This window comes from Nelumbo lutea, chromosome 3 (assembly GCF_056320005.1).
Source record: "Nelumbo lutea isolate HS-2025 chromosome 3, American lotus-T2T, whole genome shotgun sequence".
Taxonomy (NCBI): Eukaryota; Viridiplantae; Streptophyta; class Magnoliopsida; order Proteales; family Nelumbonaceae; genus Nelumbo; species Nelumbo lutea.
The window spans coordinates 104005512-104149690 of NC_142686.1; the positions used below are offsets into that span (position 1 = coordinate 104005512).

The window sequence follows — 144179 nt, forward strand, 5'->3', positions numbered from 1 at the left end:
CCGGGTGGCCCGACGGGCCAGTCCGCATAAAATTCGAGTCGGGCTCGAGCTTTGCCAAAATAGCCCGGCCCGGCCCGACCTATAGTTAAACTTAAGTAAACCCGGCCCGACCTATAGTTAAACCTAAGTAAAAACCCTATGTGATGTCCATTTGAATAAATTTTTTGATTTGAGAAGGTTGTTGATTCACTTGTAGGCCCATTGTTCATTTAAATAGGGGAAAAACACCTGAATTAAAATGGATAATGTCTATTTGAATAGGGAAATTTTTTATTTTCTTTTATTAGGTCGGGCTTCGAGCTTTTTATCAGGGCCGAGCTTGGGCCTAAGTTCTAGGCCCGTTGGTCGGGCCAGGTTCGGGCTCGGGCCTATTATTTTTCTATTAATGAACACTAAAAGTCCGGCCCAGCCCGGCCCATGAACAGGTCTAGTTGTGACGTACTCCTCGCCCGGGTGAGTGACACGTCTCCAAAGTGGCAGGCACGCCTCCGCCTGCTGAGAGACGTGGGCGCAGACTGTCGAAAGGACAGGGACTGCGCCGTTAGTAAGGGACGTGGCATAGTCCAATCGGTACGGCCTGTCAGATAGAAGCTTCCGGAGGAATGCTCACGCGGCTCATTCGCGAACTACTTTGTAGTGAGCTCGGAATACTTCAGGATTATCCTTAATAGAATTGGTCATTGGGATGACTTGTCTGCTTGGGAGCTCGGGCGAGCTAGTTCCCCTAGCTCGCGAGCCGAACTTGCCTCGGAGTATCCCTTCAAAGGTAGCTCGGGGAACCTGGAGCTCGCGTTATGGCGTGCTCTTCCTTTTGTGAGCTACAATGTAGCAAACTGCTTTATGGGCCCGCCACTTGGTCGCACTAGGCTACAATGTTGAACTGTCGCTTGTGCTGAATCAGTGCCCACGTGTTACCGTTTTATAGGTCGTGTCAAATCGTCCTCCATCGATCCCCATGATCCTAGCACAAATACTTAGGGGTTTGACCAGATTGCATGTTGAGGGTCAATGGCCGTTTCGGGGATCGTTGTCGCTCCTACAGCTTTGGATTGTACAACATCTACCCACCTTGGTAAAAATCAAGGTCAGCCTAGCTACACCAACTCGTTATAGGGTGAATGACTTTGTGCGTACCCAAATGAGCCCTGCATACCATACGATCGAACAGTAGTACTATGAAGACATGAAGAGGTCTAAGTCGGAGCAGATATTGTGGTTGACTGATCTCTTCTTTCAAAGAAATTGTGAATTCCTAAGGTTGGCAAGCGTCAATCGGCACAACATGGTCTTAGCTGGAATAGACGGGTCTACTCCATATGTCCCTATACGTACATTGAGGCAACTGGGGTTTTTATAGATCAACCTGACCATCGACAGTATTTCTAAGGATATGATCGACTTTCCTACCGAACATCATGCCTTGATGGAAAGGAGATTCCGGGAACATTGGATATCTAGCAAGAGAGAACTCTCTATGCTTTTCCCAACATGATTATCCGCATGTGACCCACCGTATTTGCATTGGGTAAATCTAGGTGAACCGCAGTCGCCAGTGCAGCCTCCCCCAGAAATTCCAACGCCCGTTCAGCCTCTTATTTTTGGGTCGTTATCAATAGCATCATTAAAACGTCCATTAGTTGACCCGTACCTGGAAGCCATGGTCGAATTAAAGCATCAAGATTTGCTGAACCAAGAAAGCGAGGAGAAGATTGGGAAGCACGAAGACCACAGAAGAGGGATTGCAAGGCAAGCAATTAGGAAAAGGCGTCGTGCAGAGGCAGAAAGTAGTAAGTTTAAGGAAGAAGTGGAAAAGGCAGGAGTCAGGCAAGAATATTCGAGAAACAAACTTCAAGAAGTACATGATAGGCAGCAGGACACCAGGAAGGCCCTTAGGCAAACTAGAGCCCAGAATAATGCTTTAGAAGAACAGTTATGCCAAGTTCAGGCACAGGTTTCCCAAGTCCATCAAGTCCACATATGCAGAATGGACTGCTCATATAGTGAATGACCAGGACAGCGGATCATGCAGCTAGAGCAAGGTACTTTTATTCAGGTGTGAAACATCATGGATAATGTAGCTTTTGTACAGGAAATGATAACATATATTGATAGAAACGTGATGGTGGGGGGGGGCAATGTTGTGCTGAAACTGGATATGGCCAAAGCTTACGATCGACTGAACTGGGACTTCCTCTTCAAAGTCCTGAGACGATTCAGTTTTAGTGAACATTGGATTGATTTGATTAGGAAAATGGTTGTGAATTTCTGGTTTTCGGTTCTTTGGAATGGAGGAGTCATATGATTTTTTTAGTTCACTAGAGGCTTGCGGCAAGGGGATTCCCTTTTGCCATATTTGTTTATCATTGCAGAGGAGGTACTCAGCAGAAACTTGTCCAAGCTAGGTGTACAGTATCCTGCAAATGCTTATGTGACTCACAGGGGCTGCCCTCCTATCACTCATAGCCTCTATGCTAATGATACCATTATCTTCACAAGAGGGTCCAAGCAGGTGTTAGAGAAAGTAATGTCAATAATCCGATGGTATGAGCAATGTTCGGGTCAATAGGTGAACAAGGTGAAGAGCTAGTTTTTTACTTGAACACAAGCATCTCGCAACATAATCCAAATCATAACTTCAGTCATGGGCTACATGCATAAGTTTCTCCCATTCACCTACCTAGGGGTCCCCATTGGTAAGGGCTGAGTGAAAGCAGAAGCAACAAAAATTTTGGGATGGAAAGGGAAAATGATTTCAGCAGGAGGTAAGTTGGTCTTAATTAGACATGTGTTGAGCAGTATTCCGATATACTTGATGTCGGCAGTTGCAACTCCCAAAAAGGTAATCAAATGCCTGGATCAATTGATGAAAGGATTACTCTGGTTTGGAGACAGGTAGTCATCACCATTGGTTAACTTGGAGGAAATTGTGAGACCTTATTTTTAAGGTGGGCTGCACATTAAAAGCTTATTGATGTCCAAAAAGCACTCAGATTGAAAGCTTTGTGGCGAATGATGTTCCAAAATTCATTGTGGGCAGATTTTTTCAGAGCCAAAGTGTTGAAGGATAGTCATTTCTACACAGCCATCCCTCTGTGCTATACTTCTCATACCTGGAAGGCGAACATGGAACTAAGAAGTGATTTAGTCATTCTCTTGAGGTGGTTAGTGGAAAGGGGTGAAATCAGCTTCTAGTTGGATAATTGGACCATGGATGGTCCTTTAATTAAGAAAGCCATTTAGCTTGATGGTTTGAATTTGTAGTTGAGAGTTTGTGATGTTGTTGATGAGGCAGGAATTTGGAGTCTGGATCAAGTTAGGGGGTCTCTTGAGGATGAGACTCTCCAACAGATTCAGAGGTCAGGTGTGAAGCTCTCTAACAGCCAAGACAAGATAGTTTGGCTTCATGAAATGAAAGGAGAGTTCTTTGTTAAAACAACTTGATCCTTCTATAGGGATGCTCATCCTACGGTGGATTGGTACAAGGCAGTTTGGAATGCTCCATTGCCCACCAAGATAAGCTTCTTTGTTTGGAAACTTATGGTGGGGAAGGTAGGGGTGGACTCTGATATAAAGGAGCTGGGGATCCCTTTTGTATCTAGATGTGTCTGCTGCCGTGATCACTCAGAAGAGAATGTTAATCATTTGCTAGTGCATGGCTATCTAGCTCGAAAAGTTTGGCTTTTCTATAGCAAATTGTTTGGAATTCCCTTTAGGGGTAATGAGAGTATTAAGGAGCTCCTCTTTGTTTGGTTTTTAGCAGCCTCGGGAAAAAACCAATGGGTTGTCACAGTTGGGTTGATTGCTTGTTTTGTAGTTTAGGAAATCTGGAAGGAAAGAAATAGGCGCTGAATGGAAAATAAGTTCAGATGCTCCAATATGGTGATTTGGGTAATTGTGCGATGGATTCATGAGGTATCATCTCCTCTACACCTCACCCATAGAGTGAGTTTTACTCAGCAACTCTCTTTACAGGGTTTGGAGTTGCAAATTCACCTAATTAAGAATAAGTACATAAAGGTGGTGCATTTATTACCAATTCAGGAGGGCTACTTTAAGTTGAATGTTGATGGTGATTCTAGAGGAAATCCTAGCCCATGTGGTGGAGAGGGTATCATCGGAGATGAAGGAAATGGTTTCATTAGTGCTTTCTCTAATACCTATTGTTCAGACTCCAATTTAGTCACAGAGGCTTTGGCTTTGCTGGATGGCTTACACCTGGAGGTTGCTCTTAACCTAGAGAAGATAATGGTGGAATCAGATTCCCAACTTCTGATTGATATTCTCAATGGTACTTGTACAACCCCTTGGAAACTTTTGTTTTGGTTGTCTCAGGTTCAAAAGCTTAGGAATAGATTGGAATTCTTTTGTGTCCATATTTACAGAGAGGCTAATCAACCAGCGGATGCTCTCGCGAAGCTGGGTTTCTTAGAGTCTTAGAAAATTGTTTATGATTGTACAGATACACTTGCTTCCCATGTACAACACTTGATTATAACAGATGATTTTGGTCTTCATTTTTTGAGTATTCATTGATTTTAGGTCGCCTGGACGCTTAATGTTTATATGAGCCAGGCTCCCTTTGTATAGAGCGAAGGGTAAGGTTCCACGTCCCCCCTTCATAGTGTTCTTCATATTAATAAAATTTTGGTGGCAACCCCTCCATCGGGAGCCACCGCCTCCACACCCTATCTTTTGATTTCCTTTTTTCTCTTCTTTTGTTTTGCACCCCTCTTTCATTTCAAAATGTGGAACTTTGCCTTTAGCAGTTAACCTAATCATTGCTTGGAGATTCAACCATATTCTTGTGCAACATTCAATGTTATACCTTTCCTCTCATACATGATGACAATAACAATAATAATAAAAATGTATTAATATTGATAATAATAAACACAAAAAAAATAATGGTAATAAGAAAGGGTGTATCCAAAATAAACAAAAGAAAAGAAGTTAATATATATACTTAATAAAAATGATGATAAAAAAAAGAAAAAATATTTGTTGGTTTGGTGTACAAAATTCCGATACTAACTTGGCTCTCAATAAATCAACCTAAGTAGGAAGCGATACAAGATTGTGAAGCAAGGTCTATCCACAAGGCATATCACTCGGTTCATTGCATGTGCGATGGCCCAATCTACCTAGCTAGCAGACGTCCCAATGTCCCCCTAGCCTAAAATTGCCCATGGAGGAGAGACGAGGGATCCAGCTTCAGTTCCTTACATAGAATACTTGAAGCTACAAGAGAGATTGGATGAGGCCTTAGCCCAAATTGTAGCTTACATCACATCCCAGCCTGCCCCCTTCATTTTTACCGCCACCCATTCCCCTTCTCCACAACCATCCCTACCTCTGCGTACACAACCTAACCTTACCATCCTAGATGAAGAAGAGTCGAAGTCCTCTATCCAATCTGTCTAAGATATTGCCCCTTTTAAGGATGAGCTAGAAAAATTGAAAGAAGAAATAAGGAGAGTAAAAGGGGTGCACAATTTGGGAATTATTGATTTTATAAGAACTATGCCTGTGTCTTGATGACAAGTTGCTAGAGAAGTTTAAGATCCCTGATTTTGAGAAGTACGATGGGAAAAATTACGTCCAGACCCACCTAAAAATCTTTTGTGAGGACATGTTCCAATATGGGTCTGACGAGAGGTTGCTTATACAGATGTTTCAATAAAGTTTGACTGGTAATGCTCGTACATGGTTTGCCTCCTTGGATGTGGAAAAGAAGAAAACTTGGAAGAATGTTTCAGAAGCGTTTTTAGATCATTTCTCTTACAACATGGAACTATTGCCTGATAAATCAGATTTGGAAGCAATGACTCAAAAGACAGGAGAGACATTTATGGAATATGCTTATCATTGGAGGGAGGTGGCTTCTAAAATTAAGGATCCTATGTCAAAGGAAGAGATGGTCAAAACGTTTATCAAGACGTTAAAGCAACCCTATTACACATTGATTATTGAGTAGCTCCTGAAGGATTTCAATGATATGGTAAGAGGGGCAACGAGGATAGAAGAAGGAATTCGACAGGGAAGACTGGATCCTTCATCATTACAAGTACCTAGGAGTTCTCAATTCCCGATGGGGAGGGGGGTGTAAAAGACCCCCACCTAAGCACAAAGAAGGTGAAGTCCAAGCCATAATGACATCGACAACCCCTACTTACCCCACTCAGTACTTTGTGGCCACTGCTCATCCAGGTCCGCCAGTAAGGCCTGCCTACAGAATGGTTGCACCAACATCCCCTGCACCTTTTGCGCCACCACCTCTTTCACCACCTATGCCACGCCCCACTCCTACACCAGTACACCCCATATAACCTTACTAGCCGAACTTGCAACCACGGGCCTATCCTCCACCACTAGGTATGCTGCAACCGTCCAGAAGAGAAAAAAGAGAGTTCACTCCCCTGCCTTACCTGCACTACCAGTTTTTACCCCCAATAGTCAAGGAAGGTTACCTAAAGCTCCTAACCTGGAGGCCCCCCTAGAACCGAAGCCAAGGTACTATGATGAAAATGGACCAACTCCCTTATCATACCCATATGGTTTAGGAAATTGACCAACTCCCTTACTCTTTACATATTATTTTAAACTATGCTTAAGTTTCCTAACAATTGACATTGTCGTCAAGTACTAAGGCTGCATTTGGAAATGATGCAAATGGAGTGTAAATCCTAATTCAGGGTAAATTTGCACTCTACTTCACTTTTGTCTGTGTTTGGCGACATTACATTTATGCATTAACAAATGACAAAACACATTTTCCAATGCATATTTACATTGATAATGAGATGTAAAAGTACATCAATAAAATGAGTAAATTTGCATTCAAGTGGGTTTTTGATAAAAAAAAGGCATATGCTTTATTGGAATTTGTGTTTGCATCCATTACAACTAAAAGTCTGTTTGGTAAGAAGGTAAATTTGTCAATGCAAACTAACCCAATGTTGCAATTTATATGGACCATTTTACACTCTACATATTTGCATTCACACTTATTTGCATTGTTTCCAAATGTAGCCTAACTGAAAAAAAAAAATAAAGTGTTGAATTTACCCTCCATTATCCCTCAAATTTTCAAAATAAAACCCAATTGACGAAAATTTTCAACTCTTATATATCCACATTCGATTGTTTTAGAGATCCATCATCCATCTTTTTTTTCTTTTTTTTTTCAATCATCTCTTCATTGCTATGTAATAAGATAAAAAAAAAACCTCCTCAACCCTCCAGCTTCCCTCTTTCAATCATTACTTTCAACACATAAATCTTGTTTTTTCTTTCTCTTTTGCTTCATATTATTGTTCTACTGTACAAGGAGATGCCTAGTACAACTAGGTTTTATAAGTGAGTTTTCCTTGTTGTGGGTGTGAAGGAGTAAAACCCAAAGGGCCAATTTGGTATGTTGTAGTTGGTGGCGTAACAACAAGGAGAGAGCAAACCAAGTCCTCTAGGCCCTCCATAGCAAGTACACAATGTGCATATCTGGAAACTCCCGAACTGCTGGTGGGTCTTGTTCAACATTCTTGGCTAGATCAATGGCATCATTTTCAAATGTTGTCATGTATTCTGGTCCCAAGCCTTTTGATATCTCAAAGTATTATTTATCAAAATTCATGGGTAGGTTTCGATTGGTCAAAACTCTTCTAATATCATATCTTTCCTACATTATACATTTTCCCAAGCAACAAAGACATCTATTCACAAATCAAGTAAGAAAAACACCTGGCAACATGAATAAAATCAAAAGCAAGAAAGGAAAAAGTATCAATTTGAAGATAAGAAGTTTTGTGAGACTCATACAAATATTTCTTGGTTGATAGTAATAATAGTGGCAGAGAACAGAAGTAGACAACAAAAGTAAGAGAATACAACTCCAAAGCCAGACATCTCTTTGTTTGTGGAAGAATTTTGACCAAGCCAAGATGGACCTCTAAATAATTCAGGGCCTGGAGCAATTAGGTGGGGTTTTAACCATCCGCTTACGGAAACAACCTTCTTGACATTTTACAGAGACAAGTGTTTATAAAATGGAAGCTTTCACAAAGCAATAGGGAGCTGGTTGTCAAAAACTCCATATAATCGATCACCACCAGGCCACTTGAAATTAAGAAAATGAAATTCACAGAATCAATCTTCACAGTATTTTATTTGAATGCGTAAAATCAATATGTACAAGAATTCCTTGGGCTATGACCTATTATAACAAGCACATCCGAGAGTCTTTCGATCTCTTATAGCAGATCGTCGGTCAGAAGTTGGAATCTACAATAGGGGCAAGTATTCCTCTTCGCAAGCCATGGTGGTATACACATCCAGTGAAACATGTGACCACAAGGAAACTCGTACAAGTCTCTCCCTCCCCCCATCTCTTTCAATATCACACACTCTGTACTTGTCCCACATAACTCCATTGATGGCAATGCCACCACCGCCGACATTGACACTATCGCCTCCCTCTCCTCCTTACCACCACCTCCTCCATAGCATATTGCATCAAGAAATTTGGCATCTCATGGCCACATCATGAAATCTTGTTCATGCGTAGGCTAAGCAACAAGCCCTAGAGAAGTTTGACTTGGTCTTTCCTTCTCAAAGGACACAACATCATCTAATAAGGATTTCTTCAAAATTTAAATAGGGTAATTTAGTAATTTAAAAATATATATCAGTCATGTGATGTCACATGTGAATGTAGCGTGATGAAAAGTTAATGATAAGAAAAGTTTTAGACAATTGATAAGAAACATAAGGATAGTTTAACACAATATGTAAACAATGAAGGTAGAGTTATTCAATTTCCTAAACTATAGGGGTACTTTAAGAATAACTTTTTTTTGCTTTTTTTTTTTGTAAATTTATCAAATGTTGTATTTCTAAATTATGACTTATGGGCTAATATAGATTAATGTTGTGTTAATTATTTTTTGAACTAATTGTTTTAGTGTATGCAGTATAATAATTAACAAATATGGAATAAATTATAACTTATGGGCTAATATAGATTAATGTTGTGTTAATTATTTTTTGAACTAATTGTTTTAGTGTATGCAGTATAATAATTAACAAATATGGAATAAACATAGGACTTTTTGAAAAAATATTAGTGAATTTTTCTAAATTGACAAAATCTCTTTTGCCTAAAAAGTAATTGTAAATATGGTAACTGGGTAACTTTTGACCAAATTACCCTAAATAATATCTAGAGGATCATTCGTATTCCTTTCTCATTTACTCTCTCTCTCCCATCCCCCCACTTGCAACAAGTCACACTGGAAAAAAAAATAACATTGTTGTGGTGGACCAAAGCAACAACAAACTGAAATTTTCACAAAACAATCAAGTTCAAGGTTCAAGCCATAAAATGACATTGGTTCTTTAAGAGGCATGATGTTGGAGTGCAATGTAGTGAAGAAAAAAAATAAAGGTATTCTTTTGAGATGGGAACCTCGCTTTTGCTTTGGTCCGTTGCGGCAATGGCCATTATGTGAAACTAGAAAACATAAAACAGAAAAGGAGATAAAAGCAAAATTGTGAATGGAGAGAGAGAGAGAGAATTAGACAATGATTTTAGTATAAATCTGCTGAACTTAAAAAATATGAACAGAAAAGTGGTTTCTTGAAGAGAGAAGGAGAGAAGGAGAATAAGAGAAGAAGAGATTCTGAAAGAAAATAGAGCAATAATGTGGCCACTCACTTCACTTATTATTTATACTAAAAATAATAGAGCAATACAAAGACAACTATGCTCTTATAGGGTGACATAACATAAAACAACCCATATAAGACCCAAAAGCATAATAAAATTTGGACTCACATAACTACTGTAGTCCCTACCTCCTATCTAACAACTAACATAAAACATCTACTCAGAAAAACAACATAGAACTGATTAATCTTCAACTCTCCCTCAAGTTGGGAGAAAATGTCACACATTCCCAACTTGGCCTTAGGATCCAATTTCTTGCGATGGGGGCCAAGAATGTGAACAAAAGAAACACAACAAAAAGCCCTCAAAGGTATGTGAAATATCTCTCCATTTGGAAAAAGAAAACTAAATGACACCTTAAACCCCAATGTCCGTAAAGGAACACAGTTAATCAAATGCACGACTATAAGAACTACATCTCCCTAGAAATGCACAAGAACTGAAACACACACCAGAAGACTTCTTGCCACCTCCACAATGTATATGCTTTTCCACTTAGATACTCCATTCTGTTGCAGTGTATATACACAACTCCTCTGATGAATTACACAATGTTCTAAGAAATACATGGTTAGGTCATTCTCAAAGTACTCTATGGCATGATATGATCTAAAGGCCTTAGTTTTCACTCCAAATTGTGTCAGAACCATCTGGCAAAGCTGTCGTACCATGTTAGGAATCTCATCAAATATATCCAAGAATATTGTGTATAATCATCCACAAACAAGAGAAAGTAATAGTATCCTCCTATGGAAGCGATATGATATTGCCTCCATAAATCTGTGTGAACAATATTAAAAATAAAAGTACTTTTTTATTATTTGTTTTAAAAGACTATCTACAATGCTTTCCTAATTGTCAACTCTCACTCTTCAAGGTAGATAACTAAACAGATTCAAACAACTTTGGGAAAAGAAATTTCAAAGAACTAAAAGAAAGATGTCCCAAGCGATTATGCCAAAGCATAATATGGTTCATTGAATCTGACCCACTACTACTGCTATTGCTAACATGATGGACCTGATGTCTCGAAATCTCATATAGAAGGTAGACTCCATTCACATCACGACCACTCCTAATCATCTTCTTTGACTCTAGATCCTGCAAAACACAATTACCAGGAAAAAATGTCATGGAACAGTTCAATTTTTTTTGTCCAAGAACTAATAGAAAGCAGGTTGGTATGAATTCTAGGGATATGTAAGACAGAAGATAAAGTTATATCATTGGTCACTCTAACTGTCCCTTTCCTAGTAATGGGAACATGTGAACCATCTGGTATAGAGACTCTGTCTCTACCAAAGCACAACTGGTAGGAACTGAAAATGGTAGGGCATTAGTCATGTGCTCAAGTGCTCCTAAGTCTATAATCCAGGATGAACTCTCCTTACTTGAAGTTGGATGTCAAATCTGCAGTTGCATATGAACTACTTGTATGTGCAAAAGAAGTGGTGTAGTTGGCTCATGCATTCTGCTATCCATCTGGAAGGCCAGAGATAGGTGAATCTTTCTTACTCATAAGATGTGCAAACCTCTCCATTTTTGTTCTTACTATTGCTACTGCAATGGATTCCCAATCAGTTTGGGAATGAGTGGCCGAAGAGTCTCCTGTAGTGGCAAAATTTGCATTTCCCTTCTTTTTTTTTTATCTGGGCAGGCATAAGATTTGGATGAAGCTTCCAACAAGTGTCCCTGGTATACTTAGGCTTCTTATAATAATCATACACCGAGTCTTTCTTATCTTCCCTTCTAGTCTCACTACTCCCCTATCTCCATTCGACTTAGGTTTGGTTGTACTAACCATAGCCGACTGATCGATCCCAGTGTATCTTAGCATTACATTCCTCCTACTCTCCTCCCCAAAGACAAAGGCATAAGCTTGAGAGAGTGTCACACTCTCCCTAGAAAGAATATGTTGCCTAACAATTTCAAAATGAAGGTTCAGCCTTGCCAAGAACTCAAAAACCCTATTCTTCTCTACTAGTCTATGATAGGTTGTTGTATCATTTACACTTTCTCATACCATAGTTTATAAGTGATCTATTTCCTGCCAAAGGGTTTTTAGCATGGAGAAATACACAACAAGGGGTTTTCTTCCCTATTTCATACTTATCATCTGATTCCTTAACTGATAGGCTTTGGCTTCATTTTGCTTCTGGGAGTATGTTTCAGTCACTCCATCGCAAATCTCCTTAGCAGTATTAGCCCATAGGAAATATTTTGCAATATGGGGTAACATAGAATTACATAGCTAGGACATTACCATGTAATTTTCATGCACCCATCGGAAAGAGTCTGTATCAGGTTTCTTCTCCTCCCTAGTGATGTACTCTAATTTTTCATGGCCACCAATAGCCATATTCACTGATTGTGCCCTCTCTAAATAATTTGTACCATCAGGCTTTACTGTAGTAATGATTCCATATCCAAAAATATCACTATTACCTCCAACACTAAGTCCCATAGTACCGGTGGATTTCACCTCGGTATTCCAACTCTCCGTCTTACTTCAAACAGTTCAACAATAAGAAAAAATAGATTGGAGACCTTCTAAAAATAATTTAATATCACACAAAAATCAACCCTTCTAGAAGAAGAAAACCTTATCTGAAGAGAAATCTCTCTCCTCCTCACGCCTCTCAACAGAGAGAATAGTGAATTGATCACTCCAGGAGGCTTAGAAAATCCAGAAACTTAATTGCCCTCTTCAGAATATCAAAAGAAAACTAACAATACCTGGGTGCCCAAGATTAGATAAAAAGCAAAGAGTCCAACTTTTTTTGGGACTCTTCCCCGCAGTTCAGTTCTTCCTGATTTTGATGTTGAACAGTAGATCTCCTTCTTAATGACTGGATCCCACGAAAAAATCCAAGAACTGGGCAATATATAGCAGATCGACCACCCCTTTGTTACTTCATGCAGTCGGAAGGTCTAGGGCTATATGAAAATGCTTCAAGAATCCTACCCGGTGGTCTGATACCAAGTAGAAATCTGCTGAACTTAAAAAATATAAATAGAAAAGTGGTTTCTTGAAGAGAGAAGGAGGAAAGAAGGAGAAGAAGAGATCCTGAAAGAAAAGAGACCAATAATGTATCCACCCCCTTCACTTATTATTTATACTAAAAATAATAGAACAGTACAAAGACAAGTATGCCCTTATAGGGCAGCATAACATAAAACCGCCTATATAAGACCCAAAAACATAATAAAATTAGGACTCACGTAATACTGTGGTCTCCACCTTCTATCTAACAATTAACATAAAACAACTACTAAAAAAACCAACATAAAACTGATTAATCTTCAATAGTTTCTTTTCTTCTTCTTCTTCTTTTTTTTTTTTTTGAGGGGGTGGGGGGAGGAGGAGATGGCGATTGTTGCTTTATGATTGGCATCCAATGGCGTAAAGTCCAAAATGATTATTGACAATTGAAATTTGTTTTTTGATAATTATTTGTTTGTTCATTCATGCCACTCCTGTAATAATGCATTCTTCTTCTTCTTCTTCTTCTTTTTTAACTATTTGTAAAAACAAAGAGAGCATTTTGATATTGTCTATCAAAAATTATGGCTAAGAGTGCAATTTATTGGTTCTTGAATATGAGATCAATTGTAGAAGCTTGTGAGATATGGAAATATTTTAATTATGTAACAACTTGTATTGGAATTGGAATGCCTAAAATCCAAAGATTTTGGTTTTAGTGTGTTTAGTTAAGAGTCAATTTCTAGAAAAAAGATTTCAACTTTACTTTAACATTTTAGATGTACATCTATATCTATTTATCTATCTATACTACTAAAGGTGTGAATAGCTTCCCATGGTTTATGGATGTTTTGGACTAAAACACCCATCTTTTTGAATTTGGTCACTATCTATTGTGATGACAAAAATTATAATTTGGATGTTACTTTTTAGTGCATTTCATTCCCTCATTAAATCCCATATCTAATGCATTTACTCTCATTCTCTCTCATTGAACCCTATATTTAAGGTATTGTTATCTATCATCATTAAATCAATGGACATTGATATTAGTAATATAAGACCTATATTTTTAAAATCAACTAAAAACTAAATCGATTTTTCTAATTGGCAAGTAAGTAGCTCTACTGTTTGGGTCAGATAGGTGAGTCTATGATGTCATAATTAAATATTAAAAATTTAAAAATATATAAAAATAAAAATAAAAAATAGAAAATTTTAGGTATATCTCTAATATTATATACTTTCCATATCAAACAAAATTACGTATAATAAATAAAATGTATTCTTATTAATGATGAAAATGGGATACAAAATTTAAAATTGATCTATAAATGAAACCATTTTCCTCCTTGAGTGGCGACTCAATGATTCAAATATTCATAGCATTGGATCTGCCCATATCTCATAGTTAAATATTTTTTTAAATAGAAAAACTATAGAAAATTTACATCTTTAATATTATGTATTAATTCATATTAAAAGAAAATATAAGTTTGATAAATGAGAATTATTTTTATTAACGATGTAATAAAATACAAAATTTAAAATTGTCTCCAAAAGTAAAATGTTTTATATTCAGGGAATGGTTCAATAACTCAATACTCTAAGCTAACCTATGATGTCACAATTAAATAATAAAAATGAAAAATAAATAGAAATACTAAAAAGGAAAAAGCTAGTTTGTAGAAAAATTAGGAGGCATCCCTGATATTATACATTCATCATGTTATACAAGATATAAGTGGCATCACTAAATAATAAAAAATTAAAATAAATATAAATATAACAGATTATAGAAGAAATTAAAAAAATCTAGGCACATCTTTGATATTGTTTTTGATATTTCAATTATTATTATCTAAAATTTCCATGTGCAACGCACATGCACATCTACTAGTATTTTAATAATGCAAAGATTGTTTGAAATTCAAGAAGCACAACAAATACCAGCTCTATTCTCTCTCCAAAACTACTAGGATCTGTGTGAAGAATTTTAGAATCTCAAAAATTATTCATTTTCTATAATACTATTTTTATTTTACCATTTTGTTGATTAAATTATTTGTACATGAAAGAGGGTTTATTGGAGGAATTGTGAGAAGAGAAAGTGAGTTTGCTGCAAAAATAGTGTAAAAAAGGAGATATAAAGTGAAAGAGTAAAGCAAATTACTTTTTGGATATTATTAAGTGAAGTTTGGTTGAAAATTTGAAAAAAAAAAAAAAACTCACATGCATTTAATTTACAATTGTTTTCTAAACATAATTGAATTTTCCAAATGTTGATGCTTGCTCATTTAATATGCAAAAAAAAGCCATGAATCCTTTTTATCTTACAAGGAAATATATGCTACCAGAAAGACATGATACAAATAGGGATGAGCATTTGGTTTATTCAGTTAAAAACAGAACTGAATAAACCAAAACCAAAATTTTTGGTTAAAATCGAATTTCAATAATATTATATATATATTATCTATTATATATTAAAACATATAATATATAATACATGATTATATATATTGTGAAATGAAATTTTATTATATTATATATTAATATATAAATATATTATATATTATATAGTAAAGTTCAGCTAATTTGTTTTTTTTTAGTTAACCAAATTTATAATTCTAAAAATCAAAACCAAAGCTAAAATTTTTGGTTCAGTTTTTTAGTTTTAATTGGATAATGCTCACCCCTAGATACAAGAGGGGCTTTGACCAATCAAAACCAACCCCTCCCTTGAATTTTTACAAATATGACCCAATTGGTTACCACATTTATGATATCGGTTCATTGGTTTCAAGTATCTCTGGTGTCATGTTTGAGCCATTTCCTCAAACATTATATTTATCTTTTATTAAATTAATTCCCCAATCAAATGAATGAATACTGAATTGATAAAAAATAAAATTTGAAGTGAATTAATACTTTGAATTATTATTTTTTTGCCATCTAATATATAAAATATTTTGGTATGAATGAACTAGCAAATTTAATTGATTTATTCATTTTGAATGTATTATTAGATATTTGAGGCCATGTTTGTTTGTATTCGTGTTTTGTACTTTCAACATCATGAAAGTACAAAGTACGGGGTATACTTTTGGTTTTATACTTTTTTGTTCAAAAACCATTTGGATGTAATTTTTTTTTCAAAAACATGTTTTTTCAAAGTAAATGGTGACGTTTGGATACAAAAAATATTTTATACGTTTATATTCCACTTGGCATCATATATGGATGCACATGGCATTTGCATATAGGGTCATTGACATATAGATGCCACATGGCATTTGAATGTAAGTCAATGATATTACATGCCATGTGGCAACATAAATGAACGACACATGGCATTTGAAGGTAAATAAATGATATGACATGTTGGATGGTTGCATAGATGAATGGCACATAGTACACAATTGTCATTAATTATGTTTAGATGCCACATGTTATCCATATATGCCACATGGCATTTGAATGTTTGACCAATGACATGTGGATACTACATGGCAGTATGGCAATATATAAGGATGCCACATGGCACCTGAAGTTAAGCCAATGATACTATGCCATTAAATACATTAATGTGTTTATGACACATCGTGGCGAGGTGTATAAACATCATAGTGTGATTGATGCACATGTTTTAGAAAGTATAAAGTTTGTTACAGGGCTAAAAGGCATGAAGTTTTAAAAACTAACTTTATGCTTTTTTGTGTTTTTTGTACTTTTACTTTATATTTTTTAAAGGTAGAAAACACGTTAAATAAATGCCTTCATGTACTTTGTATTCTCAAACTTTAAAAAATATAAAGAAAATTATGAAAATTACTACCAAAGTGTGCCTACTACTCTTACATCAACTTTTGTCTCTAGATGGTTGTATTAAATAGAATTTCTAATATAATAAATACAGCACTATATTAATGCTAAAAATTGCTAATACACGTTTCAATTAATGACAATTGAATTCATAAATCTTTCGGTGGCTAAAGAAAGAAGAATTTTTTTTTTTTGTAAAACAAGGAAAAGTTACACAAGCAAGGGGAAATATGACCCCTGAAATCACAAAAACAAATAAAATCTAAATACTATAAAGAAGATGAGATACATCCAAGGAAATAACAAATTTGGCTTCACGAGTAAGACTGTAAGAAAATCTGTAATTTGGTTTGTTTCATGAAACTCATGATCAAACACAACTCCATTCTCCAGCAACTTGTTTACAAGCAGACAATCTTCGATGACATTCCTTAAGCCCCACGGATCCAATTCTTCAATAAACAATCTATCACTAGTTTAAAATCACCCTCCACATTGATTGGATGATTTCTAAAGTTAAGAGCAAGGTCACACTCTTCTCACACTGCCTGAGCTTCCGCCTAATTAATAGAAGCACATATTTTCTTAGCATCAAGGACTGACCTGAGGTGATCACACGCAATACAAGCAATCGAACGTTGACCATTGGATAGGTGCAATGCATCAAAGTTTATTTTGATTGTGCGATCAAGGGCGACAAACGGTGCTGCTGATGTGTGGCTTGGGGTGCTCTTATTTTTGTTTGGAATCGTTGCTGTCAGGTAGGACATTTCCTGGAGCAACAACTTTTTCTATTTAGTATCATTGCTCCAGGAAACATTTTCAGCACTGGTACCCATTATCTAGTGCCACATCACTGCCCTTTTGGCAGCAACGAGCTGCAACTTTAGAAAACGTCAAATTTGGCGTTGCTCCAAACCATGACTTCCAAATTTTCAAGGCATGGCTTGGAGCACTGTTTTTTATGGAAAAACGGTTCCAAACAAATGTGTTTCCTGGAGCACTGTTTTTTTCCGATGTGACACTCATGTGGCGCCGTTGCTCCAGAAAACAATAAGGATGCCAAACAGCCCCTTAATGGGTATTCAAGATTTATCTCCAAAATGGTCCCTAACTCAATAGTTATAGCATAATTGAACTCCCCAAAAATAATTGAAGGTTTGGTAAGTTAGGCTAGGATGGGGATTGACCTATTACTTAAGACTTTGGCATTGTTTAGTAAGTCTTTTTAGAAAGATCTTCCCCAAGTGGCCAAAAGACATATTGAACTATATATTGGGTCTTGTCTTTAAAGATCAAGTCCTTTTGGCAAAGTATCTTGGTCTATTATGGTCTATTGGGTTATTAAACGAAAGATTTTTGTAGAAAGATAAGGAAGCTTCCTAACTTTTTTACCGTTTTGGGTTTTTGCAAGCTTTCTAGGATGTAGGTATTCACCAATGTTGGTAGCACACTCTCCCATTGTAAGCAAAGCTCATAGAAAATTTATCATTCAGATTAAGCTTTTAGATCAACCTATCATCCTTAAGGATAAATAAAATAAAAACTATTTAAATTTTTTGCCATGAACTATAAACAACCATAATTCGAAGGTCAATGACCTCAGACACCAAAAGGTTATAATTTTCAATTACATTCTGCTTAGCATCCCCAATAAGAGTAAAGTCACCAACCCATTTGTTTCTCCAAATTTTTAATGTTTTTTTAGTACTTTTATCTTTAAAAAATGCAAGAGAAAAAAAGTGGGGTAAAAATGCTTACGACTAAAAAGGTGAATTTTTAGAATTCATGGAGATGGGAGGTGAAAATGTTACAAATAATAGCATTTAGTTCACTAATTACTTTGAAAGTAGTATGACATGAATCTACGAGAAAAAAAATTTCTTTATGCGTATTGGCCAAAGCTAAGGTATCGGTGGGAATGGGCTGACATCCCCCAGAGGTACAATCTCATTGGGTTGAACATTTACTAAATTTGAATGCACTAGGGCTTGGGTGTAGTTGAAACTCTTCTACTCATGCAACCTAATTATTTGCATCCTTATATACATCATATCTTTTCCTATGGCTCTATTTGTAATGCAAATTTGCACGGGTGTAAATGTATAAGAGTGCAAATGTACTGAGTGTAAATCGTTGATCTACAAATTTCGTACTAGTAAATGTACATGTTCTTTGTACATGAAAATTTTAAATTATAATAATAAAAATAAAAATGGATGATTAACCGAACTGTGGTTTTAAATTATATACTAATTTATATATATTATTAGTATATATAATAAAAATAAATTATATACTAATTTATAATAAAAATAAAAATGAAAATTTTAAATTATATACTAATTTATATATATTATTAGTATATATAATAAATTATATATACTAATAATATATAATTTATATGTTATATTTTTTAAAATTGAATTGTGGTTTTGATTTTAAGTTTTTAACTTTCGGGCCTTTCCCTCTCTCACATCTATTCCCTTTCATCTCTCTTATTCTTCCCCAACAGACCGATGGCCTTTGGGCGAGCATCTCTACTCCTCGGCCATCTTCTTCGCTGATAAGGTTGTTGCCTTTACATCCGACCCCGCTAACATCTACATGCAGGCACATCCTCTCTACCTAGGTCGTCATTACTGCCAGGCCTTCCATCTCCTCAATGCTTCCTAGATCATCCTCCATGATCTCCGGTTTTGGTACCTTGCCATCAAATGTCTGGTGCATTCTTCCCTCCATCACGCCTCAGATGCTAGGAGATTCGATTGAGCATTAGTTTTTTTACGAGTGCCCTTGATTGTTTCGTTAATTGAGATAGTAGGGTTTTAAAGTCGTTTTAGGTTAACAATCAAGGTTATTTCTTTCTCTCATTGATAGTGTTTCTTTTCTATGTTGAAATAGTTGCATATTAGTAGAAGATTGGTGATTTAGAATCGATAGTAAGTACTTCTCTCTCTCTCAGTCACTTTCTCTCATCTCTCTGATTCTTCCCTAATGGGCTAGACCAACCGATGGCCTCCGATTAGGGATTAGGGAAAGTTTTTCCCCTTTTTTTTTTAAATTTTGAGTTGTATAAAAAAATAAAAAACCAAAGCATGGTTAACCGGTCCACCTATTAACCGATCGATCGGTTAACCTGTTGTATCAATTCGGATACTCGAAAAACCAAACAGGTCGGTTCGGTTCAAAAAATAACCCTACGGTTCAGTTAAATGAATCGTGAGCACCCCTAATTGACTCACCATTTAGATAAAAAATAGCTTTGCTTTTGGATCAGTTTTAAATTATATATTTTATCTACATTATATAGATAATTTTTACTTATCATATTTAATTGTTGTTTGACATAATTATTATATAATTTTTCATATTCTTTTGATTACTTGTACTTTTTATTTTTTAAAGATTTATTATTTAAGTATCATATCCTTGATTAATCCATTTGACCCAAACCACGAACCCACCTTGCCAAAAAGGAAAATAGTTTGATTTCTAGATTGACTTTAAATTTTGTATTACATTTTCATCATTGACAAAATTATTTTTTATGTATAACTCACATTTTTGTTCAATATAATGAATGTATAATATTAGAGATGTACCCAATATTTTTTATTTTGGACAAATTTCTTAAGGTACCCCTATAATTTAGGAAATCGACTAACCATAGGAGTACATATTTATGTGAAGATGAGGAAGAGGGTGAGAACTGTAACTTCAATGAAGCGTTTTCACTCTAACAATAGGGATTACTACAAGTGCCACAAGTTTCCCAAAGCTCTATGGAACAAGGCAAAGGAGCCGAGATGAACCCTGATCCATGGGATTCTGCAATGTGGCATAGAGTTTCATCACCTCTTTAACCAGAATCATAGAGGAGCAATGATGGAACTGGGAGAGGGTTTGTGTAAGCTGCAGAAGATGAACATTACAAGTGGTCCTTTTCATCAGTTTGAGTAGGAGATTTCTGTAGTTTTGGATTTTATATACTAGACTCAGTTAGAGTTAGTTGCCTGCCTACTACACTGATGATTTTGCATCACAATGGATGGCTCAGAGCAGTCATATCAACTTTTATCAGCCCGTGCTGATGATTTTTGTGGACAAAGATGTCATAGATCATCTTACAGTTCTGAGAGAATGACATGTTTATTCAACTATAAGAATGGTTAGGTGTAGAACAACTTCGCAGAGAATGACATGTTCTATCCAGAAGAAGGAGCTGAGTACATCCTAAAAGGGTCTGAGATAATAGAAGGTTGCACAGGTTAGTCTCCAACCACTTCCCTCACCGCCCCGTGTCTCCCTTTACTTTCTTAGCCCCAACAATCATTTTCCTTTATTTGAAACCAAGAAGTTCCAATAGCTTCGAGTAAGCAACAAGCAGCAAAGGATAGAACTAAAGGGTATAGAGCAAATTACAATGGCGGCGACGGTGACAGTGAGAGAGTGTGGAGCAAGTTATAGTTGTTGAAGGTTTTCATCAATTGAGTTTTATTTTTAAAATTTGAGGAGTAGTGGAGAGAAAATTAAATTTTTTTTTCTCCATTAATACTTAACAACGATGCCAATTGTCAAAAAACTTTGATCTCTAAGCTTCTTTATTCTTCTTTTCTTCTCGTGATGGAAGACCGAAATCCCTATTTTCTGCAGCCCAACTGCTGACGTCTGTTTCCCGGAGTGCTAATCCAAATTTTCCTGTTACAACGGCAAGGATTTCAATCTTTCTGCTCTCGATTTAAAATCCGAAGTGACCGAAAATTTCAAGAATCGAACTTCTAGCTTAGATTTTAAGCCTAACACAGGAACAAAAATTCAAAAATTCTTTTGCTCTATTTTCTAGGTTTTTTTGTTTTTTGTCACGAATACTTTGACCTCATCCAAGGAATCTTTTCTGTTCGATAAAAGATCCGAAAAACTGAAAAAGGGAAGGGAATACTTTATGGTAAAACGAAAGAAGGCAAAGTTGGTTAGGTTTTTCACTTAGATATGCACATGCCTCTTGTTTGGCTGTAAAGACTTAGGCACTTTCAAAACCTTGTTTCCTTGTTCAAATTATAAATTATAATGCTAGCTAATACCCTTAGGGCTCTACTTGTTTTGGGTGCAAAGTTGGTCAGGTTTTTCACTAATATTTGCACAGGCCTCGTTTGGTTTATAAAGAGTAATTCATTATACGTTTACTATCGTTTGTTTGGTTGACGTAAAAAAGATAGCCTTGCTGCCAAATCCGGAGATAATACAGTTTTATCACTTCTGAGATGAAGAGGATGAGGGTCATCACCAGGATGTGGTCTAGGGGGCGAAAACTCCTACAGTCAAATTAGCTGAGGGTTCTGAAAAGGCCAAGCTATCTTTAAACTAGAACCGTTAAAATGAGCGAGTGCACATGAGAGGCCATGCCTAGGGCCATAGGACAAACCTCTCTATAAGTTTAACGTTGTACTTGCCTGTTTGGTTGTAACTTGTAAAGAGTTCAAACCTCTCTATAAGTTTAACGTTTTTTTATTGGTTGACATGCAAAAGATAGAACAAATGCAAAAGGGGTACAACTTTCTTGATAATTTCATCAACCAAAAAAAAGTGTAGCCATTTTCTGAACCAAATTTAGCAATAGGTTGCAAATTTTCCTTTAATTGTGTTGCAAGTACCAAAATGATTGCAAACTCTAACTAAATTTCTAGTTTGCTTGAATCCAAACGAATGTCGTCTTACTAAAAAAAAAATCAGATTAGGGGTGATTTTGGTAAATTTATAATTAATTTATCAAAAAATATTTCGGTAATTTTGGTAATTTAATTTAATAGAAATTACTAATTTTTTTTGTTTTTTTGGTAATTGAGTTTTTTGTCAATTAATTTTCATAATTTTGGAAAATTTGGTATTTTTGTAAATCAATAATGGTAATATTTCTGACCACTCCATTGCCACCCGATAATCTAATGGGGCTAGAAATCCCAACCCACTGCCCTGCTTCACTCCAATCATTTCTATTTGCATGCCCAATATTTTTTTACTTTTATTTTTTCATTTGGAAACCTTCCTACAAATATGAGTTCAAATCAGCCCCCCACGAGATTGCCCCCCACAATGTCCCACAGCACATCTCCGTTGTGTACTAATATTTAAATTTGAAAATATAAATTATTTATTGAATTTAATTATCCATATAATCATAATTTATACTATTGTTACATAATTTCATTATTAACTTTATAATATATTAAATTATTATTTATTTGAATTTTATGTTATAATTATTATTTTTTACTTTGGAGAAATCTTTTAAATTTATTACATAATTCTGTTATTTTAACTATTTAAAATCTAGTTATGATAAAATTTTAAATTATTTATTTGAATTTTATTTATTTAAAGATAAATGCCAATAGTTTAATCTTCAATAATTATTGAAAATTTATAACGAAAATACACAATTATTGAAAATATATTGATAGTGAAAAATACAATAATTACAAAAATACAATAAGTACTAAAAATATATTAACTTAGTCAATAAATAGTATAATCTTAAATAATAGTTAAATCTCTAATAAATATTAATTAACCAATAAGTTATAACAAAAATACAATAAGTACAATAAATTAAATTTAAAAAATTCAATAATAGTAGTTTAATCTCCAATGATTATTGGAAATTTCTGTTAAATAACAAAACAAAATAAATTTATAAATAATCATTGAAAATACATCTATCACGAAAACAATAAATAATTACTGAAATATAATAAATATTAATTTTAATATAATTATATAATAAATACAAATTAAGAGTTTAAAATTATTATTTATAAATATTATTTTATTGAATTATTACTTGATATAAGTGAAATTAGTTATTTACAATATTATGCTATAATTATTTTTCTACTTTGAAGATTTTTTTTTAATTTATTACATAATTCTGTTATTTTAACCATTTAAAATCTAGTCATGATAAATATTTAAATAATCTATAAAATTATTTGAATTTTATTTATTTAAAGATATTACATATTATTAAATATTTTAAAAACATTTAAATTAATAATCCAGAAAAACATAATTTAAATTGTTAGTACATAATTTTGTGATATGTTTTATAAAAATATAAAATTATTTTTTGTGTTTTTAATAAATATTTTAAAGCTATTATATAATTTTGTTAGAATTTAAATAATTCTTAACTTTTTTAATCCAAAGTTTTTTGAGATAGATATAGATAAAAAGTAGGGGAGAGGATAAATAGGTAATGGAGATAATTTAGGAGAGATATACTCTAGAGATAATTTTGGAGATAAATTGGAATTAGAGATAATTTAGAAGATAAATAGGAATTAGAGATAATTTTGGAGAAAGTGGGGGAGATAGTTTTGGAGAAATTTTAGGAGAAGAGATTATTTAAGTTCTTGAAAAGTGCATCTCATTGGTTGTTTCAAAAATGGCATGGAATAAAAAAAAATCAAAAAAAGGAGAAAATTTGTTAATGCTTTGTTTTAATATATATATATATATATATATATATATATATATATATATATATATATATATATATATATATATGAATATAATCAGGTTGTGCTGTTATACCAATTAAATAAAATAATTGATTCAACACTGATTCTACCTAGATTGGCCTAGCCCTATACCAAATTGAGGCCACTATAGTTATTTATTATTCGTAGTAATATAATTATTGTTATTTATTTAACAAAAAAGTAATTTATTTTATTATTGTATCTCCAAATGTCATTTTTGTATTTCACCCCTCCAAACCCACTAGTTTATGTTTATACTGTACATATTAATGGAATAGGAGGATATCCTATAAATATGAATTCACATCTCCACCCCAAAAGGAACCGCCCCACAATGCCCCACAGCACATCCTTGCTATGTATTAAAAACATCTCCTGATGATAATACCACTCCCGATCTCGATGATATCATCATTGGGATATATTTTCAATACATAGAGAGGGAATGTGTTGTGGGACATTGTGGGACGGAAATGTAAACTCGCCCAGGCACCTATATGGTGTTAGTGTATTTTTAAAAATAAATGGCAATGGTCCCAAGCACCCACTGAATGAAAAGACTGTTGAGAGATATGAAAGGGTTAAGGTAGAAGAAGGGTAACTGTGCCATTTTCCATTGGCTGAATTAACTCAAGGAGATGAATTTGAACTTTGGAAGTCTTTGATTGATGGGACCAGTGGAATATACAATGAAACACCACCATTAATACAATAAAGCACTTCCATTATCCATGGTCCAAGCCATATGGGATTTTGAGAGGGTGAGAGGGTTCGGATCTGACTCAGCTTATGATACCCGTTGATTGGTTACACCGTGTAGGTGTAGGTGTGGATAAATAAAATTGAAAAACTAATAAAAGTCTGGACTCTGGACCGAAAATTTTATTCAAATCCGGTTTACTTTTGTTACCCTGTCAGTCCGACTCAGCTTAATTGAATCAATATTATTCTCATCTTTTGACTCTGAGTTAGTTAGTAGGCCAGACATTTGCTCACGAATCACGATATGTGTATTTATAGCTGTTTTCAAGAAATCATTTTTGGACTCTGAGTTGGCAGACAATCTGATTTGCAGGTTCAAATTTTCCATATGATAATTGATACGTCTGGCATGGAACATGTATCGTTTTTTCTCTCCGAAATGTCTATTTATTGGTGTTTTCGAGAAATCATTTTTTAAAACTATAATATAAAGTACTTCTGCCAACAAGGTTTAATTGTGCAACTCCTATTAACTTTTCTTTTTTAATGCCTTACGTATCAAAGAAATTGTGCAGCTCCTATTAATTTATTTTAAATGCTTCATACATAAAAAAAAGGTGCAACTCCTATTATCTTTTCTTTTTCAAATGTCTCAAGCGTCAAACAAGTTGTGCAGCTCCTATTAATTTATTTTAAATGCTTCATACATAAAAAAAAGGTGCAACTCCTATTATCTTTTCTTTTTCAAATGTCTCAAGCGTCAAACAAGTTGTGCAGCTCCTATTAATTTATTTTAAATGCTTCATACATAAAAAAAAGGTGCAACTCCTATTATCTTTTCTTTTTCAAATGTCTCAAGCGTCAAACAAGTTGTGCAGCTCCTATTAATTTATTTTAAATGCTTCATACATAAAAAAAAGGTGCAACTCCTATTATCTTTTCTTTTTCAAATGTCTCAAGCGTCAAACAAGTTGTGCAGCTCCTATTGATTTATTATTATTTTTTTAAATGACTCAAGCATCGAAAAAATTGTGCAGCTCCTATTTGCTTGAGAATTAAGTATTCATTTGATCACGACATTTTTTTTGAGGTTTTCATTACTCTAAATCATAGTTTTATACTATGTATTATAAAATATTTTTTTATTATTTATTTCTTTACAATATAATTATAAAATGGATATTATTAAAATAAAATATTTATTTTGTGTGTTTATATAGTGATTTTTTTTTATTATTTTCTTATTTGTTAGTGTTTAATCAATATAAACATTACTAAATGCTGTATTGAACTCCAAAAACATTAAAACCCGAACCAATAAATAAGGTAAAAATAAAAAAAAAATTAATAGAAGCTGCACAATTAATTGCTTAAAATTTGTATATTAAGAGTTTTTCTTTGACTTGTGACAAGGGCATCACAAGATATGAATTATTAAGTTGGATAGGGTTGGGTTAAGATGGAGGCAAATACATAATGAACCCAACTGGTTGACATTCCTAGATAGTGCTGAATTAAGTTCAACTCCAACTTGGCCTTTGTTGTTCCTTGGTAAAGTGAACAAAAAAACCCAATTAAATCATGTGAATTACTTTTTGCTAAGGCTTTTAATGAACAAAAACGAGATTTTAAAACTTTGAAGGATTATATTGCTATTTTCCATCACGATTCAAGAAATTAATGGAAGGGGGTGTGTTTGCATATCTATCTATATACTATATAAAATGGATACTTGTCTTAGTTTTGGTGTAAGTTATGAAAGTTAAATTTGATTATATAATGTTAAATTATGTTTTTACCTTTTACTTGTACATATGTGTAGTGCACGTCCTTAAACTAGTTTATTTAAAACATGAAGGAAAGTATTTCTTAGGTCTGTTGATGGTTTAAGTCCGGGTTTAGCTTTTGACAAAATTTAGGGTAAATTACATATAGGTACCTTATACATTGGGGGTAGTGGCACTTGAGGGCCTAAACTTTCAATTGTGACAATTTAATACCCCACTAAACACCTATGTAATGTTAAGATAAGAATGTATTTATGAAACACCTATGTTTAGATTTTCTTTTTCATCTTCAAATATTCTTGTTTGTTTAGTTGTAAACATTAAATATGGGCATTTTAGTAATTTTCACCCTCACTGTGATACTGATTTAACCTTAATTTAGAGAAATTAGACTTAAGTGTATATTGATGAAGGTCCAACTTCACTAACCAAAGTTAGTTAAGCTATATGTAATTTAACCCAGAATATTATTATTGAGAACAAGACGATAACGATTCAGGGAAGTGTTTTGCTTTTATTTTTAACAAACCACGTCATATGGGCTTATAGGGTGAAGATCATTCACATTGCATCAGCTCCACATTGAAACCGTTGATCTTTTTATCTTTTTTCTTCTTTTTTTTTTTTTAATTTTAAATCTTTTTTTTATCATTTTGGCACATCAGCTCTACATCAAAACCATTGATCCATCCATCCCAAGGTTATTAAAATCGGATTGGACAGGAAATCGTTTTGGGACCCGTTATTGGGGTTGAATTGTCCGATCATCTGGTTTGAATGAATGGTCTATTCTGATTTAAAAAAATAAAAAAAAATAAAAATAATTAAAAATTATTTTCCGGATCAACAGTTCAACCACCCAGGTCAAATCAGGGGATTGCAGATCAAATCAACGGTTTTTAACCGAAAAGCAGCTTTAAAATGAAACAGAACTGATTACCTAATCGATTAGGTAAATTTACACGTGGCGATCAATTAGTCATAACCCAAAACTAGTCAAAAAGAAAATAAGGTTCGTGAATCGTGATGACTGGTTACGTGGTCCGTGGTCGGTAGGGTCGGTGGTCCAATGAGTGAAGACGTGCCCTTTTGGTTTGGTCTGCACTGCTGCACATGCATTGGTCCGAGGCAGCATGGAGATAAACTACGTAAAGGCCCAGTCGATTATTTGTGTGGGCCATGGCCCATGGCTGATGGCCCACACTTGAATAAACCAAACATGAAGTTCTATAAATCTCATTCAAGCACTCCCGTTTCAATTATTTCCTCCTACACTGAGCAGGGAAGTGGGAATTGTGGTGGAGTGATCCATTTCATTATTCTCCTCCTCCCATCTTCCATCAAGGAATCTGAACTCTGTACTTCTTCTTCTTCTCCTTCTTCTCCTTCTTCTTTCATTATCTTGTTATTAATGTTTCAGTTTCGGGGTTTCTCTCTAGTTCTCCCTGCTTCTACTGTTGCAATTGTATCTCCAATGGCACTCTCATCGTTCTCTTTCCCTTTCCATTTACCCAGAGAAGTAGCTTCTTCAGATTCCCTCAAGTCGATATCGTTCTCTTCTCATCTGTTCTGCGGAGCAGATCTTCCACACAAATTCCAAAACAGACACAATAAGGTCTGATATTTCTTTACATTGAAAAGACTCGTGTAAACTAAAATGAACATGAAAAATTGGGTCTGGTTCTTTTTCTGTATTTTGAAAATTTCCCCGAATTTTGTCCTGTTTTTATAGTGGGTAATTAGATATTTTGAAATCGACGAAAAACCCATCAAGATTTTTTTGAGTCTTTTGTTACTTCCGAAGTCCCGGTTTTCGAGACAAGAGTTGTTGAAAGAAATGGGTTGTTTTGGTTGTCTGATTTGGAGCAGGTCAGGAGAAGAAGGCCAGATGGTGTCTGCGTATCACTATCAGAAAGCGGGGAGTATCACTCACAGAGACCACCCACTCCTCTATTGGATACCATTAATTATCCAAACCACATGAAAAACCTCTCCACCAAGGTACGTAGATGAACGAAGATATGTAGTATTTGTTTCACGGATCGGAAAAGCTGTATGCCGTCGTTTCCACACTAAACCGATTTATCATCTGTAACTGCATGCAGGAACTGATGCAACTAGCAGATGAGCTGCGGTCCGATATCATCTTCAGCGTTTCTAAGACGGGGGGTCACCTTGGTTCAAACCTTGGCGTGGTTGAGCTTACTGTGGCTCTTCATTATGTGTTCAATTGCCCAGAAGACAAGATTCTATGGGATGTTGGTCATCAGGTCGCCGCTTCCCCCCTTTATTTGGTTTACTTTCTCCTCAGTCCTCCTTCCATGTAGAGATTATTTTCTGTAATTTGTTTCCTGTATTTTATATCTCTGCTGACGAAGAAGACACAGAAGGTCGTGTTCAGAATTTGCTAATATAATACCCATTTCACTCTGCAGTCCTACCCGCACAAGATCCTAACAGGGAGAAGAGAAAAGATGCCGACCCTTAGGCGTACAAACGGGCTATCAGGATTCACTAAACGCTCAGAGAGTGATTACGATTGCTTTGGAACGGGTCATAGTTCTACTAGCATCTCTGCAGCCTTGGGTATTTGTTTATTCTTTTCCATATCCTATATCTATGTGTGCCTTAATGTTTTGGGTTACAGAAAGCTTCCATGTGAATTTTATCCTGAACCCAACTAGATTTCTGAGGTCAAATCTTTCAGAAACCTCAGCAGGGTTGTCTTGTCACCGATTCTGATAAGTTTTCTTGGTTTTAATTTGTTGGGAAACAGGAATGGCTGTTGGTAGGGACCTGAACGGCAGAGAGAACCGTGTGATTTCTGTAATAGGTGATGGTGCTATGACTGCAGGGCAAGCTTATGAAGCCATGAATAATGCTGGGTACCTAGACTCAGACATGATTGTAATTCTCAATGACAACAGACAAGTTTCACTACCCACAGCTACTCTTGATGGGCCCGCGCCACCTGTAGGAGCTTTGAGCAGTGCTCTTAGTAGACTGCAGTCCAGCAGGCCTCTCAGAGAACTAAGGGAGGTTAATAAGGTTAGTGAAACTTTCCAGTAACAGTAACAACTAATCTGTCATACCCCCCCCCCCCTTGTGAATCTGATCTTTGTTACAACTGAGGTTGTAGCAGGGAATTATCAAAAAGATTGGTGGAGACATGCATAAACTGGCTGCAAAAGTTGATGAATATGCCCGTGGAATGGTCAGTGGATCTGGTTCAACACTCTTTGAAGAGCTTGGTCTCTATTATATGGGTCCTGTTGATGGTCACAACATTGATGACCTTGTGGCCATTCTCTGGGAGGTTAGGAATACACGTACAACTGGACCAGTCCTCATCCACGTTGTGACTGAGAAAGGCCGGGGATACCCATATGCCGAGAGAGCTGCAGACAAGTACCATGGTGAACACTGGATTCCTGCATTTATTGCTGAATTTATTACTTGAGAAACAGACTAGTTAAGACTATCATGATGGATTTTCTTTTGCAGGTGTAGTGAAGTTTGATCCAGCCACTGGAAAGCAATTCAAATCCAGTATTCCTACCCAATCTTACACAGCATATTTTGCCCAGGCCTTGATTGCAGAAGCAGAGGCTGACAAAGACATTGTTGCCATCCATGCCGCCATGGGTGGAGGGACGGGCCTGAATCTTTTTCAACACAGCTTTCCAACACGATGCTTTGATGTTGGAATTGCAGAGCAGCATGCTGTTACCTTTGCTGCAGGGCTGGCCTGTGAAGGTCTTAAGCCCTTTTGTGCTATATACTCGTCATTCTTACAGAGGGCATATGATCAAGTTAGTCACCCATTTCTTTGTTTGATTTCTTGATCAATGATTTTAACTAGTTTAACGACAAGAGCCTCAGTTTTGTATAAATTGTTATTTTGGAACTCGAATTCGAACCTGAATTCTGGTAAAGCTCAATGTGGATGGACTCCATGTCACAGGTTATACACGATGTGGATCTACAAAAATTACCGGTTCGGTTTGCGCTGGACAGAGCAGGGCTGGTGGGAGGTGATGGGCCGACACATTCTGGGCCTTTTGATGTCACCTTTATGGCATGCCTTCCAAATATGGTGGTGATGGCCCCTTCAGATGAGGCTGAGCTTTATCACATGGTTGCTACTGCTGCTGCCATCAATGATAGGCCGAGTTGTTTTCGATACCCAAGAGGGAATGGGATTGGTGTTAAGCTGCCACCAGGAAACAAAGGCATCCCACTGGAGGTAAATTCAACTGTGTTTCCTTGTTATTTATCCCCTGCAAATTGGGGTTGGAAGATTTAATGTTAACTATCTGCTAGTTTCCTAACAGGTTGGGAAGGGTCGCGTTTTGATCGAGGGCGAAAGAGTGGCCCTCCTGGGTTATGGAACAGCGGTACAAAGCTGTTTAGCTGCAGCTTCTTTGGTGGAACACCATGGCTTGCGGGTTACAGTTGCAGATGCTCGCTTCTGCAAGCCACTTGACCATTCTCTCATTCGAAGCCTAGCTAAATCACATGAGGTTCTAATCACAGTTGAAGAAGGATCAATTGGGGGCTTTGGTTCTCATGTTGCTCAGTTCATGGCTCTCAACGGCCTTCTTGATGGAAAATTGAAGGTAGGATGACTAAATGATTGAACTGGATCACTTTTTGAGTCTCATGTGTTAATATTTGTGGGAATCAATTCAACTCTGGATGATATACTGACATAGTGGCTTGCAATTCCTGTGCAGTGGAGACCTCTGGTTCTTCCAGATCGGTATATTGACCATGGATCACCTGCTGATCAGATGGCCGAAGCTGGCCTCACACCATCTCAAATTGCTGCAACTGTATTCAGCATCCTTGGACAAAAGAAAGAAGCCCTTGAAATCAATGTCATACAAAAGTAAATAAAGATTAAATGGTGACGCCTCCCACCAACAATGTACAAATAGAAATTGATTTTCACCAGTGATCATGTATCATGTAAATCATAAAAACATTTCTAACAATAATGAAAATTACAGATCTGGCTTCCTAAAACTGCAGTACAATGATGGAAATAATGAAAAGAATTTGAAAAGCTTAAACTTGCAAGAGAGTGAGATACATCATCAATGCCATTAGGATGATCAAACAACTATTTGGTATCAAAATCGAGGATGTCGAACTTTGAGGATTTCTTGTATTACTGGTGGAAATGGGAATGCCTTTCAAGTTGTATTCACAATAAATCGAACCTTCTTTGGATCATGGAGCTCTAGGAATGCATTGCCAAGCAGAATCCGACTCCACTGGTTCTGGCATCAAATCTTCAACCAACTCTGCCTCTAATTCGTAGTCTAATCAGAAAATTAAAGGGGTAAATAGGAAAAAAAATGTCGTTGAGGAGGGGGAGACCGGATCTGCTCCTCACATCAGGGCGCCTCACATGCACATCGTACCATACATTTCCGTATTTATAAGTTATTATTCATGGGAGATGTTCCTAATGCACGGTGGACAATAAACACGCTCCAATCCCCTACCAATTTCATCTTCCGCCAACAAAACACCTTTGAACCTGTACTGACTTCATCCAATACCACACATCTCACCATGAGATTGGGACCCAGGACTCACCATAAAAATAGGAATATGTGCGGTGCCATGTTGGTAGGTTATTGGAATGCAGGAATATGTGCGGTGCCATGTTGGTAGGTTATTGGAATGCATTGTTGGTAGGTGATCCAAATTCTGTCAGTACAAGTACAAGAGATATTACCAATGGACGGTGAATATAAAATCGTAATAATATAATGCTCTCTTTATTTCTTTTTTTTTTCCCTTTTTTTCTTGTCTATTTTCAATGGAACTGTCCCCATCTCCCTTTTAAGGGTTGTTTGAATTATAGTTAGAATCAGAATTTAAATCCTTCAAAATCTAGTCTATTCCTATAATCTCTTTGGTTTGAACAGTTGTAAGTGTGAGAAAAACTCAAAAAGGGTCAACACATAGTGGTCCATGTAAGCTAACTTCTAGGAGGGCCCATTTGGGCATGGTCATTGGGTCCACTACTGATTTATTGAGGGCCTTCCACTTACGGGTCAGGTTCCGTGAAAGTTCTCCCTCCCACCCGGTATGCTTCCATGTTTAGTTGCTTTCTTGCCTCAGCCACAGTTTTAATATTTAAAATTCATTATGATTTTTTCATATCTTTATTAAGCTTATCATGGCTTTTCAAAACTTCTAGAGATGAGATGTGCTGGTAGTGAGTGACAACCGTTGCGTGGTTGTTGCGATTTGTCATATAGGCCATGTTGGTTTTGTACTTTTGTAATTTATACTTATCCATGGTTTTTTGATCTATAAGGTTCTCATGTAAGTACTAGAATCACATTTTTATCTATAAAAAGATAATATAAAAATAGATAAAATTGTCTCATTTACTTTATAAAATTTTTCCTTGGTTTGGAAAGTTATTTATCCATTTAGGAGATGGGTAAATTCTATTCCGAAAAATAGAATTTATTTTATCATAGGGCCCATTAGTAAATGTAAAAAGAATATTGTAAAGTTGGTTAATGGAAAAAAGATATCTATTGACGAACTTTCCCAAGCTTATTTACCAGTAAACAAACAAACGGAGCAATATTTCAACCATAAGCTTGCAATAAAAGGGGTTTTTACCCCTTGAACCCCCAAAAATAGAGCTTTTTGTTGGGAGGTATACCATGATAAAATTAACACAATGGAGAGAGATAAGAAGACCAATATGATGGAAAGGGGAGAAACGTGGGTTGAGAGAGATGGTTAGGAAGAGGTTCTTGATGAGAAGGAATAATATTGTCTTTGGGGGAGTTGTTGGAGTGGTTTTTTGTTGTTGTTATTGTGATGTAAAAGAGTTGTCAAGTGTTGATGCGTTTGTGAGGTGTTGTTGCATGGTTAGGGTTCTTGTAGGTTGTGAATTGTTTTTGATGTTGTAGCGTTCTTTCTTTTCTTGGGTGATTTCTATTAACCTTTCTCTAAAGTTTTCTTTTATATTTTTATTGAAGTTTTATTTATTATAAAAAATAACACAATTGTGAATCTACAAAGAAAGGAAATCTTGATGGATATTTTCTCTTCATGCTTGTCCTTTGTGTAAAGCATCCAATTAGACACGCTAATCCAGTTATGCATAATAAATAAAAACGTGCTCCATTTACCTCACCCAAAATAAATCATTTTTGCTTCAATCCATTACCAAACTTCTACCCCCAACTAATAAAACATATATTTAACCCAGTTTGGCACTAATATTGTCCAATCAATTTATCTTCTACCTCCTCTTTCATGGTACTGAAGGTAAAAAGAAATTTAGTAATAATGAATCTAAAAAAGAAACTATACACACATCTTGGCCGGTGAGTTCATGTACAAGTGTTAGATGTTAAATTTGATTACCAAAACTAACCAATCAAGCATTGACTTTGATACTTTTGTAACTTGGCAATCCATTAAAGCTATGTTTGGTTTGAAGGAAAAAGTAGGGTAAGGTAAGGAAATCTTTACAATTCTTGTATAGGTTTTCTTACCTTTTCCTTCCTTTTCTTTACCTTTTCCTTCAAACCAAACATATCTTAATATGCCCCTTCATCTTATCCAGTAAACGACGAAAAAGCAAAGAATGATATAAGTGATACATTCACTCTAAACCTTTGATCATTGTGACATGGTAATTATTTGACCCCTTACTCATTACCAAAAATAAATAAATTAATTAACTCTCTACTATTTTATTTGAGTGGAGGCAATTGTAAAAAAGAAAAAAAAAATTAAAATTTTTTAAAATCTAAGCGAGGGCAATTGTTAAAAATTTTCATTACCATATAAAAAATCATTTTGAATGTCCAACTTTTGGTTAATCCTTGGTGGTAGGGGAGAAAGTTTCTTTACTTTTTTTTTTTTTTTGTTTACTTCTTTACTCTCTTTCCATTTTCTATTAGCATTTTTGTTTAGTCATTCTCTTATATTATAATCTAATTAAATTTGAATCGAATTTAATTATAGTAATAGCTTTGATTGATCTAAAAGATAAACATATATTAGAGACTTTACCGGTGAAGTTCTGTTTTTACATAATTTTCTCGCTTGACTAAGCCGAAAACTTGGAACAATGTTACTATTCTTATCTCTTTAGTACAAAATCAAATGGAAGAAATTGTGTTGTATCCATTATTGACGAAAGCTATGAATATATATAATTTATACTTTCAAACATGAGTATCATTTGACAAGTGGAGAGAAATGTTTTGATTTTTTGCAATATTGTATTTTCCTTGACTTTTAATTATTTATTAATAATTGGATTTATAGTTCTTCTACTCTTAGACTGTTATAGGCCAATTTAACTGTAATGTTTCCATGACAATCACCCAAAACTCTTATATCCTTTTTTTTTTTTTTACAACTAGATGGATACCTTTAGTTTTATGAGGTTCGGTTAGGATAGAGTTGTGTTTTTTGTGTGATAAGAAGAGATTCTTAGGTACATGGGTTTTAAAAAGCAAGGTTTTTTTAACTGATTTGGAGAATGAACCTGTCAGGGGTCCAGTTTCCGGGTCGAACGGTCCGACCATTCGAATCAAATGGTTGGTTCATTTTGACAAAAAATTAAAAAAATTAAAAATGATCAAAACCGTTGAACAATTCGTACGGTTCAATCGATTGGGTCAGCGATTTACTGACAAAATCAACATTTTTTTACAAAAAACCGGTTTTGAGCTGACCGATTTTTTGTTTTTCCGGTCCGACCATCCAGTCCAGTCCAGTTTTGAAAACCATGTTAAGAAAAAGGATTTAGTAAAGAGGGTAGGTGGTTTGGGAAATTATTCTGTTAGTAGTTTTTTGGGTTTGTTAGTTTCTTGATTAGCAAATCATAAATTATATATCTTACGTACATAACCTTTTTGTACAAGGATTGTTTTCTGTATATCATCTTTTTTTGGGGGGGAATGAAATACTTAATTGAACATCATCTTGAAGTTTCATCTTATCTTACTAGAATAAGTTTATCTATCTAATATAAAATTTGTAGTGCATTGATTGCTTGTTTGCCTTAAATATTTTGTAATTTTCTAATCATTTGCTCTTTTAAAACATAAAACAAGATTTCATAAATCAAGCAACCAATTAAATTATCCCTATTGAATTATTATTAAGTTATTAGTAATATTAAAGCAAAGTTATTGACTTATTAGTTATTTAATCAAAATTATTGTAATTTTATCTATTTAAAACCTTATGTAGTCTACCTCATTTTTTTTATGAATATAACTTTTTTGTTCATCAATTGAGGGACAACAATATGAAGTCAAGAAATTTATTTTCATCTTCACTTCTTCCTATAAGGGGACAAAATACAAAAATAAATTAGTATCAACAATAGTCCTTTTATGCCTTCTCTAACATCTAAATTATATGATTTCATCGTGTCACCCTCATTAGTGGCAGGTCTAGGACCTTTGATTAGTGGAGACAAGCATTATCATAACATCAACATAACATTTGAGTAATTAAAATAAAAGTTTAGATTAAAACATTTTAAGAGAAGTAGATACATCTCACCCCTTTGAAAAAAATACCATAAAATGAGCAAACCATTTAACACCAATCTTCTATAAGAAAAAACCATTAAAAAAGAAAATATAAATGTAAAAGTAATTTTATCCATCTCAACAATGCAGAGATAAAAATAATAATATATTTAGAAATATAAAAAAGAGAAAATATTAAGTAAACACAAAATAAAAATAAAGGTGACCAATAAAATGAAAATTATAATTTGTAAAAGTAAATTATTTCTTTTAGGGAAAGTAGAGTCCATAATAATACAATGATAGAATTTAAAGAATCTAAGTATCTAATTAAATATTTTCAATGAAAATTTATGATAGACACCTTTTGTATTTTGCTTGATATAACATAAAATAACTTTTTATAATTTGTAAATGGATTCATAACAAATAACCTAGATATTATCAAAACTAGTGTCTGTATGCCTTATTTTCAATAGAAATTTATGACAATTTATCATTCGTTTTTTGCTTGATGAAACAAAAAACTAACTTCCTGTAATGAGAATAGATGGTTCGAATGTGCCCTTTAGCTTTTAGGCTCAGTGTGGAAGGAGTACAAATACAAATTTGTAGAGTGTAAAACCTTGTATTTTGTATGTATTTTCACTCTAGAAATCTGCATTTGTACTCCTTCCAAGGGTAATTTTTGAATATTAACTCTATTGCATCAATAGAAATTTATGACATCCTATCTGTAAATATGTTATCATGTGTTACTGTTTGAGATGAGAATTTGCTAAGCTTTTTCATTGTTTTGTGCAGAAAAAAAAAATTGTACTTTTGGAAGAGTTTGTTGTTGGGTTTGAATAAATGTGTTCAACACTTGTTTCCCTAGCTCAATATATTTGGTGTTCAGATCTTCTACTCACAAGAATCATACTCACACCTACCTACACATTAGACATTACTACAGCTGCATATTGAGAAGATCTCCAATAGTTACATGTTAGTATGTTATAATTCATGGGGAGATGTTCTCAATGTACAGCTAGATCTATATTCATATCTTTGTAGAAAGAAGTACTTATTTATATTTTTTTGGCTGAAAAGTTGCATCTTTATGCATTTACTGTTTCAAGTTAAAATCTGCCCCCCACAACGTCCCACAGCACATCTTCACTGTGTATTGGAAAAATCTTTCGATGATGGCATCATCGTTTTAGTATTATCATGGGGATGTTCCTAATATACGATGGGGATGTGTTGTGGGGGGTGATTTGATCTCAACTATGGTTTGCCAGATTTTCTGAATTACCTTGTAACTATTGCATGTAATGTACTGTTTAGTGTTTACCCTCCCCAATTAATGATTCTCATCTTCAATTCATGTCCTCTGTGCCTCTCTGGATTCTAAAAGCTGTTCTTGCAAATTCTTAGTTTAACAAATCTACAACCTAGAAAGCCAGTGAAGATTTCCATCTACTTTGCATGGCACGAGTATTGCTATCCTTCAAGCAGTCAAAACTGCCATGTTATAGTGATTGAAAAATGAAAAGAGAAGAAAGAAAAAAAAAAAAAATATATATATATATATATATATATATATATATATATATATAAAAAGAAGAGGCTTGCTACTTAGTACATGCTGTTTTTGTCCTTGTGCAACCCCAGAATGTGACCTTACATTTCTCCCACCAACACAGACCGTCTGTTTGAAATTATAGGTTCTAATCTGCCTTGCTCTTTTTCAGGCTTCTCTTGATAAATTAAATATGAATAGGTGTGCCTGGATTCTTGAAGTGCTTCATCTAATGAATTGTTTTATATCTAATTTTAATTTGACAGCATCTCGACCGAGAAAGTGGGAGCCAGGGTCTGTTCCTCACAAATGGGCACCTCACAGGCACATTCACTGTGTATTGGGAACATCTCCCGTGAATAATAATTAATAAGTACAGGAGATGTTTCCAATGAATGGTAGGCGCCTGTGAGGAGCAGATCCGATCTCCTTGGTAGGCGCCTGTGACTGGGAACCAGTCAGGTGATCGGTTCCATTTTACCCCAGAATTGTTATTTTGTCAAAAACTGTTGATTTGGTCAATAAACCACTGACCTGGGAGGTCGAACCATCCAATGGTTTTGACCAATTTTTTGTCAGAACAGGCCATCTGTCTGGTTCGAATGGTTGGATCGTTCAACCTGAGAACCAGACCGCTGATCGGTTTGTTGTCCGGTTCAGTTTTAAAAACCTTGTTTTCTAATATTGATATATAATGTTTTATATTATACAGCATGTTGCGGGTAAAATTTCTGGGCCTGAGCCTGAACACAAAACCTAACCTAGGCCCAAGCCTGGAATTTCCGGGTCAGGCTAGGCTGGGCTTTCCAGGTCAGGCTGAAAATGGTCACCCCTACTTGGAAGTTGGGACCATGACGACCATTGCCTGAAGATAAAGACCCTAACGGTTTTAGGGGTTCAACTGGCCAACCTCGTCTGGTTTTCAGAACATAAAGAAACTGAAAAGACCCAACATCCTTAGACAATGAATGACCAGACAGAGTGAAACTGAAAAAGCTCATAAGAATTTAATTCCTGATTCATATCATCAAAGATCTTACGAGTCCATGCCAAATTACCAGTTCAATTTTGGGCACCAGAGCACCAGACTCCAATTCTGACGGCTTTAGATATCTCTGACCACATTGGGCTACAATTATACCAATATTGCTTCTTACTTATATAGAAAATATAAATATCCAGTGACAAGTAGATAAAATACAACCCTTTGCCTTGCTCTATATCTATACAATGAGACCTACAATCTACAAAGCAGCTGCGCAATTTTTGATGACATTTAAAAAGCCAGAATGCACTTGATTGGGAAAATTCCACAAAACATGCTAACATATTCAGCCATTCTTATCTGAACAACCAGACTGAATGAAGTCTGTGTCAAGCAGCACTGGCCATAGACTCGATTAGAAGCTGGTAACCTTCTGGCACTGTTGTTTGTGCCTGCACGCACCCTGCCAATGCAGGAACATCTGAACTGATGTCCAAAAACCTAGCTACCAAAAGCAGCAGGTGAAAGTCGGAAATTCGTTTCACAAATGGAAGGCGTTTTGTCCGATCCAGGTGATTCTTTAGTGCCTTCATAGTCACCAGATAATTCCTATTTTCAATGGGAAAGGTCGTTGAGAGTGGCCCCTGCACCAGCATACAAGTACAGTTAGTTAATCCTTCATTGCTGATCGTTTTCAGTTTTGGGTGCAAAACAGAAGACAAAAGGGCCTTTTTTTTTTGGGGGGGGGGGGGGGGGGGGGGAGTGTGAAGGAAGAAAATGTTGATTGACGGAAAAGGGGTCATGTCCACCTATTATCCAGAATGCAACCATATTATGGATAAAGATTTCCCAACCGAGTCGAGAAGAGAGCTTCCTCAGAGAGGAATATCAAATATGTGGCAATCAAGACTGTTCATCAGACAAGGGACCTCTGGGTTGGTCATGTGTTGAATCTTGCACTCTAAGGGGTGCTTGGAACTTTGGCAACATGATTAGCTTTGTTTTTCAAACAAAAACAACAACCACTTCAGCAAAATCAATATATTTTTTGCTGTTGTGGCAGTTTTTGTTTTGAGAAACAAAACCTACACATTGGCAAACACCTTCTATTCAATATTGAATTGGAATTTGATTGATTAATAATAGCCCTCCCAATTTTCAATTGTCTTTTCAATTTAAAAGGTGCAAATAAAGAAGAGTCTCTCTGTAACACATGGCAAGGTCTTTTGGCCAACCCATGAATATAGGATGATAAGAGGAATTTAGGGACTCCTTTTGAGCCCCAAGGTTTTTTTATTGGTAGAAGTAGAACCCCGTACTAATTTCCCATCTGGATGTTTGATGGGTCATTTAGACTCTTTTACTAAATGAACCAACCAGCAAACCCTCTCATTTATGTCATTAAATATGAAATGGCAATATAAAAAGAGAATTACCCAGAAATAAAAAATAAATCAAAGAACCCATTAGGATTCCTCCATTACAAATTATGCAAGTTCGCAGATTTTACTTTGCTAATATACCTCCCCTCACTTTATAGGTAATGCCTGAAATTTCCCCTGACTTTTAGATACCTCCAAAGAACACCCTGTCAGAAGGTTTTCTAAAATCACATTTTCTTATAGCCTCGTAAAAAATAATTTTAAAATCACAATACCCACTTGATATCAACAAAAGCAACTGCCACACATATAGCATCAAGTCTCAACCATGGATAGTAGCATTTCTGCAAGTCAACTTTAGCAGTAACACCTCAGAGTAGAAGTCCTTGTAATAGTGATGGTATACCATTTTTATATGCATGGTATTATAATCATAAAGTTTTCCTTGCAATGACTTACAACCCAATTCAGCAAGAATTGACACATGCTGGGACAAAAAATGAGATCTTCAGTACAAAAAATAAACCAGATATTTGGGGGGTTGGGGGGATGTCTTTGCAACAGAGGGGTGTTTGTTGACATGTATGCTTTGTTTTTCAAAAACAAAAACAACTGCAATGTCAGGAAAAAAATATTGTTTTTGTAGTAGCTGTTTTTGTTTTGAAAAGAAAATTCATACATTTGGCAAACACCCCCATAATCTATACAGGTACCTAGTCATACCCATCCTATCTCCCTAATCTGTTATTCCAGTTGGTAATCAAAAGATGATTCCTACCCTGCTAGCTGCTACTACCTTGGTGGGTGAGCATTTAATTGAACCCACAAAGCTCACATCTTTCCAGTTGGCTACTGGCAAAGGCAATGCACTATCATATGTCACTTAATAATTTCTGAAAGTTTGGTATTGAAGAGAACAATGCATATTTGCCTGGTTGCTTCTTAAAGTCTATGACTCTATGCAGCTGATATTCTCAATCTTAACTAACCTGGCTGTTATTTAATTTTCTATGTTGGATTGCATTAAAAGAGTAAAATGTAGTTTATAATCCCCTTAGTTTTATGCAACTACAATCGATAATTTGATATATAGTATGATATCTGGCTATTTCAACTAGATGAATATCGTATTGCAATAATAGTGAAAATTTCAGAACAGAATAGGTGAAGACAGATCGAAAAAGGTTATACATTAAAGGGAACACTAAAACAACAAATTTTGATGGCTGAAAAAAAACGCACCTGATGATCCATAATCTTCACCACCACCAAGAAGAAATCGTTGTCGACTTCCTTGGTGTCCTTCACTCCGACCATCACATCCTTCTTCATCCGAGAGAGCTTGGGATCAAATCCTTCTCCACAATCCGTCTCGAACCACCCTTCTTTGAACAGTCTAACGCACATGTCACTCATCTGAAACGCCTCAAAATGCACGTCTGCACCACCATCTTCATTCACTTCCAATTTAACCACCGCCGTAACCCACTCCTTGAGCCCACTCTGCCCGTGAAGCTCTGCCGCCTGTAGTATCTCCGAAATCGACAGAGTATAATCCTTCTTGTTCTGCCCGATCGTCTGCGTGAATATAAACCCTACCCTCCTCATTCCCAACCCCAATGCAATCGCCTCTACTAGGTTTTCCTCATCAGTGTCCCTCAACAAAATCAAATTTCCCTCCGTCCCTTGCTGCGGCGGTTCGTAGATGAAATTCACCTCAACCTTTCCGCCCTCCAGTACCGAACCATACATGAACCCTCCTCGTTTAACAGCAAAGGCGAGCGAGTCATTCACGTAATGCTGGAAAGCATTGGCGGCATCCCGATCGAAGGAAACGGAATCGCAATGCGGATTCTCCTGGCGCGTAATCCTCATCTGCTTGGCAATGAGATCGTTCATGGTCATCTTCTTCCCGAACGAGCCCGCCCGATGGAAGGCGGGCCCGGCGACGGATCGTTCGCCCTCGTAAGCCAGGTAAACCATGGAACCGTGCGAGATTCCTAGAGAAGAAATGGATGTTTGGGGGTTAGACATGTCAGTGAAGCGACGACGGTCATGTGGGGTTTTTGCGAGGAGCAAATTCCGGTTGGTAGATAAGGTTTGGTTATAGACAGGAACCCTAAGCTGGTTCTCTATTAAGGTCTTGAGGGCGGAGACGGTGGTACGAGGATTGTCGACGGTGACTCGCTCCAAACCATCTCTGCTACGAACTCTGATCATCATCATCTTCGCTGGCGCTGTGTCTACTGTCTAGCGATGAGCAGGGAGAGAGAATTCAGTATTTATCTCTGGTTCTATGGGTGGGATTTTATAGACTTCTTTTTTACATGAAGTATGCTGTGAGTAATCTACAGAATCCATGCGATCGAATATCGGTGCAGTCAGTTGTAAGTGATTAGGATTCGAACTATCGAAGTAATTCTGATTCTTTCTCGTAAGAAAGAGAAAGAAAGGGTTAAATACTTAAGCCGTCCTCTGCTTGGTAATAAATGCTTAAACCACCATCTAGTTTCTGAAATTGACAAATATTCCTTTGTCAGAAACGTCTGGCTAACGGAAAGTTTGCCATTTTTCCCTCATTACAAGGAGATGGTGTTTTACGGGTAGGTATGGATAGAGTTATCGTAGACGGGAGATCCCGAAGTCCATTCTTTCATGTTTATTTTCTTTATCTTCTTTAAAGGGAAATTTCCTTGTAAGAATCTTGAACTTTGAGGATTGTATCTAGTTAGTCCCTAAGATTTTAAAATATATTTAATAAGTCCCTATCGTTAACAGTCCGTCACCTTTTGATAAAGAATTATTCATTGTGTTAAAAAAAAATACCTTCTATCTAACCCAAGCAGGCAACGAATCCCCTATTCAGTCAATCAATTAGGCACTCCCAAGAGACTCGGATTGAACTTCTCAAGCTTGGGGGAGTGCCATGGAAGGGGTATAGCCGTCGCCAACACCAGGAGCACATTCTTGGTGGATGTCGTAGATAATGCTGTTGGATTGTTGCTTGATGTCCTTAGAAGGATCTCGGCTGCCGATAGCTATGTTCGTCGAGGGCTTTAGCCTGTCCGGGGAGAATTTCCTCTCGGTCACAAGGTCAGCCGGTCTTCTCCTTCTTTCTCTCTTCTCACTATTTTCTTGGTTTGATGTCTACCATCTGTATGTAATTTGGTAAAAATGTATATTAATTCTATCATTCCACTAGGGCTGACTTACCAGTTTCACATCAGATGGGATCAACTCCCACCCCCACTAGAGTAGTTTATTGTAAGATTAACTTATCTGCAGTCCCAATTAAAGTTCTAATCTTCCCGCATGCAATAAGGCACGTGACTTCAACTATCTGATGACTAATTGGTGGCGGCTAAGGTGGTGTTCGGCACCACTTCATTTCGGTCCCATCTACAGGATGAAGACCCATTTGACTGGGTGTGGATGGGATCATTCCACGCCACACCCCAATATAGCATGGACTAGTCCTATCCACACCCCAATATAGCGTCAATGGAAAAAAACCCGTGGAAGCATTCCCTCCACGGTTTATTTTTTATCCCATTCTTCACAAGTTTCTTTGAAACCCTACAACAAATTTTAGTTTGCATAAATCGTTAAATGCCATGCTTATCTTGCAAAAATTTCTTTTATCAATTGTTTAAATATTATTTTTGTCAATAAAATATTAATTATTTTACTTAACTTTTTTAATATTTAATGTTTTTATCAATAAAATAATATTTTTTTAAATATTTAAAATATTTTTTTATTTTTTAATTATTTTATAACAAATTAATATTTATTGGTTAATAATAATTCATTGATGCATTTTTCAAAATATTTATCATATAAAATGCAAAAATTAGATATTTATGATTAATTGTGTATACCATTCATAAAATGTATATGATATGCATGGAATCAAAAGTCCACATAATGCTACAGAACAACACTGTGGGTGTGGATTGGTCCAGTCCACACAATTTGTCCACAGTTCAGAACAATTGTGGACTATGGTGTGGTGTGGATTGGTCCTTGCTACAGGGTGTGGTGTGGATTGGTCCACACCCACCAATTTCTCATCCACACTACAGAACACCCCCTAAGACCGCCAAGTTTGGATGGATGTAGGTTGTTTAGTGTGGTGGGTAGGTGAGAGATTGGTTTGGTCTATCCGAATTATCGTTTCTTAGACTGAAAGAAAAAAAAAAAGGAAAAAAGAGGATTTTTTTCTTGGCAACGTCCGTCTCAGCCGAACAGTAGATCAATAAGTATAAACCAAAAGACAAGATGGAAAATGGGCATGCTGTGGTTGTGGTGGTGGAGGGGCGAGGTAGGAATTGATACCTAGAAGTGATGCACAAAAATATGAATCTAGAAACCCAGTGTTGGATGTTGGGGGTGGTTCAAATCGATTGGAGCTAAAGCCATGGTGGGCAAGAGATCACATAGGGGAGTTGTTGACGATGAAGTATGTAGACCAAATGTATATGATGCATGCAGTCCCTCTGTATGTGATAGGCAATTTGTACTATATGCTACTGGGGCACTGAGTGATTCATGGGGTGATGGCGAATGCATGATACTATGCAGTGGGAGAGTATCATCACTATCATCATAGCAACAACCGGTTCAGTCTCAAGGTAGAAGACAATGAACAATGTCTTCTTTGAAGGCAGAAGACAGTGAACAGTGTCTCTTTCAAAGGGTAGTTTCGACATTTAAAAAGTTTTAAGTGGCACATGTAATCACGTGATACAAATAACCAGGGGTGGAGCCAAGGGGGGACCTAGGCGAGCCATGGCCCCCCCTATGGTTCAGAAGCTCCCCACTGAAAAACGGTTTTCCATGTAAATTTTCTCCTCTCCCCACTCTCCATCTCAACGGTTGGCCCCCCTATGGGTCCATCCATACTTCATTTATGTTTTGACCCCCCTTATAACAATCTCCTGTCTCCGCCCCCGTAGATAACTGACGGACTATTAATGGTAGAGACCTATTAGACACATTCTAAAAGTTTGGGGTATTGCATAGACACATTTGAAAGTCCAGGGACTAACTGGACACAACCCCCAAAGTTCAAGGTACTCAGGATTTTTTCCTAAGGAAAACCTAAATCATCCCCCTTTACCAGCAAATTGCTCCCAACACTTTACGAACGGGCCATTGCCCCTTTACCAGCAAATTGGTCCCAACACTTTACGAACGGTCCATTGCCCCTTTACCAACAAAACGCTCCCCAACTCTTTACGAATATGCCATTGTAGCTGCACATTGAGAAGATCACCCTTGACATTGATGGAAGATCACCATTGTAGCTGCACGTTGAGAAGATCACCCTTGACATTAATGGAATATGCCAATACGCTCCCGTATTGGCACAAATTGTCATTCCAATATTAAATTATTTATAAACCTTCACTGAATTTTGACCTTTGTAAAAACCTCCCTCACGTTTGTAATAAATTATACTTGAACCTCCTGTTAACCATACAAAATTACCCTTTGCATTGTTTTCTTTCTTCTAGACTATTCCTGCTTAGATCATCTTAAGGATTCCCGCCAAAGCCAAATTTCATAAGTTATTTTTTAGGGTGTCAATAGTCAATGGACCGGGTTTAGGTTGAATCCCATCCAAATAAAAATCAACTTGAATTGGACCAATGCAGACCTAATGGTTCATAAGTGGAGGACCTGGTTCACCTGTAATGAATTCACATTCGATTATGTCAGGTTGAATTAATATCTAGTCCATTGGCATAAGATAAGAGTAGGGATGCCAATAGACCGGGTTTGGTTGGACCCAATTTGAATAGGTTGGTAAAATATATTGAATTGGACCAGTCCAAACTTAATAGTCCAAAATATTTTTATCAGATTGGATTGGACCTAGTCTATATGTAATGCTCATATTGGGCCAGATCGGATTGGATCAATTGATGAATTTGCTCCTCACACCGACCTCATGATTACTTCCCACCATATAATATACAAGTACAGGAGATGTTCCTAAATGTGCAGAGATGAGACATGGCGCCATGTCAGTGTGAGGAACAGATTAGGACTCCCTAATCACATGGGACATGGATCATGGCCTGTAGATATGCATAAACATGTCGTGGGTCACGAGAACCTTTAAAGTAAATATCAAATTCATTCCAAGCACTTAAAGTTGAAATGGGCATGGTGATCAAATTTTCCTCCTGCTCTAAGTTTATTGAGCTAATTAATTAAAAATTATGTGGTTAACGAATGTATATCACACACACACATGCCGCCTCAATCTTATTTTGAGAAATGCAGTCATAGGTACAAAGTTGCATGATCAATGCAGTCTCTTGCCATTCAATAAAGTATATGATTCCCTTACTTGATCAATGCATTCTCTTGCCAATGAAGAAACTGCAAGGAATATGAAGATACCAAATTAGCTTTTACACCAAGCAGGAGATCATGACTCCTTTTATTTTCCATTTCTCTTTGTAGGATAAGGACTAGAAGACAAGCCAACTTTCTAAACCTACGAGAGACAAATGACCAGGGGGAACAAAAGTGTTAACATCTCCCCATGAATGACTAGTGAGATGTTCCCAATGTTGGGGGCAGGGTTGGTAGTGTTTTGTTGGTAGTATATCCCTACCCTTTTCATTCATCTCCTAGGGTACAGATCTGCATAAATCCATTGCTCATGAGCATTTCTCAACCCAAAGAAAAAGAATATGGATCTCCTCCCAACGAAAAACCATTCCAAGATGATTTGTGTATGCACATCTCACCATCTCACCATAGGATAGGGACTTGCCATGTATGAGATGTGTGGAGACAGATCATAGAATGTGTTGGAACTGTTATTTGTAGGGAAAAGATCCCAACTCCCAAAATTGGCAAGGCGGTCAGTCTTAGGTTTTTTCTACCCTCTGAAAATACCCATTATCCCCAATCTTTCATATTTTGAGTATCAATTGCTCGTTGATACAATATGATACACCCAATACAGGCATATCGTGTTGATACTATAAACTTTGGTTACAATCAGTGTGGTAGAACCATGAATTTTCTCTGAGGGCCAAGAGATAAAAGGGAGAATGAAAAATGGAGACCGGGTGAAATTTTCTATGGTGGAAGTATTGTCCATCTTAAATCCATCCCAAAAAGTTCAGTTTGTGGTTAGGGTTAAAAATTATGAACCCTATGACTTAGAGATTGGCTAAGATTGAAGTATTGTCCAATCTAACCCTACAAAATAAACTAAATAAGTCTTCTAATTCAAGCCTGACCTGAAAATCCAATCCATGCCGTAAGAGAAATACAATCTCATTCTTTATTTATACGGAAAAAATAGAAATAAGAAAACATTCAACAATACAAGTTATTCCTCGTCAAATATTATTAGTAGAGCTTTAAGCTCCTATAAAGATGTGTCTCCATTGACAAATACTAGAAATACAAAGAGCCAAAAATGGTGGAAAGACCCAAGAACTGACTCTTTTAAAAATAAATTTTGATGTTTCTATAAGTGAGGATGGGGCTTGTTCGATTGCTTGCATTGCCACAAACGGTTTAGGCAATGTCTTAAATGCCAAAGCTTATGCTATTGGCAGAGCTTCTATAAATGTTGCTGATGCTTGGGCGGCTTGGAAAGCTCATATCGCTGCTCCTAATTTCAAGAACTAACCCCTTTGTGTTGAAGGTGATTCTCTCCTTGTCATCTCCTGCCTCAAAAAGAAGATTGATATATATCCATTGGAAGCTAAAGACTATCATTCTTGAATGCTCAAGGATGGCTGATATTTTGAATTGTGGAATCTCCTATTTCCCCACTCCTTCAGAAAAAAACAAATCAAGCAACAGATTGGATGGCACATCAAGCTTTTTCTCCCGACCTTCCTTCCTTTTGTATCTCTAATCTCCCTTGTGCTTTATTGTATATTTGCAGTAGTGTAATGCTTAGGGAAGAACTACACCCCATCTTGTGCAGTTCCTCTTGATCTTATCAGAGAAAAAATAAAGAATTGAGGTTTCAATAAATCAAATCGGATCAAGATTGTGGGTTTCACAACTTAGGTTGGGTTAGGATTGACCTCAAGGATGGCTGGTAGGGATGTATTGGCACTTTATTTATTTATTTTTTCAAATCCAATTTAGGGGGGCCGGTTTAAGATTCCTCTATCCCTTAAACCAGTCAAAACCCCAATGCACCCTTTGTAGGGACATATTGGAATGCTCCCGATACAATATATATTGACCGATACATGTCAATTTTTTTAACCTTGGATTGACCTCAATTCAACCTAATGTAGCCCACTTACACCCCTGATAATAAGCACTCGAGAATGAAGTTCAAGAATTAATGGGCAAGGCAGATTTCAGCCGCTCATGCCCACGGCAGAGCCAGGCTTCTACAATAAAAGGAGTGACTGGGCGAGCCTCAGGATGATTCTAGTTCTAGCTGGTTATTGAAAATGATAATAGTTAAAGTTATCCCGAATAATCTTTTTTCAAGTTCTGTTTTGATTTAAAATAGCTATGAAATGTAATAAAAAAATCATTTACTATTTTTTTGTTTTCTAATTGGATGGTTGAACCATCAACATTTGGTCAGTTTAACACTGGTTTAGCATGATTGGTGCGGTTGTGATTTGTGATGTTAATGTTTCAAAATGAAACAAGGCATCATTAACAAAATCTAACATTGGTAGGATGAGCTAGATTATTGACATCATTTGAAAGTAAAATAGTAAAAATTGTGTTATTATATGATTAATCCTAATAATGATAGGTTTACCCATTTGACTTAATGTAAAACATCATTAAAGGTGACAAATTGTGTTATTTGATGAGTTATTTTTCCAATAATTGATATATTTAACAATAAAATGGAATTAGGTTTACACCCAATTCCCCCTCAGCACCCCCATCCCCACCCAACGGGTAATGGTGTTTGGGCTTAAAATACATTTTCTGTTGTTAAGGGTCAATTTAGAAAGATTATAAATATAAGTATGTAAAGTGCAAAACTTATAATTTATATTAATTATTTCGTATGTATTTGCATTGTTTCCAGCGGTTGGATTGTAGCAATGGTTTTACTTTTTGGAGAGTGCACGGGCTCCCCACAGCCCGGTCCACATGTGCATTGGGAACATCTCTACCCAACTTGTCGTGGGGAGATGTTCAGAATGTATCGGTGGATCGTGTTGTGGGGCATGTGTGGGGAGCCAATCCGAACACCTACCTGCTGTGTGGCGACAGTGTCATCAAGTGATTTGTAGGGTCAAGCCAACAGTAGTTTCTGAATGAGAGTGTTGGGTGAAAGGGAGAAGAGGGTGAACAAGGGAGAGTTTCCTCCCTCTCTTTTCTCTCTTGTTTGAAACTATAACATCCCTTCCTCCCATTCTCTTCTCCCAATTTCTATCTTTCTCCAGTTGGGTTGATGACAGGGAAGAGAGGAATTTTAAAGGCTTTAAAAGCATGGCATCCCGGTTCCGGTTCAAATTAACAGAAGGGAGATTTAAGTAAATTTACCCAAACATCAGGAGAGGTTTAAGTAATTTATCCTTCTCTTACCAAATTGCAGCCCTAACCAAACTTCAATACATGAGAAATGGTCGTAACAAACAAGTTTTACAAGTTTTCCTTCAACACAACATTCATTTGTCTCCTCCTAACAAATATTGGCACCCTCAACATGCTTAAATATGGTGTAATGTCATTTAGAGGTGTAAATCGGGTCATACTGCATGTAGCTCAATACGAATTTGGACTGGCCTGGCATGATCATGCGGGCCATGATGGGCATGGGTTTTAAGTCCACAGGTTGGCGCAACCCATCACGGCCCGACACGGCCCATATATATTATTTATATATATTTTAAATATACTTATATAATATTATATAATAATTTATAATATATAATATATTAATAAAATAAATATTTTTTAATTTTATTATACTAATTTATTTAATTATTGTATATATAAGCAATTGTATACCCAACCTGTCAATTTTGTTTTGGACTTCACTTTATTTTACTTCATGTCTTAATTTACTTCATTTGTATTGCAATCAAACAAATTTAAGCTAAAATTTGATTGGACAACCAATTCAAGCTTGGGAGTGTGTTTTTGAACCTTGTCCATTTTGTCTTCTTAAGTATCTACAAACTCTTGCCAAGTTTTTGGGCTCGAAAAATCTTCATTTGCTTGCCCCAAAAAGGTTTAATAGTCACAATTAGTGTAACCTAATCTTTGTGTTTTTCTACTTTGCATATTTAGGGTTCTGCGTTCTATTACCATCATGCATGAAACATGAACAAACACAGGCTCACCCTTACTTTGTATTGAAATTTAATTAATTATAATTAAGGCGACCGGTTTTGGTTTCCCCAAAACCGTTGATTTTGATCAGCAAAACATTGATCCGGGTGATTAACCGTTTGAACCACTTTGACCATTTTTTATTTTTATTTTTATTGTCAAAACGGGCCAACCATTCAGTTCGAACGGTTGAACTGTTCAATCCAATAACCAGACTCCTGACCGGTTTGATCTTCGGGTCATTTTTAAAAACCATGTTGATTATGTTGTAATGTAGCTACAATTAATTAGTTATTATTACAGCCATTTTTTATTGGAGTTGGATCTAGCTCGGATCAACAAATCATAATTTTAGAGAACAATTTGAGGAGGAAAACATTGCACAAAAAAAAGTGAGAATGATTCAACGTGAGAAGGAAAGTAGTTTTGCCCTTTTTTTTATCTTGTTTAGTATATAATCATACGCCTAAATTCCCCACAGGCCTGTATTTCTTTTTCCTTTTCGAACACACACAACATCACAGTAGTAACTCTCCTCCAAAAAATCAATAGTCACAAGAATGAAATCCGCATCTCCATTGGAATAAACCAGCTAAAGTACCAACTAAACCATCATTTTTTTTATTTTTGAGAAATGCTCCAACAAATGATTTAGTATTGTTATTCTCTAACTCTATACCAATTCCTTGCTTCGTAGTCCATTTGCAATATACGCACTTTTTTACCACCTTTCACCTTTCAGCTAAAAAGGGCAATATTGGAATTTTCAAAATATTAAAACAAGCAAATGATGTCACATTATAATGGAATAAGGATGGATAGTTATAGTATTTGTCATGTACCATTACTTGATGAAGGTACATCAAAGTCACTTCGGGGTTTTTACCGTCCACTCCATCTCAGAATTCATAATTCTATCATATATTTAGGGTTGGTGTTAAGGGTGGAAAGATTCTCGATTGAAGAAGATTCTATTTATAGGAGGAATTGAGAATAAATGCATTTGGGAAAACTAGTAATTGACAATGGTAGATTATGATAATTATATTAATAATATATATAAAGTTATTTTTATTATATATATATATATATATGTTTTTTATTATTAATCAAATGCAAGTTGCAAACTTCAAATTGATTACATAAACACTTCATCCAAATATGTGATAATTAGATCGGATTGTAAAGTTTCAAGCATTATTGACATGTCTACCTATTTGATTAGACTCTTCTTTTTGAAGTGTTTTATCTTTTTGGTGTATCTTTTTTTCTTTTGTTCATTTATTAAAAAATTTTAAGATTTAAATAGAGATGAATGAAACAAAAAGTAGTAATTCAATTTACAATTTAAACCTTGCAATGAAATAAAGACTAAATTCAAAAATGTGTATATATATATATATATATATTTTTTTTTTTTTTGTTTTTTATTATTAATCAAATGCAAGTTGCAAACTTCAAATTGATTACATAAACACCTCATCCAAATATGTGATAATTAGATCGGATTGTAAAGTTTCAAGCATTATTGACATGTCTACCTATGTGATTAGACTCTTCTTTTTGAAGTGTTTTATCTTTTTGGTGTATCTTTTTTTCTTTTGTTCATTTATTAAAAAATTTTAAGATTTAAATAGAGATGAATGAAACAAAAAGTAGTAGTTCAATTTACAATTTAAACCTTGCAATGAAATAAAGACTAAATTCAAAAATGTGTATTTTAGTTACTGCCTTAGAAATCGGACCAGACCGAATGATTGAACCATTTTGGCCCGAGAACCAATCGAGTCACTGATTCCATTTTGGCCTTGAACCACCATTTTACAAAAAAAAAATGTTGAAATGGTCAGGGAACCATTGATTTGGACGATTTAATTGTTAAAATTTTGATCCAATTAACGGTTCTCGGGTTGCTTTCAAAGTAATTCCATTTTTTTAATTTTAAAATAGAATTTAAAAAATAAAAAATAAAAAAAAACTTTTATATCTCATAATCTTGTTTAGTTATTCCCAATGGCCAAAATTAGTTAGGATTTTTAGTTTTTTATTTTCATTTTGAGTTTTCTCATTGTTGTGATTCTTTTTAAGTTGTAACAACAAAAAATTGCAACTCTAATGAAGAAATTGAAAACTCAATGTAAGAGATGAGAGTTTAAACATCGATCTTCTATTAAGATTTGACATACACCAAGTCAATAATGAAACAAACATTCTGGGATTTGAGAGAGATTTAGATAGATGAGAAAGATGTAAGAAGAGGGAAAACGATGTTGTAGTGGTGGTGATAATGAACATGGAGATAAATGCCAACGACTTCTTGTTTTTGTTCTTATTCTTCCTCTCAAGGCAAAACAGTTATGCAACCACCTCCGATGATGCTTCATTCTCTTCTTCTTCTTCTTCTTTTTCTTCTTCTTTTAACTTCTCAGCTTTAACCAAGTGCCTCCTTTTCGAAGTCCTATACTCTCATAATAATGTATATACATTGTGGACTTTAACCTAATCCTTATCCAATGGTCAAAATAAAAAGTTACATTATATTTTACATCTTAATGGTTTGACTTGCTCAAACTAGACGATTGAACCCCTGACTCAAAAATTTGAAGCCAAAGTGGTTCTGTTTCTGGGTCAGTTTTTAAACCTTGATTTTAATCGAAAGAAAGTTCCATAATTTTCATATTTTTTAATAGTAATATAAATATAGAATTGTAGATGTGTTCACTTTTTTTTTCTATATTTTTGTATTTTTGTGTAAAAATAATTCTGATATGTCATACTTACATTTTGCTTAATAGGATAAATACATAATATACATGTTCCTGAATGTTTTTTTTTATTTGCAAAATTTATGTATTTTTTTCATTTTTCTATTTTTCTATTTTATTAAATTTTATTATTTATTTATGACATTAAAGGTTAACACATTTGACTCAAAAGTTGAACTTTTTATATTTCATTTTCTATCAATTCTAAATTATGTATTTCATTTTCATTATGAATAAAAATAAATATTGTTTATTACACTTATTTTTATAATTTGATTAATAAAAATGTATTTCATTTTCATTATGAATAAAAATAAATATTGTTTATTACACTTATTTTTTTAATTTGGTTAATAAAAATATCATAAATGCGTCTAAATTTTCTACATTTTTTGTAAATTTCTATATTTATTTTTTTTTAAGTTTATTACCAAACTATGACTCCATAGGTTGGTCAATTTGATTTTGATGGTTGAATTGCTTAACTACCACTTGGATAAAAATGGTTTTGTTTTTGAATTAGTTTTAAAATATATGAATTTATATTGTTAAAAACATTGACATGGATTTAAGGGTAAAATACAAAAACCTCCCCTGAAGTTTCTAACAATCATAAAAACCTCTCCTATATTTTCGCTTTGACAAAACTACAAACACTATTGGGTCCAATACAGGTTTAGGTTCTTAGTAATTCTTATCAGGTCAGTTCTAGTTCTATCTAGACCCAACCTGTTGATAGCCCTACCTCTCTCTCACTATCCACTCCCACTATAATTTTATTTTTATTTTTTATTTATCTTTATTTTCAATTTTTTATTTATCTTCAACCATTCTCTCCGTGTACTTTTAATATTATTTACAAGATACCAACCTAGAAACTTGTGGGCCAAATGTACACTCAAGCCCAAGGCTTGGCTTGAAGAAAAAACCTAGGTCCAAGCCTTTAATTTTTGAGTTAGGTCGGGCTTAGATTAGTTGGGCCCAAGCTTGATTTGGAAATTTGTGATCTTGATGTGAACTCAGGTTGGACAAGTATTTGGCCAAAGCTTGGGCCAAAAATTTGTAGGGACAGGTCCAGGCCAAGTCTAAATACAAAATTAAAGGACCAAGTCTATAATTTTTGGGCCAAACTAGGCCTTTTCATCTATATCTCTCTAACGTCTCAATCGAATTCCATGGGACAAAATCAAGGCAATATTTAAAAACATTCTCTCTCCTCTCACTCCCATCCCTTCCCACCCTCTCTCCCTCCCTCCCCTCAACCCTTCTTCCAACAATATACACTTGGTAAAACGTCTTAGTGCATGTCATATGTTAAATTACCTAATTTCACTTAAATATTTTTTAAGATTTTATAAATTATTTTAAAGTTATTAGATATAATTATAAAATTATTTGTTTTAAAATTTGAGTAATTAATGTAATTTAAGTATTTAAATAGATTAATTAAATTAGTAATTAATTTACCATATTTAACCAATTAAGTTAATTAACCAAATTAACTAATTAAATTATGCTAAATTAATTTGCTTTATTTACCCAAATAGCTAACTTTAAATCTGCCTATATGAATAAAATTGCTTATTTAATGTGTTATTGCATTTAGGTTTGGCAACTCTGATCCAACCCCTTTGACCCACCAAACCCATCAACATGAAAACCCATCCATTCCAATGGTGGGTCAATATGGATTGAGTGACCCATTAGGGTCTGGGTAGGGTTGGGTTAAGCGTTACCCATAGACCCTAAGTTTAAACTTTGTTCAAAAATTTCTTATCTACTAAGAGCTTAATCAAATTTCAAAACCACTGATAACTATTATCGCCACTTCCATCCTCGCTATTTAGGACTTCCTCAAGGTGCATTTTTGTGATCACCACTATCACGAGATCAAATCAACCCCCCACAAGATTGCCCCCGACAACATTCCACAGTACATTGTTGTTGTGTATTGGGAACATTTTCCTATAATAATATCAGAAATGATGATGTCATCATCAGGAGATATTCCCAATATATGATGAGATTGTGTTGTGGGATATTCCCAATATATGATGAGATATTCCCAACATTCTACAGTACATTTTGAAGCCTTGAATCGTTGTACCATGATCATTGCCACCGACAACACCTTAATAAAGCGGTTCAAAACGCTATATCCCAAAGCTTCCCATAGGTGTTCCTCCTAGTCCTCACCTACCTTTGAAGCAACAACCTTGTTGTGACCCTGTTTCAATAGCCTCACACCAGCCTTTTCCTCCCCAATGTGCATGTTTCTCCCTCCCCTGTTTTCTTATGTTTTTCATTTGGAAGGTTTAGTGGAGCAGAGGAGGAGAAAACAGGGGGCGAACAATTTGAATAGATGACGTCAGCAAGTGAGGTAGGACCATATCATCTAGGAGGCATTGTCGCTGCCAATTTTTTTTCTTTTAAGATTTTTATCATTTTTTGTATATTTTGATGTGATTATTGTTTTAAAAATATTTTTTAGTTTATATATATACATATATATATATATCATTTTATCAATTTATATGATTATTTTCTGCAATTTTCTTTTATAGTAGAAAAATCTAATTTATAATTTTTGGTTTTTTTTTGTTTGAAAGGTTTTATCATTTTATACATTTTCATTATTTTTCCCTTTTTTTTACCTCAAATATATAGTTGTGGAATTTTTTATTATCATTATCTATAAGGTAAATTTCCGATCAATACCTTTTACTTTGGCTCAAGTAACAATTTGGTCCCTAAACTTTAAAATGCGACAATCTAGTACCCAAATTTTCAAAATTTGATCATCGAATACCTGAACTTTCAAAATGTGACAATCTAGTACCTGCTGTTAACTAGTTGTTAAGTGACATTTGAAAAGACACAAATGCCTTTTCAAGTGTCATCTAATTCTCTTTATCAACCATCCAAACATTAACAAAAAAATGAATAGTCCCAAATTCTAGCTTCTACTAAATAGTCACAATTTTTTTCTTAATAAAAGAAGCTAGGATTTGGGGGTGTTCATTTTTTGTCAACGTTTGGATAGTTGATTAAGAGAATTAGATGGTACTTGAAGGGCAATTGTGCCCTTTCAAATGTCACTCAACGGTTGATTAACGGATTGGTTAACAACAAGTACTAGATTGTCACATTTTGAAAGTTTGGGTACTGAATTGTCACATTTTAAAGTTTGGGGACCAAATTGTCACTCAAGCCAAAGTACAAGGTATTGATCGGGAATTTTCCATTTTTATATTCTTTATATAATTATTATTTTTAGTTGAAATACATAATTTTTGAATTTTATTTATTATTTTGAAATATCTGGATATTTGATTGAAAATTTATCATTTTATGTGTTTTGAGCAATATCTATCAAATTTTGCATTTTTCTATAGTTTTATATTTTTGCTGCAACACTTTTTGCAATTTTTCAAAATTTGAGTTTTTTCCCCCTATATAGATTCGAGGGTTGTGGTAAAAATGCTTATTTTAAACTAGAGGGTCAAAGTGGGTCACTAACATGGGTGGCAAATGGATTAGTGGGCCAATATGGGTGGGTTGGTACTCAACTTCTCAACCCACACCCAACCCACCCATTTGCAACCCTTGCTCGACTACTAAGACTTGTTCATGGGTTGGGTCGGGCTTTGCCTATGTATCAACAAAATACATTCAGGCTTGAGCCCGAGCCTGACTTGACCATCGGGCCTAGGTTTTGAGCCTGAGCACGAGTCTAGCCAAAAATTTGAAGATGGATTTTTTTATTTAATTAAAAAGTGTTTTATTTATATTAAAAGCTCTCAAAAATCAAAAACAATAAAAAAATCTCACTATTGCTTGTAAAAACAAAGAAGAGAAACAAAGCAAAAATATTATATATATATTTAAATAAAATATATTTTTTATTATATAATATATATTATCAAAACAGACTCGGACTTGAACAAGGTTTTTTTGAGAAAACCCAGATCTGTAGGTATAAAATAATGTCCAAGGCTAACTTAAAAAGTGATTGAAGCTTGGCTTGGGAATTATCCAGACAACCGGTTCTATTTTACCCCAAACTCAGTCTTTGGCAAAAAACCATTGAATTAGTCAACAACCCATTGACCTAGACGATTAAACCATTAACCTATTGACTCATCCAATACTTTTTGACTATTTTTCATTTTTTAATTTTTATTGTCAGAATAAACTATCTATTCGAATCAGACAATTGAACCATCAAGCCAAAAACTGGTGGCCAAAACAATTTCATTTCCAGATCGTTTTTTGAAATGATGAACAGAAACAAAGAGATCGAACTACCGGCCATGAATAGGTTTTTATGGGCTACGCTAGTATAATTCTGAACTGAATTTTTCAGGAACCTAATTGGAATAAGTCGTGAAAAAGCTTGATTTGTATGTAGTCTCAGCTTGGATAGAAATTTCAATTTCCTTCCATGGGCTTCGGAATGAAAGTTGGTCCATTGCAAAAAATAAAGTATGTAGTTTGCGCTTTGTGGTACGAAAAATATTTGTGCCCCACACATCTCCCCTTTTCTCTCTCTAGCTAGTAGCAACACGGCTACACCGAGGTCTCGCACTCTCTCTCCCTCTCTCTACACAACATGAAATATTGCAGTGAAAATCTCTCTCTTCTTCTCCTTCTTCATTTGAGATTCATTTGTGTTTTCAGCTGGTATTAATCAGTGAAGGACGAGAGATACAGTTGAGGTACTACCGACCTTTACACAACACGAAAATAGTTGTAGGAGTGAAAGGTAAGATCCATCTCTCGCTCTTCATCTTCTTCTTCATTTTTGCACTGACGAACGATTCATTTGTGTTTTCTGTCATTTTAGGGCATTAATCAGTGAAGGACGACAGAGACAGTTGATTCATTTGTGTTTTCTGCCATTTTAGGGCATTAATCAGTGAAGGGCGACAGACACAGTTGAGTTACAGCCGACCTCACCCACTTATATTCCACCTCTATTTAGGGGTTTTTTTTCCTGCCATTTTAGGGCTATTCTGGACAGTATGATTCATTTTAGGGCGTTTTCTCTGCATAAAAACTTGACAGGAATTGAAGATTAGAAGGTCTTAATCTTGTTTAATTTTGAACTCAACTAGATTCTGTTTTTCTTCTAGTTTGTTTGTCATTTTTCTTCTGGTTAATTGAACTCATACCTCATCCTAATTTTCTTAGGTCCACTGTAAAACTCCGCTCTGTCATGATGCAGAGGATTGTTAGTCCAAACAAAAATTTTGTTTTAGACATCCTCTCCATCTTCGTTTCTATGTTTGGAGATTAATCCCAAGTGGACCAATACACGCATGAGACAACGGAAGCACCCGGTTTTTGTTGAAGGGATGGAAAGAACTGAGATCAACAACTCAGATAGAGAGATGGGTTGGCCATGGCTGTGGAATTTGTCTGGTATACCTAACTAAATGACACGCTTCAGGGTCATGGTGCTCATGAAGTTTAACAAGTGGCTCCACACATGGGTTTCTAGCCTTCAGCAGCCCATTAGCTCCCTCTTCTATAAATTCCATGAGATCAACTCCTTGAGTGTGTGTAGGAGGGCATGGGAGGAGGGAAGTGCTGTAGGGTTAGTATATTCATGGACATATGAACACTCAGTGGAAAATGAGAGCTCTTTATCCCGACCTGGCTATGTCCAATGCCCAAGTAGCACTCACTTATCCCAGCAAGAGAGTAATCCAAAAATCTCTTTTAAAGATTTAGTCTTGTTTAACTAAGCTCTTAGAGGAGTAGGAAAGAAAGAATAAGAGCAAAGAAACAAAGAGAACAAAGGAAGATATATTTGGGGAAGGAAGACTTCTTGTATTGCTACATATGGTCTTGCAAATGATGGAAGGAGACCTATCTATAGTGATTCCACTTCTTTAACCATTAATACGTACATGGCACATCATATACACAATAATCTTTTTTCTAAGCATGCCACTTATCCCTTAAGTGCCATCTTACTCGATTTAAGTGACACCTTTTATTTAGCTTATATGTCACTTCATGGTATTGGTGAGGTGTCCTTATATGAATTCATCCATTTGTGTCCCATGAAGGTAAAGCCCATTTTTAAAGCCCATTGATGGTCTTCATGTGGTCATTTATGAACAAACTTAACCTTGTAGAGCTCATACTGGTACAATCGCCTTTGCTGGGTTAACTTAACAAACAGTTTAAGGTTTTTTTTTTTTTTTTGATCAATAACAAAGAACTTTCATTAATTAAGTATAGAAAAGATTTAAATACAATGGTGGGGGGAGGTAAACTCTCTTAACTCTCCCCCAAAGAGAAAATTACAATGTAGCGCAAAACAAATGACTTCTTCCCACCCCTTGTTTGGATAATGCGTCTGCAAATGAATTGGCACATCTTTTAACCCACTGCATACACACTTCCATTCCTTGAGTTAACCACTTGAATTATCTTCATTCATTAATGTATGTCCAAGACCCATCATTTGCTTTCTCTATCCAGCCACCAATTACCACTTGTGAATCTCCTTCAATGATCAACCTATTTATATTTAGTTCTTTAGCCCTTTTCACCCCCACTAACAAAGCCAAAATTTCTCCTCTCAATGAATCACCGAATCCAATTAGTCCCGAAAAAAGAGCTATCATTGAACCTACCTCCAATCTAAAAACACCTTCAACCCCTAATGGCCATAGATTTCCTTCACTGCTCCTATCAAAGTTGAGCTTGATAAAGCCTTCCGACAGGGGATGCCATGAAGGATGGACGATGATTCTGCTTGGAGCTGAAGCTGCTATTTCTTGCCAGTTGTTCACAATGGTCTCTAGGGGAGCATCATCAAATATGTTCCATGTCTTTACCCATTGGGCAACCCTCAAAGTAATCACCTCTATGATTGTTTCGCTGCTTGTTTCCTTTTCAGCAAATATTCTTTGGTTCCTTTCGTCCCAAATTGTCCAAAAAACCACTGCCCTGGTGCACAAATGCACATCCATAGGATTCTTACCCACTTTTTGATCTAACTACCAATAGAATAGACAGAGAGGCTTTGAATGCTTGAAGGGGGAGTCCACCTACAACCAAATAAAGAGATAAACCTTTCCCCAATAGACTTGTTCATGGGCCAGGTAGCCTTACGGGCCAACCTGATCTAAGTCAGGCTTGGACAGGATTTCAGGCCCGTGGGCTCGGGCCTAAAATATCGGGCCCAAACTTATTTCGGGCTGCGCTCGGGCTTTCTCTAAAAAGCCCGACCTGACTTAATAATGTATTATATAATACAAATATATTTTATATAAAAACACACACACACACACATATATATATATATATATATATATATATATATATATATATATATATATAAAATAAATTTTCTTCTCTTTTTTTCAAGTAATTGTGAGATCTTTCATTATATTTTAAGGTTTTGAGGTCTTTTAATATAAGTAAAATAGCTTTTAATTGAATAAAAAAGGAAAAAAATCTTTTTTTTTTCCAAATTTTTGACTGGGCTTGGGCTTTATATAAGGGCTGGGCTCAGGCTTTATATGAGGGCCGGGCTCGGGCTTAAGACCTACCTTGATGGTCTCGGGCTTTGGCATATTCTGTTAATGTAGAGGCAAAGCTCGGCCTGGCCCAACCTGTGAATAGGTATAGTCCCAAATAGAAGGAGTAAAGGGGCAAGATATTAGTATGTGAAAGCAATACTCACCATTGGCTTTACAAAGGGTACATCGGTTCGGGAACAAACATAAAAAAGGCTTCTTTCGTTGAATTTGATCACAAGTATTAATTCTTTACATAGCTATTTCCCAACATAGTGCTCCAACCCAAGGTGGGACCGGTCTCCCCCACACTTCTTTAGTAGGAAAGGGATTGGTAGGATTAGGAGTAGATTGAATTAGGGCATTGGATAAAGAGGCATAAGTGAAAGAGCTAGAAGAGGAAACGGTCCAAATCCTAGAATCCACCCTAGAAGGGTCCAAGAAGACCTTTTGAAGAACCTGAATCAAAGACAACACCAAATCCAACTTTGATTCTCTGAGACCTTGTCGAAACCCCAAATCCCAATTAAGCTCAGGCCTTGGGCCAAAGGAGGAAACAAAGGTGGAGGAAGGCTTATTTTTGGATCTAGAAAGAGAGAATAAGGAAGGGTTGGTCTTTATGCGGTATCTCCCCCACCCACATGTTCCCAAAACCTCACCAAATTTTCGGAGCACAAGTTATACATGACAAAGGGTAGAAAACAAGGATGGCATGAATAGCTTTCCAAGGTGCTGCTGTACTATCTTGGGCCGAAATTCTTGTGTCCTAGCCCTTAGTCGCCAGCCCATGTATGCTCTTTATCACCTTTGTCCACAACTTGTTCGATTCACTGAGAATCTACTCAACCATTGCCCCAACAAAGCTGTATTCCTCTTTTAAATGTTCCCAATACCTAGACCCCTTGAATCCTTACTTGTACTTACCACTTCCAGTCTAACCATATAGTCCCTCTTTTCCTCTCCAGGTTCTCACAAAAAATCCCTTGTTAACTTCTCTAACCTTCTACAAATCCTCACAGGCATCCTAAAATCCGATAGGAAGTAGACCGGCAGATTGTCCAAAGTTGATTTGATCAAGGTGATTCTTTCACCAAGAGAGAGGTAATTCCTTTTCTAGGAGGCTAGCCTTTTTGAGAACCTATCCATCACCGAGTTCCAAAAGTTCACGCTTCTAGGTTGCCCCCCATAGGTAGTCCCAAATAATTCAGTGACCACTGGCATACCTCACTACCCAAAATTGTTGCACATTCAAATACCTCTCAATCATCCATGTTAATGCCTGCCACACAGCTCTTACTAAAGTTAATTTTTAGATTTGACATCTTCCAAAAAACTTGGACCACCTCCTTCAAATTCCTCACCCAATTTAGATCGCATCCCTCACAAAATAAAATGGTATCATCAGCGAACTGCAAACGAGTAATAGGCACTCTTTCTCTTTCCACTCTCCAGCCTCTCACCAAACCCCTCAAATATGCTCTTTGGATAAGGATACCTAGCACTTCAGCTACTAGGGTGAATAAGAAAGGAGAGAGGGGGTCCCTTTCTATAATACCTCTAATGGTTGGAAAGTGATCCACTACTGTACCATTTAACAAAATTGAGTAATGGCATGTACTTATGCAGCCTTTAACCCACTTGCACCACCTATCTCCAAAGCCAAAGTTCCTCATCACTTCCAACAAGAAATACCAATCCATCAAATCATATGCTTTATCTGGATCGAGCTTACAAATCAAACCTTTCTTTCCAGATCCTTTTAGCTTCTCCACACTCTCATTATCTATAAGGATTTGGTTGATGATTTGCCTATCCATGACAAAAGCACCTTGATTTAAGGATATAATAGAAGGAAGCACTAATTTAATTCTTCTTGACAACACCTTAGCAATAATTTTGTATAGGCTATGGACTAGATTGATAGGCCTAAACTCCTTTGGTTAGATTGCCCCAACTTTCTTCGGAATTAGAGCAGTGAAGGTAGAATTTAATCTTGGATTTATTACCCCTTTGCTAAAAAAAATCATCAAACACCTTTTGGATATCCTCCTTCAAAATGTCTCTGTAGTCTTGGTAGAAGGCCATAGTAAATCCATATGGACTTGGTGCTTTAGATCTATCCATTGAAAAAACTGCTTCCTTTATTTCCTTCAAATCAAACCTTCGTTTAACCAACAGTTTTGCTCTCCCGATACTCTTGGCCAATCCAACCCTTCCACACAAGCCTTCCAATTAGAGGTTTTCTAAAGATATGGTTCACAAAGGCTCTAGCAATTTCGTTTTTGTTGATCAATAATCTCACCTTCAACTTCTAATTTTGAGATGATGTTTTTCCTCTTTTTGTTATTACCCAAAGCATGGGAGATTTTTGTGTTTTTATCCCCCTTTGTTGTCCATGTTTGCCTAGATTTCTATCTTCGACTTATCCCTTCTTTGATTAGAATATCCTCCAATTCCTTACTTAGTCTCTTTTTCTCTTGCTTTTCTCTTTCTCCGAAGATTACATCATTTTCTTTGCTGTCCAGAAGCTCAATATTTTCGATTACCTCTTGCTTTTTTTCTTCTAGTCTCTGGTCTCCCAAAATGCTGTACATTCCATACCTTGATTTTTTGCTTTCAACTCTTTAAGCTTATAATGGAATTTCATACCCTCCCACTAATCACTAGGGCTACTTTTTGTCCACCATTCCTTTACCTTCTTTCTAAAACCTGGGTGACACAGCCACATGTTCTCAAAACGAAAAGGGGTTAGGCCGCTTCCTCTTTAAGTCTTAACTTATCCTTGGATAGGGTGACAGGTCAATGATTAGGGGTTATCCTAGGTAAAGCCCTTGAAGCCAACTCTCTCTAGTTAGCTTCCTAATCCATTGTAAATAAAAACCTATCAAGCTTAGAGCAAATTGGGTTCGACTACAAGTTGGATCAAGTGAAATTAGTACTCAAAAGGGGTAGCACCTTCAGCTCGCAATTTATGAACTCATTGAACTTTCTCGTATTGGTGGTTACTCTTTGCCTCACCTTGTTGGATTCCTCAACAAATCTTGTCACGTTAAAGTCCCCTTCAATACACCATGTTTTGTCTAGTGATTTAAAAGGTGTGCCTTGGCGCACAAGTGAGGTGCATTTTAGGGTAGGTGCCTTGGCTAGGTCCTAGGCGTAACCCTTTCAAAAGGCGCACGCTTGATGCGCCTTGTGCCTCAAAGGGCGTGGCATAAAGGCGACTTGTAGAATCAGAAATGTGATATGTTTTACATCACATTAGCTAGTTGAAGTAATGCAATTGAGAAAAAAAGAGATTGTGGGTTTTACATGCTTGAAAATGTTTTATATGTTTGATTTTATTTTTAAATTCTCATTTGAATATGCTTTACATGTTATGTTTATGCATTTTATTTTTAGATGATAGGTTTTTTAAATAATTTATTTTTAAATTTAAGTTTATATTTTTTATTAATATTAAGTTTAATATTTTTTTTACATTTTTTTTGAATTTTTAGCTTTTTTTTTTTTTTGAATTTTTGCGCCTTGCTTCAAAAAGGCGTGTGCCTCGCCTTGTGCCTTGGGCGCAAATTGACCCCTGTGCCTTTTTTGTGCCTCGTGCTTTCAAAACACTGGGTTCGTCTCACAAATCTTGTATATCTGCTAGCTCTTTCCACATCTCATTCCTCTCTCTATACCCATTAGGTTTGTAAATGCTTGTTAACACCCATTCAAATCCATCATCCTCTTGTTGGAATTTGAGAGACACATAAACTTTCCCATCAATACCTCCCCACCTTGCAATATATTCTTCTTCCATAGTACCAACAATCCTCCACAGGATCCCCATGATGGCGACATTACCCAACCTATACCCCTAGACCTCCAAATACCTCTGGCCCATCTATCATCAAAAGCCAAGAGCTTGGTCTCTTGAAGCAGAACAACATCTGGTTTCTCCTTCTTCGGCATTCCCTTGATTAGTTCTCTCTTCCTCGTGGTCTCTAATCCTCGAACATTCCAGCTAATCAGTTACATTGATCAACTACAATTTTTATAATCCCTACATCAAACAGCCAACATACTTGCCTTCTCTTCTTCTGCCCTTACTCTCACTAAACTCCCTATCTCCCTCCACATCAAGCTTTAGCCTCTCTACCTCACTCATCTTCCTTTTTCTCACCTTCAGTTTTCTTAAGCCTTATGTTTTGTTCTAAGATTTCTTCTATTTTTTAATCAAACTATTAACCTGTGTTTTAAAACTGGATCCATTTCCTCCATAACCAGTCTAATGATGCATTAGACAAAAAAGTTATCTGTCTGAAAATTTTTACTTTGATGGCAATTTGCAATTAGAATGACTTTTTATCATTGCCAGCATATGCAGTTATGGTGCCACCTCCACTGAGTCAGAACTGACTATTGATGCTAACTATCTTGTTTAGACATGATTGATCTGGATTCCTGTTAATATAGCAGTGATAGGAACAAAGAAACCATACATTCCATCACAGGAACAGATCTGGCATTTAATTCCTGAGTGAATCCATGGGTTAACCTTAAGGTTCTCAAGTTCAAGACCATGGAGATTCTTTCTTAAATGGAACCCAACAGAGGTCAGGTTAGATTTAGTATGGTTTCTTAAATGGGAAACATACCTTAATGTTCAATACCCATGCCATGTGCCAAGGTAACATTGGCTTTTTTTCTAGCTGGTCTATTGTCCTACCCTATTCTGCCATATTAAGAGATGATATTGGTAAATCTAAACTGTTGATCAGAGTCGTCGGGCAAAGGATGCTTACCCTTGGCCATTTCTTCACTCCTCAATGTCCTCATCCATGGCAAGGGCTAAGGCTTTTTGTTCTGAAACTTGACCATAAATGGAAGGCTGGCTAATGATCATGTACTCAGTATGAGGGAACTATATGCATGCATTTTGTTTGAGGCACATTATCCAAGTGATGAGTCTTGAACCATTTGTGATGGGTTTTCTAATTTGATTTAAGAGACTAAATTAGGTTTTATTTTTTATTGGACAACAAACTTTATCTAGAAGGATGAGATAATTAACTTATTACCAACATAATGTCTTGAAAAGCCTTTGTGCTAAGTTAAGTTTTTTTTTTTTTTTTTTTCTGTTTGAAACTAGGTAACTTAAGTAGAAAAGAGTTCCTTGCTTATGCAGTATAGGTACAGATGTATGTATATATAGGGAAGCTCCTTTTGCCAAAAAAAGTGTATGTATATGGAAGCAGGTTGGCTAGTTGGATCATTTAGTGAGCTTTTATTAAGGACCAAGAAATCTTCTTACACATGACAAAATTAGTTTGGAGCTCAAAAGGAGTCTCGAAGTTCCTATTCCCCACCCAATATTTATTGAAAATATTTTGGCCCAAAACATATTGCCATTTGTTTATCGGTCCATTTTACATTAAAAATTTAAATCTTGAAAATGTAAATGTAAGAAAGTGTATTATGGAGGAAAAATCAACATGTATGCTCTTTCTAGGGATTTAAGATGTAGAGTGATATTGTCATACATACACTACTTATTACCTCATAAGTATACCTCTATTTATACATTTCCAGACCTTAAAATGAACCCATTGTCCTCGATCATTTGATTCCTGTGAATATTGAATTCTTGAAATTTGAAGTAACAAAATCCTTTAAAGCAAGACATACTTTTTCTTGAAAATATTCAAAAAATAAAATAATATTAATACAAAAAAATGCAAACTTTTGGTACCAAAAGAATATAAAAATAATGCAAACTTGTTTTTTAAAAGGAGTTAAGTGTTTTAAAAAGTCCATTGACCTAAATAAACTTAACATGAATATATTTAAAGTGAAAATGTAGAAGTAAAAGCATACATATGTGAATTGTGCTTAAGTGCTTCAAACACTCAACAATTCAAGCGTGTAAAACATTCTATCTGGTTATCATCATCATCTCTTGGTTGCATTGCTTGAGGTAGCTAGTGTGATGTTAAACATCTTGCATTTCTAATTCTAGGAGATCTGCCCTGTACCTCTGTAAAGGCTCCTTGAGGCAAGCCCAAAAATGTATATGCAAGGGTTTGGGGCAGTTCCCCTAACTTAATTTTTTTGTCCTATATATATATATATAAAGATTGTTTTTTTCTTTTGTGATTTTAATTGCAGTTCATTCTCTTTTACGATTAGGACTTGCATATTATTTGATGAAAAAAGTCTTGTATTAACTATTAAGAAGGATGAGGAAACCTGGCTGTTCTTGCAAGGTGCCAACCAGCTGGTTGGTAAGGTCTCCTGCTGGTCGTAACAGAGACTTGGGATCAAATCCCACCTGCACCTGGGTTGGGGGATGGGCTACTCCCAGTTGTGTAGCCCTTCAAAAGAAAAAAAAAAGACTGTTCTTCCAGGCAGCAAAAATTGTCCAACACAATTCCTCTCATTACTGGATGATCAATTTTGAGTATTGTCTCTTATGGATGTCCAAAGGAATACCATTGTCTTTGTTGGGGCCCTTATTTCTCAGATCCAATTCTGTGGGACAGCTTTAAAGTCTGTTTCCATCAGCTTGTTGTAAAAAGACCTCAAAGTAAATAGCTCATCTCTTGCTTGCTGTCCACTATCTTCTTTCCATGGAATTTGGCTGAGGGATTTCGTGACTAAGCATCTGGAGGGGGGGGGGGGGTTAGCTCTTCAGATTCCTAATAAAAAAAATTCTCCTAAGCCTAAGGGCCCAAACTAGTTGGCTTCTCACGCTGTCATAACAGTCTTTAATGGTCACATTCTGGTCTTGAACTACTAACATTAGGTGTAAAAAAACACCTTTACAAGTGGGGCAAATGGATGATATGGACTGTGCATTGAATGGCCAATCCAGTGAATCTGATGGATAATTTGTATTGGTGATGGTGTTCCTCCATATGGCAGAAATAGGTGGTCTCATGTAGGGAGGCTCCATAGTGAGCCTTTTTTTAGTAGTCCATAAAAATAGATACATAAAAGTACAATCGGCTTAACTGAAAAAGTCTTGTCACAATTGTATGGATTGGCTAAATGAATCTTGTTTCATGCCCTTCCACTGTATTCAAGGGCCATATCCCATCTAAATCCTCAAATTGTTCCTCACTAACTCAACCCATGTCCCTTTTGGCCTGCCCCTAGCTCCTCGAAAACCATCAACTTGAACTTGATAACCTCTTATATGTGCAGTAGGCAGTCTTCCATCCACATGCATGTGCATGCATGGACATACATATGCATATGCATAGGCAGAGCATTTCAGCAATCTTCTTATGGTTATATCGTCTTTTCTTAATTCTTACAATGCTTATTTTTACTTCTCTTTCCCTTCAGTGTTCAAGATAGACTGATAAAAAGTTCGAAACACTTAATTCTTCCTTGATCTTATTTATGTGGTGATGCTGATTATAAAAAATATTATTTATGTGGTGTATGCGTATTCACACCACATACAAAAGAGAGCTACATACTCCACTTGTTGCCGCACACATTACAACAAACACATCAGCTAATGCCTTTTACATTGGTCTAGGCTTGATTGCCAATGCTATATAGGGTGCAACTTCGGCCGGCTGCTGGCTTGGGTTGGGATTTTGTTAAAATTTGAACGAGTCCTCCCTGGAAACCCAGGCCTGATGCAGTCTAAATTGTTCAAATCGGGTACCTTACTTGCACCTTTGATACTATAACTTTGAACGCATGCACGCGTATCTAGGTGATGCAATTTCATTAAAAAAAGAACTTTGAGTTGTTTTGAAGAACAGGGAGATATAAGGCAAAATGAACTCCCAACACCCAAGAGAGCTTCAATGTGATGAGTCGATGACTAATTGTTTTGTCCTATCTAGGTGATGCAATGACTAGTTCGTGCCTAGGTGTTGGTTAGTTGAAGAAATAAAATATGTTCTATGTTCAAGATAAAGAACTTTGAGTTGTATTGAAGAACAGGGAGATATAAGGCAAAATGAACTCCCAATACCCAAGAGAGCTTCAATGTGATGAGGCAATGACTAATTGTTTTGGCCTATCTAGGTGATGCAATGACTAGTTCGTGCCTAGGTGTTGGTTAGTTGAAGAAATAAAATATGTTCTAAGTTCAAGATATTGATGCTATCTCATAAATAAGTTAATTTAGACAATAGCCATGCAAGAAAAGAATGATATGAACGTTTAGTTTACAGTGTTTATTTTGCAACCTTGCCTACCAAGTGCATTTGCTAGGAAAATCATACACATATCAAACTTAAAAACCTTTACATTAAGGATATTAGATCTTTGGCAATACAAAGTCAACATAACAATCTATAAATAACTGTATCAGAAGCACTAGGTTGAAAATATGAGGAATTACTTTTATATGAAGAATTCCTTTTATGGGAGGAGAGGAATTCAAGGACCTTTTCTGAAAAGGAAAGGAATAAAGAAGTTATCATTGAAGTAATAACAGTCAGGGTGGTGCATTTGTTAAAATCCTTGGACCTGTTTGTTGATGTCTCTACGGATATGCTGCTGTGGTGACCCACTAGCCTCTGGGTTTATAAAATTAAATTTTGATGGTAGCAGTGAGGGCAATCTAGGGCCCGCAGGAGTAGGAGGTGTCTTCAGAGATGACAATGGGAAGGCGATTGCAATGTATTCAGGTCCCATTGGGGTTGGTGGCTCTTTCAGTGCTGAGGTTTATGCTGTAATGGAAGGCCTAAGGAAGATAAAGGAGCTGAATATTCAAAAGCTAGTTGTTGAAGGAGACTGAAAGTTGCTTTTGAGCTGGTTAGAGAAGGACAATTGACTTTGGAAATATGCCAATGAGAGGAGGGATGTTAAGTGGCTAATTAGGGGGTTGAAAATTCAGTTTCTTTGGGTGAAGGGAACTGCAAATGCCTTTGTAGATACATTGGCAAAGTAAGGGGTAGGAAGGGATCAAATGTTTTGGGCTATATTGTAATTCATTTTCATGTTCTCTTGGGGAGAGTTAGTCTTGTTATCTCTCTCTGGAGTGCTGTAATTATCTTTTTCTTTAATAAAATGAGTTTATGTTATTGATAAAAAGAGTCCAAGTTAGCAAGATTTTAGGGTTATCTTTTTTGGAGGGAAGAATTTGCAAGAAAAGTGTTTCAGGAGTTGGAAGAAGATCCGGTGAACAAATTAAGCTTTAAGGGGTAGAGCAGATTGCTGAAAAATATTTTGTTTTGATGCTGCTTTGGGTTGCTTTTGGGGTTTGTGTTTGGATTTTGGTTTTTTGGTCCTTGTTTTTTTCTGTTTGTAAGGGTTGGGAAAGAAAATTTTGTATTTGAAAAGATTGAAGGGTTTGGGTTCGAGTTTTGTTTCTTTTTGGGTAATATCTTATCACCTTGGTATAATTGTTTTTCCTTCATTTTCTAATAAAATTTTCTTTTTCATTTACTTTAAAATGTTCTCCTAGTATGGTTTATATCTTTATCTTTCCTTTATCCCATCTTTGCTAGTTTATAGAATCCCTTTTCTCCCTCTTTAGTGCGTAATTTATGATAAATTTCATCATATACCCTAAGTTTAACTTTAACCTTTTACTCTATTTTTTTATGATTTTATATTTTTCCCAATTTTTTGCATATCTAGTCTTTTGCCATTCGTTGTAATATGCTCATTTTAATTTGATAATATTTTGAACCTCTTCATTCCACCACCATGTTTCTTTACCACTTTTCATTTCCCTTTGAAATTTCCCAAAATATCCTTTTCTACTTTCTTTATGCAGTTCATCATTTCAAGCCATATATCATTAGCCTTTCCATCTAAATTCCATTTTCATCATACTATCAACTTGTATCTAAATTGAGCTAGTTTTTCTTCTTTTAGGTTTTTCCACCTAATTCGTGGACACCTTTTTTTTTTCCCCCATCTCTCTCTTGCATTTAGGCTATGTTTGGTTTGGAGGAAAAGGTATTTGTATAGGTTTCCCTACCATTCCCTTCATTTCCCTACCTTTTCCTTCAAAGCAAACACAACTTTAGAAGAAAATTAGATCTGTAATAATAAGAGAAAAAAATGAGGTCTCGAAGATAGATGCAGACACAAGAGAGAAGAAGAAGAAGAATGAAAAGAAAGGGAGGAGAAGAACAATTCAATGATCTTTCTAGTCCCTAAGTACTTTTAACTAAAACTAATGAATTGTGGGTAATTACAAGATACCCTTAATATGACGGCCAGCTCTTAAAGCAAATAAAGAAGGGTTAACAAGTGTATATAATTGAGGCCCATTGACATAAAATAAAAGCTAACAAAAAGAGGACAAGTAATAAAAAGATTAGCCGACTAAGACACATCCGGCCTAATATCTCTACACATTTCCTAATGTGCACATCTACTACCACTAATCTATGTTGTGTGGTCAAGCTTTCACTTGGAATAGCTTTGCAATCCTTACAAGTCATTTGTTTTGTTCTCCTAGTGATGAAAAAAATTATTTTATTTATTTTTAATCCACTTTTAAATGCTATTAAGTGTTCATCTTTCTCTTGAAATAAAGTGTTTGGAATTGCCATATCCTAAGTTACTGCAAATTCTAAGATTGTATATCTTATTTCATTTCTCTCCCAAACCCAGATCCTCCGTGCACCATATCGTAATAATATCTTGCAGTTCTTTTCCCCATATGCGCATTTAAGTCTCCATAAAAACCTTCATTTGGAATTTCTTGTATTAATCCTTACAAGTTTTCCCAAAATTGTCATTCGGAATTTCCTGGTCTAAACTTTGTATTCATTTTTTCTTCTATCATTTTTAATATCTGAAGTTTGGTTCTTTATGTGCAGAGGTTCATTTGTTCCTGTTGAAGCCTTTTCTTGACAATGATTTACACGGCGATTGATACATTCTACTTGACGGATGAGCAGTTAAAGAACTCACCTTCTAGGAAAGATGGAATAGATGAAGCAACTGAAACTACCCTTCGAATATATGGCTGCGATCTGATCCAGGAAAGCGGCATTTTGCTCAGATTGTATCCTTATTTATTTTCTACTGACTTGCTGAATTTTGTGTCTTTTGTTTTGTTTTCCTTTTCCTATTCTTTGTTTTTTCTTTCCTTAAAGTTATTCATAGGCCTCAGGCAGTAATGGCTACAGGGCAGGTTCTGTTCCATCGCTTCTACTGCAAGAAGTCTTTTGCCCGCTTCAATGTGAAGGTTTCATCCTCTATTCATTTCTTCTTTGGTGATGAGCATAGTCCTTGCTTTTTTCTTGCTTATTTTTTCCTTATTCTGAATACTTTTGTCAACACTATACTGGTCAGCATTTCTTCTTTGTGTGTTACTTTTAAAAGATCTGAGTTTACTTTTCTGCAGAGAGTTGCTGCTAGCTGTGTTTGGCTTGCTTCAAAGCTGGAAGAAAACCCTAGAAAAGCAAAGCAGGTTCTCATTGTATTCCACAGAATGGAATGTCGGAGGGAGAATCTACCTATAGAACATTTGGATGTCTTTTCTAAGGTTAGACTGAATCAACTTTGTGAGCCCTTGTTTGCCTGAATAAGCTTTACATCGAATGCTTATTACATGTAATATAAAGTCTTGAGGTGACTTGCCTAAAGGAAATAGATGAAAAACACCAAATGTATTATCTGCTTTTGCACCATAATTGCCTTTTAGTGTTATTGATTTCCCAAGGTGATAAATTCTGTAACATGTTTTGCTCCTCTTGTCAGTATTAGTAACAATGCTGGGGTGTAAACTTTTCTGCGGAATTTGGTTGATGTTAACACTGCATGGCATCTGCATTAGTGGAAATCCTGATATGGATTCTTTCTGCAGTAAGTGTTTTTTGTCTAAATTTTCTTCTCTTTTCTTACAGAAATATTCAGAGTTGAAGGTGGATTTGATTAGAACAGAAAGGCATCTGCTGAAGGAGATGGGTTTCATCTGTCATGTTGAACATCCTCATAAATTCATATCAAATTACCTTGCCACACTTGAAACACCTCCAGAGTTGAGGCAAGAAGCCTGGAATCTAGCAAATGACAGGTACTTTAATAAGTTGCTATCTGTATCTGTTTAAATTCTTAGTTGTTAATTTAATTCTCAATGCCTGGCTTGAGGCTTGAGCTTTTATCTTGGCAATTCCGAGAGGCCATTGAAACTTATTTCAATTTGGAAACATAAAGTTTGGATATATTTGCTGTAGTTTTTTCCATGCTCCATAAATTGCATTCACTATGAAATGCTTTTTAACGGAGTCTTTACAATGGGACAGAAATCCTCACCCTTCTTTAACAATCGAAAAGAATTCTTTAGAAATTGGGAACATGTAACAGGTTTCTTATATTAAGGATAAAAATCAGGGGTTTGAAAATTAAATTTTTAGTCACGAGTACATGGTGATGACCTTCAATCAGTTGCTCCACTTAGGGGTGCAACTGTCCAAGATAGGCCAGGTAAGTTAGTTGAGAGTCCAAGCTAACCTAACCGTGTTGTTTGGGTTGATCTCGGGGTGGATTCATTGTGGCCCAATTTCTTCATCCTGTCTTGCTTAATAAAATATTTTCATTCCTTAGAATTTGTAGAGAACAGTGATGTAGGCCCCACAGCTGTGGTTCCACTCTGTTCGTAGGGTAGAATGTAGCTAGTCACAGCAGCTGTGGTTATTTTTCTGTTCTGTTTTTTCTAGTTTCAGTTTTATATTGTTTGTTATTTGTTAGCAGTTATGATGTAAACACCAAGGGCAGATATGTCCTTTCATGTAACTAGCATAACCTATATATATTAACTTAAAGTGGCGGCGGTGGAATATTTGACATTCTGTTCTTCTCCTAAAATTCTGTGTTCTATTGCTCTTCCACCACTCTTTCCTCTACATCTTCTTCACATTCTCTTCTCATCGAACCTGAAATCTCTTAGTGACCAAGACTGAATAGCAGTCTTGACAACCTACATGGTATCAGAGCCATGTTAGGGTTTTTCATGTGAGTCTAATACCAGCCGACCACATGAGAATCTCCTAGGACTGAAAGCTGAAGAGGAGTTCGCAGACTGATTCTTGGAGATCGCCAGAGGTACTAGCAGCTGTTGGAAACTTGCTAGGGTTGCAGAGTGTTGGTGGTCAGGAAGGATCAGAGGAGACTAGGGTTCAGGTAACCCTAGAAGGCAGCGAACTATTTTTCCCTTGTAAGTTGTTACTTTTTTAATAGAAGTTCTTTAAGAGAAGATAGGTTGGGCCTATCTGGAGGGGAAGGCCGAACCATTCTAGCTCTTTCTCTCTTCGATTTCCTAGGGTTTTATAGCAAACCCTGAACCGAACTGTGTTTCTCTCTACTCTAGGGTTTGAAAGTGATCTGCGGCAAGCCCTAGTGGTTGACTAAACCCTGTGATCTACCTAGAGCTACTCTTAAGTTGATTGGTAGGTCCGATCAGATTCTAGGGTTTCTTATTACTGCAAGCTCATCTATACAGTTTGGACTGTGCGACTGAATTGCTTCCTTTCAGGACTGATTAAAACCCTAACTTTCCCTAGCATATCGGTTTTTGTTTTAAAGCTGTTTTCAGAGTTCTAAGAGGGTTAGAGATCTACGGACAACTATTGCTGTGTTGGCTAGTTGGTTTCAGATCAGAATTACTTCGGTTTTGTGCACATACACTGACAATACAGATCGGGCCTATACTGTTTTGATTGTGATTGGTGACTCAAGTATTGTTTTTGAGACTTGACAGAAATAGAGTCTAAGATTCAGGCAGAAGGCAGTCTTGGGAACATCAGTTATGGTGGTGTTTCTGAGATGGGTGGTCAGATTACGGCCGTAAAGTTTGATGGATCAAACTATTTGGAATGGGCCCAATTAGCCATGATGGCTATTGGTGGAAGAGGTAAATTAGGGTACCTCCTGGGAGATATGAAAGAACCTTCCAAGGGAGACCCGACATATACCAAGTGGATGCAAGAAAACTACTTGGTTATGACATGGCTGTGTAATTCTATGCAGCCTCATATTAGCCGGAACTATTTGTGGCAAAGACAACCAAGGAGATATGGGATGTTATGAAAGAAACTTACTCCCAATCCCTTAATGTTGCCAGAGCATATGAATTGAAATGTGAAGTGAACACCCTTAAACAAGGAGAGAAACCGGTATCAGTCTACCTCTCTACCTTGAAGTCCCTGTGGCATGGGATTGATCACTTAGAGACTCTTGAGTGGGAGAGTCCCAAAGATGCTCAGACCCATAGAAAGCACATTGAGACAAACGGAGTGTTTGAGTTCCTGGCGGGACTGAACCCAGAATATGATATTGTGAGGCAGCAGATTTTGACTAGAGACAGTGTGACTCTCTCTCAGGCCTACTCATTTGTACACAGTGAAGAAACTAGAAGGAAGGTTATGATGCAACCCGTATCAGCCTTTGTAGCGGCTACACCCAAATCAGGGGGTGATTCAGAGAAGGACAGGTGGAAGACAAGAAGGATGTAGTATGTGAACATTGTAAGAAACCCAAACATACAAAAGAGATATGTTGGAAACTGCATCCTCACTTGGTTCTTGCGAAGTTAAGAAGAAGGGCATTGCTCATGTAGCCATGAACACTGATTCAACATCCTCATCTGGCACAAAAGGAACATCTTTGGAGACCTTAGCTGCAGTTCGGGCTGCCCTAATACAGCTAGAAAAGGAGGTTGGAAATTCAGCTCAGCCACCACAGCCTCCATCAGCCCCTGTCACATCTGCCTTCGCCCATTCAGGTACTCGAGCTTCAGCCTATCATGCTTTAGTTCCAGGTACTACTGAGCCTTGTTGGGTAATAGACTCAGGTGCATCTGATCACATGACTAGCTTGCCTTCACTATTTACTATTTACTATTTGTCTTCTGGTAGAGATAAGGTATCTATTGCTGATGGCTCCCTGGTTCCTATTTCTGGGAAGGGTGACATCAAGCTTTCAAATACTATGTCCCTATCATTTGTTTTGCATGTGCCTAAGCTTGATACTAACATTCTTTCAGTCAGTAGTATTACCAAGCATATGAACTGCTCAGTAACCTTCTTCCCTGACCGATGTGTTTTTCAGGACTTGGAGACATAGAAGGTGATTGGGACTGGCCGTGAGACGAATGGGATCTATCTGCTCGGGGAGCGGTTTCGTCAGGGAGAGTCAGTAGAGAAGTTATCTTTTGTTTCTTAGAGTGTGAGTCTGGTTATGCTTTGGCATAACCGATTATGTCATTTGTCTTTTCGATCTTTACAAAGTCTGTTTCCTACTTTATTTGAGTCTATTGAGTTGTCTCAACTACAGTGTGAAAGTTGTGAGTTTGCTAAGCATTGTAGAAAGCCTTATTTATTGAGTAATAAAAAGAGTGATAATTCTTTTGATATTGTGCATACTGACATTTGGGGGCCTTATCACATCCCTTCCATGGGTGGGTACAAATATTTTTTGTTATTTGTTGATGACCATACCCGTTTTTCTTGGGTTTATCTCATGCGTTCACGAGATGAGATACCTTCCCTGACCCAAAATTTTCACCAAATGATTCTAACCCAGTTTGATGCCAAGATCAAAGTTCTTCGATTTGATAACGCAAAGGAATACTTTGCCAAATCATTGACATCTTATCTTCATCATGGGGTTATCCACCAGAGCTCTTGCCCTCATACACCTCAGTAGAATGAAGTTACCGAGAGGAAGAATATGCACATTTTGGAAGTGGCTAGAAGCCTCATGTTTACTTCCAATGTCCCTATTCGCTTCGGGGGGGATGCTATCCTCATGGCGGTATACCTTATTAATCGGGTCCCTTCCAGGGTCCTTGATATGCGATCTCCTTTTTCGCTTCTACACCCACGTAAGGACTTGTTTTTTATTCCACTTAAGACATTCGGTTGCACTTGTTTTGTTCAGCTTCTCGGACCCCATCCCTCCAAGTTCGAACCCAAAGCCTCCAAATGCATCTTCCTTGGTTATGCACAAACTCAAAAGGGTTATTGCTGTTATGGTCCTGTCTCCGGGAGGAAGTTTGTCTCCATGGATGTCACTTTCTTTGAGGGGACACCCTATTATCCTCGGGTTGCCCCTCAGGGGGAGAGTAGTGAGAGTGGGGGTTTGAGTTCTTGTCTTCAGGGGGAGAGCAGTGAGAGTGGGGCCGTTCTTTTACCTATTCCATTGGGTGATGAGAGCCGCAATGGTGAGGGTGGTCAGAGGGATTAGGAGTTGAGGGAAAGCTGCAATGGTGAGGGTGGTCAGCGGGATCAGGAGTTGAGGGTTTATCACAGGTGGTGCAGGCAGGTTGATCCTGATCATCAGCAGTCCATACCAGCTCCAATCTCTTTTGCAGCTCCAGGTCTAGATACTTCAGTCCCAGAGCCCACAGAGACTTCCCCTACAGATGATCTTGACCTTCCAATTGCAGTCCGTAAAGGGAAACGACATTGTACCACATCCATAGCCCACTGTATTTCCCACTTTTTATCCTATGATCGTCTATCTCCTACCTACAGGTCCTACCTTAGCTCCATTTCCAATGTCCCTATTCCAAGAACAGTTCAAGAAGCCCTATCCGTCCATGAATGGAAAGATGCACTGCAAGTTGAGATGGATGCTCTGTTGAAGAACAACACCTGGGAGGTAGTTGATTTGCCAAAAGGAAAGAAACCAGTTGGATGCAGATGGGTATTTACGGTGAGGCATAATGCAGATGGATCTATTGAGAGGAACAAAGCTCGGTTAGTTGCAAGAGGGTTTTCACAGACTTATGGCATAGATTACTTGGAGACATTTGCACCGGTAGCCAAGATGACTACTATTCGAGTTCTCTTGTCTCTTGCAGCAAGTCACACCTGGCCTTTATACCAAATGGACGTGAAAAATGCCTTTCTGAATGGAGATCTGCAGGAAGAAGTTTACATGCGTTTGCCTCCTGGATTCTATGATGCAGAAGTAGGTAAGAAGGTCTGTTGGCTCAACAAGGCTTTGTATGGTTTGAAACAGTCACCTAGGGCTTGGTTCGATAGATTCAGACTAGCACTTGTGAAGTTTGGATATGTACAGGCCCAGTCAGATCATACTCTATTCATCAAGAGGGTGGAGTCCTCTTTGACACTGTTGGCAGTATATGTTGATGATATTGTGGTCACAGGGAATGATAGCCATGAGATTGAGTCTCTTAAACAGCTTCTTCACCAAGAATTTGAGGTGAAGGACCTTGGTGTACTTCGGTATTTCTCAGAGGAAATATGTCCTAGACCTGTTGGCAGAAACTGGAAAGTTAGGTGTCAAGCCTGCAGATACACCAATTGAACAGAATCACAGGATTAGTGCCAAGAGTGGGGAGCTTCTAGAAGACAAAGTTATGTTCCAGCAACTGGTAGGAAAGCTCCTATATCTCTGCCTCACTCGGCCAGATATTACTTATGTTGTTAGTGTTGTCAGCCAGTGCATGCATTCTCCTAGAACCACACATCTTCTTGCGGCAGAAAGAATCTTAGCTTACTTGAAGAGATGCCCAGGTAGGGACATACTTTTCAAGAACAACAATCACATGAAGGTGGAGGTTTATACTGATGCAGATTGGGTTGGGGGAAGTGTTGATGACAGAAGGTCTACCTCGGGATATTGTGCCCTTGTGGGAGGAAACCTTGTCTCCTGGAGAAGTAAGAAACAAAGTGTTGTCTCCCGGTCAAGTGCTGAAGCTGAATACAGGTCCATGGCCAATGGAGTGGCTGAAATCCTATGGTTAAGATATCTACTTGAGGAGTTGGGTATTGAGTATGAGAAGCCCCTGATGCTGTACTGTGATAATCAAGCCGCCATTAATATAGCACATAATCCAGTACAACATGACAAAACCAAACACATTGAAGTTGACCGTCACTTTGTGCGAGAGAGGGTCTCATCTCAAGAAATATGCCTCCCTTACATCACATCCAGTATGCAACTAGCAGAAATTCTTACTAAAGCCGTATCAAGAAAGAAGCTAGAGGCGGAGCTATCCAAGTTGGGAATGATGAACATATACTCCCAACTTGAGGGGGAGTGTAGAGAACAGTGATGTGGGCCCCACAGCTGTGGTTCCACTCTGTTCGTAGGGTAGAATGTAGCTAGTCACAGCAACTGTGGTTATTTTTCTGTTCTGTTATTTGTAGTTTCAGTTTTATATTGTTTGTTATTTGTTAGCAGTTATGATGTAAACACCAAGGGCAGATATGTCCTTTCATGTAACTAGCATAACCTATATATATTAACTTAAAATGGCGGCGGCAGAATATTTGACATTCTGTTCTCCTAAAATTCTGTGTTTTATTGCTCTTCCACCACTCTCTCCTCTACATCTTCACATTCTCTTCTCATCGAACCTGAAATCTCTTGGTGATCAAGACTGAATAGCAGTCTTGACAACCTACAGAATTGGAATCAGCTGATTAGGGTTAACCATCTTTAACATTGGAGTACATGCATGGGGGCAAAGTTATGGTGCTTTAGGAGTAACAATGCTACACTTAACTCTTAGCCTTCAAGCACACATACATATGCGAATGGATATGTTGAGTTTGGGTTGGAAAGGGTTGCCTGAGGACCCTTGTACAGTTATCCTGGTATCGTAGCTTATTGATACCTTTGTTGGTTTGCTTTCACCTGGTTTGATTAGTTTGCTTACACACATATACACACACACACTTGCACATAGATGATACTAAATCAGTATTAGACATGATTTATCATGTTTGAGTGGTTCCTGTTTAATTCATATCTTTTAAAACACTTTGATTTTAGGTGTTTTTATGCCTTTTTAGTTGTTTACATGGACTCTTGGTCTTTGTGCAGTTTGCGTACAACCTTGTGTGTTCGTTTCAGAAGTGAGGTTGTGGCCTGTGGGGTCGTATATGCTGCTGCGCGCAGGTTCCAGGTACCACTTCCTGAGAATCCACCATGGTGGAAGGCATTTGATGCTGAGAAATCTGGGATTGATGAAGTCTGCAAAGTCCTGGCACACCTTTACAGCCTTTCCAAGGCACAATATATACCAGTGTGCAAAGATGGAGACTCGTTCACAACCTCAAGTAAGACAAAGGACCCTCAAGCTCAACAAGTTCCAAAGGTGAGCTCCCATTTTTATGCTTACTACCATGTAGACATGTTATATCAGTGTTTTAAAAGCGCAAGGTGCAGAAAAAATGCAAATGGCCTTTTTACATCCAAGATTCAAGGAGCAAGGTGATGCATAAATCTTTTTAAAGCGGAGACAAGTTTTTAAAAATTAAAAACTCCATAAATTGCAAGAAAAACGTGATAAATAATATTAATTAAAAATGCATATTTAAATTTAAAATTAAATTTTTTAAAAAGTCTATTAGGTCATATTGAAATACATAAACATAACATATAAAACATACACTAGGTGAAAATGTAAAAATAAAATGAAATGAAACATAACATGTAAACATATTTAAGCACTCGACAATTCAAGCACGTGAAACTTTTAGTCTATTTCTTTTCCAATTGCATTATTCTAAATTTATGAGCCACTTTAGATTGAGCGGCAAGCCCAAACAAATCCATGCTAGGGTCTTAAATTCTTAATTGGTACTTAAAATTGGTTTTATTATTTAGGTTTAGTTCACATCTTTTAAAAAAAATGTGTTGTATTAAGAAGAATAAATGAAAAATATTAGCAAAATGGTGGTTCTCAAAGCACCAGCAAGTGAGTGAAACACCATGTGCATACCTTTTTAAAGGAGCTATGCCTGGGCCTAGGTGAGGTTCAGGCCTTGAAATGTGCCTCGATTGTGCACCTGTTCCTGGGCATATTGCCATTTTTTTTTCGAGACTGACCTTTTTAGGTTCATGATACGGCATCCAATTAACTAGTTTGTTGTAAATTCTGCTTTGCTTAGGATGGTGTTCCAAATGGTGCAGCAGCTAGTAGTGATACCAGTGCCACCAAGGTGTCTACAGCACCGAATTCAGACTCAGGTGGGTCTAAAGATGCATTGATAAAAGCGGCCCTTGACAAACTTAAGGAGTCCAAGAAGAGTGATGATGATGTCAAAAGCGCCCCAGTAGAGGGGGCGGTTAGAGAAGAACCCCCATCAAAGCCCAAGGTCGATCACAGACAAGAAGTGGGTGGAGAAAGGAACAGGGAGAGAGAAAGGGAGAGGGATAGAGAAAGGGAGCGGGAAAGGTCAAAAGCCCGAGATCGTGACAGGGGAAGGGACTCTGACAGGGAACGTGAACGAGAAAAAGATGTGGAAAGGGACAGAGAGAAAATTAAGGAGAGAAGCCATCGTTCCAAGGACAAAGGAAAAGACTCAGGTTGGCTTCTGAATATACTTATTCTTCTTTTCTATGCTCGATGAATTTTTGGGACCTTTTCCGTGCATACCTTTTAACTTATCCTTGATGTATATTGGTTCAGGAGGTGGACATTCTGATAAATCAAGGCACCACTCATCTCGAGGTATGTTTCTTGTTCTTCAATGTTTCTTGTGGGAAGCAATTGAATGATCAATCTTCTAAATACTGTTACTTATTTTTATGTTAGATCGTGGTGACTATCACAGCTCCTCTTATTCATCCCGGGACAAGGATCGCCACAGACATCATCCATATGCATGAAACCTATGTTTTGTGTGTATCCATCCATATTCATGAATCAAAGGGTTTGTCTGTGTACTAGTCTAAATATGTTAGAAATCTGTAGCATAATTCTTCTAACAGGGTTGATGGATTTGTTTTTTCCTACCTGTTCTACCTATCAGGCATGAATCTATGCCCTTGAATAGCAGTGAAAATGGTTTTGGTTTAATCGGATTCATTTCGGAAATCTATGCATCTATAATCGAATTGGATCAAATTTAATAATGTAATATTTGGATATTGCTTGATCCGGTATGCATGTAGATGTATTAAGTATCAGATCTTTTTAAAATTTTAGCTTAATGATTTTCAGGATTATATCAGCTTTTTTTTTTTGATACTGCATATTACAGATTGCAGGGTATTAAGGAGTGGGGACAACAGGGTGCTCGTGAAGTCCACTGACCTTACTGCAGAGAGTTAAGCGGGTTTTGTTCCTGTGGCCCTATACTTGGAGTTCAGATTTCCTTTTCACACCCACCTCAAGGCATGTTGTAGCCAATGTTGTAAGACTCGAACCGGAGTAATCGGTTAATCAGGAAAGGCCATCGATTCTCGATTTCCATGATCCAACTGTGAGTCTGGGTCGAGTCTTAAAACATTGATTGCAGCTGCAGGGAACACCGAACATCTCCATATTTAGCATCACCAAGTGACCATCTTGCAATGGTGCTGGGAATGAAAACGGTGCTGTGTATGTCTGAGTTGTAAGTACCGTTTTTTGTTTGGAAATGGTGCTGCCACAGGCTGATTTTTTGGGAAAATAATACTGGTTTTGTTTGGTACAAGTGCTGTAGAACCATTTTCAGTATTGATCTATATTATCCAATGTCCAAGATGACGTCACATTGATGCTGTACCGCTGATAGCAACAGGCTGTTTTTTGAGAAAGTATTGAATTTGAGTTTCTTCAGATCACACTTACCCAATTTTCAAGGTGTGGCTTAGAGCAATGTTTTTTTTTTCTTAGAAAAACAGTATCAAATAAGAGGCTGTTTTTCGAAGCATTGCTTTTTCTAATGTAGTGCCTATGTGGCGTTGTTTTCTCAGAAAATGGCATCAATGCTAAACACCACCTTTATCTACCGTTTCATTGGTAGATTATTAGTTTAAAAGCTATGAAAAAGGTTCAAAATATCAATACGCTCGATATGTTAGTAGGGGTGTATCGAGTGAATTGATATTCATTTTTATTGTTTCTTTTTATTTTTTTATTTTTTTTGCAACCGGTTTACGGGGGTTGGTTTAGGGCTCCTCTACCCCCTGAACCGGTCAGACCTTTGATACACCCACTATAGGGGTGTATCAGAGGGGTCGAAACGATACATATTGATTGATACGTGTTGATACTTTGAACCTTGACTGTGAAGACTTATTTTGCTCTTTTTTTGTAATACACAACTTTCTATTTTATACTTAATTTTGTAGATTTATGTCAATATTGTACAGATTTGTGGAGCTTCAAACTTGAATCTATATTTTACATTTCAATTGACATAAGATTCGAATATACTTTAACCCGAATTGGATGGAGAAATTTTGGCTGTTTGTAAAAAATAGCCTGGGCTGTTTGTAAAAAATAGCTTGGGCTGTTTTGGAGCATCCTGTAAATGACATCTCATAATGAGTGGGGGTAAAATAGTATTTACACTTAATACATTTTTAGTTGATTTACAAATAAGGACCTGAATTAGTTAAGGTGTCATGTGTAAAGGCTCCCAAAACAGTCCGAGCTATTTTTTTTCCAAACAACCAAAGTGATCTGGAATTGGATAGGAGCTGTTTAAAACTGAATTGGTGGAGAGAATCAAAAGGGGGGATCCGATTGAATGGTAATATTTGTTAAGGCCACACTTGTTTGAGGTGGAAAATTGGAAAATTGAAATGGGGTAAACTTTACATCCCCGATTCGATTTTTCATGTGTCATTTTAAACTTTTCCTTCTCCACTCAATGGTCTCCTTATACGAAGAGTCGGAGAGAGCGTGAATAAGGTTCAAAGTATCGGAAACGCTATGCATATCAAAAAGGCAAATTTAAGAGATGTATCGAGATACACTTTGGATACACATGGATACGGATAAAAAATTAAGATACGCATGGAAACACATGGAAATGCTATAAATTCTCTAATAAATCACAAATAAACATCAATATCACTAAATAGAAGACATAAATGAGCTATTTATGCATAAAAATAGCACGTTTTAGTGGGTTTTATGAAAAACATATTATAATCAATAAACGGGAATTCAGGAATAGAAACATACTATCTAATTATGGACATAATAGATCAAGTAATTATTTTGCATGTTTTATTTTAATTTTCTAAAAACTAAATAATTATTTATTTTTATTCAAATAATTATTTTACATGTTTTATTCTAAAAAATAAATTAAAATTAAGAAAAATAAATATGTAAAAAAAAAATGAATGGGTTTATGGACACAATAGATAAAATAATTATTTTGCATATTTTATTCTAAATGTAAACTAAAATTAAAAAAAATAAATATCAATGATTTGATGTTTTAAAACACAGAGGTGTTCTACTACCTAGAGGTGTGAAGCATAGTTCAGAATGCAAGAGGCGTATGCTTCCTTAAGAGGAGGAAGGAGGAAGGAGAAAGGGGGGATTTCATTTTTTTTCTTTATCTTTAATAATTTTTTTTTATATTAAAAAAATGCATAACATTTGTTAAAAGGGGGGCTAACCACATTCTTTCTCCTTATCTTTTCTAACATTGGCTGAAAATGTAAAAAAAAAATTGAAAAAACATTTATTTTCACTCCTTTTTACACAACCTTGAAAAACTTATTGAATGTTGGCATTTTGCAAATTTATAAATGTTTTTGGAAAATTTTTACAATATTTGAATCTTTAGAAAGGTGAAAAGGTTTTTCGGAGGGTTTGGGAAAGAAAGAGGGCTTCTGAAATGGGTTTAGAAGCCCTCTTTCGAAATCACTTCTATTTGTGTTTTAACAATAGTAAAATCGTTGTGTATTGGCCGATACTCTATCGTATCAGTTGCGTATCGATCGATACACGACAGAAACTCACCGATACAACACCGTATGGCATTGATATGCCTTTGGCATGACGAAAAGGAATTGTACGATTGATTTCGAACCGTTTCCCGTGCCAGAAGCCTTAAGATATGGTATGTATCGGCCAATACGTGACAGAATTTTGAACCTTGAGCATGAAAAAACCTCCTCTGTCCAATGGTCTCTTTCTTCATTTCGCCACACATATTCCCAGCCTCGGATGAGAGAGCGTGAGAAGACTTCCTCGATCCAATGGTCTCCTTTTGCATCCTTTGTTTTGAGAGAGATCTTGTTTAGTTTCTTCGAATGCTACATTTCCCAGAAGGGAAGGAGTTTGCCTTCAAAGAAGAGCTTGTCGACCATTAACATCCTATCACCGATGGAATTTCTAGAGAGAAACTCGAAATCTACAATGTGCACTGGCACCTTTTCCCGTTTTGTGTCAAGCTTCTTTGGTAACTCAGAGTGCGGGCTTGTGGAGATGAAATCATTGTCTTTGATGAAATTGACAGAGAAAGAGATCTATGGGCAATCAGAGGAGAGTTTCAAGGCAGAATTTTAGAGTAGAGTTTCAAGAGGCTTTACTAGATCGACGGCAATGGGACAACCAAACAATAAACATCTCGGTTCAATTTTTTATTGATCACTAAAACGGGATCAAATTTTCCATCGGTGTAAATTTGAATTTACACTTAAAACAAATGCAGCGTAAAGGTATTAGGCAAAAAAAAAAAAGTTCAAGCGTTATTATTGATTTTTGCAGTTCAACTCTGCGGTTCAGCCGTTGATACCTACTTGATTCTGTTGTTTTTTTTTCCCAACTTTATAATGGCTGAAAAAGGTTTTCCAACTGAAATATTTAAGCTATAATTTTACCCCATACTATAATAAGTGGTGTCAGGTCAAATTGCCTCCCTTTATTCCACAGTCTCCACTATTAATTTTCTCCTTTTACTGATTTTTTTAATCCACGTCATTCTGCAGGTGAACTAATGAACATTATCTCAATTTTTTTTATATTCATTTTAGGTGAGATTTTACAAATCCCGTAATCATTTAGAGACAATTATGCATTTTGATTAATTCATTGTTTCGATTTCTCTTCCCGATAGAGATTTTATTTTTGCTAAGGCTCACTTCGGAAAAAGTTAAATACAAATATTGTCAGTGCAAAAATGACAATGGGTAGGGTAATTGTGCAAATTGCCCTATTCATTCCCAAACCTGCTTATGTATCCCTAACTCTAAACTCGTTTAATTTTTTCTCTTAATTTCTCAAACCCGTTAAACCCGTCCCACCTGTTAAACCCCTTGTTCAAAGGTTTTCTACTAAAAAAGAGTTTCTTAATGCTTATAACTTAACACTACTTTAAACCACTAAGCTATCTCACCATATGTGTTATTTAATGAAATAAAATAGATTTTATTAACTTTTGTGTTCATTAAAACAATTAATATATATATGATTAATAATTCCAACTAAAAATTAAAAAATAATATTTAAAATTAACATTTTATAAATAAATGAGATAAACAATCTATCAAATCCAAATTTATACCAAATGATGATTTTAATCCCAAGAAATTCATATAAATATAATATTAATAATAGAATAATTATCTTAGTACTTAAAATTTATAAATTTGTACATAATACATAATATAGTGAGTTCATATTTATGCATCCCAAGTAGCGTATTGGGTATTGGATATCCTAAAGGCAAAACCCAAACCCTATACGGTTTTAATCTAAAATCCCAAACTTGTCCCAAACCCTATAGGGTTTTGATAAACTGGTCCTATTAGGGCCGAGATGGGTTGGATACCCAAAAATTCCTACGAAATTGCCATCCCTATGCAAAACCTTATATGCAACATTTCTAAATGTTGCATTTGCATTGCATATATCTGTTTTCGTGCTCTTTCTGAACTGAGCCTAGTATTTATAATAAACATATCTACATTGAACATAGTGCAAGTACAAATTTGTTTAGTGCAAAACCCCATGTTTGTATTTCTAAATCTTGTATTTGCACTCTTCCCAAATTGAGCATTAATTATGTAACTTCTCTTTCCAAAGTTTTTCATCCATGAATAGCTTTTTCAATGTGCATGCATGATCAGCCCCTACTTTCAAGTTTGTTTTGGGGTCTCAACCTATATCTTAAACGGTAACTCCTATTTTTAAGTTTCTATTGAAGTTTTAACCCAGACATGAAACAGTTTTGAGTTCAACCTCTCGGTTATCTACTTTCAGGTAAGCTACTCAATAGACCATTAGTTCCCGTTAGTATTCTTCTTCTAAATGGTACCATTAAACTTACAATAGAAGTTGTGTTAGTTCTTCTTAATGGTGCCAATCAATCTGTCTCAAAGTCTGCTTTCAAGTTTCCGTTAGAGTCTCAACCCAGATATGGAAACGGTTGTGAAGTCAACCTTATTGTTTTTCTATTTTTCAGATATGTTACTTAATTGGGCTGTTGGTCTCTGTTATTCTAACAATATAAATTGTACTGTTAGAAGAGAAAACAAAAGGGTATTTATTGCTGAAACCTCCCCTGAAGTTTGGTAATTACAATCATCTCTCCTGAATTTTCTAATGTAGTTGCGGGTAGACTCCTTTTGTTAGAATCCTCTAAAAAGAGGGATGAAAAGGTCCAAAATACTTATTTGTTTGAAAATAATCTGTCTGTTTCCAGTTGAAACCGGCGAGAAAATGATTTACAATTGAACTGGGATCATTAAACCCTGATTCTCAATGTTGGGTGTAGAAGACTCAATTGGGTATGGGTATGGGCTCCGAGTCGGCTGATCTGTTTTTTTTTTTTTGATATCTTTTGAAGGGTGCAGGCGAGATTCGATCCTATGTCTCCACTACGACCAGCTGGTTTATGATAACACTGGGGCCTGACGATTAGAAAGCCGTCAAATATGAACTCAGATTTCCTATTCACTTTCTCTAACCGAATCCTATCCATTATACAATATAACCGCATATCTCACATTACAAGATGGCAATGTATGGCTGCGATTCAAGGTGGATAGAATGTGGGTAGAGAGTAGTGGGCAGGAAATCCGATTTTAGAGAAGAAAAGACAAATAATACAAAGGTCATTGGCTCATTGCAGGTTGTATTCAGATGTAGAGAATTTTTTTTTGGTAAGAATCGGATTAACATTAGTAATAATCAATAACAATAATAATAAATAATAAATAATAATAACATTGGTAGGTTTAGAGTAAGAGTACGAAAGCTAATTAAATTGCATTAGTAATAATCAAATGACCCCAACTGAATATTGGGGTCATATTCATTTTTCTATTTGAACTTTGGAGGATCGATTTTGTTCTCACTTTGTAAAACAGTTCCAATGCTAGTCCTAACTCATCTCAACTTATAATATGTTGATATATAATGTATAATATATTTATAAAAATTAATATACATTTATCATACAATACATAAACCCAAAAATAATGGTCAAAATAGATTTAATTTATCAACAATTAAGAATGTCATAACTCATAAGATTCTTTGTATATAAATTATAGATTACTACTTACACTTTGGGAGTAGTGGCAATTACTCACCTGAACTTTCATTTACAACAAATACCCCTTGAACTTTCAGATTTGACTTTGAAAATGTTTCTTATGGACTTTCTAGACTTATCTAAATCTTCAAAATACCTTTTTTTTTTCTCCAATGATTTTTTAGCATATTTTTCAATTTCCATTTCTTTTTGGTTTAGTTGATACTACTTGCATTGTTGCAATTCCAGGTTTTAATAAGAATTTCTTGGTTTATTTATTGCAATTTCCTTTTTATATAAGTTTCTTGAATGGGTGTTTTGATAAACTTCTGTCACTCAACTTAATGAAGAGGGGGATCTTTGTTGGAATCTAAACTCCAAAAGGGTCTTTAATTATAACAAATGAAAGTTAAGGGGTAATTGTCACAATCTCTAAAATATAGGGTACTAATTTATAATTGTCACTATCTCTAAAGAAAATTAGATGACACTTGAAGGATATTTATGTCTTTTTAAATGCCACTTAACGACTGATTAATAATAAGTACTACATTAACACGTTTTGAAAATTCTGATATTAAACTTTCGCGTTTTAAAATTCGGGTATCAAAGTGGAACTAGGCCCAAAGTACAGGTTCTGGATACTAGGAATTTTTCCTTTATTTCACAAAATCCCACTAATTTACACAAAAAGCTTGTTTTCTTTTCTTGGTCATACACATGGAAACAAATTATTAGAAGGTTGACAAATAGTTCGGTCCATAAAAGATATGAAGTTATTCACTGATAAACGACTCAGTCATGCACAGCATCCCAACTCCAGAATGCAAAGTCATGCAGGAAGAAGAACATTCACCAGATAGAACCTACGTTATTATTCCGACTTATTGAATTCAAACATCTACTTCATTAGCTAACATTAATGGCTTATTTTGCTTCTTGATCAGCAACCAATTATAGGTTGAATTCACGATGAATTCACCACTCGGCACTGCGTCCTAATCTCTCCTTCGTTCCCGGTGAGCACTCCAATGTTTCCCATCTTTGTAATTGATTTTCTGAACTCGGAGAAGAAGGTATTGGCATTCTGTAGAGACTGAACTGTCATGGCTGAAACTGGGTCGGTGAGGAGCGCTGCATCCGACTGGAACAGACCCATGTTCTGGTTGACGATGGCGAAGTAATGGTTATCGAAGTTGAGGGAGCTTTGGGGGTCCATCTCTACTACTGTTGAAGGGTCTGCTGGGTTGGGGCACTGGGTTCTCAAGAAGTCGGCATATGCTGGGCTCAGAGAAGGATCTGGGTTGCCTCGGCCATCGAAGTTGTAGAGCCTGTTCGAGATAATGCTGCAGTGAGCCACCCCTAGTGTGTGTGCACCTGTTCGATCAAATGCCTTCCATTAATTGTTGGTGTAGTAAGAGAAAGAAAATTCTCTGTGCAGATACAAAGTGAATTACACAGCTCTAAGCACATGCATATGCATATTCAAATTGCATCTGAAGAAGAAAAAAGAAGCATTATATCCATCAGAAGTGTATCCTCTTCTCAACCTGACAAGACCACAAGATCTTTAGTGTTGAGTCCCTTGCTAGCAAAGAGTTGTTGGAGTTGGTTGAAGTTTGCGAACGGGGAAGCTAAGTTTGACAGAACCTCTGATGCAAGAGAAACATTTCCATCTCTTCTCCCAGTCAGGACACTCCACATGGGTCTCTGAAACTGCAAAATTTTTGTCCACAGGGATGAGTTATTATCTGACTAGAGCTAGCAAGCAGAATCATGGCGGAGTAACTATCAAAAGATTAGAGCAGAGCAGAGAGATGGAATCCTTGGCTCACTTGGTAGGAAACCGAGTTTTGTGTAGCCAAGGCCAGAATGTCAGCACAGGATACAGTTCTCGGACAAATCTGCTCGATTTGAAACTTGATTTCATCAATGACATCAAAGCCCGCCAGCGAGAGATTAGGTGGTGCATCCTTCTCAGATGTCTCACTCCCAACTGTGTCTAATAGGACTGATGCATCGCAACCCTGTGAGTGTAGGACAACAATAATGTCAAATCTTATACAAAATAATATATGAATTAGTGCATGGGTTAATTGCAGTGGATGATCATATCATACCCTTACGAAGCAATCATGGAAATACATTCTTAGAAGCTTAGCTGCCAACTCTGGGCTAGCTTCCACCCTCCTCCATGTGATACTCTTCACAATTTCCTCAGCTTGTGGGCAGCTGTACCTGTAGAAATTTCTCTTCAGAACACCTCCATTGCAAACTCTAGCAACTCCTAATGCACCAAGAAAAACCCAGAAAATAAGAAAGCTTGTTTTCATTTTTTCCCACCCAGAATCAAAAGATCCAAAAACCTATCAACAGTAACAAACAGATAAGCCTGCAATTCACACAAAGCAAACAACTATGTGGCCCTCCTATATATAGAACAATGCATGAGCTTAATTACTAGTTGGTGTATTACTAGTAGAATAGAGAAGTTATTGTAGCCAATTAAGCAATCAAATACAACTTAGTCTTTTTAATTTGCCTTAGTATTTGTTAAATGGGTCTTTGTTAAAAAGTCTTGTTTACATTCCCAATGCCATTGATCAATGAAGAGGCTGATGACCTTAGGATGAGAGAGAGAGAGAGAGAGAGAGAGAGAGAGAGAGAGAGAGAGAGGTCAATGATGTGATAATCCATGGTCAATCCTATAGGGTTGTATTGAAGCTGCAATCTGTTAGATCTTGTAGACCAAGACCACAATGTACCCTAATCCAGTGGTTTCTGAACCAGGTAGCCATTGAACACAATAGCTCAAGGCGCTATAGCATCATACCTCAAAATTATTATAGAAAGAAAGAAGATGAGAAGAAGGAATCTAATCTTAAGCTTTACCTTAACGGAAGGATATCTAGTAGATCACTTCATTTTGAGGGGAAAGAGATGCCGTTTCTGATTAATTGGGTAATTTGGAATTTTGACTTTTCTGACATTTCAACACGTTTACAACTGTCAGAGTTGTTGCTGGATAAGTTGGGTTGGCCATGCTCTTCACTAGTGATAGGGCTACAATCAAGGCGACCCGAATTTAATCCATTTATAACAGGATTTTTGATGAATACCTTAATAAAGTTGGTTTAAATGCTGTAAAATTATTTATTTTATGTAATATTTTATTACAAGAAATTGGGTTTTTTTAACGACCAAAAATTAGTGACAGATTAAAATTGGATCTGATTTAAATTTGGATCTTGGTATGTCCAAGCTTTATCGGATCCATTGCAGCCCTAACCAATGATTTATGAGTTAGGTTTTATAGAATATGAATCTTGAAATTAAGACAAAGATTATAATAGTAATTTTTGCAGGCTAAATTAGAACGTGCTCTCTATGTCTATGCTGGGTAGTTGGCATTGCCAATATAATATACCCTACGCCAAATAATTCCACGATGTTTTATGACTTGGAATGTTGAATTCAGTTCGAGCCTTGATTCCTAAGCATGCAGCTGATAACCTCCGTAGAACTTAGTGCTCAATTTGGTTGCACGCTATTTTAATCATTCATCTCTTGCTGTTAGTGAGCTTAAGAAGCAGAGTTATGAGTATTAGAGAATAAAACCTATTCAAGGATTTCATTTGACATGTTAAACTTTTATGTTGAACGGTTCTTTGAGATAGTATCCGAGTCACTTTGACCAAATGGTCTAGTGTTCGATCCTCATTATAATTAATTAAGTTTCAGCACAAGGTATGGGTGGACCTGTGCTTGTTCAACTTTAAGCTTTTAGGTTGAATGATTCTTTCAGAATGGGTTTGTCTGGTTTGTGGGTTGGAATTAGAATTGAAATCAGAATCCCATTTCTATTTCTGATGGAATGGCCATTCCCTTCCCCTGGAGAATGAAATCCCATTCCAGATGATTCTAATTCCCATCTAAATCAGATAAACCATAAGAATAGACTGGTGGGGGTGGGGGGGGGGGGTGATGTGGCTTCTGGTTCTCATGTCTACATTTCTATGCTCGACTCATGGCTACCTTGTTCTTTTTATTGATTGCCCTTTTAACAATCTTAGTTCTTACAAGACTAATGAGACCGGTTTTCTTAACTCCAGCAGATGATTGAAAGGATAACTGTAAAATAAAAAAGAAATTATCAACAATATTATTTTTATGAAATTGTTTGTGCCAAAAACGAAATTCTTTTGGTGGAACACATTAAGGGCCCGTTTGGTCTGCGGGGATGGAGGTCTGGAATTGAAATAGGAATGGGCTATTCTAATTTTAACAGTTTAATTAATTAGTTGAGCGGAATCAGAATTCTATTCTCATTTTTTGTGGAATGAAATTCCAATATTTGAGGGAATGGTCATTCACTCCCCCTCCCTTGGGAATAAATCTCATTCCCGTTAATTTCAATTTCCATTCTGATTCCTGTCTGATGCATACAAATATGGGAATAAAACACTCCAATTTTGATTCCGATTCTGATTTCTGACTGAAATAAATGAATATTTAGTCCATGTTATATTGATTATTAAGATTATTTATTTTGAGATAAATTAAACACAAATTCTCAATCTTATTTCCAGCTCAACCATCTCTTCATTTGGAATGGGTGGTGAGTGCCTGAATGGGGGGATTAATCAAACGAAATGAGCAAAGGACAGACAAAAACAAAAGGAAAAGAAAAGGAGAGAAGGACACTGCACCGATCGAGCCTAGTTAAAAGGTCTAGTTCCTAACATTACACTTGTTCCTGATCTCTCCGGCACTACCACTAAGGACTTCAATGGCTCCCATTTTCTTTATCGACTGGGCAATGGTATGTGCACCTGCACAAATTCCTCAACACATTGATCATCCCAGGCCACCCTCAATTATGTAAATATTATATTGTTTGGCTTATTGGAAAATTTTGATTCTAAATCCCAACTGGGGTTGAATTAATAATTAAATATTGGAGCCTGTTTGGAAGGGTTTCTGCGTTTCGGGTGTATTGTGTTAATTGAGATGCAGTGACTGTGCATCGGTGTTTGGGAGAAATTACTTAGAGTAGCTTCATATCTGAGTGGTTTGAAACGTCCGAAAACTCATTAACTTTTTGAACTTTTACCAAATATAGATTCTGACGTTCCCGTGTGGGACTCAGCTCAGCATGCCAGAAGCTGCATCCCAAAAGCCCTCCCAAATGGGTAGTTAGACTTTAGATTAGTTTAGAATTAATGGGTCTTAAAAAGGTGTTTAACTTAGGCGGTGTTTGGTAACCCTGAATCTGCCTCTTGTCTCTGAGAAACTTACTTTTCAGAGGTAATAAACATTTGGGGTCATGTCTTAAAAGTGGATCTGAATGCCACTTTCAGATCTGAAACCGTAAGAGGTCGCCCAGCTACTTAATATGGTAAGAGGCAATTGCTGATAAAATGTCCTAAATGCCCTCCTATCATTTCCCAAATGTCAAAAAATTGCTCCTTTTGACTCAAACCCAAGCCCCAATTCACTTCCTGAGTTAAAGCTTCAAGCCTTCTTTCTCCAATGCCAACAACTCTATCGGGATGGTTTCCAAGTAAAAACAATGCATTTTTTTAGTTTTTCTTGTCTTCCTTCTCCATGATGGCAACTCTACCAGTGATATATAGTTTCCATTTCTCACAATGTAAAGAAACAATTAATTTTACTAGTGACAATTTCCATTTCTCACTTCATAAAGCTCTCCATTAATGGCGGAACTCAAAGAACACCTTCTCATGCCAAGATCCTGGTCAGTTGTAAATGTTAGAGAAGAATCGTTCAGACCCTCTGCCTCCATCCAGTCGCTTTTCCAAGGCACGAATTTCTGAGGGCTGAAGAAGCATGGACAAAGTATGCATCTTTGTGTCGACAGCTTTGGGAACTCTCACCTCACTTTTGTAGAACCGACGACATCTACTGATGACATCGACGGTGGTTCCTTGTGGAAGGTGCATCCACCAACCATTTGCTATTTTGAATTGTTCAATCTCAATACATTAGATGGTTGGATGAATTCCGCCATTTGGATTGAAATGATAAAATCCACCGTTTTCAGACTTTAGACTTCAGAGCTAAATAATAGCTTAGTAAAGGGGAATGAATGCTATGTATGAATAGTTAATGAAGTAGAATATCTCAAATTTTTGATCTGGAATGAATGCATGTAGGCCTTAGATGATTTGTTAATGGCTATAATTGACCATATAAATATTCTATATCATTGGTTTACTATACATGCGGCATGCATGGATAGGGGTGTCAATGGACCGGTTTTAGGTTACTCCTACCGGACCTGGTCCATCAGTAATGAATTTATATTGGACTGCGAAACAATCTAATTTAAAACCAATTTGAATAGATTCGGTGGTCCAGACACTGAATTGGACTGGTCCAAAATGGTTTGAGCATATATTTATTGGATTGGATTAAATCTAGTCTATGTGTAATGGGAATTGAGATCTTCTATCAACAAAAACATTCCAACCCTTTACCAACTTGATCTGACACCACACATCTCACCATGAGACTAGGACTCGGTGATCCACTAAAAGTGGGACCTATTATGTATGAGATGTGCAGTATAAGATCATGTTGGTAGTTTGTTGGAATGACTTTTGTTGGCAGATGATCCAGACTCGCGTAATGGATTCATATTGGACTAGATCAGATTTGACCAAATCTAGTCCAATTGACACCCCTATGTAGATGTCATGTGCATTAATTATTCATAACATGTAGATGATTTCTCTGTCAAGTATGGATCAATGTTTTAAAAATAAAATTGGAATAGAAATTGTTTTGGCCATTGGTTTCTGGGTCAATAGTTTGACCGTTCAGTTTGAATGAATAACTAGTTCTAACAAAACTTTAAAAAATTCAAAAAAAGAAAACAATTAAAATAAAAATGGCCAAAAACCATTTAATGATTTTACCACTCGGATCAATGGATTATTGACAAATTCAACGATTTTTGGTCAAGGATCGGGTTTAGGATAAAATGGAATTGGTTGCCTAGACGGTTCCTGGGCTGAACGGTCCAGCCGTCCAGGTCAATGGCGGTTCCAAACATTGGTGTGGACAATCTTAATGAAGCCTAGGGAATTGAGAGCTCAGAACACAGCTTGCGCACAGATCAGAATCTCATTATGCTGCTGATTTTGATGGAGCCAATGTCTTGAGTGCATGGGCCCGGCCACCAACTGGTTGATCCATATTGGATGCTTGAAAAGGGACAGTACTCCATGTATGACTCGAAAGCATTCAAGGAAATTCCGAAAAGATCAAAGCCGATCAGCTCAATAAGGCATATATACGCACCAGATAACACCACAAGATCATGGACAGTGAGACCTTTGGCCGAGAAGTAGTCTCGTTTAAGAGTTTTAAAGTCGGAGAAAGGTGAAGGGAGGTTGGCAATCGCTTCAGATATATCCGAGACCAACTCATCTCTTCTGCCGGTGAGCACTTTCCACATGGGTCTCTTGAACTGCAATATATATATTCGATCAACACTGAAGTGGATGCTTTAATTTGATTGGTTTTATTCAGTGAATTGTTTTCTCTCAACTTACTTGGAAGGAAACAACATCTCTAGCGGCCAAAGCGACGATATCTGCACACGAAATCACTCCTGGGCAGATTTTATCGTTGCAGTCTTGACCTCGTCGATAACATCGAAACCAGTAACACCGAAGCGTGGGTTGAAAGCTAGCACCGTTTTTTGAGAAAATAATCTCTCTTTTTTTTTTTGTTTGGAAATATTGCTGTCAGGTAAAACGTTTTCTGGAATAACAGCAATGTTTTCTGTTTGGTACCAATACTCCGGGAAACATTTTTAGCACTGGTACCTATTATATATCTAGTGCCACATCATGTCCCTATTGGTAGTAAAGAGCTGCAGCTCTAGGAAATGACAAATTCGACGTTGCTCCAAGCCATGTCAATTACCAGGAACACTAGGGATAGTGCTAGTCAATTTTCAAACGGTAAGGGTACACTTAATCAATTAAATAAACCATAAGGATAGTTTAAGAAATTTACCCAATCATATATGTAAGATGAACTCCTGAAACCCCTCATAAAAATGCCACCTTTGTTTTTTCTTGACTATTTTTTCTTTATGTTTGTTGTCTAATTTTTAATGAAATTCTTCATTTTCTTGGTCAAAGAACATCAAAGAAAAGCTAAAAACTTAAGCTCCCACGAGAAACAACAAAGGTTTAGTTTGGAATAAGTGTAAATATAAAAAATGAAGGTGTAAAATTAATCTTATAGGTTGCGTTTGGAAAGAATGCAAATAAATGTAAATGCAAATATCTAGAGTGTAAAATGGTCTATATAAATTGTAAAGTTAGTTTAATTTTGCACCAACAAATTTACCTTCTTACCAAACAGACTTTTAGCTGTAATGGATGCAAACATGAATTTCAATAAAGTATGTCTTTTTTTAATCAAAAGCCCACTTGAATGCACATTTACTTCTTTTTATGATGTACTTTTACATCTTATTATCAAGGTAAATATGCATTGAAAAATGTGTTTTCTTTCATTTGTCAATGCATAAACGTAATATTGTCAAACACAGGCAAAAGTGAACCAGATTGTAAGTTTATCTTGAACCGGGATTTACACTCCATTTGCATTGTTTCCAAATGCAGCTATATTTTGTATGTAATTTTTCTGTACATATTTGTATTTGTAATCTTCCCAATGAGTGTGGTTATATATGATTCTTGTTGATAAGGAGAAAGCAATACGTATACATTTACAGTCTTCAACCAACAAGCTGTAATAATTTCACAGGATTTTGACTTGGTCTTGAAGCACCTTAATCCATATAAGAGAATCTCCTTTGACGATGGTTGATGAATAACGGACTATTTATCCTTAATGTGAAGTTATGGGCTTCCCAAGCGACCCATGATTCAACAATAGAAATAGTCATGCTTTCCAAATTACCCATTTTGGCTGCCAGGATATTGCTTTTGAAATTTGTATTTAGATATGCGTTCATAGGCACACGATCCATTCTATTTGAATGAAGCATCAAAGTTTATTTTAATAGCATGAGGATCTCGTGGTGACCACCGGCGATGGGATCCAGCTTATGTTCTCAAGGCCCTTGGCTTGAGTTTTCATTTCTATTTTTCTAAATCATCTAGAGAATAAAAGATAGGGAAAAATTCCCTATTATTATGCTGTACTTTGGACCTAGTGCCACTTTGGTCTTTGGACTTTAAAACACGGCATTTCAGTACATGAACTTTTAAAACGTGTCAATCTAGTACCTATCGTTAACTAATCACTAAGTGACATTTTGAAGGGATAGGAAATTCATCATATGGACGCCCAAGATTGCGGAATAAAAGGGGGCGAATTTCAAAAACTTTTATTTCCCTTCAACTGGGAATCGAATTCCCTATTTAGAAAATCATATTTTCAAGGATCATTCTTGAACCATAAACTGAACCAGATCTGAACCAAAAGGAGGAGAGAGAGATAATACCTGATACAGAGAAATAATATCTCTCAACGGAGGTGTTCATGCCCAAGGTAGAAACCAAAATCTGCTCCCACTGAAGATGGCGCAGTGCAAGGTGGAGCAGAATCAACAGTGTCCTTCCTAAGAACTTGATTCTTCCCAAGAATCACCTGGACGGCTTGTGAATACAACTCCTACCAATTTTTTCTCCAAAAGATTGGAATCAAGATCCAATCTTGATTTACCCCAAGGAATGGGGATCGAATTGCAATAGGCGGCGGCTGCAGGAAGGAGGCGGCTAGAGAGTATTTGCAGGCTGCAGAATTCTCTCTTCTGTGATCTCAGTTCTAAAGACAAGACTGTTGCTGGTGAGTCTCTTGGATATCTAAAGGCTGCCGCCCCCTCTTCCTTTTATAGACTAAAAGGGATCCGCTCCTAATCCCATTAGGAGTTGCTAACCCAAATCATATATGGATTAGAAGTCCCTTTAAGATAAGGGATAATCCTTATCTTATCTGCATATTAGATCAATCAGCTCCTAATCTAATTAGGAAGTTTTCAAATCTAAATCTCATTTAGATCTTGGACTCTCTGAGTGGATAGGGTGTGGGCCCAATCCTATCAGCTGATCTTATCTCAGAATTCGCCCCTTAAAGACTAATCAAATTAGCCCAGTTCGAAATGGGCTTAAGGCCCATTAAGGGTTATGTATTCATTAAGCCTTCCAAAATGCTGCCCAGTTGGGCTTCCTTGTATGGCGTGGGACCCAAACATTGATCTACACATCAGCCACATGGGTTCAACCCAGCCTTTGTTACAAGGACTGGCCGAATACACTGTTATGGACAGTGCACCCCCTGAAAAAACCCATCAGATGGGCTCTATGGGCCCAACACTTACCCTAAGTGGTCCCTGGGCCAAGCCACCTTGTAACACCCAGGGACTGTGGGCAGATGCAAGATTAGCCCATCAGGTATTATCCTCAATGGCCTTACACTCAACCTCTCAGCCCATAATGATCATACACTGCCCAACAAGAGAGGACCTCTCTCTCGACTGCAAGGAACAGTGTTGCACTCTCTCAAGTATGGATCCCGGGAATTAAAACCTTTTGCAAACATTTCGAAACCATAATATATATACTTTTATATTTCATATAAAATATATTTTGCAAAACAAATCTCAACGATTGAAATCGGCTGCCGGCAGTCTTGGTTTCCATCAGTGAGAGTGCATCCCCGATCATTACCTTTGTCCGACAAAGGGGCTAATCCTGTCACTATGATCACCCACTCAGATGAATTCTCAGACTGTCCCAACATACCCAGGTTTTGACCCCCGCTAAGGATCTCACTGATTGGTATATCAAAGACAACCCAATCTGACACCTAGTGCAGTATCATAATCGAGTCTAGGGGTCGGGTGTAACTTTCCAGTTTTGCCCATCAATCTCCAAAGTCCAGGGCAATACTAGAAATCTGGTCCAGTTCAAAGATTCAATTAATCTCACACTGTATGTGCCTAGGGTCTCACCCCGGTAGCTGAGACAAGCCACCCCAACCGACTTGGTGGCACCACAGTGTCAGCCTTGTCAGGATAGGTCTCCCCAGATCGACCCACTGGCTGTGAACATTCTAAACTAACACGAGTCTCATTAAGTATCCAGTTTAAGGGTATTGCACAGAAACATACCAAGGGAACATGAATCAAATATACACTTTTATTCATTTACAATAAACTCATAAAGTACATCAATTTGATTGAAGCTAAGGGCATACAAAACTGTCTAACACATTTGAAAAGACACAACTGTCCTTTGAGTGTTATATTATTCTCTTTATCAACCATCCAAATGTTAACGAAAAATGAACAGTCCTAAATCCTTGCCTCTTCCATTCAATAAAGTTGTGGTCATGTCCCAGTGGACATTCTAGTGTGCCAACTTTCTTGAATAAAAGAGGCGAGGATTTGAGACTGTTCGTTTTTATCAACATTTAGATGGTTGATAAAGAAAATTAGATGACAATCGAAGGGCATTTGTATCTTTTCAAATGCTACTTAATGATTGGTTAACGGGTTGGTTAATGGCAGGTATTGGATTAACATGTTTTGAAAGTTCAGATACCAAAGTGGCACTAGGCCCAAAGTAAGACTTGATTTGCCACTTGACATTTTACAAAATTATGCTCTCTTTCTTCCCACCCTTTTTAATGCGGACAATTAGGATTTACATTTAGCCCTCTATCAGTCAGGTTTCTTCTTGAAGGAATTTTATTAAGAATTAAAATCCAAAGGAAGATTTTAATTTTTTTTTTGACACAGAAATTTCCTGGAATTTGATCCCCACACCCTTATGTCTTCTTTGTCACTACTCAAAATGTGGATAGTTCTAATCTTGTTTATAATCTGTTGAGGGACAAAGAGTAGCTAGTTTCTCTTGGTCCCATGAATGAGTGGATAGATTTAGAACTTCCTTGATTTTAGGTCATGTTTGTTTGTAGGTAAATACGCATGGGAAAGTGGTTTAACGGTAACTTTTTCCCATTGACCAACTTCCTCATGTTCTTTTTGCATTAAGCAATGGGTCCCATGGTAAAGCTATCCATACTTTATTGGACCTATTTTACCCATTTTAATAGTTACTTTCTGTGGGTAAAAATGTTATTTTATTATTTACCTGGGAATCTAAAAATAAAAAACATGGGTAAGTACATTTACCCAAGTAAATGTACATTTATCCAAGTAAGTTGTACTGTTACAAACAAACAAGGCCTTAGGTTCAGGTTTTCTCTCTATTTTCAATTAAATCCACTACGGGCCTAAAAATTACACTTGGAGACATTGCCAATTTCCATCTAATTCCTTGTTGGATATTTCCTTTTTGAGAGAATGTCTTTCCAAACCTAGGAACTTGACTTTGGAGCCTCATGATCGAGGTCTTCATGCCTTAAATATTTGCTCCTTATGACCCAAGGTTCAAAGTATCGGAAATGCCAAGTATATTGGAAAGACAACTTTAGGAGACGTATCGGGATATGCCTTGGATACACATGCGTATCAGAGAAGAACTAAGATACACTTGGAAACACTATAAATACTTTAATAAATCATAAAAATACATCAACAACATTAAATATAAGACCTCAATGAGGTGTATATACATTAAACTAATATATTTTAATGGTTTTATGAAGAAATATATTGTAATTAATTATAATCTCATTAAAAATCCTATGCCTATCTATAATTTATAAATTATAATTCTTAAGTTTTAGTGTTTTATGGGATGGGAAAAACCCAACTCTCCTATCCAACCATAAAACATGATTGGCACAAATTCTATGTGAAAATATAATTAATAATTATTTATTATTCATTTTCAAAAGTTATAAAAAATAAATAAACATTATATATAATATATTCAAAAATAGTTATTAAATAAGAAATTTCAATTGCTTTGTGGATATGATAGATCATCTATAGAATTATAATATATTCAATCATTTTGATCAAATGATAAAATATAATTAATTAATTATCTTTTAATTCTAAAAATAAAAAAAAATAAAAAAAAAATAATTATTAAAGATGAAATTTTAATTGGTTAGTGGATATGATAGATCATCCATAGAATTATAATATATTCAATTGTTGTGATCAAATGATAAAATATAATTATTTATTATTTATTTTTTAATTCTTATATAAAAGATAAAGAAAACTATTAAAGAAGAAATTTCAATTTCTCTATGGACATGATAGATAAATCCATAGATCTAAAACATATTTAGTCTTTATAGGCAAAGAAAAAAGTTACATTTTCATATTTTTTGTTAATTTATATTTTTTCTAATATCTTCATGAAGTTTCCATAAATCTACTGATAACACAAAAAAAAATTGTGATTTTGAAGGTAAGAAATGTAGATGAACATAAGTTTAAACATTCAAGAAAAAAAAATAAATCACAAGATATTATAAAAATTGAAAAAAATTACCTATTTTTGTCACATTTTTTCAAAATTTAAAAAATCTTTAAAGAAATTAATGATTCACACTTGGTTTTTTGGGGGAAAGAAGGCTTATTTCGGGGAAAAGAAGCTTGCTTTCCCCCTTTAATTTTTACTTTTTTTTTAGTTTTTGGCCTATCTTTTTCGTTGATACGCTACTGATACATCCCGATACACCCCCAATATGCCCCAAAACGCCCCGGTACACATGAAAAAAGACAAAACATCCAATTTCCATACATATCCCATATCTATTTTTTCAAAGATACGATACGATACACCCCGTATCGAGCATATCGTATCAAAATTTTAAACCTTGTTATGACCTAATCCACAAGTCATTTTCTTCACACGATTTTCCAACCTAACTTTATGAAATTTGCTTTATTTTAATTGGGACAAGCTTTGAATTCCAAGACCTCAAATTTTGTTATCTAGACAAACCTTTCTCCATTTTGTGAGGGCAAAAAATTTGTTATTTTGCTTAGTGCCCCCCCCCCCCCCAAAAAAAAAAAAAAAAAAAAAATTGTTGTGTACCTTATCCATTTGGATCCCAAAAAGGTTCAGTTGATATTGGGCCAGGTTCTCAGCTGTTAGCAAAGGAAAGAGTTTTACTGTTCCAACCTTAAACTTTTGCTTTCATTTATTCTTTGTCTAATTAAAGGGGCACCAAGGTATTTTTCTTCTTTATTAGCTCTTGGAATACCTACAACCTTGCCAACAATCTTTGGGATTGTTGGCTTTTACTAGAATGATGGAAATGACCAGAGTTTGTTCTCTTCATATAGTAGTTCTGATGCTCAAGATAGAAAAATTTATGGTTTGTCCCACCTCATAAATTTTTATTGATTTTCTTGTTTTATTTATCAAAACATCTACTTATAATATATTACTTTTTTGCACTTTGATAGATTCTCCCACCCATCTTGCAACTTTACATGTGCTGGGCTTGGGCTTTTGTCCTCATACTAGGTTTGGGTCCAAAAGTTTGAGCTTTTTAATTTTTTTAATTATTCGTACTTCTATGCATGCATGTGTGTATACATGTATATCATTTTTCAGCATAGGCTGATTAAACCGCTCCAAACCCAACTTGGCCCGAGCCCAACTCAAGTACATCAAGTTTTAATAGGACTGGATTAGATAATTTGGGCATGACCTCAAGCTCGAATTTTAGACCCAATTCTTAGAATTGGACCTGGATTGAACTAAAATCCGACCTAGCCCACCCAGATATAAGCCCTGCTACGCCGAATCAATAGAAATTTATGAGGGCGGGGAATGAGAGAGAGAGATGTCTAATACTATCGTGGCCACATTTTAATCTTACGAAGGAAAGGGTATCAGATGAGGAATAGATCCAACTAATTAATTTGCTTCAAATTGATACCATGACTTCAAATAGATAAATAAAACTGAAGTTCGTGGCATACATCTGTACCCCACATTGGTGTGAACCGTGAACTTCGTGCACTGAACTACCCTTTTAACCAAAAATAAATAAATAAAACTAGTTTATATATCATATTAGTAAATTCCTTTATCAGAGATTTGAAATCTGCAACAGGATATCTCTTCCAAAATGAGATTGAAAATATCTTTAGCTAATTGTAACCCCTCTACAACAGCAATAGCTTCAATTGCGTTTAGTCACTTTTTCTCTTCCAATAACCAACAATCCACCTTCAATAACGACAAGCTAGTCCAACTGCGTGCTTTTGGACATTAATACCCTTGGTTAATCCAAGTCCAACCCTAAAATATAGTCTAAGACCTAAGTCGACACTGGCCTGAGCTGTATGATTTTATAGCTTAAACTAAGTTTTAGCTATTATTCAAGTTCTGGATTTTAATAAAAAAAGAAAGAAAAAGTACACGAAAAAGAAGGAGAAAAGAACTATGAATGAGTGGTTGAACCGTTCATCCTGAAAACAGTCTTTGTTTCCAAATTCTAATTCCACTTGTGGTGCAGTCCACTGTTTTAAGAAAAACTATTGAATTGGTCAAAGAACCATTGACAATACTGGAAAAAACGGACAACCGACTGCCGCTATCTCCTCTTCTTCCTCTTTTCTTTTTCCTCCCATTCTTCTTCTTCTTTCCCTTTTCACTCTCTTCTCTAACAAGACACACATAGAAGTGCTCAGATAAAACAACAAAAGGAGTGGTTTCCATACTTAATAAACTGGAAAAACTTTCCGTACTTAAACACTCTATGGATAGACAAGAACTTCTTCTTACATTAAATGCTAGTCTTTTTCTCAAGCTGAACCTGAGACTGGTTACGCGTATGTTAGTTGAAAGCTTTAAGGACACTTTCTCCTAAATTTAAGAAGCCAAGATAAACTCAAACTCTGCCGACATTTGGATAAAATTAAATCTATTTACAATTTATGCTAGCAGCCGACCAGCCGTGTAGCCTTTTAACTCAAAAGGAGACGGCCTCTCTCACATCACAAAGTTATAACTCAAAGCTCTCCCTCGAAACCCCTTTTGTATTTTTATTTGAGAATGGCCACTTAATCTCCTAAATTGAGTGAAAAATGTAAAAGAAGATGAACCCAAGGGTTTTTATTCCGAAAATGTCTCTACAAATTATTCTCATAATATAAGGTCAATTAAATAGTTCTTGATAGAGGGTAACATATAAAATAGAGGATATGTTTTAATAAATAAGTGAAGCTATAGGAATGTATAATATAAGTAAATGACCCCAAAAAGGGTAATCCATGGCTAATTTTAAGGGGGCATTCTTTTTTTGGATTTTGAGAGAGAAAGTTGGTCAATGGGATTTTGGTTCCCATTGACCTAGAATTCCCAAGTGGGTAAATAACTTTCCCACCTGGGGAGAAAGATTCCGACATTTGAATGAGACAAAAATGCCTCATTTAAATAATGGATTTTTATGGTTAAAATGGTCATTTCCTTTTTTTATTTGAAAAATAAAAGAACAAGGATAAATACACTTATCTGAGTAAGTGTTTTCCAAGAAAAACTTACATAAGTAACTGCATTTACCTAGATAGATAACTTAACGAACAGAACCTAAATACCACTTAATGTTTTTTTATTGCTGTTGTTTTAAAGAAAGAACAGAAAACAAAAGGAAGAACAAATCATAAATAATATGGAGTAATTAAATATGGGTCAAGTTTATGTGATCAATTTATTTGAAATCGTCACTAGAAACATCCATGAATATAACTCTCATCCTCACAACTGACCCACACATTTCTTCAATCAAAAAGAAATACATAAACGAGATAACAAACACCTTAATTAATGCAAGCTTCACTCAACGTGTACGTAGCTAGTTCACAACATTGCACTTCTTCCTGATCTCTCCAGCAGTCCCAGTAAGGACTTCAATGGCTCCCATCTTCTTTATGGAAATGGCGAATTCCGTAAAGAACCTGTGCGAGTTGAGCAATTCATTAACAATATTCACAGAGACCTTGTTGGTGAGAAGGGCAGCATCAGACTGGAAGAGACCCTTGTGTTGTTTCAGGTTTACAAAGTAGTGGGTATCGAAAGATTCGTCGCTCTGGGGATCCATGGCCACCGTGGTGGTGGTGTCTGCAAGGCTCCGGCATTTGTTCCTCAGGAAGGCTGCATAAGTTGGATCCAATGAAGGGTCTGCATCTCCTTTGCCTGTGAAGTTATAGAGTCTGTTGCTGAACAGATTGCAGTGTCCTTGCCCAATGGTATGTGCACCTACACAGATTAATCCTCTCTGTTTTAGTTTACACATTGATCACCCAGGAAATTAACCCTAGTACATCTCCTACCATTGATTTGGAATATTGTCAAGAGTTGGATGCATGTAGGTTTCAGATGGTTTATTAATGGATCATTTAGTAGAACACCCCTTTATAGTTTCATGGGTTTATTTAAACGGCTAAACCTATCTTACATAGGCCTCGTTCGCTTGTCAGTAAGTTACCTACCCCAGTAAATGCACTTGCCCATGCACATGTAAGTGTTTCTTGGGAAACATTTACCTAGGTGTATTTACCCATGTTCTTTTCTTTCTCAAGTAAATAAGCCAATGACAATTTTAGCCATAAAAATTCATTATTAAAAGGGGTATTTTTATCTCATTCAAGTATTGACAAGTTTCCCCTAAGTGGGAAAGTTATTTATCCATGTTGGAGATGGATATATACCTAGGAAATAAATTTTCCCTAATCCCCACATAAATCTGAAGAAAGAACATGAGTTTTTTGGTTAATGGGATTGTGAATCCCATTTGTCAACTTTCTCTCTCTCCAAATCCAAAAAACGAATGCTCTCTTTATAGTTTTTGTTTTACTAAAACACCCCCTATAATTTACAACTTATTTTTCTTAAACATGTTTTGCCATCTAAAAATAGTAACATGATCACCTAAACTGCATGGAAAATATTCAAGGGCATGGGCCCATGATTATGTACTCCCTTCTTGATATAAAAAATAAAATTGGCCAAATAGAACCAAATAAAATGCTTATTGGTGTGTTATTAAGGGCAAAAATGATATTTTCATTCTAAGTAAAATGCAAATTATAACACAAGTTTTAGTAAATCCATGCATAAAACTATAGGGGCTGGATTAATAAATGACCCTTTATTTTATTGATTGCTGCTAATTAACGATGAGAATGACATGTCCTATGAATGGTATATGTTATGATGCATGCGTGGATGCAATGTGCATAAACTATTCGTGGCGATAGCATCGGCCGGCAAAAGCCTGAAACGGAAATTCCGTGAGTGAACGTAGTTCCAACTTAAAAAGCATTCAAACCTGATAAAACCACAAGATCATGGACAGTGAGGCCTTTGGCCTTAAAGTTTTGTTTAAGAGTGTTGAAGTCTGAGAAAGGTGAAGGGATGTTGGCATCCGCCTCAGATTTACGCGACACTCTTCCATCTCTTCTGCCCGTGAGCACCTCCCACAAGGGTCTCTTGAACTGCAATTTATTAATCGTCAAACATCACATAAGCATCTCTCAACAATGTTGTAGATGTAGATGATTTAAAGGCTAAAGGCTGTTATTTAATTAATAAATATTTTGTATGACATTCATCTTGAAAAATAACGAAGAAAAATATTTTTTAGGGTAAATTACTGAAATCTCCTTGGTAGTAGCCCCTTTGGTAGAATTTTCTAAAAAAAAAAAGAAAACATAAAATGTCCGAAATACTCATCAAATTACTTCTAACGGAAATGTTTGTTTTTCAAATTTTCTTTTCATATGAATTATTACCTTAAAACCTTCCAATAAAAAAAAATCTTTTAATCTTTTTTCTGAAATTGATTTATTTTTCAAATTTGCCCTTCATATCAATCATTCAAAGGTAAAGCTGCAACTTTAAGGCCCTGTTTGGTTCGTGGGAATAAGGGTATGGAATTGGAATCGGAATCGGAACCCCATTCCTATTTATGTTGGAATGGCATTCCTCCATATGAGAGAATGGTCATTCCCTGCCCCTCTTTGGCGAATGAAAATCCATTCTTGCTTATTCCAATTCTTATTCCCATTTCTGTCTAAACCGAACAGACTATGGGAATGGACCATTCCGATTCCGATTCTGATTCTAAGTGAAAACCAAACGAACCCTAAATTCTCTTTGTTTGGTTCTGTTGTTCTTAACGTTTTTATTATTTTTTTTTTTTCCATAAAAATCGACCTCAATAATAACTGCACGAGTATTTTTAAAATATTCTACCAGAGGGAATCTACTTGCAAGGAATCTACCAGAGGGAGGATATCTGCACATGAGTGTTTCAAACTTCTAACCCAGTGAATTGTCTTCTGTCAACTTACTTGGAAGGAAACAGAATCTCTAGCAGCCAAAGCGAGGATATCTGCACATGAAACAACTCCTGGGCAGATTTTCTCGACTGCAGTCTTGGCCTCATCGATAACATCAAAACCTTCCAAAGTTAGGTTTGGAGCTGAGTCCTTCTCAGCTGTGTTATTAGGGGAGTCCAGCAACACTGAGCCATCGCAACCCTGAAAGAGTAAACCAAACAAGATGGCTTTGAAATGTTGAAACAACTTAAAAAGCTTTTTGTTTTTAAAGAATTGCTTGCAGATTAATTTGCAGTTGCAGCAGAATCATATTTGGAATTACGTACCCTGACAAAGCAGTCATGGAAATGCATCCTGAGGAGGTCTGCAGGCAACCCAGAATCAGCAGCTACTCTTTTCCAAATGACAGACTTAATGGTCTCCTCGGCTTTGGGGCAGCACTGTTGGTAGAAGTTCTTCCTTAAGAACCAACCTTGACAAACCCCAGAAACACAGAGAATTGTTAGAGAGACCAGAAGAAGGAAGTTAGCCCTCATCTTGGAATTGAAAACCCTTTTAGCTGAACCCTGCAACCCACTTCAATTCCCTCTCTCAACCAAGTTGATATGGTTGTCAGCTCTACTACAATGATAGAAATGAGCAGAGGTAGTTCTCCTTATATACTAATTCTATTACTACTCTTTCCTGCGTAACAGCTTGACTCTAGAGATCTGGAGATAGGAGAGAGAGAAGAGAGGAGAGAGAGAGCACCATTTTTCTAGCTAATCCATTCCACGATAGAGCTAATATTTAATGCACTTGTCTGCACGCATGCATGTTCATTTTTGAAATGTCTATTACCATCGTGGCCTTGTTCTAATCTCAGGAAGGAAATCAAGGGTATCAATCTATCACCAGGTGAGGAGTCGAATTTCCTTTTAATTTTCATTGAGTTGGATCCACTCACAGACCATTTCCTTAATTAGCTTTTTCATCCATAAGGAGAACTATGTGATCATATCAACCCAGAAGGCGAAACAAAAATGGAGCAGCTCCAGATAATTAATTCGGTTCAAACTGATGCCATGACTTCAAATAAGGGGGAAAAAAAAACGAAAGAAACAAGAAAAAAAGCAAATAATATTGCTGGATGTGGTTGAATACCTATTGCCCCCCACTTTGCATTTAATACCAATCTGGTTTGATTTTCAAAACATTAATTGATCAATTATTTCTTAAAAGTAGGTAGAAATAATGAAGAAGATTTTTAAACAAGGCTAATTAAGACCATTGATCCATTTAGCTAGGGTGTGATTGGTTTGATTGAAAATAAGAGGGAAATAGAAAGTTGAGAGAAACCTCTCAAAGAATTTTACAATTTTTTTTTAATAACTTTAATTCTTTCAACTAGGGGTGTGGATTGGACCAGAATTCGTCCAATCTGATTCAGCACAACATGAGCCCATTACAAATGGACCTGGTCCAATCCAACCCGATGAATATCTTGGACCGGTCCAATTTAATGTCTGGATTATATATCCAATCTGTTCAAATTGATTTTAATTTAGATTGGTTGCAATGCAAATGTAGTCCATTTACACCTGTGTTCTTATCTTTTATCAATGAACCAGATATTGATTCAATCCGATTCACTCCAATATAAATTCATTACGAATGAGTTAAAGTCCAAACCAATCTAATAAACACTTTGGACCATTAAGTCTGGACTGGTCCAATTCAATAAGTCTTATATATTGATCTGACCAAACTATTCAAATTGATTTTGATTTGGACAGATCCACCCTGCCAAAACTGGTCCATTAACACCCCTACCTACAATTTTCTGTTTCTCACATGATCAAAAAAGGAAAACCGAAAGATTTTTTTTTTTTCTATCAAACCAAACATAGCCTTATATTAAAGTGCTCTACCGGTGATACCTTCTCCATGTTTCAGTGGTGGACTTCTCGTTGCAAGTTGGCAATCATTCTAGTCCCATACATTGAAGCATATACGTATATTAATCCAATGATACACACATTGGTCAAAGTCAACTTATATATTTTATTAAGAATTATTTTATGTCAAATACTACATTGGTAAGCACTCTTGGCTCAAATGCACTGTTTGGCAAAATTGAATATGTAGATTGATATAAATAGATAGATAATTGATCACATGCAGCATTCAATGGTGTGGCTCCCAAACATTAGCATGCTCTTAATGTCTTAACCATTTTGATTTTGATTTGTCATCCACAAGATTTTAGTTATCATCTATTTGTATTTTTATTAATTGGTGGGTCCCCAATTCTGTGGTTTAGATATGTTCTAAATACAACAGCTCATTGTTTAATTTTATCTTATCAACCATCAAAATAGAATCCAGTAGTTTGTAGTTTGTATTCAATCTGAATAGTGTTAGATAAGTAGTTGTAATTTGTAAAGTATCATTTAATGCAGGTTGTCATCTCCTGAACTTAATTTTTAATTATACCATTATATAATTAATTTACTTCAAGGTGGAATCCATTGGAAGAAGAGGTGTGGCCCTCAGTGACAGTCTCCCAAAAATTAGAAGATAAAGCTGGAACTCTCATGTAGACATAAAATAAGAGACATGATCTTCTCCAACCAAGTATGGTGTATTCAGATTTTTCTTGAAATTAATTAACTTATTTTGTTAAGTGTAGAAAATTAAATTAATTATTTCTTCCAAAAAAATGTAGAAGGGAGACTAATTAAGGCTCTGTTTGGATGTGTTTTTGCTTTTGAGCTTTTGGCTGTAGAAGTCAGACAAAAAATATTTGAGCATTCCTGTTTGAATAGGCTTCTACTTTTGTAATTTTAAAAATATTAAAGTATAAATTTATAAAATACTTTGAAAATCATTTGGGTAAAAAAAAAATTGAAAGATATGCTTTCCAAAATAGAAGTATTATTTTTTATTTGATAAAAACGCATCCATTTGTACTTCCAGTGACAGTTTCTAATGCTTTTGCGGTCTATGATTGGCGACGGTTGTCCAACTCTAATAGCAGCAAGTAGAGGTAAGTCGAGAGTTTTGTCGAAGGTGACAACTCGTTCACATAAAAACGAAAACACTATTTTACCAAAATTAAAACATGAAGTATAAAAAGCCGACTTCATGGTATTTCGTACTTTAAAAGTATGAAAGGAAGAAGTATGAAATCAACTATATCGTGTTTTCGTACTTTCGTACAAAGTATTTTATAAATGTGTATCCAAACGGCAACCTAAAAATTCCAATTATAATAATAAAAAAAGACTGACAAGATACATTAATAATTTATATCCATGTATCTAGAAATTAATAATGAGAAGACTATTTGAGGCACGGTGATTTACTGATTTCTAGTATTTCATTTGGAAGTCAAACCCTTTCCAGTTGGTCATAATATATATTACTTAATAAACAAACTTCTTCGGTGAGTCTGAAATTCAATGAAATCAACATCTCCACAAGCTAGCGTGTTGTGAAAGTGAAAGCAAATCATTGATTCAGGCAATAAGCCCATAAAGGAAACAGGCTTGAAATGGAGATTTCCGACCTCGTCAAAGGGAGATGCATGGATTGCGCATGCGAGGTTGACTTGCTTGCTTGACAAATAAAACTATTAGTTCTCTCTATATATATGACTTAGGTCCCGTTTGGTTGCAGGAATAAGGGTTTAGAATTGAAATAAACTGTTTGTTTGAGCGGAATCAAAATAGAATCGGAATCTCATTTTCATTCTTGTTGAAATGATATTCTTCCATTTGAAGGAATAGCCATTTTCTTTCCCTCCCTTGAGAATAAAATCTCATTCCTTCTATTTCCATTCTCATTCCCGTATGAATCAAGCAGACTATAGGAAAGGAATAGGCCATTCGAATTCTGATTCTGATTATGAATCAAATTGACTCTTAAGCTATATTTCATTTAAAAGAAAATACAGGGAAAGAAAGAAAAAGAAAAAAAAAAACACCTTTACAAACCTTGTAAAAGTTTTCCTATCTTCTCCTTCCTTTCCCTACCTTTTCCTTCAAATCAAGCATAACTTAAATATTCTTGGGTCCCTCCTAGGAAGCTTAAATGAAGTTAATATGAAGATGTAGGCTTATTAGAAGGCAACAGCGGTGCATGGGTTTTCATGTACACAGCTTCTTATGAGATAGTAGATATCGCAAAACTAAAATTAAGATTGAATGAGTCGTATCCGTGTTTCCTTGACCGGGAATCGCGCATGCTTGAGGTTGAATTAACGTAACTCTCAAACCTTTGAATTTTGTTGGTGATACGGAATGAGGTCTAAGTTGTCAATCAACCAAATGAGGTCTAAGTTGTCAATAAGAAATATAATCAGATTACTCTTTATATTGTTCTACCTGAATGTATATCAGGAGGATGGTATAACAGCAAGCATTTAGGATGATTAAGAATTTAGGCCCCGTTTGGTTCATGAGAATAGGGGTTTGGAATTGGAATTGGAATTAAAATCTCATTTTCATACATTCCCCCTATTTGAGGGAATGGTCATTCACTTCCTCTCCTTTGGGAATGAAATCTCATTCCTACTGATTTTAATTTTAATTTTCATTATTGTCTGAACCAAACAGACAATGGGAATAAACCATTCTGTTTCTGATTCTAAAAAATTTTGATTCCAATTCTAATTTCAATTCTGACTACAAATCAAACGGACCCATAGAAAATAAAATCCTATTTGGGTTCCTTGTTTAATAACTCAAGCTTTTGGGTTGAACAGTTCCTTGGGATGATATCTGAACTTATTTGATCAAGTGGCTTAATATTTAATCCTCTAAATTTCAGCACAAAATATGAGTGAAATACTTAGATTTATTAGCCAAATACAAACTATGGGTGTAATTTCTTTTTTTTTTTTCAATTTTAACTATTTTATCAATAAATTGAACTTCTCTATATGTCAAAGGAGTCTCGACAGTTCCCCCCCCCTCTTCCGTTAAGGTAATAATTTCAGTTGAAAATCTATGCAAATTTGTAAATAAAGAGTTTGATTTCAGTCAAGCCCATTCAAACAGCTTTTACTATCTTGCATTGAAAATATCTCCATACTTATCTACTTTATTTCATGGGGAGATACTCCCATTGCAAGGTTGGGAAAGACTGTTAAATCGGTGTGAGGACAGATTTGCCCTGATGGAAACCAACTGAGCATTTAGCCAATTTCTTTGGTCTTGTTTCTCATGGATATAGTCTGAATCTGCCACAATAGTACTTATTACTTATCAATCCCTTTGGTCTGATCATTTAAATATTAAAAATATACTTTAAATAACCAAATTTCAAGTTTTCCTCAAAAAATAAAATATTATTTGTAATACTCATAACTTCATCATCAAATTAGATAGTACTTATTACTTATCAATCTCAACCATTTTAAGTTGAAATCTAGTTAGAAATTACTGCATTGGATCTAGTTTTATTGCATAATATATTTCAAATGTTATATCTGTTGGAAGCCAGGGTCAAAGGTTCAATTTCAAACAACTCCTTTGGTTCTATGTTCATTTTCTTTCTATATAGGTGTTGATGTTGTTGTTAAATCTAAGGAAAAATAACCCACAAAATCTCTTCTTTTTTTATAATACAGTGATGTGGCTTTAGCTAGCTTTTACCATAGGGGCCATGTGGTGCTATATGCTCGACCTACTTAACGGGGTTAATGGGAGTCCGGATCTTCTCCTCACAGAACGCTCTTCACTAGGGGTGTCTATGGTTCGGATGGATAATTTTTGCAAGCCGAATCAGTCTTATTGGTTTTTCAATTTCTCCAAACCGAAATTGAACTAGTATCACTAGTTAACCGGTTTGTCGGTTTCGATTTTTGACTAATTTAATTCTTTGGTTTTTTCAGTTTTTTATAATTATAATATATATTATATAAATACATGTATAATATTATATTATAAATAATAAATGATATATAATATATTATAAATATTATAAAAGTATATAATATATTTATGATAGATTATTATAAATATAATATATGTATACATTTATATATATAATGCATTATATATTTATATATAATATATAGAAAATATGTGACACATATTTAAAATATATATAAAATATACATATAAATATATATACCAATTGGTTCAATTAACCATCGGTTTTTTCTAGGGTAACCGAAAACTGAACTGGTCCTTCAGTTTTTCAAAACTGCCAAACCAAAACTGAACCGATCAGTTTGGTTATCACATTTTCCGATTCGATTCAGTTTTTTGATTTTTCATGGACACCCCTACTCCTCACACTAACCTCACAAAATGTCCCAATCGCACATTCAGAACATCTCCTGTATTAATGTATTATTATTCATGAGGGGAGATGTTTTCACTACAAGGTGGGATATACTGTGAGGTTGATGTGAGGTGTACTTTATGAGTAACAAATCCTGATTCGGTTATAGGGTTAGCAGTGACATTGCCCTTCTGCCTCCTCAAAGAGGGATGCTGATAACCAACTGGACTATTGGGTGATTGACATGAATTTTTTATAAGGAATAATAGTTGTATCATGCCATGTTTTCAAATCGCCGTTGATTTGAACGGTCAAACTGTTTGGCCCAAGAATCATCTAGATAATCAGTTCCATTTTTTTATTGAAACGGGCCATCCATTTGAATTTAGTAGTTCAACCATCGATCCAGAAACCGATGGCCAAAATGTTTCCATTCAAGGTAGCTTTTTAAAACCATGGTGTCATGTATATATGCGTAAGGAATTAGGGGGCTTTGAATGGACATTAAGGCTATATTCGATTTGGAAGAAAAGGTAGGGTTCCTTCTCCTACCTTTTTTTCTTTCAAACCAAACGTTGCTTAAAAATATTATTTTGGTGGTTGGGTTAGTCAACCTCTTTTTAGAAAAAATAAATAGGGTTGTGATTGGATAACAACTTCCGTCGGTGGGCTTTAAATAAGATTGATGATGGACCCCATTTCTCATATCACACCGGCCTCTAAATTTTTAGAAGTGAGATCAGAGTGAACTAGTCTTGACCTTGCTTAACTAGGAGGGCACATAGACCTTTTACAAATTGACGGAGACATACTGCTTTTTCAACTTGTTTAGAATGATAAAAACCCATTAAATAAACAACCAGAAAGGTATCAAACCCTCGGGTGTTTTCATCCGGTCTGTGTTACTATCTGTCCCATCTTCAAGGTATATTTTGTCACTTCTTATGATAGTTATTATAGGGGGTGCATGTTGGATAGGATATTCGATTTGATGTATTAGTTGGTTTGTTCTGAGTTCGGCTTTAATTAGGGCAAAGCTTATTCGAACAGTTTTTACTGTTTTATATTGAGAATATTTTCATATTTATATATTTTATTTTATGGGAAAATATTCTGAATACAAAATTGCAAAAGGCTGTTGGTACGGTGTGAACACAGATTTTCCCTGATAGAAGCCGATCTTATTTATTCTAGTGTTGACATGAAATCAAATTTTGAAACTAGGATTTTTGGGGAAAAAGGGGTAGGGGAAGTTATTATGCATCGAAACCAAAAAAAAAAAAAAGAATTTAGGCTCTGCATATTCGGCCGGGTGCATTCAAATTTTAACAATGCAGCATATGAGTGATTTGATTTTAATGTACAAAAACTATTTGATTGGATAAATTTAAAGGTGCTTTAGGCACCTTGTCCTTTTATTTTTGCCAAAAAATACTTTTTTTTTTACTTCAAATTGCAATTTTAGCATTTTTTACAAATAAAAAATTGAAAACTGTATTAAAAATATAAATTAAATATAAAAATAATGAACATATTACATATAGAAGTAGAATAGAATTATATTATTATTAATAAAATATGTGTTTTTTTTAAAGAAGTCTTAAACAGAATGGCTGTGGGGCTTATGCTTTTGTATGTCTATCTAATTCTAACTCTTTTTGTGGCAGCAGTAGGGAAGAAATTAAGTGTGGTTGGAACTTGGAACAGTGGTGGACCACATTTGGTTTCTAACTGGTAATATTGGGGTGCCTTTTGTTTATATCCCCAAAAAATGGCCCACTCAGTTGCAAGGGAGGTGTTCTTATGTGATATTCCTCCCTCTTTTTTGAACTCTTTGCATAGTAACTTTCTTTTGAAATAGTAATGTTTAGTTTCATAAAAAAAATCAATGTTTTCAATCTATCGTTGATTCAGATAATCAAATCATTCAAACCATCATTTGGTCATGATTTCGGGTTTAACTTTTCTAAAAATCCTACGACAAAAACTATCATCCTCAGGTGATTTAATTGTTAACCTATTCAATTCAAGCATCAGATCATAAATTACACACTAAATATATATGCAAACTTTTGGATGCTATAACTTTGCACTTAAAAATCACACCCACCGCACTCCTGAAAATTCAGATAAGAAAAAAAATCGATCCCATTACTCCACCACAACGAATTAAAAATCTTACCAACTGAATCAGTTGGCACCTTTATTTCTTTTAATGGCTGCTCTGCAACTGGTAGGGTCAAGAGAGCAACTCTTACAATATAATTAGAAACAAGCACCAAAGGGGTTCAGTACATACCTCAAATACAACAAGGTCTGTGAATAGAAAGAAAGGAAAAGGATTTAGTGATCAGGCTATTTTCTTAAATGCTTTGACTCTATCATCCTCAGTTCCTGAACTATCCATATAATTCAACTCTACATTTTTCTTGTGAACTGTAGATCATCTTTTCTTTGAAAAAAAAAACATATAAGTTGATAATTATTACTAAGGATACTTTTGTCCACCGCTATAACCACTTGTTTTCTTCCGAAACTCTATTTGCTCGCAACAAAAACTGTCCTGACACGGATCCAATATGATCCGGGTCTACATGTCTCACCAATCACCATGAGATCGGTACCCATCATAAATGCAATCCGCAGAGTAAGGGTGTAAATGGGTTCAATTTGAATCGGATCAAGTAATATTGAAATTTGAATTCGATTAAAATTTTTGATATTTGACTGATTTTAAAAATTAATATCCAAATTTCAATCCAATTAAATATTTGAATATTCCATTCTATTTGAATTCGATTAATTAATTATTTTAGATGATTAATAAATATATAAAATATATAAATATATAAATTATTCATATAAGAATTAAATAATCGGTCGAATTTAGATATTTATCGAATCAAATCAGGTCATATCTGAATTCGACCTATTAGACATTCAAATTATTTGAATCCAATTCAATTATATCGAATCTCGAATTCGAAATCAGATTTTCAAATACCGTTGGCGCCCCTATTAAAGAGATAGATTCTATTGGAACATGTTAGAACAGTTTTTTGTTGTGAACAAATCCAGCTCCATTGGGAGCATCTCCCATGAATGAGATGAATGACAAGGGAGGTGTTCCCAATAGACGTCTCTAGTGGCTTTGTTGGAAGCATTAGTTGCAATAAGAAGATCCAAACATTCTCTTTGTTCCAAATGCTTGGCATGCATTTTTCTAACCCAAGTTGATACTAATGACTGTTTTTAATGTTTAGATCTGCTATCAATAAAACACTCCTAACACTGTCCCAACAAACTACTGCGATAAATAAAATTAAATTTCATCTTCAATCAATTAACTAAGGAATTCCAATGTAAAATAGGTCATTGTCTTGTTATGAGCCACAAACTTGTGAGCTACATCTTTATATTGACGAGATGTATGAATGGTGATGTTACTAGTAAACCCCTTATTAATTTATCAAGATCACATATCTGCCCCACAGTGAATCTCCTCACATTACATTCCCGCCATGTATTGAGAACATCTCTCAATGATGATATCATTGGGATTGATATTATCATCGAAAGATATTTACAATACACAGCAGGGTGTTGTGGGGCGGAGATGTGAACTCTAATTCAGTGACGTGCAATCAGCACAATGAAGTTGATAATGAACCCAACATCGTTTTTCCAGCCAGACTGACTGAAGATATTTTCATATCTTTATTCCCACCAGCAATAGTTTCAATTATTGCGGGGAAGGATCAATCACTTTCGCTATTTCAACAATCAACAATCCAGCCTCAATATCGACCTTGCTTAAAAGTCTTGTTAGACAAACTGAATGCTCTCCTTTATTTAGGTTGTGTTTGGTTTGAAGGAAGTAGTAGGGAAAGGTAGAGTCTTTGTTTCTCTACCTTTTCCTTTGAACCAAATATAGCCTTAGGCAATCAACTTTTAATTTGCAACAAAGGCCCCTTTTCATTAGAGTTTCATCAGTTAATTTCGAAAAAAGATTTTTATTCAGTTGTTTAAAATGTTTTAAATCTCTAAGTTATCTTTTTCTAATTTATTTGAATGATTTATGATTTGATTAAGTTTTTTAAATATAGCATTGAAGTCATCTTGGTAGCTCTAGTGGATCCTTGTCGATTTTTTATTGTATTCAATATTTAAATGAAGTGGTAGAGGTTTATTTCTAACATATATAAATTTATTGTGGTTTTTTTTTTTGGTTTTTCTTGATTTATTGGAGAAAAGAGTGAATAATTTTTATATTTTAAGATGATGAGAAACGTTGATGCCAGTGAAATGAATCAAAAATTAAAAAACAACTTTTTTTTTCTATACTGATGAAATAATTCTTGATTTCTTGTTATTTTAATTGGTTTCGTTTGGAAAAAATAGAGGTATTTTTGGTCAGGGTTTAAGAGAAAAGGGTGAGAAAAAGAAATTAACGAAAGTTTAGATGGGCATTTTAATAATTTAATGCATGTGTCATCCAACTTAATGGTGGGGAGTATTTATTGCAAATTAAAAGTTCAGATGGGTCCTTAACACTGATCCCATAGTAGATAGTACCAAGGGGCTTTTGTAATTTACCCTAGTAAAAGGAAATTGAAATGAAAGCTCAGTTTGGAAGGAGTGCAAAACCTTATATTTTTGTATTATTTTGTATATATTTGTATTGTATGTATTTGTATTTGTATTCCTTTTAAACTGAGGTGAAGGGAAAAAAAGAAATTTGAAGGAGAATATAGTGTCAAACAGTGTGTTTAAAATTGGACCGAACTGAAAAAACTGAAAATTGGTCATCTAATCAGTTTCGTTTCACCCCAAAACTGCTTTTTGGCCAAAAACCATTGATTTGGTTAATGAACCGCTGACTTGGGCAGTTGAATCGGATTTCACATCTACACCCCCCAAGGGGGCGCCCCACAACATCCCACGATACATCTCCACCATGTATTGGGAACATCAACCGATGATAACATCATCATTTCTGGTGTTATTATTGGGAGATGTTCCCAACACGCAGCGGGGATGTGCTGTGGGACGTTGTGAGGCATAGATCTGAACTCGTTGAATCGTCGACTCAGGCAACAGTTTTTGGCCGTTTTTGTTTTTCTAATTTTTTTGTCAGACCTTTGTGGTCAGACCCACAAAGGTTCCCCATCTGATCTAGTATTAAAATCCTTGGTGTTGAATTGAAACTAAAGATCCACCGATAAAGGTTGTGGCAAGAAAAATTGAATGCTTTTTCGTGAAAGGGATTTTTGTACTACAATCCCCCTTAGAAATCTAATTTGCAACCCCCTCCTATCCCCCCCACCCCCTCCTGCCCATGAATTTGGCATCAATCCACGGGCAGGATTCAGTCCACTCCTAGCCTATTAGTAGCTCCACCTAGGGTTTAACCCAATGGTAAAATCCCTTTTGTGAAAATGCCATCTAATGCTGCATTTGTCATACTTTAAAACTCACTTGAAGTTGGGATTTACGGAAATTGTTGCACCTAATTCATTTTCTAGTTCAGAATTCATTTTCTAGTTCAGAATTCATTCTAAGAATATTCTTTGAAGCTGAAAAGATTTTTTTGGCCAGCACAAGTTGCCATGCCATACTAATCAAACAAATCTCTCATTAATTCTCAAAAAAAAAAAAGAAGAAAATATAAATGGAGAAACTGAAGAAAAGCATACACATATTTACATTGTTCAACTTCAACCTAGTAAGGAAAAATTGAAATCCACTATGTATGTGTTTGGTTCCATGGGTATTTACAGATAGGTCATTTATTTGTATTTTTCACTTTAAATGTTTATTTATACTTTTTCACTTTAAGCTTTTTCTATTTTTATTGTTTGGTTAGGTTTTACTTTAAACGTTTTTTACTCTCCATATCAGATTAATACCCATTAAAGTGTGTCACATCAACATTTGGTTTCAAGAAACGTTGGGGCATTGAGGGAAACAAGAGTTTGACTTTTCCCCAAATGCCTCATACACAAAAGTAAAAGCATTTCAATTTTCTACCATTTATTTGGCAATCAGTCAAACCAAACATTTGTTTCATATGCAATAAATGCCAATACCAACACTGATGTGATGGAGTTTTTTCAATAAACACCCATAAAACCAAACACAGCCTATAAAAATTGCTACGATGAAATACAAAATTGGAAAACACTCTCACTCACACATAAACCTTGAACCCTAATACACCTGAGCTCTCATTCTCAAATTTCTTTCGTCTTTTTCCAGAAGCCCAAGATAGATAAAAGAGAAGAACCCAACAACATAACACAATGAATTGGGGTCAAATTCATAACCTATAAGCTGAAAATGGATTGAATTCCACCACAAACCACTATAAACTTTTGATTTAAGATTTTTTTTCTTCTTTTTAACAAATACAAATTGGGACATGATACAGGTTGCATGCAACAAGAATTCAAGGCACAACATAATTACACAACAGATGTTATTGTAAAATGGCTAAAACTTGGGCCTTGCAATTTACCCTCTATTTAAAGTACAGAGACTCACCAATTATTAACTTCCCTGAATTAATGCATTTGAGCTATGCTTCTTGACAAGGAATGCTCAGAGCCAAAAATAAATAAATAAATAAATGGAGTGGGCTCCCTACTTAAAAAACTCTGCCGACATTTGGATAAAGTTAGACCCATGTTGGCAACAGTAAAGGCTAAAAAATAAAAATAAAAACTACTCAGGAGACATTGCAGCATCTCCGTTCCATACCTAGCTTTGAATATTGCAGTTGTACTTCTTGACTTTTTGTTTTGTTTTGTTTTTTTGTTTTTTTTTAATTAATTGTTGTTCTGATCTCTCATGGAAACATGAAACCTTCAGTGACAGTCTCCAAACAAATAGAAGATTGAAGCTGGAAACTCTCATGTAGACCTAAAATAAGAAACATGATCAGCTCCAACCAAAGTATGGTGTACTTGGATTTTTCTTGAAATTTCTGTTTGCATAAACTTTTGCCTTTGAGCTTGGGACTGTGGAAAATAAGAACCACCCAAAAAGATTTTGAGCATTTAGGAAGGGTTACTTATGAAAACATTCTAATCTAAACCCCATATTACAAAGCCTAAAATTGGGGTTTTGTGTTTGTGGATTTTAAAAATATAAATCCTGAAACTTATTCAAACAATGACCTAAAAATTTCAATTAGAAAGAAATAGATAAACAAATAATATATTTATACTATATATAAAAGTGTGAATGCAATGTAAAACTTTTTCTGAATTAAAATTACCCTCTACTTCTTTGTTTGAGAAAGGGTATAAAAGTCATTTTATTACAGCTTTAATGGCTACTAAAATGTTCATAATTGTGTATTTAGTCCATCTCTAATGGTAAGGTTAAATGTAACTTCAATTATTACTTCTCACCTCATTTAATCCACTATCATTAAGTCGTATACTTAAATTATTAACTCTCATTTTCTCTTATTAAATTAGATCTGTGTCAATATTTTTAACAATATAAACCCATATATTTTAAGACTAACTCAAAAACAAAACCATTTTGAATCCAAGTGGTGGCTAAACAATTCAACCATCCGAATCAAATTGATCAACCTACGAAGTCATAATTAAGTAATACAAATTTTAAAAACATTGACACATTTATGATTTTTTTATTAATCAAATTAAAAAATAAGTGTAATAAACAAGATTTATTTTTATTGGTAATGAAAATGATATAAATAATTTAGAACTGACAAAAAATGAAATTATTTTATTGTTGGGCAAAGATCAATAGTTCAAATTTTAGGTCAAGCATGTTAACCTTTAATGTCATAAATAAATAATAAAAGTTAATAAAATACAAAAATACATAAATTTTGTAAAAAAAACATTTAGGCACATGTATAATATCATATATTTATCATATTAAACAAAAAGTAATTGTAATATATTAGAATTTTTTTTACACAAAAGTAGATAAAAAGTTAAAGAAAATTTTGAAAGCATCTATAATTTTTTATTTACACTTTTAAAATATTCATTTTTTAATTTAGTTCCTATTTAATTATGAGGTTTAAATTGTAAATTGAACTACTACTTTTCCTCCCATTCAATTCTCTCTATTTAAATCTTACATTTTTTTTTTATAAACGAACAAAAAAGAAAAAGATACACAAAAAATATTAAATATTACAAAAAGAAAAATCTAGCCAAATAGGCGTATCAATGATACTTGAAACTTCACAACTCGATCCAATTATAACATATTTGGATTAGGTGTTTATGTAATCAGATTTAGATTTTTCAATCCTCATCTAATTAATAATAAAAAACAAAAATAAATATAAAAATAAAAAATAAAAAATAAAAAATATATAAATTTTATAAATTTTTTTTGATACATTATTACTGTCATTATCATCAACTAGAATTACCGTATATAAAATGCATACACACTTACTAATATATAAAGAGAGAAAAATTGGGGAGAACTAATTTAAGGCATAATAATTAGTGATTTCTAATATTTCATTTGGGAGTCAAACCCTTGCCACTTGCCAGTTAGTCACAATCTGTATACTAATAACAACTTCGTCGGTGAGTTTGAAATTCAATGAAATCAACATCTCCACAAGTTAGCGTGCTGTGAAAGTGAAAGCAAAGCATTGATTCGGGCCAGCAAATAAAAATGGACTGTTTTAATGAATTTGACCAATAAAATGGGCTTGAAATGGAAGATGTCTGACCACGTCCAAACGAAATGGATTCCACATGCCTAGGGGTGTCAATGGATCGGTTTTGGTTTGGACTCCGTTTAAATCAAAATTTATTTGTACAGATTGGATGCATCAATAAGACATTGAATTTGGACAGACTGGACAAACCAATATGATATATTGGGGTGGACCTAGTCCGTCTATAATGAATTTATATTGGATTGAGCCAATATCTGATCCATTAATAGAAGATAAGAACACAGGTGTCAATGGACCAGGTTTGAGTTGAATCCAATCTCAATTAACAGGAATTTAAACAGATTAGACAGTCTCTAGACTGATCCAAAATATTCATTGGACTGAATTGAAGCAGATCTATTTGTAATGAACTCACATTGGACTGGACCGGATTGGACCAAATCCAATTGTCACTCCAACACATGCCACATGCCTAATTGACCTTCCTTAACGAATAAACTATTACACTCTCAGTATCTCCTGACTTAGCGTTCTTGGTCCCTCCCTACAGGTTTTGAAGCTTTTTCAAGTCATAGTCAACAACCGCAATTGCGCGTGCTTGAGATGGAATTAATGAGTTATATCTCCGTGTTTCCTTCACTCGCAATTGCGCATGGTTCAGTACAAATATAAATATAAATATATACAGTGCAAAATCTTGTATTTTGTATATATTTGTATTTGTATTTTTTCAAATATAAATTTATATTTGAAAGAGTATAAATACAAATTTGTACAAATATTGTATTCCTTCCAAGTTTATAGAGTACATAAGGCTCAATTTGGGAAGAATATAAATACAAATATATACGAAATAATACAAAATACAAGGCTTTGCACTATACAAACAAGATTCAAAATATCGTTACATATTGGAAAATACGTATTGTATCGGAGCCTTCCCGATACGCCCCTACAGGGGGTGTATCGGGTCAGGTTATGGTTCAGAGGGTATTCGGGACTTAAACCAACTCCTTTGATCTGGTTTTGAAAAATAAATAAATAAAACACAAAAAAAATCACCGATACCGACGTATCAGCCTGTATCGATATTTTGAACCTTGTCTACATATTTATATTTATACTCCTTCCAAATTAAGCCTAAAGCAAAGCAGATGCAATACTAAACCAAGTACAAAGTTTGCATCTAGTACAAACAAACAAATTGCTAGGATTAGCAATCTTCATATCAAATAATTAGCTGGCTGAATCATTTAGGATTCCAGGAACTTATTACCTAATGAATCTAAAATCTAGTATATGTTTGGCATCATGCTGTAGATACAACACCGTTTACCAATGCTCTATATCAGTTTTCAGCACTGGTACCCATTATAAGAAGTCTACATCACTGTCACATCATGCCTCGTTGACAGCAATGAGCTATAATCTGAGCAAACGTCAAATTCAGCATTGCTCTAAACCACGCCTTCTATATTTCCAAGGCATGACTTGGAGCATCGTTTTTTAATGGGAAAACAATTCCAAACATATTGACATTTCCTGGAATACTGTTTTTTCCAACGTGGTGCTGATGTATCATTGTTTTCTAGAGCAATGGCATCGATGCCAAACAGACTCTTAATCTACTTTGAATGTGCCTGCATATTCTGCATTAATTGACTTAGTGAAATTAGAGCATCAAACCAAGTATGAGGAAAAAAAAAGTAATAAAAAAAAAAAGATAAACATTTACTCAAGGAAGGGGCTTTTTTAATGAGTTAGTTAGGGCCATTTGATAACAGCTCAAGTGACTTAACTGAACTGAAGTCAAGCTAGTTACCATATGCTTCAATATTTTAATGTTTAATTATTTCATTAATGAAACACAAAATAATAAATCATTCAATTCAACCACTTCAACTGTTATGAAAGGGTACCATGGTGTGATGAGGCCAGATCTCCCGTCACTAGTGTGACAGAGGAATTAGGAAATTCTTATGATATTGAAGTGGAAATAACATTTCCCTTATATTGAATAAACATAAAGATGATTAATATGTAGAAATGCCACTTAATTTCCAAAGCTTTGATAATAAGACTCCGTCTAAAACCACAGATTTACAATATTGCATGTTTATGACATTTAGACATGTTGTTGGGCCGGGAAAGGTTGAGCTTTTGCCTAATTTTGAATAGGGTGGGCCTTCGTAAAATATTCATGGGACAAGCCTGAAGCCCATCCCGTGAAGAGGTCTACTGCCAGTTGTTGCCAGACTCCCTTGAAATGACAACAGTGTTTCGGATTCACAGTGAAATCACAGCTCAAATGGGGAATCTGTGCACTAGTGATATTTGAAAGGTTTCCTAATCTTGCTAATTTAGGGAAATTCCCTGATAAATTCCTTATTTTTGCCACGTGGAGGAATTTTATGCATAACCTAGAGCATCCATCAGATAGGAATACATGTGTCCACATCAGCATCCTACTCCACATCGTAGTGGGGTTTTTTGCCCAATCAATAATTTGATACTAACCATTCAGCCTTTGATGTTTGGATCCATTTTAGATGTTAGAAAATTGAAATTATAAGTAAATTTATGGAGTACAAAGAAGGATTTGTTTGGTTCATGTAGGGGTATGCACGGGTCGGGTTGGGTTGGTTTGAGTCATTTTCTTCAATTGACTCGACTTAGTCGGTTTACTTATTGACTAAACCAAAATTGACCGACCCTGAAGCAAAACTGACCCAAACATGAAGGGTTGGTTTGGGTCAGTTTAATCAGTTTTTATATTTATTTTAAACTAAAATATCAATTTCTAAGTATTTATTTATATTTAAGTTTATTTCTTTTTAGTTTTTATGCAAAATAAAAATATATATTTAAATCAATTAATTTTTTTATGCAAAACTGATTTTTTTGTCAATATATATTTAAATTTATACAAAACTGAATTAAATATTGTATCATTATATTATATTTGTATTGGTTTTACGTTTTTTACTTTTATCATAAATAATCATTTTATTTCAAAGTTCAAATAAAACACAAATAAAATATATCAACATTTAACATATAAGGTAGAGACTAATTAGTAATTACTTAAACATATAGGATCGATTCGATTCAGTTTAGTTTCGATTTTCATGTGTAAAAACCGAAACCAAACTGCATTGTCCCTTTATTTTCTCATACAAACTAAAACCGACCAATGGGAATGAGATTTCAATTCCATGCAATCAAACCGTTGTAACCGGAATGAGCAATTTCAATTCCAGACTCTTATTCCCGCAAACCAAATGGGCCTAATTGGGCCCAGACACGGTAAGTCCGAACCTAACCCAACTTTAAACATTTTAGATTCGGGGTGGTCATAGGCCTTGAAGCCCGAGTCATTAGCGCAAACCTTTCTAACCTAGCATGCCAAGCACACCCTCAGCCCGAGTCATTATCAGCCAAAATTTTCGTTTTTTTTTTATTAGTTGAAAATATCAAGAAAGAAATCTTACCTTTGGACAAGTGGCAAGATTTTCTTGGATTGAAATAGAGTTCAAGAATAAGGGAAAGAGAGGAGGAAACTGCGAGAGTAGTTGCCATTGTTTACACTTCTCTGAATGACCAAAATATCAGATCCTTCACTCTTCCTCTATAAACTACGAATAAAATGCATATGAGAATATACAGGCACAGATAAACATGTATAACGTCAATTGGGCCAGGCACACGTCAATTGGGCCGGGCTTCTTTCCGGCCCAAGTTGTGGCCTAATGCAAATGTTAAACAAAACGATCTCGTTTTAGAGTTGCAACCAAAAAGAGACATAGGACTTTGATTCTTTCATCAGCGGCAATTTATCCATACTTGAGGTTGGGTGTCTGATACAAAGATTTTAAAATCGAATCAGACAACAAATCATTCAGGGATTTGGTTTTTGGGTTGAACGGTCCGATTGTTTGAATTGAATGAATGGCCCATTTTAATAAAAAAATTAAAAAATGGTCAAAAACTGATGGATGGTTCGAATAATTAGACTGTTCAAATTAGCAGTTTGCTGATTAAATCAACATTTTTTGGCCAAAAGATGGTTCTAGGAAAAAACAGAACCGATCAGTTCTGGTCCGGTTTTGAAAACCATGGTCTGATAGAAACATCAAGGTTCGATGTGGCATATTGTATTGTATCATATCATATCGGCTGCTCCAAGATACACCTGTTTTGAGGATTTTTCAATAACGTATTGTCCCAAGATTAAAATATGACAGAAAATAAATAAAAATATATTTTTGTTACTCATTCCGTCATTAGAAACACATGTTCATATGTATCGGATGTACCGATATTATGAATTTTGAGAAACACAAATGCATGGCAATACATAAAATTAAGAGGGTTTTTGCAACTTGTACCGTTTCGTTTCTTTTCAACAAAAACAACTTTCACATCAGAAAAAGCACTTTAAGAATCCAAATCGAATGGTAGGCTAAAGCTAAAGTAAAACTAACTATAGTTTGTTTGCAGTACTATAATATCAATTGCACTGGTGCAAAAATACGGGAATGCAAATGAGATGAGTGTAAATTTTCTTCTTCTACTTAATTATCTTTTTTTTTTTTTACACTTTAGATGAAGTAAATAAATAAATAAATAAACACCTAAAAATATAAAGTAAAACTTGATGCTAAATTGAACCGGAATTTTAACTTCGGTCCAAATCGCAAAACCAAACCGAACTAAACTGAATTTGTGATTCGGTTCGATTTATACTTCAAAACGGTTTGACTTGATTTAACATTTATGTAAATTATGGTTTACGGTTTTCACTTTGATTTATTGGATTTTATAAATCAAATCAAACCTTAAACCGTTAAAAAAGAAAGGCAAGATCTGAGAGTGGTAGGGGCGCTATTTGGGTTTTCTAACTATATTAAGCCCAACAGAATCATAAAAGGGCCTAAACTGTATTACAAACCTCAATAAAATGATTGTCTAATTTGGCTTCCATGCCAAAATAATTTGATCTTGTCTGAAAATTTTTCAAGTGTAATTTACTAATTTGGTCTGAGTTCTTCAATTTGCACCGATCCATATGATAAACACCCCAAAAAACTTCTACCTTTCTCATTTACATTCTTATGTATTTGTAATATTGGCCATGGTTTTTAAGTCGTCGTTGATCTGGATGGTCGGACCATTTGGCCTGAGAACCATCCAAGCAACCGATTCCATTTTACCTCAAATCCAGTCTCTGATAAAAAACTGTTGAATCAATCAATGACCCATTGACTCGAACAGTCGAACCGTCAACCTATTCAATAGGTTTTTACTATTTATTTATATTTTTATTTTTTATCAAATTGAACTATCCATTCAAACCGAATGATCAAACCATCAACCCAAAAATCAATAGCCAAAACAGTTTCATCTTCAAATCATTTTTTAAAACCATACCATTAGCTCAATTTAAAAAGATTACAAATACAAATATATAAAATAGAAAGCCGTATATTTTATATATTTACATATATTAGTACTCATTCCAAACATGAAATTGCATTACAAATAAATGAGACTATCATCAAAGAATCATCTTAATTTGAATTTTTTTTTTCCATATTAAAACCACGACATGATATTCAGTGAAGCCTTTGGTTGAAAAGCTGTTACAACTTACAGTATTGAGATAGAAGCACGTGATGCGTTGCTGTCTTTTCTGTTGATCGGTACTTCCTTGTTCCACATATATCTGTTACACTGCATGAATGGGAGATGGGATCTGCTCCTCACATTGGGCGCTTCACAACGACCTTACAGGCGCATCCCCATGCCTGTGAGATTGTTGTGAGGCGCTCTGAATGAGGAGCAGATGCCGTCTCCATGAATGGTAGATCAATGCATAGACAAAGTCCATGATTAATTGATATAAGGATGGAGTCTGACCGGATCTCTGCCCATATTAAATATCTCATCCTCCTATATAATATATGCACAGGAAGATGCTTTTAATATACGGAGATAGTGTGTTGTGAATAGAATTCTTTTAGACAGAGATCTAGAGTCATAAACATGAACTGTTTTTCTTAGTCATATACCAATGGGATTCAAATGTTGTAGCCGTACCTCAATATGTTTACTTTTTCTTTATCTTAATATAAAGTTTATTCAAATTAAACCTGAATCCCATTTATTAGACTTGGGATTAGATAGGGATTTCATAATTTCAAAATTCAATAATTGAATCAATTCCGAATGTGGCTGGATTTGATCAATGACGGTTAGCCTTTTTGGGTAAACAAAAGTAAAATGTTTTCATCAACCCAAAATGCTTTAATAAGTAGCAACAGCAATGGTGGCAAACACAACCATAAATGACATAGATTCATATATGGTTGTGAAGTAGTAGCAAGGATAAAAAAATCGTTACGTATCAGTTGGTCGGTCGATACATATCATATCGAGCCTTTCTTGAACAGGGGTTGTATTGGGTTAGTGCCTGGTTCAGAGGGTAGCCAGGACTTAAACCGGCCCTTCTGAATCAAAATTGAAAAAAAAAGGAAGTTAAAAAACAAAGGGTCGATATTGGTCGATACGCCCTACTAGTGTATCGGCCAGTATCGATACTTTGAACCTTGAGTAGTAGTACTCATTTATGATTGTGGACCAACTTCAAATAGGTTAATGACCCAGTAGTTAAGATGGTTATTGTATGTAGATCGCTCAAAAAATGGGAGAAATTAGGGGTGAGCATTATTCGGTTAAAACCGAAAAATCAAATTCAAAATTTCAGTTTTGGTTTTACTTATTTTTTTGATTAATTCAGTTTGTGTAAATTTTGACTTTCGGTTTTAGAATTAAAAATTTGATTAATTGAATTAACCAAACTTTATTATATAATATGTAATATATAATATATAATATGCTATATATTTATATATTAATATATTATATATAGTATATTATTATGAAATTTATTTTCATAATATATTATAAATTTATAATGTATAATATACAATATTTTATGTATATAAATGAAATTCTGTTTTAACCATTATTTCAGTTTTCTTGTAATTTGGTTTTGGTTTGGTTTTTACTTTATTATTTTTGTTTTTAAAATTTCAGTTTTTTAACCAAATAAACCGAATACTAACTGATGAGGGCAGATTTGGCCCTCCAGTGAAATTGTGACACGTGGCACCTCGTGACAACTAGGAAAACACCCAGCCAACAAACTTACGAAGTTGGTGACCCACCCGGGCACCAGTCTGGCCAGCCTGGCGCGACCTACGCGCGACCTGCGCGCGGCCTAGCGTGCGGCCTGCGCGAACTGCGTGCGGCCTGCACGACTTGGCCGACCTGGACTAGCCTAGCGCATGATCCGGCCAAGCCGCCCATAAGGCGCCCACCGACAAACCTGGCCTAGACACTGACCCACCGACTAACATAGGCGCCAAACTGACGACCTGGTCTACACACTGACCCGCCGACTGACACAAGCGCCAACCTGACGACCTGGCCCAGACACCGACCCACCGACTGACGCAAGTGCCCCCCTAACAACCTGGCCCAGGCGCTGACCTGGCCGCCTGACACAAGCGCCAGCCTGACGACCTCGAGGAATTCACCACCGTACCCCGGTTCTAACAGGATGTGACGAGTCTTACCGTTTAGAGGCTTTTCACCCACCTAACCCGCGAGGACTCTGGTATATAAAGACCTCACCCCCCAAAGGGAAAGGGGAGAAAGAAAGTGAAGTAACCCCTGCTCTCTAGCTCTCCCATATTATCTTCAAAGCTCTCTACAATAAGAGTGCTAACTTAAGCGTCGGAGAGCCCCCGCCGGGAAAATACCCCCGGGACCTTTGATTCAGTTCTCGCAGGTCCCTCAGCTCCCGCCACCTACAAAGAGGAGGAAAAGATGGAGTTCTCGGAGGTCCCTCAGCTCCCACCACCTACAAAGAGGAGGAAAAGATGGAGTTCTCGCAGGTCCCTCAGCTCCGGCCACCTACAAAGAGGAGGAAAAAGATGGAGTTCTCGCAGGTCCCTCAGCTCCCGTTGCCTACAAAGGAAAGAAGACCACCTCATGCTGAGGGCAGTCGGATTGCGCCGTACCAGGGAGATCCAACATTCTCTAAGTCACCGGCCGCCTAGTAGGCAGTTCGCCACCAGGGAGCTCACCACCAGGCAGTTCGCCACCGGGCAATTTGCCACCAGGCAGTTCACCACCAAGCAGTTCACCACCAAGTAGTTCGCCACCAAGTAGTTTGCCACCAGGCAGTTCGCCACCAGGCAGTTCACCACCGGGCAGTTCGCCCCCAGGCAGTTCGCCAGTAGGCAGTTCACCACCAGGTAGCTCATCACTAAGGCACGCCACCACCGGGTCAAATAACGAGGTACTTAACCAAAAAATTTTACATCACAAAACATTGGTACGTGGCCGAAAACGGTTACATCAATTGGCACCGTCTGTGGGAACACGCTACAAAAAGCTAAGTTCTCATCCTACAAAAGCTAAGTTCTCATCTTGCCAAAGCTAAGTCCTCACTTTTTAGAAATTGAAGCTATCGCTTGATAGTTTACATTTTTTATGAACTTAAAGACTATGCAGGGAGTTAATGGACTAAGTAGCTCTACCAACCTTACTTTCGATTCAGATAATGCCACATTAATCCTCTCCGCAAGGTCCCCCTACAAAGATGAGCTCTTCGTCGCTTCCACGGGATTTGGCGGTCAATTGACTACATAGGCGCCCTTACCGGTCGAGCCTTCCAAGGCTCCCGTGTGAGCTGGCAACCTAAACTTAGTAGTGCTGCCCCCGAAGGTCGAGCCCCTACTAGCTTCTTGTAGGAGTAGGTGATCGGCATTACGAAGCTGATGTAGGCCAAGCCTATGGGCCACATTACTACCTAAGACCCGGTCGCCTTTCCGGCACAGGCAAAGTCAGAAAAGAGTAGACCACTAGTCACTCCAAAGCCTACGGGCCACATTACTACTTAAGACCCGGTCGCCTCTCCGGCACGGGCAAAGTTAGAAAAGAGTAGACCATTGGTCACTCCCAAAGCCTACAGGCCACATTACTACTTAAGACCCGGTCGCCTCTCCGGCACGGGCAAAGTTAGAAAAGAGTAGACCACTGGTCACTCCCAAAGCCTACGGGCCACATTACTACTTAAGACCCGGTCGCCTCTCCGGCACGGGCAAAAGTCAAAGAAGAGTAAACTACGAGTCGCTCCCAAAGCCTACGGGCCACACTAGTAATTGGATCAGCACTTACTAGATCATCGACTTACGGGCCAAAAGAAATCTACTCCCTTCGCTGAGTTACTATCAGCTCGGGAGTGGGGGGCTATTGATGAGGGCAGATTTGGCACTCTAATGAAATTGTGACACGTGGCACCTCGTGACAACTAGGAAAACACCCACCCAACAAACTTACGAAGTTGGTGACCCACCCGAGCACCAGTCTGGCCGCCCTAGCGCGACCTGCGCGCGGCCTGCGCGACCTGGCGACCTGGACAAGCCTAGCGCATGATCCGGCCAAGCCGCCCATAAGGCGCCCACCGACAAACCTGGCCTAGACATTGACCCGCCGACTGACACAGGCGCCAACCTGACGACCTGGCCCAAACCCCGACCCGCCGACTGACGCAGGCGCCCCCCTGACAACCCGGCCCAGGCGTCGACCTGGCCGCCTGACACAAGTGCCAGCCAGACGACCTCGAGGAATTCACCATCGTACCCCGGTTCTGACAGGATGTGATGAGTCTTACCGTTTAGAGGCTTTTCACCCACCTAACCCGTGCGGACTCCGGTATATAAAGACCTCACCCCCCAAAGGGAAAGGGGAGGAAGAAAGGGAAGTAACCCCTGCTCTCTAGTTCTCCCATATTATCTTCAAAGCTCTCTACAATAAGAGTGCTAACTTAAGCGTCGGAGAGCCCCCGCCGGGAAAATACCCCCGGGACCTCTGATTCAGTTCTCGTAGGTCCCTCAGCTCCCGCCACCTACAAAGAGGAGGAAAAGATGGAGTTCTCGCAGGTTCCTCAGCTCCCGCTGCCTACAAAGGAAAGAAGACCACCTCATGCTGAGGGCAGTCGGATTGCGCCGCACCAGGGAGCTCCAACATTCTCTAAGTCACCGACCGCCTAGTAGGCAATTCGCCACCAAGCAATTCGCCACCGAGCAGCTCGCCACCGGGCAGTTCACCACCAGGCAGTTCGCCCAAGCAGTTCGCCACCAAGCAATTCGCCACCAGGCAATTTGCCACAAGGGAGTTCGCCACCGGGCAGTTCGCCCCCAGGCAGTTCTCCACCGAGCAGTTCGCCAGTAGGCAGTTCACCACCAGGTAGCTCATCACTAAGGCACGCCACCACCGGGTCAAATAACGAGGTACTTTGCCAAAAAATTTTACATCACAAAACATTGGTACGTGGCCGAAAACGATTACATCACTAACCTCTAGGAAAAACAACTGCGACTCTCTATTGTATGACTAGTGCGCCTCAATGACCCCCATAGCCAGGGTGGATTTGGGTTGAGATTTTGTCAAAAATTGAAGGGATTCAGCCTGAAATATGCAATCTAGATCTCCTCTCCACAAGAATCTTGTCCACACCAATCCACAGGACACTACGACAGTATATTGGGAACATCTCTTCATGAATGGGTAACATGCAAATATACAAGAGGTTCCCAATATACGGTTGTAGCGTGGATAAGTTTCTTGTGGATAAGGGATCTGGATTACATATTTCAGGTTCAATTCGTTTAAATTTTGACAAAATCTCAACCCAAATCCACCCAAGATGCATGGGTGAGAGGTATTGTGAGAAAGATCTGGATTTCATATTTCACGTGTATTGAAAACATCTCTCGCACTTATCATGAGAAAATATTCCCGTATACATAACACAGGTAGGAGGTAGACCTGGCAATTGGGTTGGGTGGATCGGGTTCGGGTTGTATCAAAGTACTTCGGGTTGAGTTGTATTTCGGGTTGGGTTGTCAAATGCTAGACCCTAACCCTAAATATTCGGGTTAGGTTGACCCATGGGTCAATTTGGGTTATCTCAAAAAATAATTGAAGTTAAAAAAAGAAAAAAATTAAATAAAAAATATCAAAATTAAAAGAATTAACCTTAAAATTCCAAATATAAAATAAAAAACTTGAACATTTAATAATTTAAAAAGTAAAGACTAAATAGAAAAAATTAAAGAGTGGAAACTTCTAACAATGCATAAATAATCTCAATTAAACTTGACAATCGAGTCAGCGGGTTGACCCATGACCCAATCCAATCCAATTTTTTTCGGTTCGGGTCATTTTCACATCCAGTTAGCAAATATGAGACCCTAACCCTGCTTTTCGCGGATCGAATAAACTTTTTGCCAGTGGGAGGTGCTGTGGGACGCCAATCTGATCTCCCATTCCTGTGGGTAGAAAGATCTAACACCAAAATACGAACCCGAAGCAATATTCTAAAATGCTAATTCAACATAACCAACTACTGTGCTGCAAGAGAAAGTAAGGGCGCTGCCCCACTCCTATAATCCCATGTATAGCGACTGACAGGCCCACGTCCTGCGGATTTGCCACGTGTTATCACATTATAGTTGCAGTTTATTTTATACGTCGTCTTCCCATCATTCCTTTATTCCCTGATGGTTTTGAACTTCAAAATTCTTAGCGACGTCTCTTTCTCTTTCTGTCGAGCCTAACGGCCCAGTGCCAGTGGAACGTTGCAAATGGGTCGGGTCCCACTCACTCGCACGGGCTTAAGCATGAATCTCGTGTGGGGCTGGCCGGCCGTATCTGCATGTTTTGAACTGTTCCAACTTCTAACTGTCTGATGTCTAAGGCTGTCTGTCGCCTGTTGAAGTGACCCTCTTGCCCCCTACGTATCACCCAATAGAATATAGAATCACGAGGGTAATTGAGTCAATGAAAGTTAACGATAAATAAATGGGTCGGGAGAGACCCCACTGGATCGACCAAGATCCAGACAAAGCTGGGAGAGAAAAAGCGAAATGAATATGATAGGAATAAATGATTTAGATCCCGATTTGAAATTCAAAAATAGAGAGGTTTTGGAGGGAGGAGATAATAATATCAGAATAGTGCAACAGTGTGCAGGTGGTTTACAATTCACAGGTGGAGCCCAGATCAGCATATGTTTAGTGCACTGTGGGGCCCATAAGAGGCGTAATAAATCTCCTCCGCTCCTCACTCCTCTGATCCTCTCTCATTTGGCTAAGTTTGAAAGTGCTTAAAAATAATCGATTTGAATACGTACTTATTTTGGGCCAGAACTACATCAATAACAGCTTAATTACGTTTGGGAAATAAGCTCAAATAACTGCTTATTCAAGAAATTCAAATTTTAAACATATTTTTCAAGTGTTTATTCAATAAGTGCTTATTTCCTTTCTATTAATTATTTTCACCAAACATTCAAACATACATATATTCCCAAACTCCGCCTTTGTATTTTCAAAAAAAAAAAATAAAGATTTTGATAATAAAAAAATCGTTCTTTAAAGTAATAAAATAAATAAATATAATTGAATATATATGAATATGATCTGTTTAGCATTTGATTTAAAGTAATAAAATAAATAATAGACCTGTTCCAACGAAACGAGACAAGTTAATTCATACAAGACAATTTCTGCCAGGAGGGCATCACATGAGTAAACTTAACGTAATATCCACTCTTTTATTTAATATTTTTGTTTTCTTTTACAAGTTTACAAGTTTACTCTCACCCGTAAAAAGAATAACCGCTGGTGAGTTGGACGAGCAGTGAACTTCCGGTGATCTACAAGTATAAGGAGTTAAGGACGATCAGAGGCCCTGAGGTGGATTTATAGGGAAAATTTCTCGATTGGCCACGTGCCAACTTCTTAATCGGCATGGATTATGGCTGCTTCAGAAATCAACCTCTTCTAGTTTTCCCGATTCTTTCTATCTAATAAAAAGGGATATTATCTAAAATTTATCATGTATTTTTTACATTTTGACCGTTAGTGATCATTAATAAAAGTTGTTGGTGTGAACATTTACATGAATAAATTATCTTTAAAATGTTCACAAAACTTTATTAAATATTTTTACGCTACACACAAATTTTAGAGTCGGGCTTCAGCATAATACTTCAAACCCAGCCTAACCTGACGTATTTAATAAGGTTAAGAGGCCATTTTAAGGGTAATTTTGTCAAAAAATATTTAATAAGGCTGATTGACTATTTTAAGGATAGTTTATTCATATAAAACACTTAAATGTTTACATAGGACATCTTCTATTAATGATTTCCAACGGTCATCTAACCAAAATCTTATCAGAAGGTGAATTTTAGACAATAAAATTTAATGGGTGAGGGCTCTCTAGATGTTTTGATAAGTTATAGTGAATTTAAGAAAAATGTAAAAAGGTTGTAGTGAATTTTAGATAACACCCTTAATAAAAATAATCGACTTGATTGATTAATGCAAGCTTTCTTCAACAACTTACCACTTGGCAATTTTCTAGAAAATACGACAAAGGTTGGATCCAAGTAAGGCATTGGATGCTTGTCAACGGCCCAAAGCGCAAACAACTTACCACATGTTTGCGCCAGTGGGACGTGGGAAGGTCTGGTATTTCATTGGCTGTAGGCTGTTGGCCAACTGGAGCGCTGAAGTATGATCCAAGAGTTTGGTTGTCGGCCCATTTGATTAAATTTAGACCCAAATACTACGATACGCTAGTTTAGGATGAACCCAAGTAGGCTGAGGCTGTTACCAATTCTTTGTATTCAAGTTTATAGATCGAATGAAAAATACTTGACTTTGCCTTAAAAAAATATTAAGGAGTTTAATTGACATCACGAAAAGAATGATGTTTTGAGCGCTAAGGCATATTATTAACCCCTAATGAAGTCATCAATGACAATTGATCAAAAGTACAGGGCATTATTATCATTTTATAGCTGACTTTGACTGAGTGGGAAAAGACATTGATGACCTCCATGGAAGCCAACGTCTCTCTATGCAATAAGGACAGTTTGGGATTTACCAATTTGAAAAATAAGTGTTTGTTTTTTAATAAATGCTCATGACCAAGGTTCAAAGTAGGGATGTCAATCGGTCGGGTTAAATGGTAAATCCAACTTGAAGGTTAAGGTTAGGGTTAAGGTTTTAATTCTTTGATCCGAATAAGGCTCGGGTTTTGACTGACCCGCCCTACCGGGTCATCATACTTTATATATCTAACAAGTATTCTTGCAATTTTTTTTTTTTATTTCTAACTTCATAGATTTAAAAATTTATGATTTATTTACATGTTTTGATATTCTTCTTTTTTTTAAATGGAAAAAGTAACAACTTAGAATCTATAAAATACCTTAGAATCTATAAAACAATTTTCTGACTAAAATCAATATATATTAGGTCTTCAAAACATGTTAAAATATACATTTGAAATGCTACAAATTGAGTCGGGTCGGGATAGGGTTAAACCCTATAAGGTCAGGTTGGGTTCATGAATCATGTATTTTTAAGCTGGGTCGGTTTGGGTGCTGGAGGGTTGGGTTAGGGTTTAGGCAAGCTCGTGCCTAACACAACTTGTTGACATCCCAAGTTCAAAGTATCGATAGGATAAGCCATGTCTCGAAAGTACTGTACCATATCTTTGGCTAACTGATACACCTGTTTACATGTGTTTTCAGGGACTCAAATTTTTAGTTAATATATATAACTGAAATTTGGAAAAAAAAAAAAAAAAAACAAAACAAATCACATGGTTTAAAGTACAGATACACTTTTGTCGATACACAAATGTGTATGGATACATTGAACCATGCTCATGACATTTTGGTGAAGAAACACTTATTTCAAACAGGGGTAGAATGGGTATTTTCAAGATAATGTGGTGGGCTAATACACTCTTATTGAATAAACACTTAAAAATAAGCCAAAAAAATTAAACCAAGTTTGGGAGTGGTTAAAAATAAGTACTTATTTGATAAGAACTTATTTTGGGTCGGAACCACACCAATAAGCAAAATAAGTGCTTGTTGTCATAATAAACACTTGTTCAATAAGCTTAAAATTCCAGCTTAGTCTAAATTATTCAAAATTTTCCTTCCAAAACACTCCATGATTACATTTCAAAATGTTAATATTGCCCTTTGTTGAAAGAACAGAGGATTGCTCTATTCAATGAAGCTTTCTTCTCTTCTCCTCTTATCAAAGACTTAGTAGTGGTGGTACTGCTTGAACCAAAAGCTCATGCATCCACATTGGTGAACATTCTTCTTGATGTAGCACTCTTAAAATGAGAGTTAAAATTGTCTCTTTAATGAATAAGCGTTTATTAGAGAAAAAGATGTAATATAATATAAGTGCTTTTTTTTAAATAAATTAGTGTTTATTGGAATAAACCAGGTGTCAAACACAAAATAGTGCTTATTCGAATAAGCACTTGTTGTCAAATGCTTATTCAATAAACACTTATTTTCGAATAAACACTCCCAAACATGGCCTTAGACTTTTGAATAATAAGTGATGGTGCCATACCCCGACCCCCTCTATTCGCCACGTGGACATTGACATGGCTTGAGGTTAAGTGATGTCCTCATCTAAGTCAGTAGTGAGAAGGGCTATGTGTTAGAGCTGATGGTCGCGCCATCCATGACAACCCTAGATGGAATCAAGGCACACGGTGAGTGGTGGGTCATTGATGGCCACCCACACCGAGGAGTGTGGAATTGCCTAAGGATTTTGGCCACCGGTAGCACTCAAGTATTTAAAGGCGCTCCTCTCAAGGTATCTATATCTACCTCTCTTCTAGGGATGACAATCTTCCTCGTCCCCGACGAGTACGTAGGCTCCCCGACCCCACTGGGTCGGGTATGGAGAGTGCTTTTAGCGGGGTTGAATACGATTTGAACCCTTATTCATCATATTCTCTCTCTCCCTCTACTTCTCCCAACGTGGAAAGAACTATTTTGGAATTCCTTCCAAATTTTTACGGTGTCAACTAAAGTAGTGGAGGCTTGAAAGCGAACAAGATTTGTTTGGTTTTTGTTTCTAAAGACAAGGAGCATGGGAGGGATGACAGAGGAAATAGGATGTTTAAAGCAACCAAGGATTTGGGTCTATGACGGGGATCGGGGATGGGGATGGGGGATGATTTGGAAATCGAGGTAAGGGATAGGGAATGTAATCCCCGCCCCATTGCCATTCCTACTCTTTTCCACTCCTTTGACTCTCTAGCCTAATTGCTTTCTTGCTCTCTAGTTGTTTAGCACAACTCAGATACGATCAACTTGGCCTAACTGACCTCCTACATCATTTACTGACTTGAGTGTTGGAGTGCCTCTCCCCGGAAAACCTCATAAGGGTAGGGATGCAAATAGATCATATTATATTCGAATCTGATTCGACATTGTTCATGGCAGATCCGATCAGATCTTATAAGCCTTGATTTGAATTCGAATCCTATCGATAAATCAGATCTTCGGATCTGATTCCATCTTACTTGTTTCTTTAAAAAATAATAAATTATTAAAAGAAAGATAAAATATACCAATTTAAATAAAGAAAAAACAAAATATACAAGTATTTTTTTAATGATTTTTGTCATATATATACATATTTTATATAAAAAATAAATAATATAACAAATTTATAAAAATATAATATAAATAATATATAAATAAATATATAAGATATATATCGAATCAGATCTTCTCATATCGAATAAGGGTGACCTGAATCCTATCCGATTCCCAATTGAATTCTATTATCCCATCCAAAGATCCGAACTAGAATGATCTAAATTCAACTAAATAATATCAGATTATCCCATCCAAAGATATATATCGAATCACCTCTAAAATATTCTTACAGGTCATCCGGTGCATTCTCGGTTCGTTTTGCTCGTTCTCAAAACAACTCGTCTAGTATGTAGGACTTATTTGTTATTTGTACTAAATAAACACTTATTCGGAATTTAGGCTCAATTTTAAAAGAGTACAAATATAAATACAAACAAAATACATAGTCATTAATATTAATATTTCCAACTGAGCCTTAGAAACGCAAATAAGCACTTGGTGTGGTCCCGGCCCAAAACGAATGCTTATTTGAATAATTATCAGAGACAGCATCGGAGATCCCACCATCTCAGATCTGATATGATCCGAACCCCACACTCCAGACAAAGAATTTTCCTATCCTTTCCTTTTTCGGTTTCTTAAGCCAATCGGCACGCTTCACGCGATCAACGTTAAAAGTCCCGATGATCATTATGAGGAACCCCCACATCGATGCTTCTCTCCTTCAACGATGGACTTCTCGATGCGATTTCAATGGCGTTCCCCCCGTTGGATTGTCTCGGAATTTTTGGTGGTGTGGGTCCCGATAAGTACCTTTCGAAGGTGGATCCCATTTTTCCTTCTCCAACGGTCACCTATCCAAGCCGCCCTACCGGTCTACGATCCCTCACCCAAATTGTAGTTTTTTCGGTTAAAAGTATGTCGTAGGGAGACTTTTGGGGGGAATCACAAAATAGACCGGTCAATGAATAGACTAGAAGGGTATTTACGGCATATGGAAAATACGTACGGATTGGCGACGTTGGGTGGGTCAGAGGGGTAGGACATGCAGAGTGGCATTCACGGATTTTCGACCAAATTTAAGGGCCTTTTGTAAAGTTGGAGATAAAGTAAGTAGGCGTTAGAATTTGAAATGGAGGGCCGTTTGTCCAGGAGTTCGAACTTCAAACCCACTTCAAAGCAACAAACAAAATAACGCTTTGGATTTAAAATCTGTTGCGTCTCTTCAGTTGAACTCAAACCCAGATAGATAATAGAGAGAGAGAGAGGGGCGGAGAGAGAGGGAGATGACGGGTGTAGTGATGGTTGCGAAAGGTGTTGGTTGCAGAGGAGATGGTGGTGGTGGTGGCAAGGCAACGAAAGGAGCCGAGGACCAGAACCAGCTCTCCCTCGTTGCGTTTCTTGTAGCAGCTATAAGGAAATCCATGGTCGCTTGCCGTGTCGATCGGCAGGAGGATGTCATCTCCACCGTTCACCAGATGGAGATTGGATGGCCGACCAATGTCCGCCACATCACCCATGTCACCTTCGACCGCTTCAACGGATTCCTTGGCCTCCCCGTCGAGTTCGAAGTTGAGATCCCCGGCCGAGTTCCTAGCGCCAGGTCTTTCTTTCTTCTCTCCTTGGATACTCTTGAAAATAGAGCAGTTTGATACTTTGATCTGGGTCATCTTTCTAAAAGGCATGAAAATGAAGCTTGTCCAGTCTTTTTCTTTTTCTTTTTTTTTTTTTTTTTTTTTTTTTTAGAATTGAGATAGATTAGGCAACTCTCAATTGGGTGATCTCTGAAAACTGGAGTTTCAGTTGACTTTAAATGATTTACTCGTGTAACACTGAGTTTCAGGCGGGTAGCCTGAAAACTGGAGTTTCAGGCTTTCTTCTCTCTCTCTCTCTCTCTCTCTCTCTCTCTCTCTCTCTCTCTCTCTCTCTCTCTTTATAATTGTTAATCTTGACAACGGCCCCTTTGCATCTGTCTCTGTAGTGTTAGCTCGCATGCTTCATGAGCTAATACAAGAGGGCGGATGGAGATGCGAATTGGGTTTAACCTTTTCATGGGGGGGGGTACTCATTGTAGAGGTGCATTCTATATAATATAGTGTTCAGGCTTTCTTCTCTCCCTCTCTCTTTCTCTCTGCAATTGTTAATCTTGACAAGGGCCCATCTGTATCTGAGTACCGCTGTGTTTTGTCTGCTAACTCTGGCTCTCTTTTCTTGCAGTGCAAGTGTCTTCGGGGTATCTCCAGAATCAATGCAGTGTTCTTATGACTCTAAAGGGAATAGCGTCCCGACTATTTTACTGCTAATGCAGGGAAGGTTATACTCACAAGGTGGTCTAAAGGTAAAACTTCGTTCACTCTCCAAGAATGATCGATGTTAATTTAGTTGCAGAGAAAAGTTTAAGTTGTATTGAGTGCTGCTACTAATGTCGAAAGTTATCTATCTTCTCGATTCCTTTGATTGGGCTTTGTAGGCTGAAGGAATATTCAGGATAAACCCTGAGAACAGTCAGGAAGAGCATGTCAGGGACCAACTGAACAGGGGTATTGTACCAGAAGACATTGATGTCCACTGTTTAGCGGGGCTGATTAAAGCCTGGTTTCGAGAGCTTCCAGCAGGGGTCTTGGATGAACTCTCCCCTCAAGAAGTTCTCCGGTGCAACACAGAAGAGGAGTGTGTGGAGCTTGTGAAGCAGCTCCCGCCAACTCAGACTGCATTACTCAACTGGGCCATTGATCTTATGGCCGATGTCGTTGAGGAAGAGGAATCCAACAAGATGAACGCAAGAAATATTGCGATGGTCTTTGCGCCAAATATGACTCAGGTGTTTGATTAAATTGACAAACTTTAATACTTCCAGTGCAACTCTTGTCACAGTTCATGAATGGCTCTGGTGCAATTGATCCTTTCTAATTATCAAAACCTTTTTTTTTTGTGTGTGTGTAGATGTCTGATCCATTGACGGCTCTGATGCATGCTGTTCAAGTGATGAACCTGCTCAAGACCCTGATTACAAGAGCTCTGAGGGAACGTGAAGAGAATGCAACAGGAGGGTATTCACCCTTCTCATCTCATTCATCGGATTTGCAAACTGATGAGGACTTCAACAGTCAGCAAGAGATGGACACGAGCTGTGAATCGAGGGGACCAGCTTCAGATTACGAGGATCACAGTCAGAGCAGCGCTGATGAATATGAAGATGACCCGCTGAATGAAATTGAGGAATGCTTCTTGACGCAGTTGGATGAAAACGAAAAGCCCACAAATGATGCCCCTGAAAATTCAGCTGGAGAACATGGAAGCGAGCAGATCAGTCAAAGCAGCTGCTCAGGTTTCAATACGGAATCTGGTTTCTCCTGCTCTGACAGTAAGAATGAGAGTTCAGGCTTGGGTACAAGTGATGGAGAAGACTCAGGGTCAAGTGACACTTCAATGCAAGAGGCAGCCTACAAACACATCCCTTCAAAAGTATGTGAAAGCAACAGAAGCGGCAGGTACATGGATACGGTGGTTCAGCAGATGGAGTTCTCAAACGGCCCTTCATCCACTAATTGATGTTTCACTTCAAATTCTTACAAGTTGGAAAGAACTGGTTTGCAGGAATTGATTTTGTTTTTATAGAAATTGGAGCGTCTGCAAATTCTACGCAGTGTTAGTCTTTCACCAACGACATTTGGGAGTGCTTTGCATGTGGTAAGGGACCCCTGTTCAGCTCAGGGCTGAACTTGTTGTGTTGTATGTGGTAAGGGACCCCTGTTCAGCTCAGGGCCGAACTTGTTGTGTTGTATGTGTATCAGAATTTCTGCTTAAAATCTTTTTGAGTGTGAATGATGATGATGTTCAGAAACCAAATTCCACATCTCTGTCATATGACACAAAAATTGACAAGGTGTGTATCTACAAGGGTAGTAGGGTGCTTTGTCTGTCTGTGCGGACCTGGTTCAGAACTAGGCCAAACTTGAACTTGTCTGTATCATTTATTTGCAAAGGATTGGGGGAATAGTTGAAATTGTATGCTTCTTCTGTCAAAGGATTGTGAGGAACTCGAGTTTAGTTCTTGGGCTAAACTTTGTGTCTGTTTTATCTGCTTCAATTGTAAAAGAATTCCCTTCAAGTCCAATTATTTTTATGATCTTTCCCTGAACTGTGTAATGCCCAATTGACCATTCCACCGGCAACTGCTTAAAACAACCCAAACTCAGAACAGTGTTGGTTGCAGCCTAGACTGGTTCAGCACTAGGCTCTCCCAGGTCGAACTTGTAGATATCGTGAGTGACTGATGACTAAGGCTTCTCTGGGATAACTAAGAAAAGATACCTCTCTCAGGCATCTTTTCGAGTACCTTCTACCCACAAATACATCTTTGTACATCATAATAATATTGTAAAACCCAGATCCAAGACGTCGATTCATTAAGGGGATGTTTGGAACCGTGGCCATTTTTCAAAAAAAAAATGGTGCCACATCAGATCCGCATAGGCATTATAACAAACGCCCATGTATTGCACGTAGAAATGGAAAATTGAGCTAATAATAATTGATGAAGGAAGATTTGGCCCGACCTCTCTATTATGAGACACGTGGCAGAAACGACAGCTCGGCAAAAGGGGCCAAGCCTAGGCGGGAACAAGGGGACACACTTCGCCGAACTGACCCACCTTGTAACAGCTCGGGATAGACTTCGCCGAACTGCCACCTTGTAACAGCTCGGGATAGACTTCGCCTAACTGCCACCTTGTAACAGCTCGGGATAGACTTCGCCGAACTGACCCTTGTAATAGCTTGGGATAAACTTCGCCGAACTGCCACCTTGTAACAGCTCGGGATAGACTTCGCCTAACTGCCACCTTGTAACAGCTCGGGATAGACTTTGCCGAACTGACCCTTGTAACAGCTCGGGATAGACTTCGCCGAACTACCACCTTGTAACAGCTCGGGATACACTTCGCCGAACTACTACCTTGTAACAGCTCGGGATACGCTTCGCCGAACTGACCCACCTTGTAACAGCTCGGGATACACTTCGCCGAACTGACCCACCTTGTAACAGCTCGGGATACACTTCGCCGAACTGACCCACCTTGTAACAGCTCGGGATACATGGGAGAAACCCCCGTCAACCTCACCTCCGGCACTGAAGCGGTGATCCCGGCGGAAATCGAAATACCAACGTTGCGATTAGAAACATACGACGATCGGACGAACAGAGACAAGTTACGCACCAACCTCGACCTACTGGACGAGGTAAGGGACCTCGCGCACATCCGAACAGCGGCATACCAGCTGCAGGTAGCTCGCTACTACAATAGCAGAGTAAAGCAACAAAGCTTCCGAGTCGGCAACCTGGTCCTCCGTAAGATTATGGTGCCCGAACCCGGCATCGGCAAGCTTGGACCTAATTGGGAAGGGCCCTATAAAGTAAAAACAGCGCTTGGGGGCGCATACGAACTCGAAACCTTGGAAGGCAAACGAGTACCCCGAACATGGAACATCGTGAACTTGAGGCGATACTACTTATAAACCACCTAGTGAAGTGGACGAAA

The 144179-nt window shown here is 36.4% G+C and overlaps 5 protein-coding genes across 11 annotated transcripts; 3 read left to right on the forward strand and 2 right to left on the reverse strand.

The window, feature by feature from the left end:
• The first annotated feature begins 27800 nt into the window (after nucleotides 1–27800).
• Nucleotides 27801–31584, forward strand: LOC148867319 (putative 1-deoxy-D-xylulose-5-phosphate synthase, chloroplastic). 3 transcript variants are annotated; one of them, XM_088974780.1, is made up of 11 exons: nucleotides 27849–27914; nucleotides 28072–28171; nucleotides 28426–28557; nucleotides 28662–28826; nucleotides 28992–29142; nucleotides 29333–29604; nucleotides 29696–29972; nucleotides 30061–30368; nucleotides 30521–30802; nucleotides 30891–31175; nucleotides 31293–31584. In XM_088974780.1, the coding sequence occupies exons 3-11, from the start codon at nucleotides 28537–28539 to the stop codon at nucleotides 31449–31451; spliced, it is 1920 nt and encodes a 639-aa protein (XP_088830906.1). In that variant the 5' UTR covers nucleotides 27849–27914; nucleotides 28072–28171; nucleotides 28426–28536; the 3' UTR covers nucleotides 31452–31584. The 3 variants fall into 3 exon arrangements, with proteins under 3 accessions (XP_088830904.1, XP_088830905.1, XP_088830906.1); XM_088974778.1 differs by having other exon boundaries at nucleotides 27801–28171; XM_088974779.1 differs by having other exon boundaries at nucleotides 27801–28171; nucleotides 29699–29972.
• Nucleotides 31585–38797: 7213 nt separating this feature from the next.
• Nucleotides 38798–42499, reverse strand: LOC148867320 (NPL4-like protein B). The gene is made up of 2 exons (XM_088974597.1): nucleotides 41272–42499; nucleotides 38798–39291 (listed from the first exon to the last, which is right to left on the reverse strand). Exons 1-2 carry the CDS (start codon nucleotides 42253–42255, stop codon nucleotides 39037–39039), a joined length of 1239 nt encoding a protein of 412 aa, XP_088830723.1. The 5' UTR covers nucleotides 42256–42499; the 3' UTR covers nucleotides 38798–39036.
• Nucleotides 42500–57456: 14957 nt separating this feature from the next.
• Nucleotides 57457–82136, forward strand: LOC148867321 (cyclin-L1-1-like). 5 transcript variants are annotated; one of them, XM_088975715.1, is made up of 12 exons: nucleotides 57458–57681; nucleotides 57783–57867; nucleotides 57949–58039; nucleotides 71428–71615; nucleotides 71717–71798; nucleotides 71958–72098; nucleotides 72460–72629; nucleotides 79412–79685; nucleotides 80482–80899; nucleotides 81003–81044; nucleotides 81129–81246; nucleotides 81577–82136. In XM_088975715.1, exons 4-11 carry the CDS (start codon nucleotides 71464–71466, stop codon nucleotides 81200–81202), a joined length of 1353 nt encoding a protein of 450 aa, XP_088831841.1. In that variant the 5' UTR covers nucleotides 57458–57681; nucleotides 57783–57867; nucleotides 57949–58039; nucleotides 71428–71463; the 3' UTR covers nucleotides 81203–81246; nucleotides 81577–82136. The 5 variants fall into 5 exon arrangements, with proteins under 5 accessions (XP_088831839.1, XP_088831841.1, XP_088831838.1 ...); XM_088975713.1 differs by lacking the exon at nucleotides 81577–82136 and having other exon boundaries at nucleotides 57457–57681; nucleotides 81129–81471; XM_088975712.1 differs by having other exon boundaries at nucleotides 57590–57867.
• Nucleotides 82137–88421: 6285 nt separating this feature from the next.
• On the reverse strand, nucleotides 88422–107857 carry LOC148867322 (uncharacterized). Its single transcript, XM_088976477.1, has 8 exons — nucleotides 107428–107857; nucleotides 107114–107302; nucleotides 106090–106255; nucleotides 104623–105017; nucleotides 89925–90170; nucleotides 89640–89831; nucleotides 89355–89520; nucleotides 88422–89181 (listed from the first exon to the last, which is right to left on the reverse strand). Exons 1-8 carry the CDS (start codon nucleotides 107635–107637, stop codon nucleotides 88772–88774), a joined length of 1974 nt encoding a protein of 657 aa, XP_088832603.1. The 5' UTR covers nucleotides 107638–107857; the 3' UTR covers nucleotides 88422–88771.
• A 31214-nt stretch (nucleotides 107858–139071) lies between these two features.
• On the forward strand, nucleotides 139072–142756 carry LOC148867323 (rho GTPase-activating protein 2-like). Its single transcript, XM_088981243.1, has 4 exons — nucleotides 139072–140242; nucleotides 140857–140977; nucleotides 141110–141460; nucleotides 141583–142756. The coding sequence occupies exons 1-4, from the start codon at nucleotides 139926–139928 to the stop codon at nucleotides 142189–142191; spliced, it is 1398 nt and encodes a 465-aa protein (XP_088837369.1). The 5' UTR covers nucleotides 139072–139925; the 3' UTR covers nucleotides 142192–142756.
• Nucleotides 142757–144179: the final 1423 nt, after the last annotated feature.

Coding starts and splice junctions, on each gene's coding strand:
- LOC148867323 (XM_088981243.1), top strand. CDS start 139,926: ATGACGGGTGTAGTGATGGTTGCGAAAGGTGTTGGTTGCAGAGGAGAT. Junction 140,243..140,856: donor GGCCGAGTTCCTAGCGCCAG/GTCTTTCTTTCT, acceptor CTTTTCTTGCAG/TGCAAGTGTCTTCGGGGTAT. Junction 140,978..141,109: donor ACTCACAAGGTGGTCTAAAG/GTAAAACTTCGT, acceptor TGGGCTTTGTAG/GCTGAAGGAATATTCAGGAT.
- LOC148867321 (XM_088975713.1), top strand. CDS start 71,464: ATGATTTACACGGCGATTGATACATTCTACTTGACGGATGAGCAGTTA. Junction 71,616..71,716: donor AGCGGCATTTTGCTCAGATT/GTATCCTTATTT, acceptor AGTTATTCATAG/GCCTCAGGCAGTAATGGCTA. Junction 81,045..81,128: donor AAGGCACCACTCATCTCGAG/GTATGTTTCTTG, acceptor TTTTTATGTTAG/ATCGTGGTGACTATCACAGC.
- LOC148867320 (XM_088974597.1), bottom strand. CDS start 42,255: ATGATGATGATCAGAGTTCGTAGCAGAGATGGTTTGGAGCGAGTCACC. Junction 39,292..41,271: donor TGAAGATTATGGATCATCAG/GTGCGTTTTTTT, acceptor ATGCTGGTGCAG/GGGCCACTCTCAACGACCTT.
- LOC148867319 (XM_088974778.1), top strand. CDS start 27,968: ATGTTTCAGTTTCGGGGTTTCTCTCTAGTTCTCCCTGCTTCTACTGTT. Junction 28,827..28,991: donor TATGGGATGTTGGTCATCAG/GTCGCCGCTTCC, acceptor TTCACTCTGCAG/TCCTACCCGCACAAGATCCT. Junction 30,369..30,520: donor TACAGAGGGCATATGATCAA/GTTAGTCACCCA, acceptor TCCATGTCACAG/GTTATACACGATGTGGATCT.
- LOC148867322 (XM_088976477.1), bottom strand. CDS start 107,637: ATGAGGGCTAACTTCCTTCTTCTGGTCTCTCTAACAATTCTCTGTGTT. Junction 106,256..107,113: donor GAGATTCTGTTTCCTTCCAA/GTAAGTTGACAG, acceptor AATAAATTGCAG/TTCAAGAGACCCTTGTGGGA. Junction 90,171..104,622: donor TCAGGAAGAAGTGCAATGTT/GTGAACTAGCTA, acceptor TACTGTTGATAG/GTTTTTGGATCTTTTGATTC.